The sequence below is a fragment of the Pygocentrus nattereri genome, chromosome 24 (genome assembly GCF_015220715.1).
Source record: "Pygocentrus nattereri isolate fPygNat1 chromosome 24, fPygNat1.pri, whole genome shotgun sequence".
Classification (NCBI taxonomy): Eukaryota; Metazoa; Chordata; class Actinopteri; order Characiformes; family Serrasalmidae; genus Pygocentrus; species Pygocentrus nattereri.
The window spans coordinates 969,549-1,112,129 of record NC_051234.1 but is presented as its reverse complement, the minus strand read 5'-3'; the positions used below and the strand labels follow the sequence as shown (position 1 = coordinate 1,112,129).

Genomic DNA, 142,581 nt, shown 5'->3' with positions numbered 1-142,581 from the left:
GCTGTCCGAGCAGCCACTGGGAAAACGACAAAAAAAAAGAAAATCAAAAAAAAAAAAAACGAGTCTTGCTAGTGGATAGATCAGAAAAATCAAACCTGTATATAGCAACAATACCACATCTGACCGGCCAGTGGGGTTTGTTGTGCACTTGCTTAATGGACTACATCCAATAAAACACTGTGGCTGAACTGTAACGCGCTGTACGACGTGTCTTCTGTTCGTCAGGGTTTGTACGTTTTCAGTTTCGGTTCCTCAAGAGACAAACTTACTTTTATCACACGAAGAATCACATAAGCGCAGACACCACTTCCTGATGTGGCCCACAGAAATAGAACAGGATCTGTTTCTACGATGTAACCCTTCATCTCTTCTCCTCTCGCAGTTTCACGCCGCTGCAGCCCACAGAGTCAAAGATTCTTCGCTCACTGTGCCGTGCAGCTTTTACGCCATGTATGCATTTTATACACGCAACCTGTACATCCCTGCCACAGGTCTCACGGATCCTGACTTGGTGTTGGGATAAGAACTCCTGGGGATGTTTGGGCGCTGATGAAGCTCATAGCAGGAGGCAGTGATGTGCTCCTCAACTCTGCCCAGCAGACGAGAAGTCCTTCGTTGGCCGATGTATGTAGTGGAAGTTTCCACAGCTGGAAAATTACAGCCAAGTTGTGACATTTTCATCGTGGTGGAGGATATGAGTGAGCAGTCAAACAGTGGAAAGCTATTAACATTTATGGCGTTTAGCAGGCGCTCTTATCCAGAGAGACTTCTTGTCCACTCAGAGAAAGGATCTTTGCTGGTTGCGAATAGCTTAGAGTGAAAGCTACTGCTGAGCTCAGATACTGCTAGAATCAAAAGCCCCATGCTGATACCTAGAAATAAGAAACGGACCATGCAGTACATTTCAGTAAGACCTTAGTGCTGTATACGATGTGGTGTCTTCAGTCTGCGTTTGAAGACCACCAGAGAATCTGCTGTTCGGACAGCCAGTGGGAGTTCGTTCCACCACCTGGGTGCCAGGACGGAGGAGGTCTTCCATGCGTCTTGAAGGACGGCGGGTCAAGCCGAGCTGTACTCTGAGCTCGGAGAGCTTGAGGTACGTTTTTGACCATTGCCTTAGGCAGGCAGTGCTGGTTCATTTGTGGTTTGTAGGCAAGCATCAGGGTTTGAAATCTGCGAAGTGCCAGTGAAGCGAGCGCAGCAGTGGAAGGCCATCAGATAAACTGTACAATTATAAGTTAAATTAAGTGATTTTTTAATCCCACAAACGGGGAAATTCCACCTCCGCGTTTAACCCATCCGTGAAGTGAAACACCACATACACACTAGTGAGCGCACACACACACACTAGGGGGCAGTGAGCACACTTGCCCGGAGCGGTGGGCAGCCCTATCCGCAGCGTCCGGGGAGCAGTTGGGGGTTAGGTGTCTTGCTCAAGGACACCTCAGTCATGGACTGTCGGCTCTGGGGATCGAACCGGCAACCTTCTGGTCACAGGGCCGGATTCCCTGACCTCCAGCCCACGACTGCCCCAGTTGACCCCCAGGTGACCAGTTAACCTACATTTTAACTACGTTTTGAGTTTAAAACACCAGCAAAACAGGCCAAAAAAGGGAGCTGGTTCAAACAGTTACTGAGAAATCTACTAACTCGTTAAAAACACAGTCCAGACAAGCTCTCCAACCCAAACCTGAAAAGACGACGTGCCGAACGAGGCGCCTTCATTTTTGTCTATAAAGACCAATTGGAATATTTTGGATTGTTTCTGACGAATCCGTGAATGAAAACTTTCACAAAGTCAACACGTTTGAATTTGTATGGAGGAGATGTGGACTTCGCTCGTTGTTTATTTTAGGACGTTTAGTTGAAATGCTGCATTAAAACTAACCCCATCGTGTGGAGGCTGCGCTTGAGCGTGTTCAGCTCTCGCTGTGAGCCGTTAAAGCTCGTAAACTCTTCCACTCTCAGTGATTAAAACAGTTCAGGAACCTTTTTACCAAGACACAAATCAGTAATTAAAAAACTGAACCTTGAAAAAATCCGACCAAAGACCAAACAAGCCCAACTTATTCTTAATGAAATGTACAACCAAGTATTTCAAATATTGGAAATTAATACAGGTTCAGCTGGAATTTGGAATGTATTATAATAACATCATAATAAGAATTCCTGGTCATGTGATGACAAAGTAAAAGACCCTTTTCCCACAACCAAATAGGTAAGCCCAGATTTTATATTACTGATTTTTAGGAAAATTAAGATAAACTAATTGATTCCATATGACAACACCATGTAGTAGAGGGTTAAACATCACAGCCAGGAAGGGTTGCCAGGCCCAGGAGAACATCTCCAATGAGGATTTAAAAGCCATCAACCAGAAGCTGGAAGTTTAGCATTTCTTACCATAAACTGCTTTTCCAAACGAACCCGAATCAGCAGGAAAACCACAAAACCTGACCCTGATGGTTGCATAACTGCCCCTTACGTTTGACATGAACTCCTATAGAGTGTAAATACTATTAAGATGTTTATTAACATCCCATTAATCCAGAGGGGAAGGTATTTGCACCCTATTGTGAACAGAGGCCAGGGCCAGTCCCAGAAGGCACCCTATTGTGTTCTGCAAGTTAATTTGCTCATCTAACGTGGCTCAATGAATAATATACATAATATATCGCTGTTGTCGGAACTTGCATCTCCATTTTTGCCGATTTTCCATTTTTTACATAATTTAAAAATGCTTGTTGGCCTTTATATTGTGTGTAAATTTCATGAAGGATGGACCAAAATAAATGGGCAAAAATTACTTTGGAAAAAGTCCATAAAAAGTAAAGTAGGTTTTTTCCTTCTCCTGTAAAGAAGAAGCTCATCTAAAGTGTCTGTGTATGTGTGTGTATGTGTGTGTGTATATACACACACACACACACACACACACACACACATATATATATATATATATATATATATATATATATATATATATATATATAAATATAAACACACACACACACACACACACACACACACACACACACACACACACACACACACACACACATATATATATATATATATATATATATATATATATATATATATATATATATATATATATATATATAAACACACACACACACACACACACACAAGGAATTTTGGGTCAGACTGCACTAAGGTTGATAGAGGGCGCTCATGAGCTTTCCTCTGAACGCCAGGATGAGACATGGACACCTGCCGCCTGCTGAACTTCCGAAATGCTGCTGAGAGACTTTTATTTCGGCAGTTTTCAGACTAATTATGATGACGCAGCAGTTCAGTGGCATAATAACTGTAGATATTGAGACATTAATATTAAAGTGTTCCTCATAAGAATGCACTTCAGCTGGGATTGCAAACCGCGTTAAGCTCAAATTGTCATCACTTAACTAATTATAATTTACAATGAATATTATTATACAGTCTCAAAACAGATGGTTCTTAAAGAGTTGTTTAGTAAAGGTTCTATGTAGACCCATGAGCCCTTAAAGAAGGGTTCTTGATGGAGAATGTACATGAATGTGCTACAGATGCTTCTATATAGGGTTCTTCTGTTGTTACAAACTGTTTTTCAAAAAGAAGCATCTACTGCACGTTCTACATCCATCTGAAGAACCACTTCATGGTGTAAAGAACCCTTTAATCATGCAAATGGTTAAATGGCTTTAAGTGTTCATGGTTCTACACAGAACCATTTTCCAAAGAACCCTTAAAGAACCATCTTTTTTTAGAGTGCAGAGTTGAAAAAATAGTGGCAAGTTTAATTTATTAACCACAAGACATTCCCATGACAAGACACTCCCAGTACAAGACATTCCCAGTACAAGACATTCCCACGACAAGACACTCCCACAACAAGACAATCCCACAACAAGACACTCCCAGTACAAGACATTCCCATGACAAGACACTCCCAGTACAAGACATTCCCAGTACAAGACATTCCCACGACAAGACACTCCCACAACAAGACACTCCCTGTACAAGACATTCCCACTACAAGACACTCCCACTACAAGACATTCCCATGACAAGACACTCCCAGTACAAGACACTCCCACTACAAAACATTCCCACGACAAGACACTCCTAGTACAAGACATTCCCAGTACAAAACACTCCCAGTACAAGACATTCCCACGACAAGACACTCCCACTACAAGACATTCCCACGACAAGACACTCCTAGTACAAGACATTCCCAGTACAAAACACTCCCAGTACAAGACATTCCCACGACAAGACACTCCCACTACAAGACATTCCCACAACAAGACACTCCCACTACAAGACATTCCCACAACAAGACACTCCCACTACAAGACATTCCCACAACAAGACACTCCCACTACAAGACATTCCCACAACAAGACACTCCCACTACAAGACATTCCCACAACAAAACACTCCTACTATAAGACACTCCCATTATAGCACATTCCCATGTCCCTGCATAAGTTACACCCACCAAAAGACATTTTTATTACAGGACACTCTTACAAGACACTCCTATTATAAGACACTCCCACCACAAGACATTCCCATTATAAGACACTCCCATTACAGGACACCATCACCACAAAACACTCCTACTAAAAGACACTCCAATCACAAGACACTCCTACTACAACACACCCCCGCTGTAAGACACTCCCACTATAGCACATTCCCATGCCCCAGCATAAGACACTCCCACCACAAGACACTTTTATTACAGGACACTCCTACAAGACACTCCTACTCTAAGACACTCTTACTACAACACACTTCCATTACAAGACTGTCCCATAATAAGACACTCCCATAAAACACTGCTAATATAAGTCACTCCAATCATAAGACACTCCTACCAAAAGACAATCTCACCACAAAACGCTCCCATTAAAATGACACTCCTAATACAAGGCACTCCCATTAAAGGATACTCCCACTAGACCACTAGACATTCATAGACACAACACATTATAACACTCCCACCACAAGACACCCCCACTACAAAACACTCCTACAATAGGACACTTCCATAGTAAGACATTCCCATCACAGGACACTCCCACCACTAGACATTTTTATTATAACAATTCTATCATGACGCTCCTACTATAAGACATTCCCACCACAAGACATTCCATGACAGGACACTCCTACTACACGACACTCCCACCACAAGACATTCCATAACAGGACACTCCTACCGCAAGACACTCCTACTATACGACACTCCCACCACAAGACATTCCATGACAGGACACTTCTACTATACGACACTCCCACCACAAGACATTCCATGACAGGACACTTCTACTAAACGACACTCCCACCACAAGACATTCCATGACAGGACACTTCTACTAAACGACACTCTCACCACAAGACATTCCATAACAGGACACTCCTACTAAACGACACTCCCACCACAAGACATTCCATGACAGGGCACTCCTACCTCAAGACACTCCTACTACATGACACTCCCACCACAAGACATTCCATGACAGGACACTTCTACTATACGACACTCCCACCACAAGACATTCCATGACAGGGCACTCCTACCTCAAGACACTCCTACTACATGACACTCCCACCACAAGACATTCCATGACAGGACACTTCTACTAAACGACACTCCCACCACAAGACATTCCATGACAGGACACTTCTACTATACGACACTCCCACCACAAGACATTCCATGACAGGGCACTCCTACCTCAAGACACTCCTACTACATGACACTCCCACCACAAGACATTCCATGACAGGACACTTCTACTAAACGACACTCCCACCACAAGACATTCCATGACAGGACACTTCTACTAAACGACACTCTCACCACAAGACATTCCATAACAGGACACTCCTACTAAACGACACTCCCACCACAAGACATTCCATGACAGGACACTCCTACTAAACGACACTCCCACCACAAGACATTCCATGACAGGACACTCCTACCTCAAGACACTCCCTCAGTAATGGTTTTTAGATGTGTTAAGCATCTAAACTGTAAATGTTTCTCCCGGGAAGTTTTAAAATAAAATAAATAAATAAATAAATTCAGCTGCGCTGAAAAACTGCTCTGAATTTACACCAAGTGGTCAGTTCCACACGAGTAAACTCAGCGCGTCGACACCGCTGCTGTAAACTAAGCTGACGGACAGACGGAACAGATTTTACAGATGTCACGAGTTTTATTCGTGCACATCTGAAACGGGTAACTTCACGGCAGTTTTTCAGAGCACGTCATGCCGGCGAGCTTTTCCTAGGAAAAACAGACATCGGTGATCATCGTCATGCAGGGGCAGCGCACCGACTCAGAGCTCACCAGCGGTCACTCAGCTTCAGCATCACTGACCCTACGGTACTTCTCTCTCCAGTTCTCCTGACCTCAGCTCACTCAGGACAGCTTCTCTCATTTCATGCGACATCCGGTTTTGTTGGAATAACCCTTTTTTTCCTCGCTCTATTTTTACATTGCAAGGCATTTTCCATTCATGAGGAACCCTCAGTGCGAAACGCTGATCATGCTGTCCCTCCTAGGCCCTTTACAGCATCTGCAAACAAAGCGAACATGTATGGGTGAGTGTCCGGTCACACCCAGCGTCCAGGCTGTTCCAGCACTGCATGGTCGAAACCGTCTGTCCTGAAACTGCCGGGTTAAACTCCTGCCAGCCTGGGAAAGCAATGCAAGAAATGTGAACACCATCTGCCTTTCAGGTCAGAGGAGCCTGGTGCATTTCTCCCTGTGGCATCAGCAAACTCTCCACAAAATGCAGGCACGCTGGGCAGTGTTGCCAACTTAGCGCCTTTCTCTGGTGTTGTTGGAGACTTTTGGAGACTCTGAGGTGAACACATATGTTCTTCAGCTGCGGGTCCCACAGCGGGTCCCACTCACAGTCAGAGGAGACCCTCGCTGCTCCACGGCCACACTGGGCTTGAACTGCGCGTGCCCAAAGCCACCGCTGACCCCGCCCCCTATTAACAGAGTGGGATGTAAATATAAATAAAAAAAATATGTTCAAAATTAGAAAAAAAGAAAAGACAGAAACAAACTCAGTACCTCCGCCAAAGCGTCCCTATGAGGTCACTTTCCCTTCCCAGCCCGGATAAAGGAGGAGGGTTGAGCGTGGAGCAGCAGCTCCGCCCCTCACAGCATTTAACACCACAGGACAACATGGATTTATGTCATTTAGATAAAAATGATTTATGTAATGTGGGTCTAGACAGAGCATTAAAGCCATGAGGGTATTTTCTGTTTCAAAGCAAAAAAAAGAAAGAAGTTCATTTATTCCGAGTTCATTTGTAGTTCTGACATATTCAGGATGTTTGTACTCACTTCTTTCTCTCCCACACCATCATTCCTTCATCCTACAGCTTCAAACACACGCAAATGGTCTGTTATGCAAATTAGGCCATGACGTCATTAAAGACCAAAGCCAATAGCTGCTTTCCTTACTAGGGAGTTGGCAACACTGACGCTGGGCCACGTGTCATCTTACAGCCCACTCATTACCGTCTTACTGCAATACAACGAGAAGAATAAGGCGGGGAATTTATTTATTTCACATTCGCACATCAATTCTTCACGAGTGCGATATAGAACATCACTACAGTCACTGCCGAAGAGAACTTACTGGGTGGATGTAATGCTTTATTCGCATGAAAATGGTGTAAACATTAAATTCACGTTTTTTTGTCGGGGCCCAAGTTGTGAAAAAACAAAGTGTCCTTGCTTTTATTGGCAGAAGAATTTGTTACAGTATGTAAATGTTGTTAAAAGTTACAAAACATTCCCTTCCCTGTCTATACAGTCCATACATGGAGCTGCAAAAACCAACAGAAAAACTCATTTCATAGATTTGGTCAAGTCAACTAATGCATTTACGTACGTCTACCTGTCTGACCTCACAACTTCCCACAGACGCTCCAAACTCTTGTAGAAGCTTCCCAGAAGAGTGGGAGCTGTTGTAGCTGCAAAGGGGGACCAGCTCTATATTAATGCCTATGGATTTAGAACGGGATGTCTGAAAAGCTCCTGTAGGTGTCCCAATACTTTTGGCCATAGTGTACACCGTACGTCAAACACTCCAATCTAAAATCTTACTTTAAATCAAAAGTGTTTTTACTCTAATATAAATATTGACAATAAACTGGACTGGGCTAAGAACACTGACGCCCCCTACAGGAAGGGCCAAAGTCGTCTCTATTCCCTGAGGCGCCTGAGGTCCTTCAACATCTGCCGGACTTTGCTCAGGATCTTCTGTGAGTCTGTGGTGGCGAGTGCTGTCCTCTATGCTGTTGCATGCTGGGGAAGCAGGCTGAGGGTGGCAGACGCCAACAGACTGAACAGACCGATCCGCAAGGCCGGCGATGCTGTGGGTGTGGAGCTGGACTCGCTGACGGCCGTGTCGGAGAGGAGGACGCTGTCTAAACTGCAGGCCATTATGAACAATGGCTCCCACCCACTCTACGACACGGAGATGAGACACAGGAGCTCATTCAGCTCAAGACTCACTCTACCGAAATGACCACAGAGCGCCACAGGAGGTCATTCTTACCTGTGGCCATCAAACTCTATAACTCCGCCCCCAGTGTGTGATTCACAAAACTCAATACCAAACTGTTCATATGTGTAATAACAACAACTGTGTGTGCAAAAACTCAGAAGGACACTAACTAATTTAAATAATTTAAATAATTGTAACTGCTTTATACCTGATGTTTCATATTACTATCACAATCACCGCCACCTTACTATATTCATAAGTACTTAAATCTGGTGTACATACTGTAAATTCTCTATATTGTCTTAAATTATTAATAAAGTGTTTATTTTTACATAAATGGCTGCAACTGTAACAACTGCAATTTCCCCCTGGGATCAATAAAGGAATCTGAATCTGAATCTGAATAGGGCAGTTGAAACCTGTGCCTATGATCCTACAAGCTAAAGTCTCAAAGGTTAAGAAGACACGTACTGGCAGAACTTTGACACTCCAAAAAAAAGTCCACAGGAGAAGGACGATACGGTTCGGCGTGTTGGTCCGCACGTCATGACGTGTTTATATAGTATAAACAGCTACTGTCGTTTTCAAATTGTGTCCAAAAAATAAGGGAAAATGGAAAAACAACATTTTATTCTGACAGCAACAATAAATGTTTTTCCACTTAGCAGGTTTGAGCATATGTGTGTCTTCTGTTGGAAAGGCCTCCCAGGAGGCTCCTCATGAGTGTTGACGCATTTCAGAGTCCAAACAGACTTACAGCAGAAGTGGATGCGCAGCTGCTGGATTCTGCCGTTTGTGCGAAGGTGTTCGTACAGGCTGTAAAATTGGTATAACTGGTTCTTTCAGAGAGGGAACTGGTTTCCTGTGGGAAGACGTTTACCCGGGGAAGCTGGAAAATGGGCTAAAACTTCAGAAGAATTGCTCTGGGAAGACTGTCGGTCTGACTCATCCTGACCCTGCGTTCACTTTAGCAGGCGCCTGTTGAAGTAGGCGGCTGAGGTCTGATGAAGCGAAGCTACAATCTGAACGAGCCTCCACAGAGGAATGTAACCCCAGGCCCTTCAGTGTTCAGTGTGTCCGCTCTTCACCTTCATTACAGCCTCCATTCTCTCCAGGAGACTCACTTTCAGTTTCTCCAAGGCTTTGTTCACACAGCAGGTCAAAGCGGCCCAAATCTGACCTTTTTCTTCATATGTGAGACAGATGTGTGTCTGTGTGTCTGTCAGTGTCTCTGTCTGTCTGTGCAGAGCCCCGTACCCCTTCATGTGTCTGGCAGAAAATGGAGCTCATTTCCACATATATATATATATATACATACATACGTGTATATCCATCCATCCGTTTTCTAAGCCGCTTCTCCGTCAGGGTCGCGTGGGGTGCTGGAGCCTATCCCAGCAGTCTTCGGGCGGAAGGCAGGATACACCCTGGACAGGTCGCCGGTCCATCGCAGGGCAGACAGACAGACACAGACAGTCACTCACACCCAGGGGCAGTTTAGCACGTCCAATTAGCCTGACTGCATGTCTTTGGACTGTGGGAGGAGACCGGAGAACCCGGAGGAAACCCACACAGACACGGGGAGAACATGCAAACTCCACACAGAGAGGACCCCGGTCACCCGGCCAGGGAATCGAACCCAGGCCCTCCTCGCTGTGAGGCGACAGCGCTACCCACCACGCCACCGTGCCGCCCACATACGTATGTATATGTATGTATATATATATATGTATATATATATATATATATATATATATATATATATATATATATATATATATATATATATATATATATATATATATATATATATATATATATATATATATACATATACATATATATATATATATATATACATATATACACACGCATACATGGGATGGATACATACATACATACATACATTATATATATATTTGTGTGTGTGTGTGTGTGTAAAATGGTAAATCTACAGTGATAGTGTACTGAAGTGTTTTCTGTAGAGGATGAAATGATCTGTTCTATTATTAACCAAAATGTAAAGAGCAAAACTGAAACTGTGCCTGAAAAGTAGCGCCGCAAAGCTCACACCAAAGTAAACGTGTAGCGAAAGGAATCAAATGACTTGCAGACCAAAACCCGGCCCAGCAGGCCTCACAAGCCTCCAGTCATTTTGGTTCTGCGGCTTTTTGTTTTTGGCCTGTGAGCGATTTTCTTCCTTTCACTCTTGTTCTAAACGCAGGAAACAGTGCAGATAAAGAAGAAACGGAACCTAAGAAGCTAATTATAATGTCTGTTCGGCGGCTCAGCCAGGTGCGCTTAAACTGGGAAAGTACTGAATGGTGTTCTTTCACTGCAGCCTTCCAGCTCTGGAGAGAAGAACAGAGGGACATTTCCTTCTTGGCAGCAGCATTCAAATCCTCCTTATCGCTCCAGCACCCGTCCCAATAGGGGCAATATCTGTGAGTGCATGTAGAGCAGACTGGGAACACCGAGCTCCGGCTGTGTGGGCGGAGCCTTTCTATATATTATCTTCTAAAGTACACACTGTAGTCCTCTCTAGAACATTCAGACCCGGCGACGTTACTCCTGAGGCCAGTGCGGACCTTCAACGGGCTCCGGAAGCGCTCGCTCCATTCTGGAAGGGAGCAGTAGATTGGAATTAGGGGAGGCAAACAAAGAGAAGTTTGGTGGATTTGGTCACATGACAAAATAATCTTTTCAGCTCGACTCACAAATCAAGACATGTTCCTATATGGCGGACAGGATGTCCAGTATTGTGTAACCCATTAATATCTATATCTGAAATTTCCCATAGGCCATATGTTCACTCAGCTTGAACTTGAGTCACTTTAATCATGAAGTAAAGCAATTAGCCACAACGAGCCGTTTGGTCTTGTTTTTTTATTTTTAACCATATAAAGGGGTTTCAGTGTGAAGTGCAGTAAATCCTGATACACAGGTGGGACAAAAACGTTTAATAAAATACGTTTATTAAGAATAATTTAGCAGTAATAATCGCAAAAGCTTCTACCTTAGAATTATTTATTCTATCGTTGCCAAGCAATCGTGGACTGCTGAAGACGTGCAAAAACCCTCGCCCCCCTTCAAATCATCTCAGCTTTATTTTGGTCATGTAATAATGAAAATATCACAGTGTAGCAGTGATTCTTCACTCTTACAAGAAGCTTTACTCACCAAATTAGCACCTCTAATTTCCACCGTGCCTGCACCGTCATTCCGTGTTACTCTGGCAGCAGCGGCTAACCTGAAGTTAAAGCCTGTAAACGGTGTAAAAGCAGCTCGTCTCACCTTTTTCTCCTCCGTTTGGCTCTAATAATGAAGCTGAGAGCTGATCAGAGTTAATGATCTTCTCAGCGAAGCTCGTTCTGCTCGTTAGTTTGTGCCGATGATGCAGTGATTTAGTCGCGTGACGTCACTGAGTAGGAGGAGCTCATGAGGGTCAGTTCAGGAGCCGGTTCATCACATTAATGACGGATTGGAGTCACTGACCTAAACAAGTGAGAGAGATCAGATCTGAGCAACGAGGCTTGTACTGTGAACGTAGCCTACGACGTGAAAGTGACGTAAAGATTAAGCGTCACGCTGCAGCTTTTTAAAAAACTTTGACTTACTTTAGAGGAAAAAATGTGAATATACATCGTCTACAGCATGAAGAATTCTTAAATCCTTTTTTTTCATCAAAAGCATCTGACAGGTGCTGCGTCAAACGCCGCTTGCTGTTTATTATTATTAGACCCTTATTAGTCCCACAACGGGGAAATTTCACCTCCGCATTTAACCCATCAGTGAAGTGAAACACCACATACACACTAGTGAGCGCACACACACACTAGGGGGCACCGAGCACACTTGCCCGGAGCGGTGGGCAGCCCTATCCACGGCACCCGGGGAGCAGTTGGGGGTTAGGTGTCTTGCTCAAGGGCACCTGGGCACTAGCTGTCGGCTCTGGGGATCAAACCGGCGACCTTCCGGTCATGAGGCTGGATCCCTGACCTCCAGCCCACGACTGCCCCTGTCTGGGACCGCCTTCTGCTTTCACACCAGCGCAGACTAAGAAAAGCGAAAGAAATCAGAGTAAGGGGTAACAAGTGCTGAAAAACCCCAGTACTGAGTTCAAATCCAGCTCTCTTTATCAGATTAGAGCTCCTTAGGCTTTCATCTGACGTAAGAAATCACAGTACGCTGTTTATACGACTACTTGAATAATGAGGCAACTGCCGGAGTCGATTATGATGGAACGATCAAGTGCCTTGATGTTGGCACCAGCCTCTTTTTACCGCACTGGGTTTAACGCTACTTCAGGCAGAGGTAACCTAAAAACAGTCCTTTGAGGCACGTAGTTGAGATAATATATTCTTTACTTTTCATATTGCCTCATTATAGTGACCCATTCATTAACGAGCATCATTAATACACCAGCATAGCTGGTCACTGGCAAAGCAAGCGTAGATTCACTGCTGGAACAAAACATCACTGCTCTACTTACTTTACTTATGGAAGTCAGGGTAAAAATTTTTAACATTTTTTCCAAGTAATTTTAGACCTTTTCTTTTAGTCAATTCAATGCAAAATATTAAAAATGCAGATTTTTGGTGTGAGAGGGACGATGTGTTGTTTTGGATGCTGATAAGCTGGTCAGGAGTGATAGCAGCTGAAATGCTGGTCATCACCAAAACCAGTTGTGTCGTGGTGGTTGATTCGCTCATCAGGGTACAATCAGTGTAAACGCTCCCTCAGAGCTACAGCAGTGGGTTTAAGGTCCGACTGTGTACCTTAAACACATTTTTCCCAGCGGAAAAGTGGATATTTGTACCTTTTTATAAACGAGTGTTTTAAAACAGAACCATTTAATAAAAAGCCTGGGGTGTGTGGAGTCAGTACAGCTTAGAACACATCGCTTCAGTGGACTATGGTTCAGTTATGTTCCCTGACTAAAGGCACAGAGATGGACCCCTGAGGGAACCACCCCGGTGACATACCTCAAGAGTTTAGACCAGCATAAACCACCATGGAATTCCTGCTGATCTAAGCTGCTTTTTTCAGCATGGAATACTTCTATTTACAGCCTATTCCAGTCACACAGTGTTTGCCTGAGAAATTCTGTGAGGCAACATTTAATGGAATGTCCCAAAACTGTCCAGGGTGAAGAAATTTCATATGCAGAATTTTGAGTCACTGTTTTTGACCCATAGTGCTAATCCTGACCCTAAATATGGAACTTCCAAAATAGAGGAAGTGCTAATTTAACCTAGTCTAAGCATGAATCTTTAAACACTTCTTCCCCACTGACTCGCCTGCTGGAAACACCAGCATAGACCAACATAGCAGGTCACCAGCATAGACCATGCGCTGGATGCTGGCACGCTAGTCCACCAGCATGACCACGCTGGGTGACCAGCTAAACCAGGAGCAAACCTGCCGAAACCAGCATGGAGTTTATGATGGCATGTGAAAATTTTGGTTATCAGCTCCAAAACTGGGATCATCTACCAGTACCGACCGTCCATGTGCATGCAGTCCATTCACAGCACAATGAAGGCAATTCCACTGTGAGTTGGTTTAAGTTCATACTGTATACTGTAAAGTGTATATTGAGTATTAAGGCTTTGGATTTTGTAACTATTCTATTAGTATAATTTCCATTACTGTCAAATTTGTTCAGAGTAGTTAATGAATAATTTATGATAGTAATTCAATAATAAGTCTTTGGATTAACAACTGAACAATAAGCTTAAGAGCCCACTCAGAGGAACACACCAGAGATGTGCAGTACTGCTTTGCATCCAGTAGAGGGCTGTAACTTTATGATCTTTATATCACTAATTAACCCTCTGTGTCTCTACCAGGTCTCATTTCGCTGGAGGATCTATGGTCTGGACGTTCCTGAACATTAGCTGGACTTCAGGCCAAGTAAGAGAAGACAGTATTTACACCAGTCCCAAAAACGAGCTTTATTAAAGGGTCCGTATTAAAAACCATACAATTATATGGACACTAGCCTGCAAAAACAGCCTGTTTTGAATTCACTGTTTTTGTGATGGCACTAAAACAACAGCGGACAGCCAAACAAAACACAGCCCTTGTAAATATATGCGTCTTATAGGCACAGCCTGTTTAATTCAAGGGGCTAAGAGCGGTTGGAAAAGGCTGAAAAAGGAGTGGTTTGGTCACATAAATGTCATAAATGAACCTCAGAAGGAAAAATTATGAACACTTAAAAGACAAAAGTGTAGTTTATGATCACCGATGCAGCCGCAGAGCCCGCGGTACTGCCGCCTCTCATTAATCTCAACTTTGCTTTCTAGGAAACGCAGTCAGTTCCAGTCGGTGAGCCAAGGGCAGCAGGCCGAGGACCAGCTTCTACCAGGCTATCAAATTTCTTAACAACAAACTGATAACTGCAAAATATCAAGAGCTGGCAGCACTGCACTGTTCTCACTCGCTGACCTCTCAGTGGCCACTCTCTGCCCAGTCAGCTCGTATGATCCCGGCACAGCCGCTCTTACTCATTCATGTGCACGTGCCTGTGTGATCAGCACTGTGATGCACTTTGTCCTACTGCCTCATTAGATGACCTCAGTACTGACTCGTAGGTGAGAAGAAGGACGAGTCGTGTGTCTTTAGTACATCTAAGTCTGTTCTTGACTTGAGTCTCAGGTTTCGGTTGAGAGAGTTTAGGCTTAGTCTCATTATCAGCCGCAACTTTTTACAAGTATACACCTCCAACTAAAACCTGCCAGGTTCAACGTGGCCTCAAAAAATGAGCTTTTCATCAAAGACGTGTTTCAGTTCAAAGGAACCGAATGTCATGTTTAAATGTTGTCCTTTAAAAAACTAAAAATAAAAACTAAAAACTATGGAAAGGGCAAAATTTAAGCGGTACAAACATTAAAAGCGTTGTGTTTGAGGGAAAGAGGCAAAACAATCGGAACAGTTCACGAGTGTGTCCCCGAAAAATACATGAAAATGGTTTATACTGGTTTATACTGGTCTGGTGCTGGGTTATGCTGGTCTAATGCTGGTCTATGCTGGTTTATGCTGGTCTAATGCTGGTTTATGCTGGTTTATACTGGTCTGGTGCTGGTTTATGCTGGTTTGGTGCTGGTTTATGCTGGTCTGGTGCTGGTTTATGCTGGTTTACACTGGTCTGGTGCTGGTTTATGCTGGTTTGGTGCTGGTTTATGCTGGTCTGGTGCTGGTTTATGCTGGTCTAATGCTGGTTTATGCTGGTTTATACTAGGCTGGTGCTGGTTTATGCTGGTCTAATGCTGGTTTATGCTGGTCTGATGCTGGTTTATACTGGTCTAGTGCTGGTTTATGCTGGTCTGATGCTGGTTTATACTGGTCTGGTGCTGGTTTATGCTGGTCTGGTGCTGGTTTATGGTGGTCTGGTGCTGGTTTATGCTGGTTTATACTAGTCTGGTGCTGGTTTATGCTGGTCTAATGCTGGTTTATGCTGGTCTGATGCTGGTTTATACTGGTCTGGTGCTGGTTTATGCTGGTCTGATGCTGGTTTATACTGGTCTGGTGCTGATTTATGCTGGTCTGGTGCTGGTTTATGCTGGTTTATGCTGGTCTGGTGCTGGTTCTGCATCCAAAACACAACATATGTAGTGAGCATGCTGGTCTGTGCTGGCTTTCCTAGCAGGGTTTATATCACATAAGCTATAAGCTAAGCTACTAAAACCTCAGCTGGATTAGTTATTGTGCTACAACACTACAGAGAAGAGAGAACTAAAGCGCTTTGTGCAGTGTTTAAAGCAAAGACGCAGGTAGTCTGTAATTTATACACCACGTAAGATAGCCGGCGCAATAACTAATCCAGCTGAGGTTCATCACGTTTTAAAGGGACGTGATCTAACGCACTTAAACCTGAACTAGATTACTTCAGAGTCCTAATAGGAAAGCCTTCACTTGGCGGCCACCTTGGCAACATCACTGGGCAGTTATTTCAAGCAACAAAAGACCAGAGTCCTCTGTCTTTGAATGGGGAGAGACCAAAATATTCAGAGCTGAAGGCCACAGGTTACTAAAATCACACAAAACCTCATGAATACTTTGAAGCGTTTGGCTCAGCAACACAGAAAAAACATAGTTTTGCCTCCGCACTGATCTCCACTGCTAGCGCCACGATATTGTCGACGCTTCTTCGCTCACGGTGTAACCAGCAAGCTGAATGGCTGTTTTTAAAGGGCAGGACTCTCATTCATATTGTAACCACCTTATTTAAAACATCTCCAATTAACCGTTGTGCTAAAAATATGAATAAACCCTCAGAAGTCTCGTGTAGGTTCTCTGCTGGTTCTGGATGGTAATTAAAATGGCTATATTTGTTGCAGACATGGCGACGTCTGGTTCCCATCACCACCACTGTGAACAATTTCTCTACACGGTACTATTTCACACCAAACCACTCTGGATGACTTTAACATCTCATTGACTGAACTATTTAGCCTTAAGACGGGACGATTAAGCCATAAAAGCCTGAATGGTTGGTAATGTATTCAGGTTCATGGGGTGGATCTCACACTTGGCTCATATACTGAGTGAGTCTTCAGAGAATTTAGGTCAAATCACGTTTACACAGGTGGAAAGAGTGAAAACAGCCAAACCGCCCCCTTATAGAATTTAAACACTACATACTGTGTGCGTGTATATATAAATAATAAACAGTGATGTTCTGGGTGTTGGTGTGTGTGTTTACCCATCTCCAAGCCGCTCTTCGAGGAAGCCCAGTATTATATGTAGTTAAAAAGCAGCTCCTGGTTTGACCAATCAGTGCTCAGTAAATTGAGCTCATGATGTAATTGATGATATTAACGAGTCTCTGTGGCGGCTGTGAAGGTGTCCAGGAAAAATATGGACCCGAGAAATTCTTGTTACTATTTATAGTTTTTCTGTTTATTTGAATTATGAATACGACTTTATTCTGATGTATATGGTGATAAACTCCCTGCTGAGGTCAACTGGTTAAACATTAGATGCCTAAAACTTTCACATAGCGCTGTACATATATATATATATATATACACACACACCGACCCTGAATATACACACACACAATACACACTAGTACTGCACTATTCCAGTGTACAGCTGTACAGTAATAAGCTCTGAAATGTGCTGCTGTTCTCATCCCGTATGTGCAGTCAGTCTGAGGGAGATAATAGAGGAGATGCAGGTTCTCAGAGACAGAACACTGATATAGAAATCTCCCAGATTAGACAGGATACGGATAGAAGACGTACAAGATGTCAGTCTAAATGTTCCAATGTGTGTCACTGAACATTAGTTCAGTTCAGGTCAGAAGTCACCTCAGGTCGGTCAGCTGTGACGTCACTGAGAACGCTGTAATCGATCGACACGGCGATTGCACTGATAACGCTATCAGGCTGATGGAGATCGTATAACGAATCGGTACACATTATCAAAGTATTGCGAAACCAATCAGTGTGTAAACTGGATGAATTATAAACCAGATGGACGAGATCACGCCCTGTTAGCCTCATTCTGACGGCCTAATACATCATTTCATTTACTGTAGTCGTGCTACTGTGCAAAACTGAGAGGCCAGCTTTCATTTGGTTTCTGTCAGATAAAAAGCTGAAAACGTCTAACAGAAAATGACACAGATGTAATGTTTAATTAGTCTGGCGTTCAGTGAGTCTCTCTTTCCCTTCATTCCAGCTTCCACTCTGTTCAAGAGACTCACTTTCAGTTTCTCATAGAATCTGCAGACACGCCTCCAAAGTTCAGCCTTAGAAAGTCTAAGAAAGGTCACTCCACGTCTCCAGACGTCCAGTTTTGGTGTCTGGGTGCAGTGAGGTTCTTCTTGATGAGCTACACATCCTTTCAGACCCACAGCACCGAGCCGTCCTCTCACAGTTTGAGGACGGACTGTTTCAGTTAGATTTCCTCCTCTTTCCTTCAAGTCAAGTCAGCTTTATTGTCAATACTCCAGTACATACAGGACATGCAGTGAACTGAACCTGCCGCCACTGGACTCTAGAGCCGTGGAGACGTGTTCTCTGGAGTGACCAATCACGCTTCTCCATCTGGAAATCCGATGGACGAGTCTGGGTTTGGTGGTTGCCAGGAGACGGTACTTGTCTGACTGCATTGTGCCGAGTGTAAAGTTTGGTGGAGGGGGGATCATGGTGTGGGGTTGTTTTTCAGGAGTTGGGCTCGGCCCCTTAGTTCCAGTGAAAGGAACTCTTAAAGCTTCAGCCCCAAAAGATTTTGGACAATTTCACGCTCCCAACTTTGTGGGAACAGTTTGGGGACGGCCCCTTCCTGCTCCAACATGACTGCCAGGGATGGGGGAGTAGCAAAATAGTGCACTACTTTGTAGCTAACTACAAATTTTTGTGTAGCTATATTGGATCATTTTCGCTACAGTTTCGCTACAGACTTCAGGCAATCCGTGCAAAATCTGAACCATAGGACGAGGTCATTAATCCTGGCTGAGCCGCGGACAGTTCGCGCTGATCACTCCTTACTAGTAGGCTTAGTTCAGGGGTCGCTACTGAAATGTGAAGAGCAGCTGTTTTTTCCTTTTGACACACATCAAACCACTTTGGGAGCCACAGCATGTTCTAGTGTTGGCCAGAAACATAATACAAACACAAATGCAGACTTTGCTCTGCTTAACCTTCAGGTCAGCTGTGGCAGCTTTTCTCGCATCTCAGTCAGGAAACCTTTCCGTTAAAGTTTCTTATAAAAATGTCTCTCGAAGTTCGACTTCTTACGAGGCTTTAGTCAGTTTCTCATTCACCTGCTGCTCATTCGAATGATCCCGTTCCACCTTAAATGGTCCCTGAGGTGCCAGAATGTACTGCTGCAACATTGGAACGGGACAATTCGATCGAGGACCTGGTGAAAGAGAAGACTTCAGCTTCGTGACTTAAGTTTCACAGTTTCTCGTTGCAGATTAAACGTATCGGGAAACCAGCTGCAGTGCTTTTAAATGCAGATCAGCTGTTCGTCTCCAAATGATCAACATTAATCTTAAATCCTCGTCAGTTGTGAGCTGGGAGAGACGGTCAGCATTGCAGTGTGACCAGCAGTCTGTGCATCAATCTTAGCAGCTCTGTGTTAATTCCAGCGTTTAAGACCATTTATTGTGAAAACGGGTAGAAACGTGTTTTAACGATTTTACAGTAAAGGAGGATTATTTTAGATTATTTGTACTCAAATCAAGCTCTGCAGCAGCGAAGAGATTATTCAGGTCTGATTCTCAAGCCAAACAGAACCACAGTCACTGGTGAGGATTTAGAGTCTGAAGTGTTTTTTGGTTTGTATTTGATTATTTTTGTTAATTTTTTAAAAGAAAAATCTGGAGTGCTTGACTTTACTTTACTGAGATATCAGGCCTTTGGGTGTGTAAGTCTGATTGTTGTTACACTGTTTGCTGATCTTTTTGTTTATTTGCAGCTTTTCATTTGTGTGTTTCTTTCTGGCTCAGGATTAAGTGCAGTGTCTTGATCACACGGTCAGTTGGGCTTGTTTGGTGTGTCAGGAGGAGATTCACAAACATTCTGACAATCGCACTTTGAAAGTAGCGAAAAAGTAGTGAAGTACTTTTCAAAGAGTAGCTAAAAAGCTAAAAAGTAGCCACTACTTTTCAAAGAGTAGCTAAAAAGCTAAAAAGTAGCCACTACTTTTCAAAAAGTAGCTAAAAGTAGCCACTACTTTTCAAAAAGTAGCTAAAAGTAGCCACTACTTTTCAAAAAGTAGCTAAAAAGCTAAAAAGTAGCCACTACTTTTCAAAGAGTAGCTAAAAAGTAGCCACTACTTTTCAAAGAGTAGCTAAAAGTAGCCACTACTTTTCAAAAAGTAGCTAAAAGTAGCCACTACTTTTCAAAAAGTAGCTAAAAAGCTAAAAAGTAGCCACTACTTTTCAAAGAGTAGCTAAAAGTAGCCACTACTTTTCAAAAAGTAGCTAAAAAGCTAAAAAGTAGCCACTACTTTTCAAAGAGTAGCTAAAAAGTAGCCACTACTTTTCAAAGAGTAGCTAAAAAGTAGCCACTACTTTTCAAAGAGTAGCTAAAAAGTAGCCACTACTTTTCAAAGAGTAGCTAAAAAGTAGCCACTACTTTTCAAAGAGTAGCTAAAAGTAGCCACTACTTTTCAAAAAGTAGCTAAAAGTAGCCACTACTTTTCAAAAAGTAGCTAAAAAGCTAAAAAGTAGCCACTACTTTTCAAAGAGTAGCTAAAAAGTAGCCACTACTTTTCAAAAAGTAGCTAAAAGGCTAAAAAGTAGCCACTACTTTTCAAAGAGTAGCTAAAAAGTAGCCACTACTTTTCAAAAAGTAGCTAAAAAGCTAAAAACTAGCCACTACTTTTCAAAAAGTAGTTAAAAGTAGCCACTACTTCTCAAAAAGTAGCTAAAAAGTTAAAAACTAGCCACTACTTTTCAAAAAGTAGCTAAAAAGCTAAAAAGTAGCCACTACTTTTCAAAGAGTAGCTAAAAAGTAGCCACTACTTTTCAAAAAGTAGCTAAAAAGTAGCCACTACTTTTCAAAGAGTAGCTAAAAAGCTAAAAGTAGCCACTACTTTCCAGCGCGAATGTCCTTCACAGTGACAATCCCACCACGACACGGCTGACCCGTCCCAGCGCGAGCGTCAGCGCAAGCGCAAGCGCCGCCGTGGGTAGGAGCGCGAGCGCACTCCGCCCAGCTCCGTGGAAAAGTGTGTCACTGGGTTAAAGTCAGCGGGGTGGGGGTGGGGGGTGGAGGGTGCAGGGGGAGTGGCGACTTCAGCAGGAACATTCAGTTCCCAGCAGCAGCCGCTGCGCTCACTAACACGCTGGACACACACGGAGCGACGCGCTGCTGGTCTGTGGTGGACACGGGGATAATTACGCGACCCCTTCGCGCTCCTGTGAGCTTCGTGGGGCGAGGCAGGGACACATCCAGGCGTCCTCGGAGTGACATGGTGGTCTGTGTCCACTCCGACTCAAAGGACTTTGCTTGAAACCGCCCGACGCGCTTCTCACTGGTCTGACCTCCTGCTGATACCTGCGCTACAGCTGACCTGCTGACCGACACAAGCCATGGCATCAGCCAAGCCAGGTGAGCGCCCTGCCCGCTGCGCGGCTGGAGGCTGGGGGCTGTTCGGAGCCGACGGCAGGCGCCCTGGAGCGTCTGTCGGGCTTCGGGCTGCTGTTCTGCTGGGTTGGTTCTCCAGCCAAGTCTATGTGGGTTAGGAGTGAATGTGTTGTTTGTGTGTGTGTGTGTGTGTGTGTGTGCGCGCGCGCGCGCGCCTGTGTTCCTACTCCTCGTGCTCACATGGCCCGGCCGCCCGAGCCATGTGCCTGTGTGTACACTCCGCCGCTCCTGATTGGTCGAGCCGCGCCGATGACGCGCTCATTGCATAATTTCGTGCAGCGGCGCTGCGGCACCACGTGAGGAGCGGAGTGACCCACATACACTCACGCAGGGGGTCTGCAGCAGGACCCTCGGCCCTTTAAACGCGGGTGTGTACCAGGCGACCGAGCCGGGGGGAGATGGATGATCTGACCGGGCTTTACTGTGTCCTATGTAGTTGCTTGTGTCTGTTAAACGGGAACTTTACAGGAGAAGGAGAAAACCTGCTTCACTTTCAATGGAAGTCAATGGAACCAGAATTTTTTCCGCGTCGGTTTGCGTCGTTTCTTTTGCTCCGTTCATCGTGAAATTTACACACGGGGTTAAGAACAGCAGGCGTTTTCAAATTATGGCAAAAACTGAAAAACGACAAAATATGCATGTTTTTTTTCTTTATATGTAAATGCACGCGCTTTTGTCGATTTTCAGTTTTTTGACATAGTTTGAAAAGGCATGTCGGCCTTTATACTGTGTGCAAGTTTCATGAAGGATGGACCAAAATAAACGGACAAAAAATTCTGGTTCCATTGAAAATAACGTAGGTTATGTTTTTTCCCTCTGCTTGGAGATGAGAGGTTTTGTTCTGACAGCAGCGATATATACATTTCTCACACACACACACACACACACACACACACACACACACACACACACACATAATATCTTCTACAGATCTGTACATTTGCACCCAATACAATGCATACAGATTTTATTTACAGCTTATAATGTCCTACTAATGATTCGAAAGTTGTTCCACACATAATTGAACTATTTATTCACTGATTAGCAACCAAATCGGTTTAAATGATTGTAAATGGTGTAAATTCAGCAAATTAATAATAAATTGGATTGTACTGCTGACCACTAGAGACTGTATTGATTAATAATGTCAATACATGGGGTATTATATATGCATGTATATACATACATATCGCTGCTGTCAGAACAAAACCTTGTATGTCCATTTTTGTCGTTTTTCAGTTTTTGACATAAGTTGAAAAACCCATAGTCCAATATAATGAGTGTAAATTCCACGATGATGGGAACAGAAGAAATGACCTAAATTGACCTGGAAAGACGTCTGGTTCCATTGACTTCAACAGTAGAGTATGTTTTTACCTTCTACTGTAAACTTACAGTTTTGGAGATATGAGGTTTTGATCCGACCACGTGTGTGTGTGTGTGTGTGTGTGTGTGTGTGTGTATAATTACACCCACTAACACTTGGCGTATATGGCAGCTGAAGCTCGGGGTCAGTAATACTAGCAGTGATGCTGTTGAGGGTCTAATCCATATGACTTGCGTTGAATTCTTCCCCAAATGAATCAACAGTTTGGTTCGCGCTGTGTGAATAAGGGTCGAGGTATTCCGGAACTCCCGCGAGGTGCTGTAGATGAACTCTCTGAACCGGCTCGTGTTGTCAGACAACTTGTTTGGCCAGGGGGGCTGCAGTCGTACGTGGGGCGTAGAGCCCACCCTTTGAAATAAGATCATGTAGCGCTGTCGTCCAACTTCTGAATGGGACGTAATAAAGCATGGAAGTCCTCTCAGGCCTCAGGAGTGTAGGACGCTGTTGGCTGGACGCGGCTTCTAAATTTCAGAAGAAGACCTTTTTGCCTGCTTACTCACGGAATGGAATGGAAGAGGTGGTCTGTTAAAAACAGCCCTGCTCCGGGATCGAATGTGGAGCGGAAGTTTTGCTGATGATTCATATCCACTTCAGTTCTCCTGCTCTGTTTATATTAACCAGTAAGTTGTAGCCTGTTCCAAACGCAATGGGGTCAGCCTGATAAGACGAGCGTCACTGTTTTCCTGAAACACTCTGTTTCTTTTAGGTTGCGTCGACAGCGTTTCAGAGTCTCTGCATAATTCAGTGTTTGACAGCAAACAGTCGTTCCGAGCGGTTTAGTGTGAATTGGTCGATTGTAGAGACTCCGGTTCCTTTGCAGTGGTGGTGATGGGAACCAGGTGTCGCCATGACTACAACACGGATATAGACACTTTATTTACTGTCCAAACCATCAGAGAACCTACACGAGACTTCCGAGTTTATATGGAATGTCGATGATGGAAAATTAGGGCTACTGTTTTTTTTGGGGGGGACTATTTCGCCTTATAACGTCCTGCATGTGCCCCTCCGCCATTAAAAAATATGTTTTATGCCAAAAACGTCCTCATAACTGCCATAAAACACTGCCTCAGACGTCAGACCTTGTGTTCGTAACCAATTCTCGTAAAAACTTTACACGAGGGAGCGTTTAGAGGTGGACGTCTGGTTCCAATCACCACCACTGGGAACAGCATTTCACACCACAGCACTCTGAATGACTTTGTTCACATCTGAATACAAAAGTTCGCTCATGCCTGTAAATGTAATGTGTAAAGTGTGTCAAATTTGAAAGAGTTTTCCATCTTCTTATAAGTTAATTTGGCAAATAATAAACTAAATAAATGAAATGGGGGTCTGTGACTTTCGCACAGTCCCTTCTGTAAGCGAGGAAACTGCGCTGATGTTCTGTCGAGTATCTTTTTATTTATTTATTTAAAGTCCTCTGTTCTTTTTTTTTTCCTAGCTGGAGTGATCGCCTACATCTGCTCCTCAGGCTCCGCCCCCAGCCCTGAGTCCAGTCTGAGTGACAGCTCCAGCAGCAACTCACCGTCGGCATCTCCGCTGACCGTCGCCGGCCCTCTCACCGTGCCAAAACACGCCCATTCCCGGCCGAATAAGAACTCTCCGTCTTCTGCCAGGAGTGGCATCACGAGTACGTTTGTTTTTCCGTCTATTAACTGACCCCGGCCCAGTTTCCTCGAAACATCGTCCAGCTGAGATCATTTCCACCAGTAGAGAGAGAGGGTAGAAAGTGATGCTCGCACGACCGTCTCACCGTGTTCTCTGTGGTCTGGTCGTTTTGGACAAACTCCAGTTTCTGATAAACTCTGTGTGTTTGCAGAGCTGAATGGGATGGTGCTGCTGTGTAAAGTGTGTGGAGACGTGGCCTCAGGCTTCCATTACGGCGTGCACGCTTGTGAAGGGTGTAAGGTAAGGACAGAGCGTGGCTCTGGATTTTTATTTTTTGGGATGTGGCTCCAGGCTTTTGTTCCTGCCAAAGAGTAGCGCGAATGGAGGAATACCCATCAAACCTTAACGACCCGAGTCACGGGCCGAGTGCTGCTGAAGTCTGAACATCTGATGCAGTCATCTTATAATTTAATGCTCTGTTAAAAAAAACAAAAAAACATTTGATTTATACTCACGTGGTGATCTTCATCTCTTCCAGGGATTTTTCCGAAGGAGCATCCAGCAGAACATCCAGTATAAGAAGTGCATGAAGGCGGAGAACTGCACAATCGTGCGCATAAACCGGAACCGCTGCCAGCAGTGCCGATTCAAGAAGTGCTTATCGGTGGGGATGTCCCGAGACGGTGAGCTCGCTTCAGCTAATAAAATATATTCATATTATTTTTTTCCACTGCTATCTGAACAAAACCTTGTATCTCCATCAAGTTTTTGACAGAAGTTGAAAATGCCCGTTTTTCTGTACAACGTGTATAAATTTCATGATAAATGGACCAAAGGAAACGTCTGGTTTCATCACTGACATTAAAACTATCGTCGTTTTTTTTTTCTTCTCCTGTAAACATTTTAGAGATGCAAGGTTTTGTTCCGAAAGCGGCGATATGAGTAAAATCAAACAAAGGAGCTGCTGGTGTTCACACAACACTGGGCTGACCACCCCAGAGTCCAGGCCTCAACATCACTGGATTATGAGAAACAGAAAATGCGAAAAATGCAACCAACTTCTAAGGCTGAACTTTGGAGGCGTGTCTAATAAAAGTAGGGTCTCCTGAAAAGAATGGATGCTGTAATAAAGACAGGGCTGGACTCTTAAAAGCGTGAAAAGAGTAAAGTGATGTTTATTTTTTGTTAGTTCCTGTTGGACGTCTCCGAAAAATGGACAACTCGTTCTTAATGACTGATTTGACTGGAAACGAATAAAATCGATTTTTAAGGCCCTTTAATCCCTTTTGACAGAGGCATGATTAATACTTTAATTATGTCATTAGGCCATTAATTGCACTACATGACAAGAAGTGTAGGGGGCGCTATGACTTCTACACCACGATGAAGAAGTCGTTTGCCACACAGATGCAGCTTTGAATGATGAGGAGGAGGAGAGGAAGCCATGGGATTATTCATGTATTAGTCGACTATTCAAATAGTAATTACAAGGTAATTGAACTGATAATATTCCGCTCTGTTTTCCGCTCTGCAGCCGTGCGGTTCGGCCGCATCCCGAAACGGGAGAAGCAGCGGATGCTGCTGGAGATGCAGAACGCCATGAACAACATGATGAACGGCGGCCAGCTGCACCACATGCTTCAAGACTGCAGCTCTTCCTCTTCCTTATCCTCATCCTCCTCGCCGCCCTCATCGCCGCAGTGCCCCCAGGACTCAGAGCCAGTGGTTGCCATGGAGACATCCATGAGCTCAGCCTCGTCCTGTTCGTCGGACAGCGGGGAGGAGGATGCGCTGATCTCAGGGCCAGTAAGGGGAGCCCTCTCGCCTCCCGTGGGTGAGCGGCTTAGTGAAAACAGCGCAGACGGACAGCAACAGTGGATCAGCGACGGCAACATAACCGACAACCGCGAGACTCCCGGTGAGAACAGCCAACAAATCACCACTGGGTACCACACAGCTCAGCAGTGCAGCAGCGCCCCTAGTGGTGCCCACACGGTTAACGCCACTTACTGCCACTACAGCAGGCATAATATGAACGAGCTTGCTGGAAGAGGAGGGCACCGAGGACATCTGGTGAGTGCAGCTTTGTGTTTACTGACAATAACAAAATCATAAAATTAAATATATCACAGGTTTATGCAGGAATGCTTTCATTAATACTAATGTAATAAAAATTAATGCTATAATAATAATACAAATAAATGTGGTCTAAGCTTGGACTTCAGTGGGTCAGTCAGATATCATTACTGTCTGATTGGCTGTGAGAACAGATCTGCTGCGTTTACATGATCACTGTAGACAGACGGCAGCAAACTAGATAGTTCCTGTTTTTGGCTAAAAATTGCTGCAAATTTTCCAGCAAGAGTTTAATTTTCCCAGCTTTTGCCGACATCGGCTTTTGCGGATGTGGGCGCTGACCGTTTTGAGCTGTTTAGACGCATCCGGTCGTGAACTACAGCGAACACCCCGTTAGAAACCAAAACGCAGTGACGTTTTACTTTAACTCTGCTACATAAAATTAACATAACCATGCCATTAATATGAGTCTGTGCAATAATATCACATTTTAATATCATATTAAAATAACTGTTCATTTTTCATCACTTTGATGACCAGCTAGACTGTACAGCATGTGACACGAGCTGTCATGACATCAAACATTATGACATAAGTTGTTATACAACAGAAGAAAATTGGTCGTGTCGGACGTCTGCTTTGACACACTTGTGGCATGGTTATGTGAACGTTATGTAGGATAAAGTAATGGATAACACCATCATCCTGCACATGGCAAGGAACGGCAATGATGTTCTAGTAGTGTTGTCACCATGGCAACGCTTACGAGGCTGCATGCTGCTGTTGGTTGCGCACTGTCACTGATAACCCGGTTCTGCTGTGAGGCACAGAACGACATGTTTAACCACTTCATCTCATGCAGCGTTTACATGTTAAAGTAAAAAAATTCTCTTTATGACGTAATCATAATTTAGGGGCAGTCGTGGGCTGGAGGTCAGGGAACCGGCCCTGTGACCGGAAGGTCGCCGGTTCGATCCCCAGCACCGACAGTCCATGACTGAGGTGTCCTTGAGCAAGACACCTAACCCCCAACTGCTCCCTGGGCGCTGTGGATTGGGCTGCCCACCGCTCCGGGCAAGTGTGCTCACTGCCCCCTAGTGTGTGTGTGTTCACTAGTGTGTATGTGGTGTTTCACTTCACGGATGGGTTAAATGCGGAGGTGGAATTTCCCCGTTTGTGGGATTAAAAAAGTATCACGTAACTTATAATTAACGTTAAATGTCTCGTTGGTATTGAAGGTTTTCCAGAATTATAGCTCTGATTATAATTCTCTGTCCTTCAGGTGTGTCCAATGAACACTTCCCCCTTAGTGGACCCTTCGAAGCCCAGTCATGAAATCTGGGAGGAGTTCTCTCAGAGTTTCACCCCTGCGGTGAGAGAAGTGGTGGACTTCGCTCGGCAGATTCCGGGCTTCCAAGAACTTTCCCAGCATGACCAGGTCAGCCTGCTGAAGGCTGGAACATTCGAGGTAAGCACTACGCCTTAAACCTCCACCACAGGTCTACAAGCATGAGAGCTTGATGCCTCCTCAGTATGAGTCAAGCTAAGGACAGGTCAGATACGAGCCAAGCAGAGGTGGACATTCTTCTCTTTCTGGATCATTTGGGCCTAAAATAAAACACTAAATCTCTAAAGAGGTTGCAAAGCGGTTCAGGAGCTGAAAACTTTCTTTCCCCGTAAATATACTTAAGTTAACTTGAAGATACCATAATTACAATATTTGGCAGGTACAAGGCAGGCTATGTAAAATCCACTGAAGCTCATAGAAGTGAGGAAACTGACTGTTTACTGTCTCTGCTGATAAGAAATCAGAGCAGAACAGTCATGTAATTGGAGCCACTGACCAACTTTAATCACCAAAGCTTCTGTTCTTCATAAAATTCTAATTCAAGAGTCGTTCCTTGGAACCCATATTTCATTTGACGTCACATGAAAAGGAGAAATTCTGTAGAAAATGCAGATCTGAAACTTTCAGTGCGTTCGGAAGTAAAAAGAGATGATTTATTATGATCTGAATTTGATGAAGTCCAGAAAGAAAAACATCCTTTGCACTTTTACCGGTTTTGTCATTTCTTTATATTAAACAAACAAAATTGTCAAAAATGTACAATCAAACCCGTGGATACAGAAGACAAGCATGGATTAATATGTAGCTGTGTGTTTACATTTAAATGGTCCACCAAGACGATTTTAAGTATAAGCGCCCGGTTGGTTTGTCGTTTGTGGATCTTCTCTTATCTCCTCCACTCATTCACAACAGAGTCACCTTGTCTTTCATGTTTCCACGTTACTGTAAGTCCTGTTTTCCCTGATCAGCCCGTCTTCTCTCTGTGTGCAGGTGCTGATGGTCCGTTTCGCCTCCCTGTTTGATGTGAAGGAGCGGACGGTGACGTTCCTGAGTGGAAGGAGGTACAGCGTGGAGGTGCTGCGCTCAATGGGAGCCGGAGAGCTGCTCACCTCCATGTTCGACTTCAGCGAGAAGCTCATGGCCCTCCAGCTCAGCCCGGAGGAGACCAGCCTCTTCACAGCTGTGGTGCTGGTGTCTGCTGGTAAGAGCTCCAACCATCTCACAGAGCACTGGGGGCACAGAATGCCTCGGATACCCCAAATGTAGTCGGTCAGCCATGTTTGCAGTTTGTAGTTCAGTAGTTTTGCGCTGGAGTTATGATGCTAATGTTACTCACAAGCAGTGGACATTTACATGAACATCATGCAAACTGGACAAGTGGACAAAAGTATGGAGGTTTCGTAATAGATGCTACTGCTGTTTTTAGCTCTGCAGTCGTACCACGTTAGAAAAGCTTTTTTTCTTTTGTATTTTTCAAAGAAATAATAAAAACCAGGTCAGTTTCTTGTAATTAGAGGCAAATCACGTAGTAAGAGCATCTTGTACTTTACTCACTCATGTTTAGCAGGTTGCACATTCTCCACAAGGGGGCGCCCAATAACTGTCAACAGTCCTTGTTTTTATTTGTTTATTTTTTAACAACGTTGACTGTATTGCTCACTGGTTTTCCATTTGTCGTTTCCAGACCGGACGGGTATCGAGGACGTGAGCTCTGTTGAAGCTCTGCAGGAGAACCTAATTAGGGCGTTGAGGAACCTCATCATGAGGAACCACTCGAACGAGTCTGCCATCTTCACCAAGCTGCTCCTGAAGCTTCCCGACCTGCGCTCCCTCAACAACATGCACTCTGAGGAGCTCCTGGCCTTCAAGGTCCACCCGTAATCCGGGACCAACCTCCTCTCCCTCCTTCCTCGGACCAAATCCGGGTTTTAAATTTTTGTCCTGAATGTATTTATCACAAGCTTTTTTTGTATTTTAAAGGCTTTAGGAACAGTGTTGGAAAATGCTGTATTTTTGTGTGTGTACAAATATATAATATATAAAGTTGGTTTGAATCATTGCACTTATTTGGGTTTGCGGTGTTGGCGATGTACATAGTAAAGATGCGTCACTGTTAAAAGGACGTTAAGACACTGAACGCTATCAAGACGGTGCAGAACCACTGCTGTTATCTTACCAAGTGTATTGACCCGTGAGCATATCGCCAATGGCCAAGGCTCTTATGCTCGTTACGCTCATGAGGAAGAGACAAAACGATATCGGAGTTTTTCTGAAATGTGCAATAGGTGCTGATGCATGGTTGTGTGTAGTGGAGTAGCTCGACGTGGTCGATCTCGTCTGGAATAGCGAGTTCCTGCTTGTTTGTTTGTTTTCTCCGCATCCTTTAGAAAACCATGCGTTCAAATCTCGTTTTTGCTCGTTATACTGCGTTTTCTTTTATTACTGTATTCATGAATGTATGACGGCTAGCAGCCACGATTACACGTTTGTATTGCTTTTGCTTTGCATTCTGGATGCGCTGCTTTTTGCACATGGTAACGTGGAACAGGACGGAAGCACAACTTCACAGTAATTCATATCCGAGAAGTCTATGCATAACTGTGACACCACAGCGGTGTGACACATTGGTCTGTTGAACGGAGTCACGGTGACTGAAAAAAGCATGGACTTCCTGACCGCCGTCCGTCTTCTATCACCGGACGTTTGTCATACCAAGCGTGAACGTGCATTATGCAAAGACAAGGAATTATGTTTATAAACTGTACTGGAAGCAAAGGAAGACTCGTACGGATGGCCTTCCGACCGTATTCGTCACCGGGGACGTGTTATTGAGACTTTTTTTATGATTATGTTTGGTCAGAACATTGAGAGACGGGGTTTTCCAGAAGCTCTTTGGCTCCGACGCCGACTCCCACTCTTCATCATTCTATGCATAAGGAAGCAGCTCGACAGTGTGGAACTTTCCATACTTGAACCACAGTTACAGATGTAATGTCATATTCCTTATTTGTCCACATCTGGTCTGTTGTGTACATCTATTTCAGATATCTATGTATAGTATATGAATAAATATCTATTAGTCAAAAGTTGCAGTGTCTGCTTTTCTCATTTCAGTGACTACAGTGGAAGGGACAGTGCTGATATGTTCAGATAGTGAAGATGTGCGCACTAAATGCAATATTGAATCTGATGGCATCTCTTGGCCTGTCCCAGGTCATGCTCTAAGTCCTGCGGTCCACACTTTGGTGGCATCAGCAACGTTTGACCATAAGGGCAAGATAAGTGGAGAGTGCCGAGTTTAAAAATGTGTATTTGGGACCACCAAAGTTTGCAAGACCCTGTAACCTGTACCTGAAGTAATATGTTCGGGTGTTTTTGGACTAACCAGACATACAATTTTCAAACAGCTACCTTTTAACTTTTTCTTATGGGATTGAACGGCAGAACTTTAAAAAAAATTCAAATCTTGCTGCCACAATTGACATCTTTCACACTGACCACCTGAAACACTATATTAACCACCTAGTGACACTCTAGCAACCAGCTGGAACACCATAGCAGCCTCCTTGCAACACCCTAGCAATTACATGATATGTAACCACTTGGCAACACCCTAGCAATCACCTGGATCACCATATCAACAACCTAGCAACCACCTGAGACTTCAAAGTGTCTCAAACTTTGAACTAACCCATTCAACTTTATCAAAAAAACCCATTAACCTGAAAAATACAAGCTGAAATCTTCTCACAGGGTCAACAGACACTATATGAAGCCCAGTTAAGTCAACAATCATCCTCTCAGGGGCAGTCGTGGGCTGGAGGTCAGGGAACCAGCCCTGTGACCAGAAGGTCGCCGGTTTGATCCCCTCGGCTGACGGTCCATAACTGAGGTGCCCTTGAGCAAGACACCTAACCCCCAACTGCTCCCCGGGTGCTGTGGATTGGGCTGCCCACCGCTCCGGGCAAGTGTGCTCACTGCCCCCTAGTGTGTGTGTTCACTAGTGTGTATGCATGTGGGTGTTTCACTGCACGGTGGGTTAAATGCGGAACACAGAGACAAATGGTTCTAAATTCTTCTGACGTTGGACCGATGACAGACTCAATGCTGCAGTGACTCACTACCACCTCTTGAGGTACAAAGTGGTAATACGGGACAGTCCATGCTAACCTAAGTAGATCTCTCCACAACACGACGGACGTCTTTGACATAACATTAAAACTCTTATATATTCACCTTCTGTTGATCACTTTAGTTAATAATGGAATGTTTTGAAGTATTTTTTTTACATATTGCACCTCTAAAGAAGTGGAATCAGGTGCGATTCTGCTTGTTCAGAGTCAAAACCTGCAGCCACACCAGCCCTTTGTGGGTAAGACTGCTGACCCATGACTTACAGCCTTGTGAGCACACACAGTGTTGGACTGCAGGACAGCAAGTGTGGCAATTTGTATAGCAAAGCTTCAATTTGTGAAACGGTTCTTCAGAGTTCTGGAAATGCTGATGGGAAACCACAGTAAGCTCAGATGTCCCCTTACAGAAAAGTCACATATTCACCAATCAGCCAAAACATCATTGTCCACTCTATCAGCTCCACTGACCGTTCAGTTCCACTCTGTAGTGCTACAGTTACAGACTGTAGTCCATCTGTTTCTCTGATACTCTGTTACCCTGTTCTTACGTGGTCAGGACCCTCATGGACCCTCACAGAGCAGGTACTGTTTGGGTGGTGGGTCATTCTCAGCACTGCAGTAACACTGACGTGGTGGTGGTGTGTTAGTGTGTGTTGTGCTGGTCTGAGTGGATCAGACACAGCAGTGCAGCTGGAGTTTTTAAACACCTCAGTGTCGCTGCTGGACTGAGAATCGTCCACCAACCAAAAATATCAAGCCAACAGTGTCCTGTGGGCAGCGTCCTGTGGGCAGCATCCTGTGACCACTGATGAAGGACTAGAGGATGACCAACACAAACTGTGCAGCAGCAGATGAGCTGTCGTCTCTGACTTTACATCTACAAGGTGGACCGACAAAGTAGGAGTGTCTAATAGAGTGGACAGTGAGTGGACACAGTGTTTAAGAGAAATCACAGCGTAACTTCTACTGTTTGAACATGAATTGACAGCAGAGAAATATTTACTTCAGTATTTATTCACAGTAGCTTGTTCGGTAGCGTAGGAACAGATTGCACCGTTATAAGCAGCTTTTACTGTTCGTTAAAGTGTTGAAGACAAAGTGCATTGGTCAGCCTGAGATTTGAAGTGAAAGTCACTCAAAGATAAAAGACTCGTCTATAAAAATGCATCACAAACCGTCTACAGCCCTGAATTTTTCAGAGTAAAAGTTTTAAGTTTTAAGGCTCTGCTAAGGTACAATTAAAACCACAATCACATGAAACTATGACTGCGAGATCTGTGGGCAGGACACTGTCCATTCACAGAGGACTAAACACTGCAAACTGATGAGCTATTCACTATTAAAGGCTAACAGCTTGTAAACAGTGCAGGTAGACAAAACGTGCGTCTGAAATGAGCAGCCAAGACGTCAACAGTGGAGTGAAATGGACTTTACCCAGATAGCAGACAGTTGTGGGCCTTTTCAGGCTTTCCTACGTATCAGTTGATTACCGGGCAGATATGAGGCATGTGGGCCAGAACAGGGCCAGGTGCTGGACAGCTTTATACGGTTTCGACTAGTGTCTATATTTTTGGGCCAATTCCAGCACGAATAATCTCAAAAAACAAAAGTTTTGACCCAGAGTTCTTTATATGGGCATGTTGCCCATAAAATAAACTACCTTCAGGGGTCTACAGGTCATATTCAGGGAATGAACTCGGCACTTTTTCAGGACAAAGAAGCCATGGTCCTTGACTGTGAATGAGAAAAGTAATTGTTCTTTTTCCTCTGCATGTTCAGTGTTGCAGGCCGTTGCATCACAGCCCTTTGTAGGTGTCCCAGCAGGCGTAACACATGAAGTCATGGGCTAGCAGCTCTGCTCTTTCCTGTTCTTGTCTCTGACTCACTCCTGCAAGCCATTGAGATGGTGAATCAACAGAGTGGTGAGAGAAATATTAACATAGACTTCTTTCAGAACACCCTTTCCGATGATTACCTGGACAAAGGGGCACTGTAGTACATGCTTTGCTCCAGAACGTCCTCAATCATGGCCTGAGAAGAAGAAAGAAGATAGAACATACAGAGGAACAGCAGCAGAACCAACAGCCGTGGTCCAGGATACGAGAGGCATAAGCTGTCTTACTGACCTGTATCTGCTCGTAGGTGATGCCCTCTCGAAGACTAGAATAACCTGACTCCCCTGAGGAAAAAAGGGAAATGTATTTTCTGTGCCACTAGGGGCGCAATACACCAAAAAAAATGGCATGATGTAATTTTCAGACACACAGTTATGTTGATGTATCATGTATTACAAAAATAAACTTTTAAAAAAGAAGTGAACGAGTGGTCGAAATCGGCTTTTGGCCCAGTGCTCTTGAAGTCTTTGGAAATTTTGATATTTAGTTTAAATTCAGTCTCATTCAGACTCACAGCACTTTACTCAGTAATGTATTGCTTGTTTGTCCTCCTGGCACTGTTACTTATTATTATCTATTAGTTTTGAGTTAAATAACGTGAGGCAGGATGCAGCATAATAATACATTACTCGTTGTGCTGAATAGCCAGTCAACTCTTACTGTAAATGTAGTGCTTTATTTGATTGATTTTCTTTTTATATCTTTTTATTTTTTCATTTACAATTTTAAAATAACAGTTCGTGTACAGGTTCATGTGATTTTGACTAATATGAAGTAAAATGTGCTTGTGTGTTTCATTTAGCCCACACAGCTTTAGGTTTAGGTGCCTGTCTACTATTCAGTGTTCTTGAAACATTAGTGATACCCAGAATGAGCTTAGAAAAGCCTAAAGCGCAGTTATTTAACACTATATCATCATATTGCCCATCCCTACCAGCTACTGCCAGCACAGGACAGAACAAGAGGTGGTCCTACCAATGGTCTTAGCTGGGTGTCCGCTGAGAGGCCACCATTCTTTGCTGCCTGAAACCAACTCCACCATCTCTTGGCTTCCTTGAAGGACCTTTTGAAATAGACAGAGAAAGATGCTGTTCATAGCATAATGTTAATGTGGCTAATTAGCACTTCAACAATGTTAACAGGGCCCATTCTGGCTTTCATACACAGTCAACTGTCAGTGGGATTATAACAAAGTGGAAGCGATTGGGAACGACAGCAGCTCAGCCACGAAGTGGTCGGCCACGTAAAATGACAGAGCGGTCAGCGGATGCTGAGGGGCATAGTGCGCAGAGGTCACCGACTTTCTGCAGAGTCAATCACTACAGACCTCCAAACTTCATGTGGCCTTCAGATCAGCTCAAGAACAGCGTAGAGAGCTTCATGGAATGGGTTTCCATGGCCGAGCAGCTGCATCCAAGCCTTACATCACCAAGCGCAATGCAAAGCGTGGAATGCAGTGGAGTAAAGCGCCACCACTGGACTCTAGAGCAGTGGAGACGAGTTCTCTGGAATGACCAATCACGCTTCTCCGTCTGGAAATCTGATGGACGAGTCTGGGTTTGGCGGTTGCCAGGAGACGGTACTTGTCTGACTGCATTGTGCCGAGTGTAAAGTTTGGGTGAGGGGGGATCATGGTGTGGGGTTGTTTTTCAGGAGTTGGGCTCGGCCCCTTAGTTCCAGTGAAAGGAACTCTTAAAGCTTCAGCACCAAGAGATTTTGGACAATTTCATGCTCCCAACTTTGTGGGAACAGTTTGGGGACGGCCCCTTCCTGTTCCAACATGACTGAGCACCAGTGCACAAAGCAGGTCCATAAAGACGTGGATGAGCCAGTTTGGTGTGGAAGAACTCGACTGGCCTGCACAGAGTCCTGACCTCAACCCCATAGAACACCTTTGGGATGAATTAGAGCGGAGACTGTGAGCCAGACCTTCTCGTCCAACATCAGTGTCTGACCTCACAAATGTGCTTCTGGAAGAACGGCCAGAAATTCCCATAAACACTCCTAACCCTTGTGGAAAGCCTTCCCAGAAGAGCTGAAGCTGTTATAGCTGCAACGGGTGAGCCGACATCATATTAAACCCTATGGATTAAGAATGGGACGTCACTCAAGTTCATATGTGTGAGAAGCCAGACGACCGAATACTTTTGGAAATATAGTGTAGCCATACTTTGTTAGTCAGGTGTACACGTGTATGTGTTACCTTATTCAGCTCCATCTTCAGATTAAACGGACTGCTGCCGCACTGGAACAGTGATTTCTTAAAGCGCTCTATCGTGCGCCGCTGGAAAGTGTTCTGAGGTCCTGGTGGAAGCTGAAGACCACGCAATAAAAAAAATTAAAATGGGTTTTAGATTGACTTCCAACACAGACTTTGATTTGCTAATTTAGGTATCAGTAACTGTGAAGTAACTCTCTCAAGGATTACCACAAAGGCTAATGTGCAAGCTTTTTATAAAGGTGCGGTTTCATGAATTCATACCTTAATATTCCTTTTCATTTTACTTGACAAACAACTGCTTGCTGTGAAACCTAAAGGACACTTCCTAAAACTGACCTCTACACTGGACAAAATATTTAGCGCTTTACTTATTTATCAGTTATTTTCCGAATAAGAAGATGATTTATCCAAGAACACTAAAACAAGAAATAAAAGTCCTAAAAATTGTTAGGGTTCAGCCTGCACCGCCTGCTGCCAGCAGAGGGCGACGGCAGCAAAGCCCCACAGACTAATCAGGCTAACCTGATACACCTGGGAGTTTCCCTATAAAAGGTGGCAGCAAACGCCAATGTTTGCCACACCTTTGTAGAGGGGTGACTGGTAAGGTATTCAGTGAAAAGAAGAGGAAAAGAGCTGGGAAGACGAAAGAGGGGAAACTACCCCAAAACCTACTAAGAGCTCAAACGAAGGCTCCTTGAGCAGCAAACCTGCAAAACCTAAGGCTGACCTTTCTCTCAGAACTGCAGAGGAAGTGCCGGTTTTCTGATTATTTCTTTACTTTTGCCCTTTTTAACTAAGCCTTTGTTTGAGCACGGTTGTTATGGCGCCTCCTTTGTTTGACGTTTGTTCCTGTGGTTTTTTTTTTCTTCCTTCCTTGAAGGGTTTCAACTGAGGCTACCTGTGCACCCCAGTGGCGCAACAGTAACACCATAGACTGCCATCTGTACAGCGGCAGTTTTAACCCGGCTCGGGTTACCCTATTTTTCTGTGTTAGGCACCCCTCATATCTCCTCACCCCTTATGCTGGGTTTTAGTTCTGCGCTTGGGTCTGCCTCCCTGCCCTCCCGTAACAAAAATAAGTACACAAAAACAAATGTCAAACACTTCAAATAGAAATCATTAAATGTAACTTTCTGATGATGTGGACACTCTGTTGCACTAATTTCGTCATTGTCGTCGTCATCGTCAACCACTTAGTCCAGATGGGGTCGCGGTAGCAGTTGGGAGAGCAGAGAATCCCAGATGGCCCTGTTCCCACGAAACTTCCATCAGCTCATTCCTAGGGTCCCCAAGCCACTCCCAGGCCAACTTGGAGATGTAATCCTTCCAGCGGGTCCTAGGATGACCCTGGGGTCTTGTCTCAGTACGCCGTGCTTGGTACCCCCCCACCGGGAGGTGTCCAGGGGGCATCTGGATCATCACCTCAGCTGACTCCTCTCAATGTGGATGTGTAGTGGCTCTGTGAGGAACCAGCTGAGGTGATGATCCAGATGCCCCCTGGACACCTCCCGGTGGGGGTGTACCAGGCACGGCCTACCATCCGTAGGTCGCATTTATCTTTCAAAAATGAATTGAGTGAAGCATTTGTGTTCCTTGGAAGTCATTTTCCTTTCATGTTTTGTCAGAGGAAACCTCAACTCCAAGCAGAAAGTGAGTTCATAGGATTAGAAGGATCTATCTGCATTGGAACTGTTCCAAAAAAACTAGGATTTTGATGCTGTACACTTTAGAAAACATTTAAGGTGTCCATAATTTGCATGTGTGAGATTATAAGTTTTGCTATTTGAAATGCAAAATCTTTGAAGCTCAATATCTCATTCAGAAATTCATCTGTTCAGATCGCAGGCAGAACCTTATTCCAAGGGGACGATATATAAATACAAACACCACGTGGGAAATTGTATCGCGTGGCCTAGCAACACCTTAGCAACCACCTCAGTTTCCACAGCAATGGCATTATCAAGACAACTTGTCCATGAGTTTTATTTTTAAGTGCAGATGAGCTGGTCTGACCTGAGTGATGAATATTATCTTATGGAGCACTCCGAGCAGCCTTAGGTTTGGATCATCAATTTGTCTGACTTTTCTCTGGGACACATAGATTCCTGCTGATGCTGTGGATAAAGGAGACAAATGGCTATAAGACATCACACAGAGGAGACAGGCTAGGCTTTATACTGATGCGCTGTTTTTCATGCTGCGGTGTGAAATCTGTGCAGATCGAAGAGCTATTGTTGAAACTGGATTGGCAAAAAAGGTCAAACAGCTTGTTTTAAAGGGACACTCCAGCCAAAATGCTTCATAATAACCACTGCTTGGTCTGTTATAAACCTGCTTACTTGAATCCTACAGCAGCACCACTGTAGTCTCTAGAATGTTTTAGGCCTGAGACTAGGAAAGCCAACTTCATATGATGTATCTTGAAGGGGAACTACAGCTGTAGCCAGGCTGTTTGAAATGTTTAAAATAAAATGTAATGGCACCAGAACAGCTTTAGTATCTCACAGGTTTGCAGCAGTGGACAAAGTACAGAAACCATGTACTCAAGTTAAAGCAGAGACCCCCAAAGTAAAATATTCCTCCAGTAAAAGTAGAAGTTCCTCCCTTTAGACCTCCACTTGAGTAAAAGTACTAAAGTATTTCCCTTCAAATGTACTTAAGTATAAAGTAAAAGTACTAAAAGAGGAATTCTGGCTCTGATGTCCTGTTATCATTTTTATAACCAGACTGGCTTCATGAACTCATTTCAGGTGAAAGTCCTCCAGCGTCTCTCTTGGTAAACCAGTCTTTTAATAGAACGTCATTAATTAGTGACGCTGACGTCTATTAAAATGATCAGAAGCACAAAACACTGAAGGTAAACAGTTTCCATCAGGGAGAACCGAGTGGCTCTGAAATCACTTTTTACACACAAGCAAAGTTTCAGTTTCAGATTTATTTACAACTTAGTTCCAAGTTTAAGTTGAATAAAAACTGGCTTTAAACTCAGGATCACAGATGAGCTCCTTTACTATGTTGATCTGTAGGCGTCTGTTCATAAACATAAACCAGCCCAAACTCATTTACTATAAAATGAAATGGTGTTTGTAGAAATTCAGAAAAAAGCCGCGTCAGTCTCGACTGCATATGTGGACATATTTCTATATTGAGCTCTATTTACACAAAGTTAGGTTAGTTCATCATTTATGTTGAACAGACTCTCCCAAAGTTTTACGCTGCTGCGCTGACGTTGAACCGCGTGCTGCACTGGGTCGGTATGACCAACAGGTCAAAACCAGCTCTAAACAAAGTGACCGCTGGGCCCTGATTGGTGCTCTGGCTTTGCGCTTCTTTCGTTTTGACATGTTACATTTTTATACACACAGAAACCAAAAGGAACGGCAGATTTCTCAAAATGTAGGAGGAAAAAGTCGAATATTAGACTCTGAAATGTAGTGGAGTGAAAGGAGAAAGTCGCCCAGAACGGAGAAACTTCAGTAAAGTACTACATTGTTGATAAAGGTGGACAGTAACTAAGTAAAAGGTTGGCTACATTAGGAGAACATGGTTTACCTGTATTTAATAATAAATATGTAGATGTACACTGCAGAGACCAGCACGGCAGCATGTTGTTTTGGATGCTAAACAGTAGCAATGGAAGTTGATTTACTGGTCAACAGCAAAACCAGCATTTGCCATGTTTGGGATGCTGGTCAACCAGCATGATGGTGAGAAATCTGTTTTCTCCAATGTCTTGGTTAATTAGCTCTCAAATGAGGATCTATTTTGGTACAGAATCCTGTTGTATCAGTGCAGCCCTACCATCGTTATCCACCTGGAGGTCAGTTCTTTGTTGTGATGTAACACTGATCGGTGCTACAGGGGGCTATGCAAATAAAGTGGGACCATCACACAGTTAAACAGTAAAACGAAGGCCGTTACCTGGTCGAGCTTTTGACTTCACTGCGCCGCTGCAATATATAAGAAAAGAGAGGAAGAATAGCTCAAAGCTTTGACATGTACCTGCTTTATCACCACACCTGAGCCACTACACTTACATCATCTTCAAAACAAGGAGAGTACAAACTTACCGGCTTTGTTCGTCTGTAACTGAGCAGCTGTCTGGACGTTTGGCTGAGTCAGAAGAACAGATTACTTCCCTAAGACTGGTCATACGCGTGATGAAGCTTACACCAAGTCAGTGAGTTGTTTGGTCAGAATGTTCTGCTTGGTTTGACAGACTTACGTAGATTTTGGAGTAGATTCTCCTGAACTGAGGCTGATCTCACGACAGACCTGGTGGTGGTTGAGGCATCACTTGATTCCATGTCTGTTTCAAAGTATCGAGACGTTCAATTAAGTAAGGACGTTCAATTTAACATGCTAGTATTTTTGATAAATCCTGTAAAATTTAATATTAGTGTCTTTTTTTTTTTGGGCCCACGTTCTACACCATTTTTGTTTTTTACTTTTCCCTGTTATCTCCACTCGTAATGTTCGTGTGGTACCAAAAACACCAAAAAGGTCACTAGAAGTCACCAAGATCTTCCTAGGGTTTTTCTTAAACCCGTTTTTGAGAGAGGTCCTAAGAAAAGGTCTACATCAGAGTTATGACGTGTTCTTAAAGCACAGAGCTGTTCACACCTTGGTGATCTTGAGTGGTGTAGATACTAAGAACTATTACTTCTTACAGCTTCCATTGTTTTCAACTTGTTCTGCAGGAGTATTTTTCCGCACCACCCAGTTTCAGTCTTAGAAGTCGGTTTAGTATTTTCTGCCCCTCTTAAGCCGAAACCCATTCAGTGGTGTTGAGGTCTGGACTCTGGGGCGGTCAGTCCATTGTTCAGCTTCTTTGTTTGTGTCGGTCTCCTTTTCTCAGTGAGGTTCTTCTCGGTCGGCTACACATCCTTTCAGACCCACGGCGCTGAGTGGTCTCACAGTGGAAGGATGGACAGAAACCTGTGGATGGCTTTTTCCCCATCTGAAGCAGGTCTTCCAGGTTGTTGTTGGGAGTCTCTTTCTTTGTAGCTTTTAATAACTTTTTTTGAACTCTAGTTTTGGAAACTCCTTGTGTGTGTGTGTGTGTGTGTGTGTGTGTGTGTGTGTGTTTTTCTTTTTCCATTTTGGCTTCCGCATTCCTTACGCGAGTGGATTATTTTATGAGACCCTTATTAGTCCCACAATGGGGAAATTCCACCTCCGTGTTTAACCCATCCGTGCAGTGAAACACCACATACACGTTAGTGAGCACACACACACTAGGGGGCAGTGAGCACACTTGCCCGGAGCGGTGGGCAGCCCTATCCACAGCGCCCGGGGAGCAGTTGGGGGTTAGGTGTCTTGCTCAAGGACACCTCAGTCATGGACTGTCGGCTCTGGGGATCGAACCGCCGACCTTCTGGTCGCAGGACTAGTTCCCTGACCTCCAGCCCATTACCCATATCGCTCTCCCAAGTGATGGGTGGGGATACTCAAAACACTACACTCGAAAAATGAACTACTTATACTTGATGACCATTTTGAAGGAAACTAAATGAATAAAAAGTCTCTGATTTTGAAATTTTGTTTTATTGGGCCTTGTCCAAAAAGCAGCCCGGGCTCAAACACACAGCAACAACTTTCCTCATCACTTCAAAGTAAATGGAAGGATTTACACTACTGTAAGCTGTATAGATGATCATATGCAATTGCATCTATGGTTGTGACATCGCAACCATGATATCAAAATTGGCTGTTTTTTAGAGATTCTGAAGGGTGTGCATATTCTGCAACCTTAACAATACCAACATGCCTCAAACTCTTATTTCAAGTGAGAAAACGCAAGAAAAATAGTTTGTTCCGTGATATGGGCCCTTCAGCTCGAATAAAATAAAAAATGGGAAAATATTCATTCTAAGGAAAGTCTAGAAGCTCTTTCTAGCCTATAAAGTCATTTTCTAACCTTGAACATGAGCTTCTCCATCTGCTGAGTCAGAGAAATGTAGGTCAGACTGGTGGCCATCTTCACTAATCAGCAGCTGATCTTTAGAGTCTGTTCCCTAAGAGACATGAATGGCATGTTGGCAGTATCATCTCATCTCATAAAAGCCGCAAAACGTTTGTTTGTGGTTTATAACAGACCAGCACATTGACTTATTCTTATACAGAGCTGTTAAAGTAGTGGATTTTCTTTTGATCATGGTGTAATGTCCTTTCTGCCCCTAGTGGCCATTCCACTGGCAAAATGGAATATGACTTTACATTTTTATTAACGCAATCAAAGAAATGATTCCCCATTACTCCATTATCAGATTGACCACACACTTAAAAATGATGTCTCATCTTCAGTAGGGAAACTGTTCTATATAGATCCACAACCATTCAGAAAGAGTTAATTAGACTGATGGAGAATGTGCTGTAGATGGTTCTATATAGCACCAAAAAGGGTTCTTCTATTATGATGATGCCAGGCTTGTTACAATAGAAGAACCCTATTTGGAGCTATAAAAAGCCCTTTTCAAAGAGCTTCTATCTACACTGTATTTCCAGAAGTATTCGGTCATCTGGCTTCACACGCATATGAACTTGAGTGAGATCCCATTCTTAATCCATAGGGTTTAATATGATGGCGGCTCACCCTTTGCAGCTATAACAGCTTCAGCTCTTCTGGGAAGGCTTTCCACAAGGGTTAGGAGTGTTTATGGGAATTTCTGACCGTTCTTCCAGAAGAACATTTGCGAGGTCAGACACTGATGTTGGACGAGAAGGCCTGGCTCACAGTCTCCGCTCTAATTCATCCCAAAGGTGTTCTGTGGGGTTGAGGTCAGGACTCTGTGCAGGCCAGTCAAGTTCTTCCACACCAAACTGGCTCATCCACGTCTTTATGGACCTGCTTTGTGCACTGGTGTGCGGTCATGATGGAGCAGGAAGGGGCCGTCCCCAAACTGTTCCCACAAAGTTGGGAGCATGAAATTGTCCAAAATCTCTTGGTGCTGAAGCTTTAAGAGCTCCTTTCACTGGAACTAAGGGGCCGAGCCCAACTCCTGAAAAACACCCCCACACCATGATCCCCCCTCCACCAAACTTTACACTCGGCACAATGTAGTCAGACAAGTACCGTCTCCTGGCAACCGCCAAACCCAGACTCGTCCATCGGATTTCCAGACGGAGAAGCGTGATTGGTCACTCCAGAGAACACGTCTCCACTGCTCTAGAGTCCAGTGGCGGCGCTTTACTCCACTGCATTCCACGCTTTGCATTGCGCTTGATGATGTAAGGCTTGGATGCAGCTGCTCGGCCATGGAAACCCATTCCATGAAGCTCTCTACGCTGTTCTTGAGCTGATCTGAAGGCCACATGAAGTTTGGAGGTCTGTAGTGATGGACTCTGCAGAAAGTCGGTGACCTCTGCGCACTATGCCCCTCAGCATCCGCTGACTGCTCTGTCATTTTACGTGGCCGACCACTTCGTGGCTGAGCTGCTGTCGTTCCCAATCGCTTCCACTTTGTTATAATCCCACTGACAGTGGACTGTGGAATATTTAGTAGTGAGGAAATTTCACGACTGGACTTGCTGCACAGGTGGCGTCCGATCACGGCACCACGCTGGAACTCACTGAGCTCCTGAGAGCGACCCATTCTTTCACTAATGTCTGTAGAAGCAGTCTGCAGGCCTAGGGGCTCGGCTTTATACACCTGTGGCCATGGAAGTGACTGGAACACTGAACTCAGTGATTTGGATAGGGGAGTGAACACTTTTGGAAATATAGTGTAGTACTCTCTATAGCGCATCCTCCATCAATCTGAAAAATTTCCTTTACTAAAGAACCCTTGGAGAACCATCATTAAGTGTGAAACGCTGTGACTCTGAGCTGGTAGGGAGCAATGAGGGTGAACGGGGGGGGTTGAAAATTTAAGGGGCAACTGGTTTTCATACATGTGATTGGCATGTGAGTAACTTTGCTCTTGAAATAAATGACAGTAGTTTTAAAAACGTGATCTGTGTTTGAAAAGACGTTACATTTAGTTGAAAAGCATGCATGGCGATGAACATGCACTACAGAAGAAATCTGTTTCACACAACTTCGAGGTTTACAGGATGAAAAAAATCTTACATTTTACATTACAAATAATTTTACATTTTATTTTGAAACTTTACCTGAGGCACGACTGAAGACCTGCTCATGATCTTCATCCGGTTGTTTTCCAAGCAGTACTTCTGTGCTCGCCTCCTGTCTCGCTCCGCTCTCTTCTCCAGCGCAACATGGGAGGTGCTTAAGCTGTCCATGAACCTCATCATCAGGTCACAGATTCTGGAACCGACCTCCACAATGTCAGGGCGCAAATCTGGATTGGGGGTCAAACACCTGGCCAGTGGACAACAATAGCAGATTAACCAGTAAATATGATAAAAGACTTACATTACAAACGAAGTGAAAACGACACAAAATAATTAATTTAATGATATGAAAACCAAGATAGCTGTAAATCTTACCATTTTATCATGTCTGTGACTCTGTCTGAAAATACAGGGTCTTCCACAGGCTCAAATGCAGCTTCTACAATCTTGAAAGCATCAAAGTGGATTAAAGGCATGAAATACATTTGGCATTAAAAACTTTATATATATAAATGCTTTTTCAGTTAAATTCTGGTTCCATTCATTCACCTTAAAAGTAAGTAAAGTTTTTTGTTTTTTTTTATAAATAAATAAAAATGATCACTGGGGCAGTCGTGGGCTGGAGGTTAGGAAACCGACTCTGTGACGGGAAGGTTGCCAGTTTGATCCCAAGCGCTGAGCAAGTCCTTGAGCAAGACACCGAACCCCCAACTGCTCCCTGGGTGCTGCCCACCACTCTGGGCAAGTGTGCTCACTATTCGTGTGTGTGTGTGTGTGTGTGTGTGGTGTTTCACTTTATGGATGGGTTAAATGTGGAGGTGAAAATGAATTAAATAAGGGTCACTTATATATATATGCCGAAATGAGTTTCCTCCGCAGGGTGGCTGGACTCTCCCTTAGAGATAGAGTGAGAAGTTCGGTCATCCGGGAGGGACTCGGAGTAGAGCCGCTGCTTCTCCACGTCGAGAGGAGCCAGTTGAGGTGGTTCGGGCATCTGGTTAGGATGCCTCCTGGACGCCTCCCTTGGGAGGTGTCACAGGCGAGTCCACCTGGGAGGAGACCCCGGGGAAGACCCAGGACACGCTGGCGTGACTATATCGCCCAGCTGGCCTGGGAGCGCCTCGGAATCCCTCCCAGGGAGCTAGTGGAAGTGGCAGGGGAAAGGGAGGTCTGGGCTTCATTGCTCAGGATGCTGCCCCCGCGAAGATGATGGATGGATGGATGGATGGATGGATATATATATATATATGCGCCACAGGTTCAGCACATAGCCATGCAGTCTGAGAGAGTGGGTCGTTCTAAAGGGCTCACTTAGCGTGGTGCTGTAATAGGGTGCCACCACTGTAACAAGTCAGTTGGCCAAAATGCTGTTCCAGCATGACTGACTGAGCTCCAGTGCCCAAAGCAGCTCCATAAAGGAAGGTTTGTATGAGTTTGGTGTGGAAGAACTTGACTGGCCCTCACAGAGCCCTGACCTCAACCCCATTGAACACCTCTGGGATGAACTAAGGCGGAGATTGTGGGCCAGGCCTTCTCATTCATATGTGTTTCAATCAAAGAATAATTCCTAAAATTTTCATGCATCTAGCATAGAGTTAAAAAATATCCTGACGTCATTGTTACTATTTTGTAGCACATGCACTTATTATAGCTTCAATATCTGACACAAAGACAGAAGCCTAGAATTTTTCCACATCTATCCGACATCATAACGTTAATTCTTAAGCTTTTTAAACACTAGGATAAGTGTCTTTAGCTGGCATCTGGTTGCTAGTTTAATTAAAAATTTAACAAGATTTTTTTTTTTAAAACCATCCATACTGACGGTTTGTCTGGTTACCTTGGTGGCGAGGGAGAGCATGTTGGTGCTGTAGAAAGGAGGCCTGAGGGTGACCATCTGATATAGGATGCAGCCAGCAGCCCACACGTCAGCCTTCTCTCCATACGGCTCACTCTTTACAATCTCTGGACTGAACACAGGCCCACGTTCACTCTACACAATAAGACCACTGACATGCTTATAAAATCACTCCTAAGATGTCACTGGAAATGATGCCCGGTGTATATTCTGTCCCCTCAGAATGCTAGGACATAAAGGAATGGACGCAAGCGTGGCTAACGATGACTGGATGCTTATGGAGATGATGCTGGTTTGCATTATGTCACCATTATTGTTCAGTTATATCTATTCCATTAGGATCAATACAAACCAGGAGTACAGAATCGTCCCAACGACGGACATCAGCTTGCTCGTCTCTTGTTTCTGCTTTGCAAGGCCAAAGTCGGCTGCAAAACAAGACATGTTTAGTTATGTTTTAATGTGTTAATATGTTCCATGGCAACCTGTGGCTGTTTCACTGACTGATGGTGACTTTATCCCTCTCTCCGAGCATGATATTGTTGGGGGTAAGATCTCTGTGGACGATCCTCTTCTCCTTGTGCAGGTATCTCAACGCCAGGCACATCTAAGGAGGTGTCAGAACAAAATCCAGACATTCAAGTGGACAGTTGGACTGTACTTTATAATGGATTTCTCGTGTTATAAGGAATATGCAGTACATATCATATCAAGTCGGAGACCACCCTTCAGTTCTTTAATTTTCCAGTCAAAATTTCTATTGAGTGGTCATTTATTTCTCGCCGTCACGTCAGAAAATCACAGAAATCTCAACAAAAAAATAGACATTATATTTATTAGTAATTAGTGTGTACACTCTACCTTTCATTACAGCTTCAACTCTTTTTAGGAGGCTTGATTTTAAAACTTTCATAGAAATCAGCAGGGAGATTTTTCCACACCTACAAAGTTCTTAGAAAAGTCTTAGAAGTTGGTTTAGCATTTTCTGCTTCTCACAGTCCAAACTACCCCAAACACATTCAGTGGTGTTGAGGTCTGGACTCTGGGGTGGTCAGTCCATCGCTCAGCTTCTTTGTTTGATGAGTCCGTCTCCTTTTCTCAGTGAGGTTCTTCTTGATCAGCTACACGTCCTTTCAGACCCACAGTGCTGAGCGGTCTTCTCACAGGATGGAGGAATGATGGCTGTGGATGTTTTCAGTTTTCTCCTCTCAAAGATAAAAGCTTTAAGTGCTGTTTATCTGATGGGGCAGTTTGATGGTCTACCAAAAACTTTATATTCAGGGTGATTTCAAAAAGGTTTTTTTCAAAATGATTGATTTCTCCTGTAAATCATCACAGATCAGTGCAGTGAGCTGTAAACGGTGTAAATGAGCATAAAGTTTATGTGATTCTACAAGGTCTCAGTCTGAACCTCCTCCAGCTGGACGGACGACATCAACACCACAGTCAAACTCATCCCAGACTGGACTGAGCGAGTCGGGCGTCGCTGCTCTCACGGGTCTTTCAGTGGGATTTCGGAGATCATCCAGTGCTGTGGAACCAGCGCCGAACGCTCTGAGCTGCTGGAGCTTCACTGCTGATGAAAATCCCGCTGCTCAGTTCTGACGGATTCACTCTTATTGACGTGGAGAACGCAGAACGTTCTGCTCAGGGGTCTCAGCTCCTCTCAGACTGAAGGAGCCAGTCAGAAACTCTATGACCCCCTCTTACAGTTGGAGTGTGATTGGTTCCTCGGCGCCTCACGGTTGTAAAAATATGCCGCTTTGAAATTGAATGAATCCTTTGAATCGCTCTGTATATAACGGCTATTTTGATTGGAAGTCAAATAAATGAAGGCTGCTCTCTGACATGTGTAGTGCTTTAAGTGCTAGATAGCAAGTATTCAATTACCTGAATGAAGATATTCCACACTCTGTCTTCAGTGAACGTCTGCTGCTTTTCTTTGAGTGAGCTGAAGTGGTCAGCAAGTGGTGCACCTTCCACAAGCTCCATGACGATGTACAACCTGTCACCTGAAGTACATAAAATCAAACTACACTGGGGACAAAATAATTTTTACAAAGTTTAAAGGTGATTCTTATTGGCTAAATGGGTATTTGACAGTGTTCATTGAATTAAACAAAAAATATGGAATTTAATTTAAATATGCAAACTATTCAAAGCCTATTTAAAATCCAAAGAGGGGGGGGGGGGTACTCACATTCTAAAAATGTCTTGAAGTATTTGACAATGTTTGGATGTGCCATCTAAAAAACAGGCTATCATTAGTGTTATCAATGTCAAACAACTGCGCTAGTACAGCGCTGTGTGAAAGATTCAGACGTCTAAGCAAATGTTTAAACAACTGACCTCAGCAGTGAGTTTATCACCATATACATTAGAATAAAGTCGTATTCATAATTCAAATAAACAGAAAAACAATAAACAGTAACAAGAATTTCTCGGGTCCAGATTTTTCCTGGACACCTTCACAGCCGCCACAGAGACTCGTTAATATCATCAATTACATCATGAGCTCAATTTACTGAGCACTGATTGGTCAAACCAGGAGCTGCTTTATAACTACATATAATACTGGACTTCCTCGAGGAGCGGCTTGGAGATGGGGAAACACACACACTAACATCCAGAAGATCACTGTTTATTATAATACTATATATAATTACACACACACACAAATTTCATATATATAATCATAATTAATTAATATTCTAGAAATTTGGTTTATTCAAATATTAACATTTCTCAGCAAATAAACACAAACTACACACAGATTTTGAAAATGTGTCTCGGGTGCCTGAGACTTTCGTACTGTACTGTGTATTGGCTCCTAACTTTAGTCCTGAGATGCTCTGAAGCACCACATATTATGAAGCACCACATTCGGCACAGGAGAAGCTTCTTCATTAGTTAATGAGCCAAACCGGCAGTGCTAGATAAAGGACCAAAGAATGCAGTGAATCCATATAAACACAGGAGGGCAGTAAAGCTCCAGAAGGGTTAATCATCACAGTCAATGCAAACACAGGGAGTCTACCTGCTCTTTGATTATGGTGAGCTCAGACACAATCTTCTCCACGTTGCTGTCCCTGGATTTCTTGTCATTTCCAAAAGCTGGGTTGTGGAGGTTGACCTCCTTCAGTGCCAGACAGTTCTGCGCCCCCTGTTTACGGACCTTTAAACACAAACCCACCATACCAACCAACAGAAACCCCTCAGAAACCTTTACTTCACAATGATCGCTGATCCAGAGGAAACTTGGGCCCAGTCCCATTTCACCCCTCGCCCCCACCAATGAGCCCTCACGTCCAGCGGTGGGGTGACCCAATGTTTATTGAGCTAGAGGGGGAGGGCGAAGTGTTGGGGCTACATGCTCCTCCAAACAGAGTGACAGCCCAGCAGTGTTGATGCCTGAAGCACCAGAATGTAATAGCTGCACCATTTAAGGTGGAACGGGAAAATTCAAACAAGGTGTGGGTGAGGGGTCGGGGTAAAAAGAAGAAATGGGACTGGACCCAAGTATCATTTTGAAAGTAATCTTCTCCTGTGAGTTCTGGGAAAAGCAGTTTAGGCTGTACGACTGATAAAAGATGGGCTTTACCTTGAAAACACTTCCGAAGGCTCCACTGCCCAGGTGGTCCAGAATGGAGTAGCCATTGATCACTTTAATAGGTGGCCGGTTCTGGTTCACTGCCTCAATTCTCTCCCTCAGTCCATCCAATTCTTCATTCTACAGATGAGAATAAAGCATTTAGACCCGGAAAATAAAGGTGCAAAAAGGGCTTTTTGGGTGGATGTTATGGACGAACCACTTTCGGCTCACTAAAGAACCATCCTTGTAAGTGAGATGTGAGCGTGAGGACCTTTTTAACAGGATAAAAAACCTCTATGCAACCTAAAGGTTCTATTCCAACAGACCTTGTTGTGTGTTGTTTATTATTTTGCAGTCAGCTAATGTATGTATGTATGTATGTATGTATGTATGTGTGTGTGTGTGTGTGTGTGTGTGTGTGTATATATACATACATTGTGTGTGTGTTCATTTAAATTTGTACAACAAAATGATACAGAACAACTGAAAAGATAAACACCACGAAACGTAGACTTCTAATTAAATACTGAGTTAAAGGGAGACGTTTTTAGCTGATTCTTAAAAGTCAGCACTGAGCTTGACTGTCTAATAAAAGGTCAGTTGAGTTTAATTTAGAAGCAGAAAAACTGAACGAGTCTCAAGTTTTCTGTATTTTACAGAAGGTTTTAGTAGAAGGCCAGAATCTGCAGATCTAAGACCAGGTGCTGGAACATAAACAGACACACTCTGACGTAAGTGGGTCCTTTAGGGCCTTTTAGAGTCTTAAAAACTAGTAGCAGAACTTTCAAATCTTTCCTGAATGATACAGGTGACCATTAGCTTTTCAAAATATAGCATAAAAATGATCAGACTAGTTCACTGACCAGTTAGCTTTACTTAATTTAGCTGCTGACCAGCTCCCAGACAGCGGATTTGATATGGCTCAAACTTGGGCCACTTCTAAATGCCAGATGTGGCCCACACACCATATGGAATGATGGCACAGAAGTGGGCCAGATGTGGCTGCCAGAACCCAGTTTACTGCCATTACAGGGTCACATCTCAGTCACCACCACTACCAGAACTGCCCTGCTGGGTGGGAATGCTGCACAGCGAGACGGGGCTCAGGGAGAGGTGGTGTTCAACACTCTTGTGTTATGGCGTTGATGGGATTGGAACTCTGTGATGATTTCCTGATAAATGAGCAAACGCTCAGCCCGCCGCACCTCTCAGGTTCTTCTGTTTATAAGCCTACATGTCCAAAATGTGCACTACACTATGCTTCTGTAGTAAGTCTAATACTGCACTTCTAATACTGCAACATCAGCTACTCAGACTGTACTTCACCCCACATTTCACAAAGCCTTCTGGTTTTTCAGGGGAATTTCAGTGAGGCTGATCTTATTTGGTCAATTCTATGCACAGGAGAATCAGCCTGTGGACACATGCATATTTTGACCCCTTAATAACCTCATAATTTAGAAGATCTAGTGAGAATTACTATTCTATTCTATTCATATTTCCCATAGATGAAAAAGGCTTTGACCATGTGTGCCTTATGTGCATCATAAGTTCAGAGATCTTATCCAAGGCAAGGACCATTTAGGAACCTTTTATTTTTAAGTGTGCAGTAAATAGTTGTCTATAAATTTTAGGCAATACAAAGATTTGCCATGTCTATTAGTGCATGCATGACAGAAGTGCATGTGTGATATTGCTTCTATTCATGAAGGGTGGAGGATGCAAGCGAATCAAGTTTACCGAAAGCAATGACGTTTTTTCCTGCAGAGGTTTGTACGCTGAAATGTCTCTCACGTAATGTCCGATATCGATAAACGTCTCGAACAGTTCTGGTGGGAAGAGCCTTTACAAGCAAGGTTCATGGTCAACAGTGCAAAGTGAGCAGCATGGATCAAAGTCGAGAGCCAGCACAGTGTATCACTTGTACCTTTTGAAGAGATGCCGGTTGCGTTCCATGCTAAAAAGGAAGCGGAGGGTCCTGAAAGCGTAACACTTGGAGAAAGAAAGTGTTTTATGATTACGTCCACCATGAAAACAACCAGCAAACATGCATCTCGAAGCACTTTAGGGAAGCATTCCACTGATTTTTCAAAATGCCTGCATGACTAAGAGCCATTCGGAGCGGCTTGGTGTGAAACGCTCCGTTCTGGAGAAACTTCCCAAGTCAGAACTGTTCACAGTGGTGGTGATGGGAACCAGACGTCCACCACTAAATGAAAAAAGAATTGGTTATGAATTCACTGCCTGCTGTCTGTGACGCTGTTTAATGAGAGTTTTGAGATTTTTGGTCTAAATTATGTTTTTTTTTAAATTATTAATTCATGGTGGCGGGATGTGCAGGGCGTCCCCAAAGAAAAGATCTACCACTATTTTGCCATCAGTGTTCCTTATAAACTCAGGAGACTCGTGTAGGTTCACTGGTGGTTTTGGATAGTAAATAAACATTGGCTACATTTGTGCTGTAGATATTGTGACCCCTGCTTCCCATCACTGCCACTGTAAAGACATTTGCATGCTTCTCAACTTAATTATGCAGAAATTTTAAAAAATTGGTGGAATTCCCTTTTAAGATGTGTCCTTCAAGTTCAAACATGTCAACGCTGCAGCCGTCTACATAGCACACAGTACAGGGGCATCATTTAAGGCCACGTCCACATTTTTAAAGTCTCAGTATCTCAAACTATGAAGATATTAATGGTAGATGTGGCTCAATGCATTATGCATGCAATGGTCAGTCTGGAGGCCTGTTTAAATTAAAAAGCAACCACCCTGACAAACAATGCAATTAAAAAATTATTTTTTAAATTGACATTATTTTTACACTATAATACTCTCGGTTTACCTGTAGTGATGCTGCCTTTGGTCCTGTCGCTGAGCCTTGGGGCAGGATCATTTTACCAATTACGTACACCCCATTCTCCTGAGGCAAGAGGAGAGACGACACATCAGCGCACTGAAACATGTGGGAATTGGACTGAGCAGATAAAGAAATGTGTCCATCTTCTGAGCTGAATTGATCCATGTACCTGCACCACAAGGTGGGCCGCAGTGTCGTCCAGCACCAGCTCTGTTACTGCTGCGCAGCACGCTGGTGGCAGAGAGCAAGAGCGGAGCAGGTTTAGCTGAACTGCGTACAACTGGAAGCTTAACTAGGATTCACCACTAAAGACTCTAGATTTGACCTGGACACCTCGGAGACTCGACTTGGACTCGCACCTCAGGAACTCGAGACTTGACATGGACTCTGCCTCAGAAACTCAACGCTTGACTTGCACTCAGCGACTCGAGATTTGAGTCAGACCCACTAGTGGCATAAGACTCTACATAAGGCTGACATTTCAGTGACTTGAGACTTGATTTAGTTTCACTTAAGAAATTTGAGACTTGATTTAGACTCATACCTCAGCAAACTGAGACTTGAGTCAAACTTGCACCTCAAAGACTTGAGTTAATATGGATTTGTACCTCTGGGACTCAAGACTTGATTTAGACTCTCACCTCAAACTCAAGACTTGATTTAGACTCAGTCTTCAGCGATTTGAGTCAGACTCACATAGAAGACTTTATTTGGGCTCACGCCTCAGCAAATTAAGACTTAATTCAGACTCACACTTAAAAGCCTTGAGACTTGATTTGGTCTCACCTCAGAGACTAGAGTCTCAAATCACACTCGCACCCCGGAGACTTGCGTAAAGTCACTTTTGAGTGTCCCTCATAGAAAAGCGCTCAAGACAAACGCAGCCCTCTCTACAAATAACAATATAGAGTCCAGATACTGTCTCATTTAGCCATGGACACAGGAGAGGCGAGGCCATGCAGTGCGGTGACAGTAAGGAAGACTTAAATGTATAAATAAATTGTGGTTCAGTGGAATGAATGAGGATGTGCCTGCATGTTATTTGAGCTGTGATGGTTTTTGGAGAAGTTGGGCGGTTTTCGTGACATACAGGAAACATGTGGTTAGATGTGACCTGCCTGCTTCTGAGCTGGATCAGCTAACAATGAGTTCTCTGTGCTTCTGGTTCAATGCAAGAGCCTTCATCTACAGCACTGTTTCCCATGTGCTCTTCTGCACCAACACCACAGTAATAGCTTGAAGAAAAGCTTTTACTGAGATTCTCTTTTGATTGAATCGATGCTTGTCCTAATTATTCTTCCCTTCACAAGCTGAGCAAGAAAACCACAAATGGAATTCTGCCAAAATAGTGCTGTATGTGCTCGTGCTTACCAGCGTAGAGAGACACGGTGTTCTCCTCTGCCTCCACTGAACTCAGCTCCTCAGACACGTGGGGTCTGTGCAAGCGGCCAGCAGCATTAGCACTAGACAGGGTCTCTATGGACGAGCGGTCAGACACATACACTCGCTCTCTGGGGAGAGAGGCACATACAGATTTTAGACTTTATAGGTGCTGTACATGTATTTCCACTCAAACCACTAGTTATTTATTTTAGAAGATATGAGGTGTAAGATTTGGACGTTTTGCACAATGAAGGGGAAGGTCAAAGCAAAATAAGTGAGAAACAGCAGTTTCCAAAAAAACATTAAAACCATGATAGCCAATTTTTAAAGATCAGAGCATGAACTTCGTCTCCTCTGCAGACCAGCTTCTGCTCCGCCGTGTCGAACGGTATAAACTCTCACTGACGCGACGCACAAGCAGAACGGGCTTAAACTTTCCGATAGGGAATGTAATCGGATACAGATTATTTACAGGATTACCCACCTCGATCAGTCGGATAGAAATTGTAGTCCGAACGGCCTCAATCAGACTAGACTATTCCGACTGAGATGCTTACATGGACGTATTTTATTCCGATTGAGCTATTATTCGGATTATTAACAGATTATTAGGCTGCATGTAAACGTGGCTACTGCTAGACAGAGTCTATTTAAGAGATGTCCAGTTTCTACAGGGCTGGCAGTTATCAAGCCTGTGTGTGTTGTTTACTTGATACCGATTATCAACTGAATTTGGTTCACTGGCTGATCGAGTAACTAATGGGGCTTCTACTTTTGTTCAGACCCGTTGGTGTTGGATACGTTTTTTTGTGTTCTTCAGTCAATGAAGCGATAAAGTACAAACTGTACTTTAGGTTTAATCAGGTTGTCCTTGTCTTATGTTCAACTCTGTTTAAAAATCTGAAACATTTATTTCTGACAAATATACAATCAGTATTAATACATTTTCACAGCACTGTGTAAACCGTCAACCTACGTGTGAACACAGCTGGTCATGTTGTTTCACACGATGATTAAATTTAAATACTTAGACTCTCTAGCACTCTTTAACACCTCTTTACCCCAGTCGTCATGATCGGTCAGTTTCTGACCACAGGACCTCTGTTCAGTTACATATACAGATGGTTAACTACTCTCAGCAGTGACACTGGCGTAGTCCCACAACGCTGCTCTTGGCTGCATATCAGCTCAGCACAGGCTGCATAAAAACCACAGCCTGACCACGTTTGAGACACACACACTCGACTACGTCAGTGTCACTGCTGAGACTGCTGACAGTCCGTGACTGAGGTGTCCTTGAGCAAGACGCCTAACCCCCAACTGCTCCCCGGGCGCTGCGGATAGGGCTGCCCACCGCTCTGGGCAAGTGTGCTCACTGCCCCCTAGTGTGTGTGTGTGTGTGTGTTCACTAGTGTGTATGTGGTGTTTCACTGCACGGACGGGTTAATGGGAGGTGGAATTTCCCCGTTTGTGGGATTAAAATGTATCACTTAATTTAAAATAGGACCGTGAAATGTAGCAGTTTTGCATGTATTTGTAAATACATAAATATGAGCAGCCACTTCATTAAGTGCACCTCCTTACATCTATATTTTTTGTTCATTTTATCAGCTCCATTTACTGTAAAGGTGCACATTGTAGTTCTACAATTATAGACTGCAGTCCACCTGTTGGCCTTCATTCACCCTGTTCTTCCAAGGTCAGGACCCCACAGGGCAGGTATTATTTGAGTGGCGGTTCATTCTCAGCACTGCAGTGACACTGACGTCCTGGTGGTGTGTTAGTGTGTGTTGAGTGGATCAGACACAGCAGTGTTGCTGGAGTTGGGCACTATATGAGCAATAAGTATAGAATAAAATCTAGCTGATTTTAGCTAGAGCGCGAAATAATAAGAACATCTACCAAACGTTGATTCCTGAGAAGAAACCAGTGTCTCCATTAACATCCAACGTATCTGTTAGCTCTAGTGTTAGCTTATTGGCTCATCTGAAGAGGCAGCCTCCCTCAGCTGGTTTTGAATAACAAACAGGGTTGGACAGTAACAGAGTAAATGTAATTTGTTACTGTACTTAAGTAGTTTTTTTCTGTATCGGTACTTTACTGAAGTTTCTCCGTTCTGGGCGACTTTTTCCTTTCACTCCACTACATTTCAGAGTCTAATATCCGACTTTTTCCTCCTACATTTTGAGAAATCTGTGGTTCCTTTTGGTTTCTGTGTGTATAAAAACGTAACATGTCAAAACGAAAGAAGCGCAAAGCCAGAGCACCAATCAGGGCCCAGCGGTCACTTTGTTTAGAGCTGGTTTTGACCTGTTGGTCAGACCGACCCAGTGCAGCACGCGGTTCAACGTCAGCGCAGCAGCGTAAAACTTTGGGAGAGTCTGTTCAACATAAATGATGAACTAACCTAACTTTGTGTAAATAGAGCTCAATATAGAAATATGTCCACATATGCAGTCGAGACTGACGCGGCTTTTTTCTGAATTTCTACAAACACCATTTCATTTTATAGTAAATGAGTTTGGGCTGGTTTATGTTTATGAACAGACGCCTACAGATCAACATAGTAAAGGAGCTCATCTGTGATCCTGAGTTTAAAGCCAGTTTTTATTCAACTTAAACTTGGAACTAAGTTGTAAATAAATCTGAAACTGAAACTTTGCTTGTGTGTAAAAAGTGATTTCAGAGCCACTCGGTTCTCCCTGATGGAAACTGTTTACCTTCAGTGTTTTGTGCTTCTGATCATTTTAATAGACGTCAGCGTCACTAATTAATGACGTTCTATTAAAAGACTGGTTTACCAAGAGAGACGCTGGAGGACTTTCACCTGAAATGAGTTCATGAAGCCAGTCTGGTTATAAAAATGATAACAGGACATCAGAGCCAGAATTACTCTTTTAGTACTTTTACTTTATACTTAAGTACATTTGAAGGGAAATACTTTAGTACTTTTACTCAAGTGGAGGTCTAAAGGGAGGAACTTCTACTTTTACTGGAGGAATATTTTACCTTGGGGGTCTCGACTTTAACTCAGGTACATGATTTATGTACTACGTCCAGCTCTGATAACAAAGTCCAGTGGTGTGCCTCCTAAAACAGTTGCCATTATCTAAAAATTCAGCCCATTGTCCTGGGTTAATTTTGGAAAAAGTCAGATTTCCCCATTTTGTAGTTGCTGTTCCCTTTCCTGGTTAACCAGACATCTGTGCAATAAATCTTACGGTTATTTGAATATCAATATTAGTTGTACTGCGCATCCCTAGTCATAAACAGCAAGCGTAATGAGGAAGTCTACTTAAGATTACTGAAAATGTTCATTTTTTGCATAATTCCATTACTAAAGTCATTCAGAGTGGTTTGATGTGAAATGATTCATTGTAGAGAAACTTACAGACTCGGGTTTCTTTACAGTGGTGGTGGTAGGAACCAGGGGTTGCCATGACTACAACACTAATATGCCATTTCTCTTACTACCAAAAATCACGAGGGACCCTACATGTGTGTTCTTAGGTTTTAGATGCAGTGTTTATGACGGTAAAATCTGAATCTAAACATTTTTAGGGGGATTATTTTCCCTTACAACACCCTGCATGTATCCCTCCATGAATTTGATTGAAACTGGTGGATTAACAAGACGCGTTTAGGCCAAATCAGTGTCTCATCAGGCAGAGTTTCCATAACCATCTTGTATAATGACTTTCTGTGACGGAGTTTTTAGAGGCATTGAATCCTTTAGATATTTGGTTGCTATTAGCACCACTGTGAAGAGTACTGACTCGAGTTTCTCTAGAATGAAGCCTTTTATATCAAACCGCTGTGAACGACTGCATCTTAATCATTTTATTCAGCATAAATTCTTAAATGTTCATTAGCACGATGTTAATTACTAAGGTAACTCATACACAGTTCTGGAAGCAAAAGAGGAGCTGTGCTGACCCGTGCAGGATATGCAGGAGCTGCTGGACTCCACCCCAGGCACGGATGAGTGCGCTGGTGTGCGGATCCTGGCACAGCTGGACCAGCACCCACACCGTGCTCCACAGCAGCTTCAGGTCATCCGCATGGAGCATACTCAGCAGCACAGGAACCCCCTCACACTGACACACCTGCTCCCGCACACACGGCACCGGACACAGCAGCCGCAGCAGCTCCGCACTCAGCCTGAAGGGGGCGCACAAACACAGCTACAGTCGTATGCAAGAGCTTAAATACCTCCCGTCGATGAGTTCAGCATATTAGGAAAAAATAAAACGCCAAAATACACAAATAATACAAATATAAATTACACCATAACTTTTGAAAAGGACACATTTTAGGTTTTATTATTATTTCCCCCCAATATTTTAAATGAAGATGATCCATATTGTGCATCGATGTTGATTGTTTAACTGTTTACTCTCATCAACTTACAACAAAATCCTATGGATGATATGGGTGCTTATAAAGTGGTGTAGAAATGCATTGATGCATCATAACATGTTGATCTGAAGGTGGCAAGCCAACTGCTTTATTCTTTATAATCATAATTATTCATCACCACAGTCTTATCAACATAATTGGCTCAAAGGGATTTATTCTGAAGAATCTGGATCAAGACAATTAGTGCATATGTTAATGTATTAATGAGACAGAAATGAATGAAAAATCAATCAAATCTCGTAAGCTGTTAGAGAATTCCGCTGATTTTTCACCAATTTCTGCAAAATTATATTGCAGAGAACAAAGTCATTCAGCAGTTTGATGTAAAGTGCACTGTAAAGAGCCTTAGCCTTCACTTTTTAATGGTGATTTAATCTACATCTTCAAAACTATCTTAAAACAATGTCTCAGGCTTCCATGAGATGTTCTTCATAACCATTTTATGCGAGGACCTTCAGTAAGGAGCTTTCAGTGGCATTAACCCCCTAAAATCCCAGGCTTATTATTCAGTAACTACAGGGACTTTAGGGTAAACAGGCTGAGCTGTTCTTAGGTGACAGAAGTGTGTAATAAAGCTGTGGGCCTGGTGGGGACACTGGCCATTTAAGGGGTTAAACTCTTCAGACGTCTGGTTCCTATCACCACCACTGTGAACAGTTCTGACTCAGTTTCTCTAGAACTAGGCGTTTCACACCAAAGCACCATGAATGACTTTGTTTACATCTTAATGACTTAATTACGCTGAACTTTTGAAACAATGGAATACAGCTACTGCAGAAGCGATGACAGTGTTAGTAGTGAAGTGTAGAGCTCAAATACTGAGCTACAACAGACATGTTTTAGTTTTTGTGCACTATCATGACAAAAAGTGAGAATAGAAAGTGGATGGAAGCACCGATTTAACTTTACACAGCGTTTCAGCTGTTTAATGTAAGAGCACCATATTCCGGACAGTTTTTCCGGCACTTTTCCCATTTCAGTAGTTATTGCAAGTCAAACAGGGTGTAATGACTGGACTCTGCAAAATCTGTCTAGCAACCAAGATGCACTTTGACTGGTCACATTTGGGCCAATACTTTTAAAAAAATAAAACAGCGTCATCCATGTCACCAGTTTGTACAGTCAGAATTCCGTATGCCAGCTCCCACAGAAGCAGCAGTTTTCCCTACACTCTTTTCCCTGTGTTTTATTTTAAGTTTTATGAAATTTAATTGCATAAAATATAAATGAACTGATTGTAAAATTGAGTTATTCTAAACAATATGCGCAGTGAATGAGGCGACCCTGGGAAAAAGCCCAGTAAAGTGGGGTGGTGGTGTGAAGCTGCGGAGCTGAGAGGGTCTGCGGGGGTCATGGAGCTGACGGGATAAACTCCCAATAACAGCTTGGTGTTAAACACACTGCGCTTCATGGTGATGATCCATCGTTTAATGTTCGTTTAAGGGTTAAATCTGATGTTTAAACGAGCTAAAGTGCATTTTAACTGGGTATGAAAGTTTCCCCACCTGTCCTGTTCGGGATGGTACCGGGGGTCCGGTCACTATTTCTACAGATTTGATGCCCAAACCCAGCGCTGATGGTCTTGCCAATCGATTTGATGGAAAAAAGGATATATAACAATGTCTCAGATGTTTCGTTGACAAATGTCAAGAAAGTGGTTTTTATTACACAAACAGGAGAACCTGCAAGTGTACGGAATACCGAAGTGTACGGAATACCGAAGTGTACGGAATACTGAAGTGTACGGAATACGGTGCTCTTACGTTATGTGGTGTAGCCCTGCTTGCTGCTGCTCACATCAGTCTCTGTCTTTGTACAACAGGCCAGCGATTTCTGTGATATTCCTGTTTTCAGAAGAAAGAAGGAGTTTTATATGTGGAAGGAATTTGGTAGACGTTGTTTAGCTGTAGCTAGTCAGCTGCGCTAGAAGCCATTCCTAACTAGCCATATTCCCAAACAAGGAAGCGCTCTTTGATCAGCTGCTGGGACCAGCCGGCTAAGGGATAAGCCAGCTACAGGATGGCAGCGACTTCTGTGACTTAAACGCAAACCAACACTTTTATATGTGAAGTCTATTTGACCAACGAGGTCGGCTAGCAGGCCAAATTCAAATTCAGCTCCATTCACTCCAATTCACTGAGGACTCGCTCACGGGCGCCCTCTGCTGTTCAGCAGTCCTGCTTCTGATATAATGTGGGAAATAGGAAGTGGCCAGGGTCCTCATAAACCGTCTCTGGCAGCACTTCGGAAAACATCCACCTTTAACTGCGGCTCCTAGCTAACTCGTATCTTACGAGTCTGTAAAATTCATACTACATAAAAGTCCTTCTTTCTTCTGTCTTGTAGAAAGACACAGAGGCTGCTTGATGTGACAGCATCTCAGTTAAACCAGTGCCACGTCTTATTCTCGCTGTGTGTCACGACAGTGCAGGAAAACGTACACATGTCTGTTGTAGCTCCATCTCTGAGCTTTATAGTTCACTACTAAAACATTTCAATCGCTTCTGCAGCAGCTGTAGGGAGCGGAAGTGAGTTTTACCCTTAAAACCCGAACTAATCACGAGTCTTGTGAAAAGGGCCCATCTGGTGGAAAATGCACTTGTTAATTTTACCTTTTTGATAACATGTCATATTCCTGTAATATGATAAGAAGGTTCTCCGCAACAGACAGCTCTCCGATCTTCTCTCGGCACTCGGGGCTAAGAAAAGAGATTCAATCGATCAACATCAGTCTGAAACGACCCGTGCCACATTTTAAACGGATTATATTTAAGGCATACCCGTCTGCTACAGTAGTGAGGGCCAGGAGAGCACCTAACAACACATTACTGTCCCGTGCAGAGAGGAGCTTCACAAGAGTCTGTGGACAGAAAGGACGAACTCGTGAAGAAGCATTTGTAGTGAGCTTTATTGTGATTGGCCTTATGTGGTGGAGTGTGTTTACCATTATTATGTGGTGGAGTGTGTTTACCATTATTATGTGGTGGAGTGTGTTTACCATTATTATGTGGTGGAGTGTGTTTACCATTATTATGTGGTGGAGTGTGTTTACCATTGTGCTGTGGTGGTGTGTGTTTACCATTGTGCTGTGGTGGAGTGTGTTTGCCATTGTGCTGTGGTGGTGTGTGTTTGCCATTGTGCTGTGGTGGTGTGTGTTTGCCATTGTGCTGTGGTGGTGTGTGTTTGCCATTGTGCTGTGCTGGAGTGTGTTTGCCATTGTGCTGTGGTGGTGTGTGTTTGCCATTGTGCTGTGGTGGTGTGTGTTTGCCATTGTGCTGTGGTGGTGTGTGTTTGCCATTGTGCTGTGGTGGTGTGTGTTTGCCATTGTGCTGTGGTGGTGTGTGTTTGCCATTGTGCTGTGGTGGTGTGTGTTTGCCATTGTGCTGTGGTGGTGTGTGTTTGCCATTGTGCTGTGGTGGTGTGTGTTTGCCATTGTGCTGTGTTTATCTTCTCAGTGATGAATCGTTTGGTCGTTCTGTCTGTTCACTATATATTCTATCTCCAAAGGTTTGTAGACACTCCTTCTAATGTGCTGTCTAATATTATTCTAAGGTGGACCAACTGCTGACGCAGATTACTGCACTATCTCTACGGTAAGCATTGCCAAGGCATATCATTTGCAACTGAGAAATATTAATATATAAAGTGAGAGTCCACAGTGTAGTGTGATAACACCTCGTTTACAGCTGTCACTGTAAATATGCGCCAAATGGCTAAATAGGGTTTTTTTTGTACAGTTAATCCTCCTCTGGAACATTTATAACCTTATGAGCATCACATTCAATCACCCAGATCCTCTGGTCTTCAGTTATGGACAGTTTCTGACACATGTCTACATGGAAAAAGGAAGAGAAAGTAAAGTTAGTGGAGAGAAAATGGTTTCGGTGTTTTGCTCATGTACACTGATGTGGTAATGCCATTATTTTTGTGACTCACGCATCATAGTCACCAGCTGCTCTGTTTCCAGTGCTTGGTCCCCGTTCTCCAGATATGCACCGGCCACCGAGTCCATGTACTGAAAAACATCAAATGTGTGTTTGATGTGCACATAAAAACATTTCCAAACGCCAGAAATGAAATATGTGTGAATATGAAAACTGTTCTCACTTTTGCGAGATTAAGATTCAAAAACGTACCATTCACTCTCCAGTTCATACATAGAAACTAAGCTGCAAAAATGTCCACTATTTTTGTGATATGAAAACCGACTTATTGACCTACATCATACGGACAAAAGTACTGGGACACATACATTACACCCACAGGAGCTATTTTGGCTTCATGGCTAAGCTTCTGTTGCTCCTGGGTGCTTCCATTTCACAATAATAGCACTTACTGTTGTCTGGGGCAGATCTAGCGAGGCAAAAATTTCACAAACTGACTTGTGGCAGAGGTGGCATCCTATGATTAGCATGACCCATTCTACCACCAGTGTTTGTCTATCGACACTGCAAGGCAATGTGCTTAATTTGATCCACCTGTTAGCAATGGTAGCTGAAACACCTAACCTTAGTAGTTAGGAGGTGTGTCCCAATACTTGTGTCTATATGGTGTAAATCCATTTTAACGGGCATTATAAGGTGATTCAGACTGGACTACTTTTGAATCAACTGCTAATCAGTTTAGAGGACATTTGCATATCGATGTTGTCTGATCAAACCCTCATATCTCCAAACTGGTAACTTTACAGGAGAAGGTATAAACTTACTCTACTGTTAATGTAAGTCAATGGAACCAGATGTTTTTCCAAGTCATTTTAGATCACTTTGGTTGGTCCATTTATCAGGAAATTTACACATAATATACAGGACCAGAGGTACTATCAGGTCATATCAAAACCTGAAAAACGGCAAAAATGGAGATGCAAGGTTTTGTTCCGACTACAGCGATATATCAGACTGAGGGGCACCGTAATAAAACAGCCTGTTCATGATTGAGGTTGGAAATGGGCTCTTTAATATTTTTACTGAGTGCATCGGCATATCATAATTTACGGTTTACCTTTACAAGGTGACTTAATCCATTGAGATCATAGAACACTTTCTGAAAAGAAAATAAGAATAAAAAGGACAAAGAGACAATTAGGCTTCAAGACCTTTTTAGTAAGTAAGTGACTCTTTTTTAATCCCACAAACGGGGAAATTCCACCTCCGCATTTAACCCATCCGTGAAGTGAAACACCCCCCCCGCCCCAGTTCCCTAACCTCCAGCCCACGGCTGCCCCCCAAACACAGACATAATAATGAAAATTTATGGGCATAGACAAACTGCACATAAAAGACGTTAAACCAATGTTTGAGGTATGATATAGAGATAAGGGCAAGTTAAACCTGGTAATGATGCTCTCTTATTAACAGTCTCAAGCAGATGAGAACTCTGAGGACATTTTCAGGTGAAGAACGCTCCAGCCACTCACTGCAAAATAAAAGAAGAAATAATTGTGTTCAAATTTATGAGTATTTGTGTTCAAGACCCCCATTTGAAGTTGCTGTTGTACCAAAATCTTCATAACTTTTTAAAAGAAGGCGCAAATTTAACTTTTAGGGCCCGTCTTTATGCAAAAAACGAATTATCTTGCTTTTCTCAATGAAACTCTTTGATGTAGGATATAAACACTGTTGAAATACTGTTCACTCCTCAGTCCATATAGTCCATATCTGTAAACTAAGCTTTCTAAAATTTGCTATATTTGTGATGTCACAAAATCTATGTTTACATACATCCACAAATTCAGCAGTTTAGCCCCACCCTTTCACGCTGAGGTTATAAGGAATGTTTCAGCTCGGCTTGCTTTTTGAATAAAGGGCAGCCAATCAGAACAGAGTTCATTTACATGGATTAAAATCACCTACTTATGTCTACACTCACAAGCTGATTAAAACTCTGATCCACTCGTACCAGCACAACACACATTAACACACCACCACCACGTCAGTGTTACTGCAGTGCTGAGAATGACCCACCACCCAAATAATGCCTGGGGGTCCATGGGGGTCCTGACCACTGAAGAACAGGGTAACAGAGTATCAGAGAAACAGATGGACTACAGTCTGTAACTGTAGAACTACAGAGTGCAGCTATACAGTCAGTGGAGCTGATAAAGTGGACAAGGAGCCGGTTTTACTGAAGGCCAACTGGACATGCTACATTGGCCCTAGGTGTGAGCGTGTGTGTCTGTCTGCCCTGCGATGGACAGACGACCTGTCCAGGGTGTGTCCTGCCTTCTGCCCAATGACAGCTGGCATTGGCTCCAGCTGCCCCTTCCCCCAACACCCCCCACCCCCCTGCGACCCTGAGGGAGAAGCAGCTAAGAAAATGTCCACACAATGTAAAAGAAAGCAGGTGTGAAATACGAGGTAAAAATAGAGTTAAAAGCTACTGATTGATAGGACAGTGATGAAATAGCGCTGGGGAACAGACCTGCAGTGGAGCCTGTTTTTGATGAGGGCAGTGAAGATGTCCAAGAACAGACCGTGATGAGGGTGACCCGAGAAGAGCCTCTGATCTCTGTATTTTGCACTGTTGTGAAGAAGCACTAGTTAAATTAAATATTTCTCCAAACAGAAAAATAAGAACCACTAAAATAAAAAACTTCATTAAGTACCTGAAGTTATCCAGTTCTGTGGCCTCAGACGCCGAGCACCTCACATTTTTCCTGTCCTCGGTCAGATGGGGGGAGTTCTGTGGCTTCCGGCCTTTACATTGGCCGGTCGTCACCTTGAGTGGCAGATAAAAAGTTCAGCAGAGAGTTTATTACTGCAAATTACACAGCAGAATGCAGAATGGACACTTCCTATACCTGTTGCTTGGAAAAAGGGGCTGAGACGAATGAAAGAAGCCTCTTGAGGTCAAGTAGCTCTCTGAAAATTAGCACACAACATTTCGGTAAACATATGAAGGAAACACGGGTGTATATGAGTACACACACACTATATTTCCAAAAGTATTCGGTCGTCTGGCTTCACATGCATATGAATTTGAGTGAGATCCCATTCTTAATCCATAGGGTTTAATATGATGTCGGCCCACCCTTTGCAGCTATAACAGCTTCAACTCCTCTACGAAGGCTTTCCACAAGGGTTAGGAGTGTTTAAGGGAATTTTTGGCCGTTCTTCCAGAAGCACATTTGTGAGGTCAGACGCTGATGTTGGACGAGAAGGCCTGGCTCACAGTCTCCGCTCTAATTCATCCCGAAGGTGTTCTATGGGGTTGAGGTCAGGACTCTGTGCAGGCCAGTCAAGTTCTTCCACACCAAACTGGCTCATCCGTGTCTTTATGGACCTGCTTTGTGCACTGGTGTGCAGTCATGTTGGAACAGGAAGGGGCCGTCCCCAAACTGTTCCCACAAAGTTGGGAGCATGAAATTGTTCAAAATCTCTTGGTGCTGAAGCTTTAAGAGTTCCTTTCACTGGAACTAAGGGGCCGAGCCCAACTCCTGAAAAACACCCCCACACCATGATCCCCCCTCCACCAAACTTTACACTCGGCACAATGCAGTCAGACAAGTACCGTCTCCTGGCAACCGCCAAACCCAGACTCGTCCATCGGATTTCCAGACTGAGAAGCGTGATTGGTCACTCCAGATAACTCGTCTCCACTGCTCTAGAGTCCAGTGGCGGCGCTTTACTCCACTGCATTCCACGCTTTGCACTGCGCTTGGTGATGTAAGGCTTGGATGCAGCTGCTCGGCCATGGAAACCCATTCCATGAAGCTCTCTACGCTGTTCTTGAGCTGATCTGAAGGCCACATGAAGTTTGGAGGTCTGTAGTGATTGACTCTGCAGAAAGTCGGTGACCTCTGCGCACTATGCCCCTCAGCATCCGCTGACCGCTCTGTCATTTTACGTGGCCGACCACTTCGTGGCTGAGCTGCTGTCGTTCCCAGTCGCTTCCACTTTGTTATAATCCCACTGACAGTGGACTGTGGAATATTTAGTAGTGAGGAAATTTCACGACTGGACTTGCTGCACAGGTGGCGTCCGATCACGGCACCACGCTGGAATTCACTGAGCTCCTGAGAGCGACCCATTCTTTCACTAATGTCTGTAGAAGCAGTCTGCAGGCCGAGGGGCTTGGCTTTATACACCTGTGGCCACGGAAGTGACTGGAACACCTGGATTCAGTGATTTGGATGGGGGAGTGAAGACTTTTGGAAATATAGTGAATTATAAGTGTGTGTTTTTTTTCCAGTAAAAATGTTATATTGGTGAAGCAGTCAAGGGCTTGTAAACCAGTATTGAAATGGGTGGTTTAACTCCACGGCTTACTTCTCCTTAGATTTCAGGAATGATCTATCATGTCTTCTTGCTCGTCTGTCTGGATGAGGCATTTTGAAGGCGTCTGTCTCTCATTCCTGTCGGCAGAAACGAGTGAAGTAGCTTGTAGATGTGTAATAAACTCTAACCAGAGTAAAACAGCATCAGGCCCCAGACAGTTTACTGAGTAACAGACCAGCGTTTGAACTACAGTCAGCAAAGGAGCTGTTTACTAAAGCTTAGAGCTGGGCACTTTGGTGGAAGTGTAATATCACAGTACTTCAAGTTTTTTTATGCATATTTATACGTCACAATACTTATTACAACATATATTACAACATATCGCTAACTTTACAGGAAAAACAAAAAAAAACATACTTTACTTTTAATGTTAGACTTTTTTCCAAGTAATTTTGAGCTGTTTCTTTTGGCCCATTCTTCATGAAATTTACAAACAGTGTAAAGCACAATATGTACTTTTAAATTAGGTCAAAAACTGAGCATTGACAAAAACGGAGATACGAGGTTTTGGTCCGACAACAGCGATACATTACATTACATTACATTACATTACATTACATACAGTCTGCATGCTGCCATCAGCAGAACACAGTGAAATGAATTAGGAGCTAATTTTAAACACTAAAATGGGCAAAAGCAGATTCCCCTCCTCATAAATACACTTGAATGGAAGTCTATTTAAAGGTAAAGGCAGTATTTTGACATCATAGCTCACCTTTCGCATCACTGTTACACACATTAAACACCTTCTTTGAACAGAACCACGTTTCTACTCCCAAAAATGGACACTTGACTTCATCAGAGAGTTTAAAAAACTCACCTAAGTCTTTTAATGAAAATAATCAGACGGTCCTTTTATCTTTTATCGCTCAAGGTCGAGGTTTATTATACCTGTCAGAGTTGACAACAACACCACAAAGACGGGATCAAATCGGGAGCCACTGTGTTTAGAAGTGGGCTGAAAGGCGCCAATCACAAGGCGCGATGCTGAGACGCTGCGGAATAGCCATGGTAACGCCTGACGCTGCGGTTCGAGTTCTCCCCACCCGTATTCGGACAGGCCCCGCCCTACCGCGCTGTGATTGGCTAGTCGTAGCCTGTATTTAGTTTAAATGATTATTTATGGGACTATTTTGTGGATTTGTTCAGTATTATATATATTTTAATATTACCGAAGGAGTAATGTGTTTATTTAACAGGCTAGTCGTTCATATTCAGAACCAGTCTGCTCTGCTCGTGTTGACGGAATACGGGTGGAAAAAGGAAACAAGCTGGAATTCAGCCAGTAAAGGTCCAGTGACGAATCCACTGGGTTTCAATTTGCTCGCTTGACTGTTTGTTTGCTTACTTGTTTGTTTGTTTTGTTTGTTTGTTTAATTGTTGAATACTCCCAATTGCTTGTCGCTATGATTTGCAAAGCTCCTAACGCAGCACGGCTAGTGTGCTGTTCCCCATGCGGTCAAATCTCAAATGGCGTCCCTCCCTATTCCCTATTCCCTACTCCCTATTCCCTGCTCCCTATTCCATACTCTCTATTCCCTGCTCACGAGGCACTCTAGAGTGCCTAATGAGCAGTGGTGGACAGTAACCGAGTAACTGAGTAACATAAATGATGAACTAACCTAACTTTGTGTAAATAGAGGTCAATATAGAAATATGTCCACATATGCAGTCGAGACTGACGCGGCTTTTTTCTGAATTTCTACAAACACCATTTCATTTTATAGTAAATGAGTTTGGGCTGGTTTATGTTTATGAACAGACGCCTACAGATCAACATAGTAAAGGAGCTCATCTGTGATCCTGAGTTTAAAGCCAGTTTTTATTCAACTTAAACTTGGAACTAAGTTGTAAATAAATCTGAAACTGAAACTTTGCTTGTGTGTAAAAAGTGATTTCAGAGCCACTCGGTTCTCCCTGATGGAAACTGTTTACCTTCAGTGTTTTGTGCTTCTGATCATTTTAATAGACGTCAGCGTCACTAATTAATGACCTTCTATTAAAAGACTGGTTTACCAAGAGAGACGCTGGAGGACTTTCACCTGAAATGAGTTCATGAAGCCAGTCTGGTTATAAAAATGATAACAGGACATCAGAGCCAGAATTACTCTTTTAGTACTTTTACTTTATACTTAAGTACATTTGAAGGGAAATACTTTAGTACTTTTACTCAAGTGGAGGTCTAAAGGGAGGAACTTCTACTTTTACTGGAGGAATATTTTACCTTGGGGGTCTCGAATTTAACTCGAGGACACGTCTTCTGTACTTCGTCCACCGCTGATCATGAACATTCATGACATCAGTGAGTGTGAACAGCCAATGAGGTGTTCCGCTCGACAACCAATCAGCACTCAGTAGCAGTCATTTTAGCTGTTAAAACCACAGGAATGTCTTTGCTTTTTAGGTTAAATGCGTCCTTCTGCTTTCTAAAATTAAAGGGAAGTTCTGGGCAACTTTAATGTTTTTTAGCCGTTGAGGACTTGCTCACCGGCGCCCTCTGGTGTTTTGCTGTCATGTTTTTGATATAACAGGGGAAACAGGAAGAGGCCAGACTCCTCATAAACCAGCTCTGATCCGGTCAGTTATACACACAGTGGAATTAATTTACTGTCTGAATACATTTTTGGTAAAGGCCTTTAGTGTCTACCTCATGCTGAAGTGACGTGAGGTTCTAGATAATGACTGAGGATAGTTTAGGAGATGTTTTCAGATCTGAAGGAGCTCCATGTTCTCCTCTCTCTCAACGATGAAAGCTCTCAGTGCTGTTCATCTAATGCGGACAGTTTTGGTGGGCAACCAGGTCTTCCAGGTGGTCATTAGGAGTCTCATTTTCTCCAGTTGTTTTACTTAATTTTCTTTGACTTTCTCCTGGATTATCTTAAATCTTATCTCCTCAGAAATAGGTGCACAATAAAGACACTGGCTGCATTTGCTCGTTTGCTAGATGCCTGTGTGAATGTTCGTGCCTGTTTAAAGGGGAACCGAATGTCCGTGAGGTCGCAGCTGTAACAGGTTGGTTTGAAGATGGGAAGAACGGAAGAGCTGAAGTGGCAGCAGGTGCAGGTGATATTAGGCTTAGTCTCAGACGCTTTTGTGTAGATTTCTATTTTAATGTTTCCTGCTTTTTTACTGATGCTGAGAAATGAGTAACCTGTACTTCTTGGCCATTTTGACTGCTAATAAAATAAGCACACGTTCATCAAATTTGTGGGGTGTGCATTGCAGGAAGGTGTTATTGTTAGTGGCCTGGTGAATAAATAAGCCTGAAGGCCTTTATCCTCTGTGAGAAGTGTTCTGCTTGAAAACCACAAACAGCACCTTTTTATATATAGAAACGAGCTTCGGCCTTCCTGTAAGCTCAACAACACACTGTTGAAATGTTCTGTTAGAAACGTAGAACACAAATCATGAGAACAAGAGCAAAACCTCTGGACAGAGGCGACACAGCTGGAACGCTAGCCTGCATGTTATTTTTAGACTGTACTGTGCAAGAAGCAGTTTTGTCTATTACAATATTTTATTCACAGTGTTTCTGTGTGTTTGTGTGTGTGTGTTTGTCTGTGTGTGTGTGTGTGTGTCTTTGAACTGTGTGTGTGTGTGTCTGTGTCTGTGTGTGTGTTTGTGTGTGTCTGTGTGTGTGTTTGTGTGTGTGTGTGTGTGTCTGTGTGTGTGTTTGTGTGTGTGTTTGTGTTTGTCTGTGTGTGTGTCTGTGTCTGTGTGTGTGTGTTTGTGTGTGTGTTTGTGTTTGTCTGTGTGTTTGTGTTTGTGTTTGTCTGTGTCTGTTTGTGTGTGTCTGTGTGTGTGTTTGTCTGTGTGTGTGTGTGTCTGTGTCTGTCTGTGTCTGTGTGTGTTTGTGTGTGTCTGTCTGTGTCTGTGTGTGTTTGTGTGTGTCTGTGTGTTTGTCTGTGTGTGTGTGTGTGTCTGTGTGTGTGTTTATGTGTGTCTGTGTGTTTGTGTTTGTCTGTGTGTCTGTGTGTGTTTGTCTGTGTGTGTGTGTGTCTGTGTCTGTGTCTGTGTTTGTGTGTGTGTGTCTGTGTCTGTGTGTGTGTTTGTGTGTCTGTGTGTTTGTGTTTGTCTGTGTGTGTGTGTGTTTGTCTGTGTGTGTGTGTCTGTGTGTGTGTTTGTGTGTGTCTGTGTGTGTGTGTGTGTCTTTGTCTGTGTGTGTGTGTGTCTGTGTGTTTGTGTGTGTCTGTGTGTTTGTGTTTGTCTGTGTGTGTGTGTGTCTTTGTCTGTGTGTGTCTGTGTGTTTGTGTGTGTCTGTGTGTTTGTGTTTGTCTGTGTGTGTGTCTTTGTGTATGTGTGTGTGTCTGTGTGTCTGTGTGTGTGTGTTTGTCTGTGTGTTTGTGTTTGTCTGTGTCTGTGTTTGTGTGTGTCTGTGTGTTTGTGTTTGTCTGTGTGTGTGTGTGTGTGTCTGTGTGTGTGTTTATGTGTGTTTGTGTGTGTGTGTGTGTGTGTGTCTGTGTGTGTGTTTATGTGTGTGTGTGTGTGTCTGTGTGTGTGTCTGTGTGTGTCTGTGTGTGTGTGTGTGTGTGTCTGTGTGTGTGTGTGTGTCTGTGTCTGTGTGTGTGTGTTTATGTGTGTCTGTGTGTGTGTTTGTGTGTGTCTGTGTGTTTGTGTTTGTGTGTGTGTGTGTGTCTGTGTGTGTGTTTATGTGTGTCTGTGTGTGTGTGTGTCTGTGTGTGTGTTTATGTGTGTGTGTGTGTGTGTGTGTGTGTCTGTGTGTGTGTGTGTGTGTGTGTGTGTTTATGTGTGTCTGTGTGTGTGTTTGTGTGTGTCTGTGTGTTTGTGTTTGTCTGTGTGTGTGTGTGTGTGTGTGTGTGTGTGTCTGTGTGTGTGTTTATGTGTATCTGTGTGTGTGTGTGTCTGTGTGTGTGTTTATGTGTGTGTGTGTGTCTGTGTGTGTGTGTGTGTGTGTGTGTAATTAAACTGAACATTCCATTTTGTCACTACAGTGACAGTCTAAATATTACTAACACTTGAACAAATACTTCAGTGCTGACAATGTTTGCTAATTTTGTGCAGAACTCAAAAACGCCAGCCAGTACACGACTATTAAACACCACACTTGAACAGTTGTGTGTAAGGGTCCAGCCAGCCCCACCTGCTGCCAGCAGAGGGCGACAGCAGCAAGGTGCCCAGCCTGCACCGCCTGTTGCCAGCAGAGGGCGACGGCATTGAGGAGCCACGGACTAATCAGGCTAACCTGACACACCTGTGGCCTCCTCTACTTAAGGCTGCGGCAAAGGGCAGTGCTGGTCACACCTTTGTAGAGGGGTGACCGGTACGGTGCTTAGGTCAAAGAAAACTGCCCAAAAACTGAAAAGAGAGCGGAGGAGAGGGTCACTGCCTCCAAATTACTCACAAAAAGGAAAAACAGAGAAAGAATCCAAGCCGTGTGACAGGAAGGGAAGCATAAAGTCTGCCTCGCCGTCGTGATCACGGCGCAGTGTCCTCTGTTCTCGTTATCGTTTATTTCTCTGTTCTACCTCAGCCTTCGTTTGAGCACGCGGCTTTCCTTTGTTCTACGTTCCCGCCTTTTTTTCTTTCTCTTCCTTGAAGGGTTTCACCCGGGAGGTTACCTGTGCGGCACAGTGGTAATGTCACGGACCGCCGATCGGTACAGCGCCGGTTAGAACCCGGCTCTGGGTTGCCTGATTTGCAACATCAGAAACACACGATCCGCCGCCCCAATAAACCTCCTTCCTTCCCTTTTTCCCCACTGGCTATCAGTTCTGCACTTGGCTCCGCCTCCCCTTTATTTTTCAATAAAATGCACAAACTTCACCAAACTGCAGAAAAGGTTCTGTAGTGATGGATCTTCTTCCACAGTTCTTGTGATTTTCAGACTTTGGGGCACATTTAGTTAGTTAGGCTGTGACTGCTGACCGTGTGGCCATGAGGGACAGGGATGCAGTCTGACCTTATTGCTCTGAAACACAGGGGCATGGCACAAATAAAGCCCTGAGGACTAAAACGTTTCTGTAGGGACATGAAAGTTATAACACATTATAAATCTTAGAAATGAAAAGCTCTTTCAAACTGTTTTTTTGCTGTGGGACTTGCACTGAATATAAAAAGGCAAACTGCAAATGATTCAGTCAGTGAGGATGAATTCCAACCAATTCCGACTGCAGAGGCAATTTGAATGCAAACCTGCAGAAGAAGCCTGTAAACTGCTCAAACAATAACGATCAGCCAGCCTGTGAGGGAATACTCCACCAAAACGATGTGAAATGATGCCTTTAACATTTGACCATTTGTTCCCCGGCAGACTATCCGGATTTTAATCCTACTATCCCGAGACTTTTTGAGGCCCCTGTGTTTGTAACAGCAATTTCCTCAGAACTTGGCTTTCATTTCTTCACGGTCCTGAAATTCTGAGATGACTGGCACATTTACAGCACATGGTAAATCCGCTGTGACAGTGATTCTAACTGGGATTGTGAAATGGACACAAAGCAGAAGTGAAATGCCCACAGCGGCTGTTTTTAACTCAAGGAAAGAGGAAGCCCCGCCCACTCTATTCTTGGTATAATAAAAGTTAAATGACTTCACTGTATCAAAGTTTCTATTTGCCAGTGAGACAAAGGCATCTGCAGCAGTGAAAGGTAAGAGATACATAAATTCAAATGAATAATAATGAATAATAATAATAATAAAAATAATAACAATAACAACTTAATAATAAAGTTATTATTATTATTATTATTATTATTAGTATTGGACTGGTAGTAAGTGCATGTAATGGCATTATAATCAGGATACAAAATGCCAACTGTGTTCCCTACTGAAAAAAGACTATTAGGATTAAAGCCAGATGTTTTCTCTTTCTCTTATGAAAAGCCTTAATGGTTCCCAGACGGCCGGCGTGCAGATGTGGGCCACTTCTAGCAAAGACATGGCACTGCTGGCCCATGGTCGGCACTGGCCGACTACATGTGAGCCAAAAGTGGCCCACATGTCTCAAAACAGATCTGGGCCACTGGCAGTGCTGATATGAGCTACATGAAGATCATTTATATTTAAAATGGGGGTTAAAGGACGTTTGGGGGAGCTTCCAGTCAGATCTTGGCCATTTTTGGATTTTGTGACACTGTATTTATTTCAACAAAGAGAAAGACCAGGTTAAAGTGCTAATTTTAGATCATTCAACACAGCCCGATTCATTTCCATATAAGCTAGTTTGCCGTTTAATTCAGACTTAGTTTACAGTGATTCATGGCTGCTTACAGATTTGTGTTTATTTAACAAAAAAACTGATCTGAAGTTCACTGAACGTAACCTTTTCTGTCGGGTACGTCCCTTTATTTTAAATTAAACACACCGTTTTCATAGTGTAGTGCACATTTTGGACATGTAGGCTTATAAACAGAAGAACCTGAGTGGTGCGGCTCATTTATCAGGAAATCATGAGATCAAAACCCATCAACACCTCAACCGCCTGCAGCTGGTAGTTCAAGAGTGTTAAACAGCACCTCTCCCTGAGCCTCGTGGCGCTGTGCAGCCCACCCAGCGGGGCAGGTTTTTGTACTAAAGGTTCAGAGTGGTGGGCCAGTTCTGGTAGTGGTGGAGGTTTAAAGGTGGCTGAGATGTGGCCCTGTATTGGCAGTGAACAGGCTGGGTTCTGGCAGCCGCATCAGGCCCACTTCTGTGCCATTATTGCATGTGGTATGTGGACCACATCTAAATGTCAGACATCAAATCTGCTATCTGGGTTACAATTAGAGAGCACTAGTTTCCTGTAGGACACCTTTCCTAGAACACTTGGACCATTAGAATCTTTTCCACTGTGATATTAACCCATCGGGAAAACACAAAATACCATTAGTAAGTATTGGACACCACCAGGGTTGTTTTACAGGTACAGGAAAATGCAGTAATCGCATTATAGAAATGCACTAAACTACTCAGTATGGCATCATTGTTGTGGCTGTGTTCGTCCCCATGAGCTACATCTGCTAAATAAAGCTCTTGTTCGGTGGTTTTCCCTTTCGTGAGAGTCTTGGCTCGTCATACCACGCGAGGGAACCGTGCTGAGGGGAAGCAGCATGCAGTGCAGGTGTTAAACTAAAACACAAAAAGACTTTACTATATAACTGATAGATCCAAGTTTAACTCGGCGCTTTTTAATGAGATAAATATCACTTCTCTGTAACTTTCTCTCCTATTCAATGCAAGTGATGTATGTAGGTATTATATGTTGTAAATTAAAAAAAAAAACTGTCCATAGGGCACAGAAAATTTACCAAACTGAGAAAGGTAGTTAGCACAACATGCTATAATAATAATAATAATAATACGTTTAATTTATATTGTGCCTTTCACAAACCCAAGGAAATGTGACGTCATCATGGGGGGGTGGGGGGTGGTGGGAAACAGGCTAAAGCCTTCATGCAGCAAGAACAGTCATTTTTCAGGCAAGCCCAGTTCGGACGTTATTTGAAGAACTGCACCTTTTAGCTCGCATCTTTCCTGTTCCTACCATAGTTTCAGCTTCACTCAGCTGTACTGAGAGGCGCAAACTCTTTAATGGGACATGAGACAGTAAGTAAGTTCATGTTTCTCAATTAGATAAAATCATCAACCCAACCAGATAATGGCAAAAATCTCAAAATACAGTGGTCACATGAAAAACAAGGTGAATAGTGAACAGAGACTGACTGAAGATCAGAATTTCTTAACTCAGTTCCTCCAGGTGAAAAGTTGGTATTTGTTCCTTTTTCATAACCGAATGTTTTAAAACAGAGCAGTAGAGTAAAAGCCTGGAGGCGAGGCGAGGCGAGGCGGGGTGTGTGGAGTCAGTCCAGCTTAGAACAGATCATCTCAGTGGATTATGGGTCAGTTATGTTCCCTGACTGAAGGTACTGAGATGGAGCCTTGAGGGTCCCACCCCAGTGACAAGAGGGGAACTGATCCAGAGACAGTCTAGTACCTTTTATTTCTGAGAGCGAGTCTACAGTGTGACCTCAGTCAGTGCGGGCATGTGCATGGTATGGAAATTACTATGCAAATTTATGTGGACGGTGGAGATTTATGTAGTTGCCAAATTACATCGATGTAATTCGAAAACAACAATCAACATTTTTACCGGGGGGCTGAATGACCCTCGCACAGTTCCTGCTGAGGGGGCACAACATTCCAATATGTTATATTCCAGACTGCGCATTTACCAAATGCCTGATTAACTCCACCAAAATATTTTGACATTTTTAAAATGACAAGACATAACATTTAAACCACCTTAGTGTCCATTTTATTTCGCTCCACTTTCCGTGTGTATAATCGTCCATGTGTTTTACTGCATGCTCTGTTAGCCCCCTTTCACCGTGTTCCTCGGTGGTCAGGACCCTATGAAGATATAATGAACAGCAGATGATAATTTAAAAAATACAACGCTGTTTCCAAAAAGTTGGGATACTGTGCAAAATGTAAATAAAAACAGAATGCAATGATGTGAAAATGAAAACCCTATATTTAATTGAAAAAAGACAACATATAAAATTGTGATATCAAATGGTATCGAATGTGAACTTGGTTGATGGTGAATGGTTGATGGTTCTGGACTGCAGGCAGGCCAGTTGAATACATGCATTTTGATTAGTCAGACACTTTCCCCTTCACTTCAGTTCATCCTAAATGAGCTTGGGCCCAGAGAAGGTGGCAGCGTTTCTTGATTCTGGTTATATATGATTTCTTCTTTGCATGTTAGTTTTAACTTGGATGCAGTGAGTAACGGTGTTCACACCAGTTCATTTGGTGATTTGCTGTTTTTTGGCTTTGTTCCTTGCTCACAGAGACGTCTCCAGATGCTGTGAATATTTACGGCACACAATGATATGTACCATAGATGATGAAATCCCGAAGTTCTTTCCTATTTCATGTTAAATGATCTACACATTTTTATTCACATTTTGCACGTCGTCTCAATTTTCTTGGAAATGAGGTTGTATTTGTTCAGTGTTTTCATTCAATCTCTATCTAACCTACAATGCTAGACTGTGCATCATCTAATGCAAGCATGCATCAGTTGTCCTCAAGCTAAGTGACAATTGTCTGTATGTGGCTTATATCGAAAGAGAAGGGGCCACAAGACCGAGCTCTGTGGTACACCACAGAGTGTACTATCTTCTAGTTAAATGTGTCAGACCAATTCAGAACAGGTCCAGAAAGACCGATCCGGTCTAATTTTTTTTTTTAGGTTGATATTTAACAGCTGATTTGATGAGATTAATGATAAACAAAGCACTTTAAGCAGCCATAATATTTGCACAGGCCACGTTTTGTTTTATTTTACTATATGTTAAAGTGAGGAAATGAACAGGTTTATTGAACATTAAACTGTGCAGACATATGTTCTCTGTAGAGGAACTGAATTTTTATTTATTTATTTTTTTTACTTAAGTCAACAAAATTGCCAAGTCACCCAAAAGGTGAAAGTGTAAAGCATGATTCACTCTTCTCTTTATTTCTTCCCTTTTCTAGGCCTCACCCAGCAATGGAGAGATACAAACTCTTCTTAACTGGTAAAAAATTGCTTTCAATTATGACTTGCCTACATTATGAAAGTGAGCCATAGCACAGTGTATAGAATGCAAAACAGACATTTCAGTAACTTTTCAATCATAAAATATCTTTCATTTCTAAATCTCTTAAAAAGAGTGTTCTTAATAAATTCATTTGCAGTGTGTATTGTATGTGTGGGAAAGTGGTGTTGGTTGGCAGTTTTCTTTCTCTGCCATATACACCATATTGCCAAAAGTATTCGGTCATCTGGCATTATGGGAATTTCTGACCGTTCTTCCAGAAGCGCATTTGTGAGGTCAGACACTGATGTTGGATGAGAAGGCCTGGCTCTCCTTTCACTGGAACTAAGGGGCCGAGCCCAACTCCTGAAAAACACCCCAACACCATGATCCCCCCTCCACCAAACTTTACACTCAGCACAATGCAGTCAGACAAGTACCGTCTCCTAGCAACCACCAAACCCAGACTCGTCCATCTGATTTCCAGACGGAGAAGCGTGATTGGTCACTCCAGAGAACACGTCTCCACTGCTCTAGAGTCCAGTGGTGGCGCTTTACTCCACTGCATTCCACGCTTTGCACTGCGCTTGGTGATGTAAGGCTTGGATGCAGCTGCTCGGCCATGGAAACCCATTCCATGAAGCTCTCTACGCTGTTCTTGAGCTGATCTGAAGGCCACATGAAGTTTGGAGGTCTGTAGTGATTGATTCTGCAGAAAGTCAGTGACCTCTGCGCTCTATGCCCCTCAGCATCCGCTGACCGCTCTGTCATTTTACGTGGCTGACCACTTCGTGGCTGAGTTGCTGTCGTTCCCAATCGCTTCCACTTTGTTATAATCCCACTGACAGTGGACTGTGGAATATTTAGCAGTGAGGAAATTTCACGACTGGACTTGCTGCACAGGTGGCGTCCGATCACGGTACCACGCTGGAATTCACTCAAAAACGTATATTTTGTACATAAATAATTCGGATTCAATTTCAGGTCATTTTCATTTTTGAGAAGGACTCACTCACAACTTGATGCAAATGCAGGTTCCCCCCTGGAGTTCCTCACCTCTAACTGTGACCTATGGAGTTCTTACGGATGAATGTTGGTCAAGAGGGTGATTGTTATTATGTGAGAGCTCCCCCTACTGGATCAGAGAAGTAAACACCTCATGGAGCCAGTATAGGGCGTTTAGCAAAAGAAGACAAAATTAATCACATACTGACCTTTTAACCTTATTACTGTCTACTGTGATTTACGCTTTTTCATAAAATGACTGAGGTGTCCTTGAGCAAGACACCTAACCCCCAACTGCTCCCCGGGCGCTGCGGATTGGGCTGCCCACCGCTCCGGGCAAGTGTGCTCACTGCCCCCTAGTGTGTGTGTGGTCACTAGAGTGTATGTGGTGTTTCACTTCACAGATGGGTTAAATGCGGAGGTGAAATTTCCCCATTGTGGGACTAATAAGGGTCTCTTAATTTTAATTTTTTTAAATTTAAAATAAGTCAAATGACCTGGCAAGCAGTGTTTTTAAGATTAAGAGACCCTTATTAGTCCCACAACAGGGAAATTTCACCTCCGTGTTTAACCCATCCATGCAGTGAAACACCACATACACACTAGGGGGCAGTGAGCACACTTGCCCAGAGCAGTGGGCAGCCCAATCCACAGCACCCAGGGAGCAGTTGGGGGTTAGGTGTCTTGCTCAAGGGCACTTCAGTCACATACAGCCAGTTTAGGGGATCAAACCAGCAACCTTCTGGTCACAGGGCTGGCTCCCCAACCTCCAGCCCACGACTGCCCCAGTGTGTTGATCTGTACAGTCATTGAATTCAATGAATCATTCTACGACAATTACTTGTTAACATGTGTTTTATTTTCTGTCATGCACCTTTATTTTCATGTTAAAATCACAAAGGTTTCTCTTGGTGGGCCAAGCATCCCTCTGCGCCCCCCCCTATAAGGGTTGGCTACTGAACCGGTCACCGTTTCCACTGCTTACAAATTTCACAACTCATTTGTTTTCATTTATTTTCTTTGTCAGTCATGATATTAAATGATTCCTTTTTCATAAACTCAACTAGAAATCAAGATGTTTATTTTGCTTTAAGCTAAAATAATTAAGCCCCAAAGCAAGATGAAAATATTCGGAGGATCTAGTTACGCCAGATGAAATGTTATTTGTTATTATATGTTATGTCATATAAGTTCCTTGAATGTTCCAGGTTTGATGGAAATGCTGCATCTATTTTTTTGGATCAGTAGTGACCTCATGAAGTTGACCGAACTCTCCTCTTATCTCTCCATCTCCACAGTTTCAGTGCTGAGCTGTCTGGGTCATGGCTGGGAGGTTCAGGTGCCAAAGTCAGTTAAAGCTGTTGAGGGCAGCTGTGTGAAGATATCGTGCCACACCAGCTCACATAATGAAGTGAAATGGTACAAGTATAAAGGTATGGGGTATCCTGTGGTGTATTCTAGGAGCACTGCAGATATATTACAGGAGTTTAGAGGAAGAACATCAGTACCTGGAAGTCCTAGTCAGGGAGACTGCAGCTTACAGCTCAACAATGTCCGCCAGGAAGACAACGGGATAAGCCTGTATCCATGGATCTATCCGGAGACGTCCAACAACGAATACAAATACATCGAAATAAATGTTGGTGAGCACAAACAAAGCAAACATCCAAACAAACCTAAAACGACAATTAAAGCAACTTAAATGTACCTTGGTAATTCATGTGTCTGATCACATTAACCTCTTCAGCTCCTCGGGACCACCGGTGGGTCCAAACCACTCTTGGTCATGTTCTTCATAACGTTCATACTCCATAAGCTCCATTCAGAAGCTGGGCGTCGTGTGAGGCTGTAGCTCTTCTCTCCAGTCTAATAGACGGTGACGTCATTTTAAACCCTTATAATAAAAGAAGCTGAACTCAGTTTGTTTTTCTACTGAAAGTCGACCCGTTTTTCCCCAAATCTGGGCTCTAAACTATAAACAGACGGCGTCTCTTCAGTGATCTGCTCTGGAAACATCACTTTTAGAGAACAACACAAAGAGCGTCGGAGATTTTTGGCCTTCAGCAGTGAATTGTGAGCGTATAGTGATGTGTGGAGATCATAAAACACACGTTCTGTTCATTTCAGGGGAACCTTTTTAAAAAAGTAAATAAATGTGCATTTATTTCATCCAGTTACTGAATAATTTGCCTTAAGTTTGGTCACAAAAGTTCAGATGGACAAACCAAAATCCTGAAGCTTGGGAAGGTAGCACAACTGTGGAAAAAATCTTGTTTGGTTCTGGTGCCGAAGATGCAGCAACCAAGGGACCTCAGCAGCTACAGGGCAGTGGCTCTGTCATCACATCTGATGAAGACGCTAGTGAGGCTGGTCCTCGCATATCACCACCCTCTGGTAGGGGTGAGGTTGGCTCATCTATGGTCCCACTCCAGTTTGCCTCTCAAGCTGGAATTGGAGTGGATGACGTGGTCATCTGCCTGCTACACAGAGCTCATTCTCACCTGGAGAAGCCTGGGAGCTCTGTAAGAATCATTTTCTTCGATTTCTCCAGTGCTTTTAGCACCATACAGCCTGTGCTCCTGAGGGACAAGCTGGAGAACACGGGGGTGCATCACCACCTATCAAACTGGATGCTGGACTATCTCAGCAACCGACCACCGTAAGTGAGGGCATGCACATGGTGTTCAGCAGCACAGGGGCCCTGCAGGGAACAGTCCTGGCACTGTTCCTCTTCACCCTGTACACTGCAGACTTCATGTACAGCTCACCAAACTGCCATCTACAGAAGTTCTCTGATTACTCAGCCATCATCAGATTCAGTACAGATGAGGACGACACAGAATACAAAGAACTGACCCAGAACTTTGTGGACTGGTGTCTCAGGAATCTCCTGATCTCCTGATCAACATGGGAAAACCGAACACGACTTCTGCAAACGCAGTTACTTCCCTCCACCAGTGAACATCCAGGGAAGGGACTCTTATAAGTACCTGGGATTTCATCTTAACAATAGACTGGACTGGTCAGAAAACACTAGTGCACTTTATAGGAAAGGCCAGAGCTCCTCTACCTGCTCAGGAGACTGAGGTCGTTTGGAGTGCAGGGGGCGCTCCTGAGGACCTTCTTTGACACCGTTGTGGCATCAGGCATCTTCTTTGGAGTGGTCTGCTGGGGCAGCAGCATCTCAACTGTGGACAGGAAGAGACTTGACTGACTCATTAAGAGGGCCAGCTCTGTCCTGGGCAGCGCCCTAGACCCAGTGCAGGCGGTTGGAGCTCCCACCCCAATGACCAAAACTCTGACAGCACTGGGCAGCTCCTTCAGTGACCCAGCTGCTTCACCCCAAGTGTATGAAGGAGGCCATCGCAGGTCCTTCCTGCTGTTCTCAGACTGTCCATCCAGCACTGCTCCCAGGAGAACCTCCTCCACCCCCCGTTAGACCTCACACACCTACAGAACACACTGAATTTTTCACCTTTTCCTGTGTGCAGTATAATCAGCACTCCGTGTGCGGTACAGTGCTAAAGATCTGCACGGTGTCAACACTGAGCTTTCTGTTTATAATGGTTTATATTTTAACTCCTCACCATCGCATGTGTGATTTAAACCAGCACGTCATACTCCATGTGAATTTCCGGCAAAATATCTCACAATGTAAATGTCTTCTCTCTCTCTCTCTCTGTCTCTCTCTCTCTCTCTCTCTCTCTCTCTCTCTCTCTCTCTCTCTCTCTCTGTCTCTCTCTCTCTCTCTCTCTCTCTCTGTCTCTCTCTCTCTCTCTCTCTGTCTCTCTCTGTCTCTCTCTCTCTCTCTCTCTCTGTCTCTCTCTCTCTCTCTCTCTCTCTCTCTCTCTCTCTCTCTGTCTCTCTCTCTCTCTCTCTCTCTCTGTCTCTCTCTCTCTCTCTCTGTCTCTGTCTCTCTCTCTCTCTCTCTCTGTCTCTCTCTCTCTCTCTCTCTGTCTCTCTCTGTCTCTCTCTCTCTCTCTCTGTCTCTCTCTCTCTCTCTCTCTGTCTCTCTCTGTCTCTCTCTCTCTCTCTCTCTCTCTCTCTCTCTCTCTCTCTCTCTCTCTCTCTCTCTCTGTCTCTCTCTCTCTCTCTCTCTCTCTCTCTCTCTGTCTCTCTCTCTCTCTCTCTGTCTCTCTCTGTCTCTCTCTCTCTCTCTCTCTCTCTGTCTCTCTCTCTCTCTCTCTCTCTCTCTCTCTCTCTGTCTCTCTCTCTCTCTCTCTCTCTCTGTCTCTCTCTCTCTCTCTCTGTCTCTGTCTCTCTCTCTCTCTCTCTCTGTCTCTCTCTCTCTCTCTGTCTCTCTCTCTCTCTCTCTCTCTCTCTGTCTCTCTCTCTCTCTCTCTGTCTCTCTCTCTCTCTCTCTCTCTCTCTCTGTCTCTCTCTGTCTCTCTCTCTCTCTCTCTCTCTCTCTCTCTCTGTCTCTCTCTCTCTCTCTCTCTCTCTCTCTCTCTCTGTCTCTCTCTCTCTCTCTCTGTCTCTCTCTCTCTCTCTCTCTCTCTCTCTCTCTCTCTCTCTCTGTCTCTCTCTCTCTCTCTCTCTCTCTCTGTCTCTCTCTCTCTCTCTCTCTCTCTCTCTCTCTTTTTTTTTACTTATTTATAATTCTTTATTTTGTTATTCTTTGTGAAGGATAGTTTTATATTTTTAATCCTATTTTTTATATTTAGTTTTAATATATATTGTCTACATAGTAACAATCAACAAACTAAACCTTAATTACTTAAAGTTAATTACTTGCTTGTTAATTCTCTTCTTGTTACTTCACTTTTTCTCATCGCTGTCCCTTTGCTGGTGCAGCACTGAGAATTTCCCCATTGTGGGACTAATAAAGGACTATCTTATCTTATGTTGTGTAAAAGACAGCATTCCTGTTTTCCTGTGATCTGGGACTGAAGTGGAATGACTTGTGCCCCGCCTCTAAAACGTCTGAGTTTTGATTACATCACCGTGTACCAGCAGGCAGGGGGTAAATAATATTAACCCACAATGTTACATTTCACCCTCCACATCACCGAATATAAGGAGGAACCCCTCTGGCTGCTCTGAGACCCTCCTCAATGCTTCACTGTGATTTCCCATCCACATCAAATGACTTCATTTACATTTACGGCATTTGGCTGACGCTCTTCTCCAGAGCGACTTACGATTTGAACATTTTACACAGGGAGGCCAAGGCGGTGTTGGGAGTCTTGCCCAAGGACTCTTATTGGTATAGTGTAGGGTGCTTGCCCAGGTGGGGGATTGAACCCCAGTCTATGGCAAAGGTGTTAACCACTACACCAACTAACAACTTCAAGGAATATTCATACAAGTATTTATGATGTAATTATGATTTTGGACTATAAAAGTCTTCTGACCAGTTAATATCATCTGTGCTTTGATTCCAGTGAACCCTGAGATCCACATTTCCGTATCAAGCCCACAAATGGACGGAAATTTATCCACCGCCAACTGCACAGTCCAGCATTCCTGTCCTTCGTCCCCTCCTCCAGTGCAATGGGTGGGTTTGTCTTCCGTTTCTAACAGCCTGATCAGCACCACGTTTTCAGAAGGACTGTGGACTTCAGTGACACGAGCTCAGTTCAGAGCAAACCGTCTGTACCACAGCAGCGCGGTCAGCTGCAGAGCAACACTCAACAGCAAATATATATACAGTACAGCTGTTGGACTCAACGTCTTCTGTGAGTCTACAAACTCGTTTTCTTCACTTCACGTTGTTACAGAACTATGTATTGTTCTTTCAACCTCTCACTGACCTCCTTTCTTGTTTAACAATATAAGTGATACAATTATATATTAAAATACACAGGACAGCCAAAAAGAATTGCTGGAAGGTTGTTTTTTTGGTAATAATCAAAATATTCTCATCATATTAGAAAGTTAGTTTAAAGAAAGGAAATGGACCGCTAAGCATGTTTGAGTACGTTGCAGGTCCATCTCTACTCTTCAATTGGTTATTAGTGAAATAAAGCTTCATCTAGGGCTAGTTTCATACATCTAGATAAGCTTAAACCTGGATTTAGAATGAGACGTCATAAAAGCTCCTGTATGTGTCCCAATACTTTGGTCCATGTACTGTATTTTGAAGTTTTATAAACGATCTAATGGAACTGCTTCCTATCCCTTCACTGCTATTCACTGACTATTCAGATGGATTTTTCTTATTTCCCAAAATTTGTTCTGGAGATTCCAATCATCACCTGAATTTACTTCACTTCACCTAAACCACTAGATGAGCAGCGTAGCATCTCAGCCTTAAGAGAACAGAGGGGATAACTCTGGACTCTGCTAACTCTGGACTGGCTACAGTGAAATAGTTTGTAGGTCTTAAGAAACGCTGGAATAAAATCTACAACCTGTGTTCTCTGGATCTCCACAGACACCCCCACTGATGTGAAGGTAGGTGGAGCTGATGAAGGTGTGGTTGAGGGTGATATGATCTCACTCACATGCACCAGTAACAGCAACCCTGAACCAACTGACTACGAGTGGCTCGTTACCCAGAAGGGTTCCACCACGACCCGCAGGGCACCGAGAACGTTTCCCCTTGGATCTGTCAGACGAGACACGTCAGTCTCCTGCACTGCCCGTAACTCTGTTGGAAGAGGTCAATCAGAGTCAGTGCTGCTGAATGTCCACTGTGAGTATTTCCTTTTTTAGTTTTGATACCATTGTATAAGAAGTTCCTGACAAAAATCTCAGACTGAACCTGTGAGCACATGGTCACAGGTAGATTCTGGACCCCTGCCCTACTCAAGCGCCGCCTCGGTTGGTGTGTATAATTAATTTTCAGCTTTATCGCTTTTGGGTGCCCCTTTGGGGCACAAGCTACTTTGACTATGGCATAAAACTGCCAAAGCCTCTAAATGACCACATTTGACCAAGCTTGCTGGTTTGTGTGGGGTTCTGCGGTGAGATTGTCAGTCTAATGTCAGTTCAGCAGTGCTGGCTTGACTGTAGCATCAGTAACATCTGGCAATGTTCAGAGGAAACATTCCTGTACGGAAAAGCGTATCAGGTTTAGAGCATTTTAGTTTACCAAAGCAAGTGATATCAGCACTTTCCCAAACCACAATTCATTTCTGTCAAAGAGAAATCCGACTTAGACCTGGAGTTCCTAATATGGGCGAGGCGCCGTCTCGGAATGACGACGCGACTACTGAGGTGTATAAGACTGGGCTGCTGTGTTGGAGCGATTCATAAAAGCACTGCCCCCTCTGCTGGCAAAACCTGACCACTGCTTCAGACTAGAATACACTAGCGCTGTAAAACGGGGGTCTTTGTCTCCAGTCCTGGAGGTCAATTAGAAACCACCTACTATATTTGTCCATTAGCAGCAGAGCTGAATCAGATGTGCTTGAGCAACAATCAAAGTTAAAGACCCCTGCTTTAGAGGAGCGCAGATCGAGTTGGTGATGGTAAGAACGCCAGTGTGTTTTCATGCACCTTTAGCCCTGGTTAACGTGTTGAGCAGTACAGCATTCAGACTCAGCAGTCATGTCCCGTGTTTTCCTGTCTCTCAGTTGCCCCCACCATCCTGATGAATTCATCTTGCTTTGTGTCGGCTGGAGGTGTCCGGTGCGTGTGTCGAGCAGAGGCCGAGCCCAATGCCAGCATCTTCTGGATGGTTGATGGTAGCAGAGCTGTTCTCCCACACTTCAGTACAACGACTCGACACACAGGAAGAATAACAGTCTCAGAGCTGACAGGACCACCGGCCAGCAACGTGTCCTGTGAGGCGTCTAACATCGTGGGGACAAACGCTTTCCAGTGTCCACTGTCTGAAGGTGATGGCTTACTTCAAGAAATGTCCTTTTTCTTCAGGCACTCTGAAAAATAAAAGCCAAGAAATCAAACTGTGTTTTTCAGCTGTTGTACAAGAAGCATAACAGTAAGTGCTTCTTTTCTTCACAGCAGCGAGCAACGAGGAGGTCATGAGGCCTTCAGTGTTGTCCACTTGCCTCACGACTCAGAATGGCTGCCTCTGTTATTCGCTTTGCTGTTGTACTAATGTACGATTTTCATAGATAGTTTGCCATGCAGTGTCAGAAGCCATATAAGCAAGTCTAAGCCATAATTACATGAGGAAAGTGGAAAACAGTGTAAATTCACGGAACTATTGCTCTGTCTTTTTCCATAATTTCCAGGAAACTCCGGATCGATGGTAGCTGCTGTGGTCTGCACCATTTTAGGAATTGCTGTGGTGGTGGCTATCTGCTTGAAGAAGAGGTACAGTTTCCAGACATGTCACAGGCCCAGGCCCATTTCACCCCTTGCTAACTAAATTTGAGGCACCAGAATGTAAAATTTTAAGGTGGAATGGGACAATTCAAACAAGAAGCTTCATATCTTCAGCTTCATGTCACCAAAGATTTAGGGGTGGGTGATGAATAGTTTTTACATTCTCCTCTTTGAAGGCGTCAGATTCCTGAGAAGTGAGGAGCTGAACTTTCCCCTCCTCTGCAGTCACTGCAGACGGGCAGGGTCGCCTGAGGGCAGATGAGTCAGAACAACATCAGCAGGTTTCCCTGCGGTTCTCTGCTCTTCATCTGATGAAACACCATAGATCTCGCCTTTTAGCTTGATCTGAAAAGATCCTGATTATTTTAATACGGGTAATATTTTACCATTTTCTCAGGACATTCACCAGCTTTTTGTTTGACTTTTCCCGTTCCACCTTAAATGGCGCAGCAGCCACGTTCTGAACTGCTGCGCCATTTAAGGTGGAACGGGAAAATTCGAACAAGCAGCCAGAGAAACGGAAGCTGAATTCAGCTTCGTGGAGGGTTGAAGGGCCTGATATGAGGAGGTTTCTCATTTCCGCTGAACAGCTGAGTGACTACTTATTTCTGCTATTTAACAGAACCGACAGGTCAGTCTTTTGTCTTGTTTGCTAATGATTGTGATGGATAGTCACAGCTGCTGCACCATTTAAGGTGGAACGGGAACATTTCAAACAAGAAGCTGCGAAAAAAGAAGCTGATCTTGGCCTCGTATTTTTAGCACGGGGAGTTTTAGCCATATCAACATATACCACTCAGAGGTTTTATTTACAGGTACACCCGTAAATATGCGCTACAGTAGAACATTTTGTTAAGGTAGCACAGCTCGTCTGAGTGCCGGCTCAGCCAGCCTGAGCTTTGAGTAGCTTAGTGACATCAAATTAATGCGCAGTAGCTTTAGCTCGCATGTAGCAATATTAGTATTACAGCTGTTTATGGCCTGGTAATTCAGAGGATCCAGTGGTATCTGGAAGAAAAGTGGACACAAAACAAAATGTATCGGGTTTTGAACATCTACCACAGGGGGGCGATAGAGGTGGCTTTTCGAAAACCCTGTTAATTTTGGTCATAGAGAAATGGGGCTTAGACCCGGAGTTCCTAATATGGGCATAATGAGGACTACAGTGGTCTAGGAGTGTCAATCATTGGGGTTAAAAGTTCACACTGTCTGTTTTGTGTTTTGCCACAGACGTCAGCGTCCAGCGGACTCCACCTTCAGGTAAGAGAAAGTAGTAACTGATTTCCGTGTGCCTGTTCAGACAGATTAAGGAGTTATGAAGTGAGAAATGATTCAGTTTCATTGTATTGGAATTGGAAGTAAACATTGCTCCACGTCTGCATGAAGAAGGTTTTTTCCAGCTCTATTCTTTGTGGGTTTAGGTCACGTACAGAGTCCAATGGAAAGAATATCGTCCTGAATCTTAATGACAATATCTATGCGAACAATGCAGCTGGAGAAGACATCTATGTCAACACCGAGGACACACCGCAGACAAACGAGGTACAGCACACTGAATCATTTATTAATGAAATATTTTATTAACCCCTTCATGAGCTCAGTCAGCGGTGTCAGGGCAACTTCAGCACTGATGAAGGTCGTGCTCCTCGTACAGGGGCTTGGAAGGCACTCCAGAAAATGAGCCTAGCTCATAAGATCATAACAGTGGGACAAGCAAGCGTTTAAGTAGCTGTTAGCATTAGCTGAATAGCTCGGGCGGCTGGTTACAGATCTCACATTTGTTGACATGGCTTAGAAAAATTTTTAAAAATAAAAATGTAAAATCTTGCATAAAGTCAGTTTGGGGGGTCCTTTTCAATAAACTCTCTGGTGCAATATAGTTTGATGCAGACCTTCAGTGCATGAAGGTTTTCCTATAAACAGACATGCTTAGGTTACTGCGGCAGTTAAAACACAGCACTCGAGTGAAGGATGTTAATCAGATCCCATTTATAGACACTCTGTGTCGACCGTCTGTCGCCCATCAAAATCAGTTATGGGTTTATACAAGTAAACAAGTCCACAGCGGAACTAGATTGTGTTGATCCGCTGGTCTGCCAGAGTCTGCATGTTCTCCCCGTGTCTGCGTGGGGTTCCTCCGGGTTCTCCGGTCTCCTCCCACAGGCCAAAGACGTGCAGTCAGGCTGACTGGACGTGCTAAATTGCCCCTAGGTGTGCGTTAATGTGTCTGTCTGTCTGCCCTGTGATGGACTGGCGACCTGTCCAGGGTGTATCCTGCTTTTGGCTTGATGACCGCTGGGATAGGCTCCAGCACCCCCCACGACCCAGGAGGAGAAGCAGCTTAGAAGATGTGGTGTTGTGTGTGTGTGTGTGTGTGTGTGTGTGTGTGTGTGTGTGTGTGTGTGTGTGTGTGTGTGTGTTGGTCTGCCATGACAGATAATTGCAGTAAAGCATGGTGGTGGCAGAGAGTTTCCACTGAGGTGAAGCCATGTAGCTCTATCTACCTAAATCTGCCCTTGGAGAAAAATATCCTGATTGGACAGTTCTCTGTTGGCCATTCCAATTTTCATTTCAAACTAAAATACAACATTTAACAAACACGATGATTAAATAATATACAAATATTGAATGTTATGAAACTAACGCTGATTGAGTTAACATGTCACGGTATCAGTCATGATGCTTTGTGTTTGTTAGGATGACGGGGATGACATCTACCAGAACTACTGAGACCTTCCTGACATGGAGGTATCTCCAGTAGCCTTCAACCTGCGGTGTTCTGCCTTTACTGGAGAAGAATTTAAGTGTTAAAGCTGTTCATTTCACTCAGACTGCAAGTATAACACATATAAGAAGAACTATGGAAGACTTGGTTGCCACTTTTTTTTTTTTTTTAAAGGTAGGAAATTAGACATCTTCCTTGCTTTTTGTTTCAGGTTAATTTAATAGAAATTGTGCAATAAAATATGCAGTAAAATGGCATATTTAAGATTGTTCCCTGGAGAGGATGTATTACTGAACCACGAGCAAATATCTCCATACAACTATTAATTTAAGTACTACTCCCACAACTCTAGCAGACAAATTATGGACAGGATGGTACTCCCCCCCCCCCCAAGGCTTAGCATGATGCTAACCAGTGCAGGTATCTAAGCAGACATAACAAGCGCGGCGAGCCGTTCAATGACATCATCAGCTGATGCAGTTTGAAAAGATGTGGTGGAGTACACAACCACCCACATGTCCGGCTGACACTGAAGGACGACTGACTGTCGAGCCTGCTTCCCACTTCAGACCAGCTGCCCACGCCCCAGCTGCCACCACCTGCCTTGGACGAGCTGCCCACCCTACACTGATGTTCTCATAGACTCCCAGCTATTCCTAATACCAATATTACTGCTATTAATATTAGTAGTATAATCACTTGTAGGTAGTCTGACCAGAGGAGGATGGGTCCCCCCTGGTGAGCCTGGTTCCTCCCAAGGTTTCTTCCTCAGTTCTGAGGGAGTTTTTCCTTGCCACTGTTGCCCCGGGCTTGCCCACCGGGGGGGGGGGGGGTTTCTGTACATTCTTACAGTCCTGTTGAAACTTTGTCTTTTCCGAAATTCTGTAAAGCTGCTTTGTGACAACATCCATTGTAAAAAGCGCTACAAATAAATTTGATTTGATTTGGAGCTTCATGCGTCTCAGAAGAAGCACATGCTAGACTTCCCAGCTGGGCGGCACTGTGTGATGGAAGAGCCTCAGCTCTGTGGTGGAAATTGGCCATGCCAACCCCAGGGAGAAAAAAAAAACAGGAAAAGTACCAATAAGAGTCTGAAAGGCAAATCCAAGAGTTCAGAAGAAAATCCACATAAACCATCCAGCAACAGGCAACACTGTGCAGAGAGCATGTGCTTGTGTAGGTGCTTATGAAGAGCAGTAGATGAGCTGCAGGTGAAGATCAAGGTTTCTCTAGGAAACAGATCAATACTCAGGTGACCTCTGGTGTTGAAGGCAGGGATTACACCTGCCAGTCTGGAGGTAATACACTATTTTATTTCTTGCTGTTGGGGGGTATTATGCTTCTATGTGCAGTGGGTAGTGCTGTTCTGTCAAGGTAAGGAAGGCCTGGGTTCGAGTCTCCGGCCGGGCAACCAGGGTCCTCTCTATGTGGAGTTTGCATGTTCTCCCTGTGTCTGTGTGGGGTTCCTCTGGGTTCTCCGGGTTCCTCCCACAGTCCAAAGACATGCGGTCAGGTTAACTGGACGTGCTAAACTGTCCCTGGGTGTGAGTGAATGTGTCTGTGTGTCTGCTCTGCGATGCACTGGCGACCGGTTCAGGGTGTATCCTGCCTTCCATCCAGTGGCTGCTGGGATGGGCTCCACCTCCCCAGTGACCCAGAAGGATAAGCAGCTTAGAAGAGTGTGTGTGTGTGTGTGTGTGTGTGTGTATCTATACAAATGTTTAAAATATGGATGTAAATTGAATATATATGCGTGTTTTTTTTTTTTAAAGTTTTTCAACTTTTTTATAGATTTTATGTAAACTCTTTACTATGTATGCATGTGCATCTGTGTAGTAAAGACATAAAATGAAAAGACTGACCAAAACATGTTGGTGTTTGTCTGTTACTGTCATGTTGAATAACATTCATTCATTCAAAGCCACATAAACCTTTTATATGTCAACTTAAACAGAATCAGTAATGTAGAAGACCTTCACGCATGAGTTACATGTACAGTGTTTAATGTTTTAAGAAAAACCAACATAAATATCTTTGCAAATCATTTAAAAGATTATTTATTGACAATCTCTCATCTAGTCAGAGGTGATTTAATTACAACTGTTGTAAAGTCCCAAGTTGGAACTGTCCTCATTTAAATTTTATCGTGGTTTCATCTTCAAAACAAAGCCCACATATGCTTAGACTTGTGTGACATCAGTGAAGACAACCTGATGCACATTTGTCATTCGCAATCGTTTCACCATTTTAACTAAAAATTAATATCAGGAAAAGGCAACCTGAGTCAATATACACAAGTTTCTACGGGTTCATTTTTGTCAGAAAAGAAAAAAGTTATCCGACACCAGCTGGCACTGTGTGAATAAGTCGTAAACAGAGCGAGTTTAAATGTGACACGCAGCTGCACCATCTGTTCATTTCAACTGTGCATTGAGATTTAGGAATTATTACTTTAACAGCTGCAGTAAAACTGTATTCCACACCATTACGGTTAAAGCTTTGGCAAATAATCAGAGGTTGACATGCGTGCTAAACAGTGGGGGGATCCATACGGATCATGGCTCAACTACGATTCGTTACCTCACTATGTGGCCTTCAGATCAGCTCAAGAACAGCGTAGAGAGCTTCATGGAATGGGTTTCCATGGCCGAGCAGCTGCATCCAAGCCTTACATCACCAAGCGCAATGCAAAGCGTGGAATGCAGTGGAGTAAAGCGCCGCCACTGGACTCTAGAGCAGTGGAGACGTGTTCTCTGGAGTGACCAATCACGCTTCTCAGTCTGGAAATCTGATGGACGAGTCTGGGTTTGGCGGTTGCCAGGAGACGGTACTTGTCTGACTGCATTGTGCTGAGTGTAAAGTTTGGTGGAGGGGGGATCATGGTGTGGGGGTGTTTTTCAGGAATTGGGCTCGGCCCCTTAGTTCCAGTGAAAGGAACTCTTAAAGCTTCAGCACCAAGAGATTTTGGACAATTTCACGCTCCCAACTTTGTGGGAATAGTTTGGGGACGGCCCCTTCCTGTTCCAACATGACTGCCCACCAGTGCACAAAGCAGGTCCATAAAGACGTGGATGAGCCAGTTTGGTGTGGAAGAACTTGACTGGCCTGCACAGAGTCCTGACCTCAACCCCATAGAACCCCTTTGGGCTGAATTAGAGTGGAGACTGTGAGCCAGACCTTCTCGTCCAACATCAGTGTCTGACCTCACAAATGCGCTTCTGGAAGAACGGTCACATATTCCCATAAACACTCCTAACCCTTGTGGAAAGCCTTCCCAGAAGAGCTGAAGCTGTTATAGCTGCAAAGGGTGAGCCGACATCATATTAAACCCTATGGATTAAGAATGGGACGTCACTCAAGTTCATGTGCGTGAAGCCAGACGACCAAATACTTTTGGAAATATAGTGTAACCTCTTCCTGGCCATTGAAGTAAATTACTGGACCATAAGAACTCAAAAATATTGTCTGCAGAAATCTTAACCTTTAGTATTGAATAAAAACGTATTTTTTTAAGAAACTAATAGTCAGGATTTTATATAAACTTTTTTGTCAGCACATGTATCTTTATAGTTAAATACTTATAGTTAACTATACTTACGTTATAGTTAAAGTACTGACCAAAACATGTTGATGTCTTTTGTCTTTTACTGTCACTATGAATAACATATTCATCACTATCAAAAGCCACATGTAAGACCTTTATATTTCAAATTAATTAAAAATAATTGGTAATGTGTAAGTACTTTAATCAATTACATGTGAGATATTTACATTGAAAGTACAATTTAAAATGTAAAGCTTTAAAATGCACATCTTTACAAATCATTTTAATGCGTGACAGTAAACAGTATGCCATCTAGTCAGAGGTGATTTCATTACTGTTGTGAAGTCCGAGGGTGGAAGTGCCATCCTTTCCTCATTTAAATTTAATGTGGTTTCTTCTACAAACAAAGGCAACACACACTGTGGGAAAATTGGCCTTTGGGACTGCAGTGAAGACCACCTGAAGCTAAAGGTTACCAAGACTGAGTTACTACAGTGCCCTCTTGATTTATTCCAGTTTTGTATATTTGTCATACTTAATTGTTTCAGCTGTTTAACAAAAATTGAACATAAAAGTACAGTCCCATTTCCAGTAAAGTTGGGATGCTGTGCAAAATGTAAATAAAAACAAAATGTAATGATGTGCAAATCATTTAAACCCTGTGTTTAATTGAAAATAGTGCAAAAAGTACAAAAGTACTTGCTCATTTTCAATTTAATGACAGGCAAAAAAAAAAGGCCGGTGAAGTTGTCCGTCCATCCATCCATCCATCCATCCATCCATCCATTTTCTAAGCCGCTTCTCCTTCTGGGTCATGGGGGGTGCTGGAGCCTATCCCAGCAGTCTTCAGGCAGAAGGCAGGATACACCCTGGACAGGTCGCCAGTCCATCGCAGGGCATACAGACAGACACAGACAGTCACTCACACCTAGGGGCAGTTTAGCATGTCCAATTGGCCTGACTGCATGTCTTTGGACTGTGGTGGGAAACCGGAGAACCCGGAGGAACCCCACGCAGACACGGGGAGAACATGCAGACTCCACACAGAGAGGACCCCGGTGTAATGCTTAAAAACCACCAACAGGTCAGTAATATGACTGGGTATAAAGAGCAGCTCAGAGAGGCGGAGTCTTTCAGAAGTAAAGAGGAGGAGGGGTCACCACTCTGTGAAAGACTGCACCATCAAATAGAGCAACAACTCAAGAAGAACGTTTCTCAACATAAAACAGCAAAGAGCTTCTGCTTTTCATCGTCTACGGTGCAGAATATCATTAAAGACTCAGAGAATCTGGAGAAATCTCTGTCTGTGAGGGACGAGGCTGAACACCAGTATCTGCTGGCCGTGATCTTTGGGCCCTCAGGCAGCGCTGCATTAAAAACAGACATGATTCTGTAGTGGAAATCACTGCATGGGCTCAGAAACACTTCTGAAAACCACTGTCTGTGAACACAGTTCATCACTGCATCCACAAACGCTGTTAAACTCTAAAACACAAAGAAGAACCCAAATATAAACAGGATCCAGAAAATGCAGTGATTTCCACTACAGGAACATCTGCTTTTAATTCCTAATGCTGGGCCTCCAGCGAGAAGAAAATTGGTAGAGTTGCACGGTGAAAACCACTGCTACCCAAGAGAATAAGGGCTCATTACATATTTGACAAACACTTTGACCCCCCCAGTCCTTTTGGAATAATGCTCTGTGGACTGACGAGTCAAAACATAGTGGTGGCGATGTGATGATGTGGGGATTCTTTGCTGCTTTAGGGTTTTAGGGGCAACTTGCCATAATCGACAGAACCATGAATTAGTCCATGATCTGAAGCTCAAGTTATGAGCTTTGAATAAAGTATTGTTTGCAATATATTGTGCTCCACTTGTATATCATACTTTATTGTATTGCACTGTGTTTTGTAGTTTACTTTATTGTTGAATGCACAGTGTATTGTAGTTTATTGTACTGCACAGTGTTTTGTAGTTTATTGTATTGTATTGAATGGAACAGAGTTCTGAGTTCAGCTCTGCTCCTTTTCTCTCTGTATCAGTGACTGTGTTTCTATCAGTATCTGAGCTCAGGACCGTCTCTCTCTCTAACCTACTGGTAACTAGCAGAGAGACTTTCTCTAGACAGACAGAGCTCTTCTTGTAAGTCGCTCTGGATCAGAGCGTCTGCTAAAAGCTGCAAATGTAAATGTAAAAGTTATGCCAACAAGACAACGATCCAAAGCAAAACAGTCCAACTTTGAATGGCTCATAAAGAAAGAAAATTAAGATTTTGAAGTGGCCTGGTCAAAACCCTGACCTGAACCCCACCTGGCCAGTCGACAATAAATTAAATTAAAATGTATCTAATATTTTAAAAACAAGATGTGTTCAGGGTCTTCCTCAGGCTTAAATTTAAAAACAGCGAACCCTCCCAATCCACCTAGTCCTGGAGCTCACCCCTTCTCCAAAGAGAATCCAGGAGCCCTCTCACTGCCAATGGGAAAGCTCCATCTACTATGAGTGCTGGAGGTTGTGCGTCCAAGGGTTCAGCATGTTGCAAAGGGCCAGGCACTGCAGGCCTGAGGACAGAGACATGAAAGCATTGAATTGAGAGAATTGAAAGGGTAATTGGAGTGTATGTCACCCTGCTGATACATCTCAAAACATTAAATGGTCCAGTGCATTGAGTTTCTTGCAGGGAAGATAAAAGTTTATGTACCAAATGGGCAGCCATACTCTTTCCCCTTGGCCAGTACCTCCCTGTGGTGGCAATCGACTTCAGCCTTCTGTATCCCAATGGCTCTCTCCAGGTGAACGTAAGCCAACTCCCAGATCTCCTCACTGGGTTTGATCCACTTGTCAATTGCTGCCCACTACCAGGAACCCACAGGAAGAGCAGAGGTTGGGAACCATGGTAGATCTGAAAGGGCGTGAGACCTGTGGAAGAGCTTACAAAGGAGCTCTGGGTATATTTAGCCTAGAGGAGAGACCTACACACATTTACCCTGTCGATTCCATCAATAACTGTTGAGAAACCGGCCAAGTTCTTGGATCAGTGTCTCAACCTTGTATTTTGTCTCAGGGTGATGCCCAGAGGTAAGGCTGTTGTGGATCCTCAAACACTTCATAAACTCTGTCCATACCTCAGAAGTAAACTGGGTCCTTCAGTCTGATGTAATGTCCACATGATGAAAGAGAGCCTCTGTAGTCTGAAGGGCAGTGGGAAAACCTGGACGAGGGATGAGACAGCAGGCTCTAGAAAACCATTCAACAACCACTGTGGTGGTACTACTGTCTTTCTACACTTACCATCTTTCTTCTCCAAAAACATGAAGCTAGATGATCCAGGTCATATGAAAGGATGGATATACCCCATATATAGAGCCTCTTTTTGTAACCTTCCACAGGCCACCTGAAATGCAGTTTGGGCTGTAGGACTGATAATAATTACATATCGACTTAACATTGAAAACACTTCCAAAGGCTTCACTGCTGTGGTCCTGAATTGAGTAAGCCACTTTAAAAGATGGCCAGTGCTGGTTCACTGTCTCAGTTCTCTCCCTCAGTCCATCCTATTCTTCACACAAGCATTACAGGATGTACACTCAGATAAAACTGAAACTAAAGGGGCCAGAGATCTCTTTGGGCAGATATTATAGAAGACCCACTTGTAGAATTCTCCAAAGAATCATCTTTGTACGTGAGAGGTAAATGTAAAGAACCTTTCCACAGTTCCATTAACCTCCACGTAATATAAAAGTTCTGTTCCAATAGACCTTGTTGTGTCATTTTATGGTCAGTTTACACATTTTAGAAAATTTGGGTTTGAGCAGTTTTTCTGTGTGTGAAATATGGATGGCGTTTTGGAAATTTGCTGCCATTGAACCTTGTGGTGAACAAAGATGTTCCAAAGTCTATACATTTGGTCTTGTAAACACTTTTCCACGGAATATCACTGAACTCTTGGAATGGGCACTTGCAAAAAGTAATGATTGACATGCCTCTCTGCTGATCATAATTGTCTTAGTATAGCTTACTGTAAGGGTCCAGCCAGTGCCGCCAGCTGCCAGCAGAGGGTGACGGCGGCAAGGGGCCATAACTTCAGGGAACTTCAATTCCCAGAAGCCCTCAGGCTGATTAGGTCCATCTCGACACACCTGTGGACTCATCTACTCAAGGCTGTGTAGCATTTGTCACACCTTTGTAAAGGGGTGACCGGTACGGTACTTGTTGTTGAAGAAAAGAAAAGGGGGCTGAGAAAAGAAGTTGCCCCAAACCTGAAGAGAAGAAAAAAGGGCTACAAAGAATAAACTGTTCCAAAGATACTTAAAGCCAGAAAAAAGCTCTTGAGCTACAAACGGCTCCAAGAAATAGAAAAGGTGTTTGTTCCACCAAGAGCAAACAGCTCAAAGTCTACCTTCCCTTCGTTCTTACAGAGGAGGTGTGTTTAGTTTTCTCTGATTTTGCCTTTCCAGTTCAGCTTTTGTTTCAGCGTCTTTGTTTGACTGTTTCCCGCCTTTTCATTTCCCCTTCCTTGAGGTGCTTTACCCGTTGTCACCTGTGCGTCCCAGTGGTGCAGCGGTAACTCCACGGGCCACCTGGCTCCAGGCCACCTCAATTACAACGTCCCAAACACTCACGCCTTTGCCCCAATAAATTTTATTTAGTCCTCTTTCTCAGTGGTTTTCATTTCTGCACTTGGGTCCACCTCCCCGCCGTTCCGTAGCACTTACTCTGTCAAGCAAAGGAAACTCGAAACAAGCATGCAGCGCGACTGCTGGTGGCAGTGAATTAGTCAGAATTATGTTCATAAATGGTGGAAAGTTGTTACTACGATTCCTGTAAAACCTCCTCCTTAACAGACACAGGTCCCTTCCATGTGAATGTTGATTGGCTAAAACATTTTTCTGCTTTGATTGATGTAAAAATAGTGTCCAGAACTCTTTGGTTCAAATTGGCCAACATTCATATTTTTATCTGTTTCTGAATTTTCCTTTGTGCCAATGATCTTTTAGTCAAATGCTGCCAGGTAGTTTGTCAAACTTTCTGCTCAGACATGTCAACGCAAACTAAGTGAGGCAGGACTTATCAGAATTTTGCCGATGGTCCACTACAAGGCTGAAAAGTAGTGGTATTGGGCATATTGTTCCATCGATGTTGCAAGTAAATAGTTCTCCTCTAGTAAGTTTAATAACTACTACTGTAACATCAGTTACTCAAACTGTAGTCTACTGCCATGAAAGCAGCTTCCACAAAGCTTTCTGGTTCCTCTACTGGCTCATTAGGCCTTGAATACATAGGAGGTCTGGCCTCGGTGAGTGGCGACTACACTGGACCCTACGAGAGCACTGGATTCACAGCTTGGTCGAAGATGTTCAGGAAAGTGTTGAAAAATCCTTTTAATGCATAGGGTTTAATATGATGTCGGCCCACCCTTTGCAGCTATAACAGGTTCAGCTCTTCTGGGAAGGCTTTCCACAAGGGTTAGGAGTGTTTATGGGAATTTCTGACCGTTCTTCCAGAAGAACATTTGTGAGGTCAGACGCTGATGTTGGACGAGAAGGCCTGGCTCACAGTCTCCGCTCAAAAAATATGTTGAGGTAATTAAGCAGTGTTCAGTGGCTACCATGTACAGGAAATGTGTGGTTGGAAGTGACCTGCCTGCTTCTCGGCTGTATCAGCCGGTGCTGAGCAGCCGTTCTCCCTCCTCCAGGCTCAGTAAAAGAGGTTTCATCTAAAGCGCCGTTTTCTTTCTCTTCGCTGACAGCAGCGCACACAAAGAATAGCTTATTGCAAGCACGTCACCTCGGATTAAGAAAAGCTTTTACTGAAATTTGTCTTGTGCTTGACTTAAATTTATTCACCCCTTCACAAAATGAACAGGAAAACCACTAAACTGTGCAGGCGACTGACTTACTCATGCGGTTTCTGAAACTGTCAAAGCAGAAATGTTATTTATTGCCACAAGAAAGAGGTGGTGCTTTTCAGCATAGAGGGACGCAGTGTCCTCTGCCACGAATAAATTCAGAGTCACAAACTGTAGCTTCCAATCTAGGCTTAGAAAAATGATTGAAACGGTGGTTGCAGAAGTGTTTATTTCACTTCTTTGTAGTTAATCACACAATAATCTAATGGTGAATTTCCGCTGATCTCTCTACGTTCATGAAAGGTATGTGGCTTGGCCAAAGACGTGTTGGTGTGCTACAAACTAAAGGGGTTTACCATCTCATCATTAAATCACACGATGCAAGAACATTGACGGTGTTCCTCACATACAGTGTTGCCGCGTTAGTGCAGAGTGAGGGATTGATGTGTAAGAACTTGTCAAATGATAAAAGTAAATGTAATAAATGAAGACTCAGATTAGGCAAGTTTAAAACGTGAAACATTAATAAGAAAAATATAATAAAGAAAAATTAAGAAATGAAAACATACATAAAATGTAAAGGTTAATAAAATCTAATCCAAATAAAAGGAAGACAAGAAACTATTTTATTAAAATGAGAACAATAATTAAAATAAGAATAAATATGAATAATAGATTAAATAAATAATTAAAGAGAATGGTAAAAAAAGATGGGTGGAGGTGGTCAGAGAGTAGAAGTGTGTAAAGTGACCGAGTGACCCAACGAGCTGAGCTTTAGTGGTTCCTGTAGTGAGGGTCCAGTTTGCTGGTGCTGGAACTGAAAGCAGATTTTCCCAGTTCAGTAAAAACCCTCGGTACCTGGCATGTGATCCGAGTCTGATAAACACCATTATGAGCCTGATGAGTTCAAACAGGACTGTCAAATACGGAAGCGTTGCTTGTACGTGTGAACATGTCCACACCAACCAGCCATTTCATTCTACACTCATTGTGCATTTTATCAGCTCCACTTACCATATAGGAGCACTTTGCAGTTCCACAGTTACAGACTGTAGTCCATCTGTTTCTCTGCCCCCCTTTCAACCGGTTCTTTTAATGGTCAGGATCCCCACAGGACTTATGACAGTTCCAGCTTGACCCTGAAAGCAACCCCAGCATGAGAGCTTCATGAATTGGGTTTGCACACAAGCCTAAGATCACTGTGCAGTGTCAAGCATCAACTGGACTGGTGTAAAGCACGCCATCACTGGGCTCTGGACCAGTGGAAAAGTGTTCTTTGGAGTGAATCATGCTTCATTCTCTGACAGTCAGAAGGACAAATCTGGATTTCCTGGATGCCAGAAGAAACCTACGTACCAGAACGCATACAGCCAAGAGTAATGTTTGGTGGAGGAGGGATAAGGGGCGGTGGCTGTTTTTCAGGGCTTGCCTTCGACCTCTTAGTTCCAGTGAAAGGTAATGTTAACCTCTTAAATGACCAGAGCTCACGGGCAGGCCCAAAGTTTTATTACACACCTCTGGGAAATGGGAGTAGCTCAGCCAGTTTGCATTGAAGGCTTTGTAGTTACTAAATAAGCCGTTGTGTATAATAAGCCTGAGATTTTAAGGAGTTAATGTTGCCAATTATGAAGACATTTCACATTTTATGCTGCCAATTTCCTGTCCCATCATGACTGAAGTCTGAGGAGGAACTCCAGTGGTCTGCACAGAGCTGTAATACGAATTGTGAGCCAGACCTTCCCTAATTCCCAAAACACACCAGTGAAGCCTGTTATAGCTCCTTCATTTTAACAGCCATGGTTTTGGAATAGGACGTTTATATAGATGTGATGGTTAAGGTGTCCACATCTTGGTCTAACACGCATGTTGTTATGCCAATTTAGACCCAGCGAGACTTAAATTAGTCACGGATTCACTCAGGACACAACAGAATCACAATTAGGAAATTAATAATTAAACATTTCCATAGATTTCTCCACTGTGCTATGGAAAATAACTACTCACGAGGGATAAAAGCACAGCTAGTTTAAGTCTGAGTATGATGGTGATCTAGCAAAACTAGATGTGCCTTTTGAAGTTCCCAGCAGAGAATTTTGCATCAGCCAGATACCAGTGTCAAATTAACACTGTGAGATCGCACTTCACTGTGGTCGAACGCATTTTTTAAAGTGTGCTCTTCTTAGACATTTCCAGTTTTCCAGTCAGTCAGTCACCCAGATCCTCTGGTCTTCAGTTATGGACAGTTTCTGACACATGTCTACATGGAAAAAGGAAGAGAAAGTATAGTTAGTGGAGAGAAATGGTTTCGGTGTTTTGCTCATGTACACTGATGTGGTAATGCCATTATTTTTGTGACTCACGCATCATAGTCACCAGCTGCTCTGTTTCCAGTGCTTGGTCCCCGTTCTCCAGATATGCACCGGCCACCGAGTCCATGTACTGAAAAACATCAACTGTGTGTTTGACGTGCACATAAAAACATTTCCAAACGCCTCACGCTAAAACGTTCCACCTAAAATATTTATTATAAGTCACTTTGAGTTTGATGTAATATGTTAACGTTGAGTTTCAACATGTACCATTAACTCTATAGTTTATATATAGAAACTGAGCTGCAAAAATGGCCCATTTTGAATTCACTGTGTTTGTGATGTCATGAGAACCAACCCATTTACATTCAGCAGGTTCTGAAAACCACTGACTGTGAACACAGTTCATCACTGCATCCACAAACGCTGTTAAACTCTAAAACACAAAGAAGAACCCAAATATAAACAGGATCCAGAAACGCTGCCACCTTCTCTGGGCCTGAGCTCATTTAAAATGGACTGAGGGGAAGTGGAAAAGTGTCCGGCGTTCCGACGGATCAACATCTGAAATTCTTTTAGGAAATCATGGACACTGTGTCCTCCGGGCTGAAGACCACTCAGCTTGTTATCAGTGCTCAGTTCTAAAGCCAGTATTCATGATGGTTTAGGGGGCATTAGTGCTCATGGCCTGGGTGACCTCTCATCTGTGAAGGCGTCATTAAAGCTGAATGATATAAACATGTTTTATCAACATCTGCTGCCGTCCAGACGACGTCTTTTTCAGGGAAGGCCTTGATTATTTCAGCAAGACGACGTCAAACCACATTCTGCATGTATTACAGCAGCACTGCTCCGTATTAAGAGTCCAGGTGCTAAACTGACCTGCCTGCAGTCCAGACCGGTCACCACTGAGAACATTTGGCACATTATGAAATGAAAAATACCACAAATGAGCCCCTGAAACTGACGATCAGCTGAAATCCTGAATCAAACCAAAACAGAAAACATTTCACTTTCAGAGCTACAGCAGTCGGTCTCCCTCCGAACTTGGAGTGCTGAGTGGTAAAGCCCCTGTCCCAACTTTTTTTGGAACATGATGTTGGCATCAAATTCATTTTTTGAAAAACTACAATTCAGCATCTTTCAACATCTGCAGTATTGTCCTTATATGGTTTATGTGATTTGCATATTGTTGCATTTTCTTTTCATTTAAAAAAAAAAAAAAAAACCTTTTGTAAATGTTACACCATTTTACCAGCCTTTTGTTGTCCCCGTCCAAGTTTTTTTTGGATGTGTTGTTGGCATCAAGTTGAAAATGATTGTTATTTTTCAAGAAACAATACAATTTCATAGTTTCATAGTTTCATAGTTCTTTGCTCTATTTTCAATTAAATATAGGCTTTAAATGACTTGCACATCATTGCATTTAGTTTTTATTTACATTTTGCACAGCGTCCCAACTTTTATGGAAATGGGGTTTGTGGAATTATTAGCCTTAGTATTGTTCATATTACATTTTAAGATGTATTAAAGAAAGCTTATGTTTAGCATTGAAAGCTTAATGGTCATATTGTACAATTCTAAGAGCTAAGAGTCAGCACATAAGGCTGTGTGAATACACAAGGATGTCAGATAAGCAGAGCCATTGTCTGGAAAACGGGGGGAGTTGATAAACACAGGAAACACCTTAAGCTGACCTTGCAGACGCGCTCACGTCTTTTATGATGTGGATTGGTGAGATGGCCTAACGCACACATTGGACGCTGGGGTAAGGAAGGAGCGGTCATGCGACTATAAAAAGGGAGTCAGATGAGAAGCGGTCAGAGCTTACTTGGGAGACACATGATGCCTGTTCTCTGTTTGTAACCAGAATTCTGTAATAAACCGTTTGTTTCACTTCAGTCTGATCTACTCGTCTCATTTGTTTTGCATCAACGAACACGCAGGACTGGTTTCGTCCACAATTTGATGACCCTGACGTGATGCAAAGGAGACCATTAGAAAAACAGGCTTGATCTTCCTCCATTACTCATCACAGGCGCGCCATTTAATAAGGTAAGCAGAAACCTATTTAAATAAATTCTGCATATTGACAACTGCTAAATTAGCGATGAGTAAAAGAGGTTGGATCAGGTGATTAAATTTAAAGGACTGAATTGGAACAAACGTAAGGTGAGAATAATGGAAAATGTTTTTGGGTAAATGGTAAAGTGATACTGAGTGATTAATAAGGTATTGGGCTTGTGTTTTGCCGGGAATTGGTGAACCCCTCCCATCATCTGACGAGGTAATGGGATAAGGACTGGGTTGAAAGCCCCTGGGATTGGCTCTCCCTAAAACAGGGTTGGAGTCCCTGAGGTTCGAGTCCTCTAAAGTACCGGGTTGGAGTCCCTGAGGTTCGAGTCCTCTAAAGCGCCCATTCCTGATAAGTTTGAAGTTCCTCACATGCAGCAAACCTAACGGTGATAACTCAGCATTGTGGGTCATGCAAGTAAAACTTAGAAGACGTCTTGGTGAGTACCAGTTTTTGAGCAACATGGCTGAATACAGTAAAAGAGATTTAGAAAAGGAATTGGATAATACAGCTGGGGTGGGGAATTGGCAATGGAAAACATTGGAGAAACAGATAATCATTTTGGCTAAAGCGGTTTATGACTTAGAGATAGACCCAAAAAAGTGGAAAAAAGTGAGAGCAGAAACGGAGAAAATGTTGAGAAAATGGATGTTGGATAAAGAACTGTCCCCCCATGACCAGATTTCTTTGGGACAGGCGTTAAATGATTTTACAGCTAGAGCAATAAAGGAATTAGACGAAGCTAAGGCAGAACATGAAAAGGCAGGAATGTTTAAGAAGGGAAAAGCCAGGAAGAGGTTATCAGATGCAGAACAGGAAATAGCTAAGGTCAGAAGTTTGAAGTGCACATATAATGGCAACCTGGATAGAATGGTGCGGAGTGGTGCCAAGTATCCCCACCCTCCTACGATAACCTAACCCCGTCATTAACGTACAATCAGGCACAATAGACATAAGACCACAACAGCCCGGCCCCTCGACGCAATGTACTGAGCGCGTTCGGTGAGTATATGGGTCTTGCAGCTGAGGATTGGACTAATAGAACTAGCACACACCCAGGCCACGGGGGCGTACAGCAAATATGGTTCCGTACAGCCATCCTGAAAGTCATGCCAGATTATGTTAGAAAAAAAAATGGAAGACGATCCCAATATGGGACCAGACGCCTCACATGACTCATGGCTGAAAACCATTCTGTTTTATATGAACAAACACAAGGGACAGGTAGACGCCAGGACAGGTGAAGTAGACAAACTGCAGTTGGAGCTGATGAAAGCTCAACTGGCAGAGGCTCGAAAGACTTTAGGTGAGGACAAGAAAAGGACCAACCCAGGTAATATGGTGATCACCGCTGCTGAAGACAATTCTGTTAATTATGCAGGGCGGCAACCACAATCACAATCCCCCATTCCACAGCCGCTGCCTCCCCAGACCCAGCTGTTGCCATATCAACCACAGCCAATTGTGGTTCAATATCAACCCACACCATATGGGGGTCCGTACAGGGGACGTGGTAGAGGCAGGGGGAGGGGTAACAGGGGCGGGGGCCATAGTCCGCAGCAGTATGATTTAGGCTGCTTCAGATGTGGCGCCATGGATCACTGGGCACAACAATGCCCCCATCCGCTGGCAAGAGCACCACACCATTCTCAGCCTCAGCACCAGGCCACCTACTACCCGGCCCCTCACCCAGGTGCTGCCCCAGGGGGACAGTACCAGATGAGTCCATGGGGGGGAGAGCACTGACGGGGCCCACTGGGGGACCCTGATAGCGTGGTCATGGCAGAACCCATGCTATCACTGACTGTGGGCCACCTGAGATTGCTATTCCTGATTGACACAGGAGCCACCTTTTCTGCTATCAACTCTCAACTTCCACCAGATATGATGAGTAGTAACTATCTCTCAGTCAGAGGTTTCTCAGGGGACTCAATGACTCTGCCCAAAACCAAGCCATTGGTTGTTTATAATGGCTCTCAGACTATCACACACACATTTATCATTGCAACTCAAGCACCAGTGAATTTGTGTGGACGAGATCTGCTGATGAAAATGGGGGCTTCCATTCTGTGCAGCCCCACAGGACTGACTTTAACCTGGCCAAATGGTCAGGTCACAAGTTGTTATGGTGAGAACGGCCCAAGCATGTATTTAATATCTGCCACAAATGATGACATGGTGGATATTTACTGGGGCCACATATTTCGTTAGCGTTACATCCAGGCCACATGGCAAAGCAGTTAGGGGGCATGACCAAAAGGGCAAACGCTGCCACCGATTGGGTACAGACGCAGATTCCTGACGTTTCCTTTTCCGAAGCCACAAAAACATTTTATTAGGGGTGAGACCCATAATCACATCACGCTGACACATGATTTGTTAAGTAGACATCATGGTTGTGAGGCAGCTGACCATATTGACACCCATGTCCTTTTGTCACATCTCCCGGATGGATTGTGGTCTGAGGGCCCCGATGACGTAGGGCAAATACAACAAACTCCAGTGTCATTTAATATGACCTCGACTCAACCAATCTGGCTTCCCCAATATCGCCATAAACCTGAGGCTATGGCCTCCCTAGACCAAACTATTGATGCACTCCTCAGAGCTGGAGTGCTAGAACCATGTCAGTCTAGGTGGAACTCTCCCATTTTGCCAGTTCCAAAGAAGGAACCTGGGCAGTACAGAATGGCGCATGATTTAAGGGCCATTAATGCAGCCCTGGCCACCCAAACCATCCCCGTTCCCAACCCATACACCACACTATCTGAACTAGACCGCAACAAAACTTGGTTCACGTGTGTAGATCTGGCCAGCGCCTTTTTCTGTGTAGAGACATTTGCGCGTTTACACACCGTGGCAGACAGTACCGGTACACACGTTTATCACAAGGCTTCGCCTGTTCACCCGGCCTGTTTAACCAAGCATTAAAGCAAAGTTTGGACACTTGTTCTCTCCCTGAAGGTTCCATTTTAATCCAGTATGTGGATGATCTCCTGATTGCTGGAGACACCCAACAGGCTTGTATTGAGGCTTCAATAGCAGTATTGGAGAAACTGGCCGAGTGCGGGTACAAAGTCTAGAAGCAAAAACTGCAATTTTGTAGGTCAAGAGTCACCTTTCTTGGCAGAGTGGTCACTAAGGGGAGTACAGGTATGTCCCCCGAGCACCGGTCCTCTATTTTAAGCCACCCCAAACCAATCACGGTCAGAGACATGTTGGCATTTTTAGGGCTGGTAGGATACAGTCGTTCATACATACCCGATTTCACTGGTCGCACCGCTTCGTGAGATGATAAAGACATTAGGCATTTTGTCATGGACACCTGAGCTAGAGCAGGCGTTCATTGAACTAAAACAGGAACTAGCGCATGCGGCTGACCTTGCTAGACCAGACTACACCATTCCATTCTACCTGGATGTTTCTGATACACCCTCATTGGTAAATGGAGTGTTGTTTCAGAAAAAAGGGGGAGGTAGACAGGTGGTAATGTATCTGAGCATTCCTCTAGATTTAGTAGAGAAAAGACAACCATGTTGCACCAGACATGTTGCAGGACTAGCCAAATTAGTGCAAAAAACAGCACACATAGTTGCAGGATATCCATTACATGTGCTGACCACACACGGAGTGGTAGCATATATAAATTCTCAGATGTTCACGCTCACTCCCCTCAGGCAAAGACGCATACATAAAGTACTGACAGCCCCCAACATTACTTACACTCACGATGGGATTAACATGGCAGATAACATGTTAGAAGGACCCCCGCACGAGTGTGCGAGAAAGGTAAAAATAGAAGGGAAAATAAGACCAGACCTCAAGGGCACGCCAATAGAAGGGGCACTAAATCTGTGGACAGATGGGTGCGGTTATAGGGGAGATGGCGGAGAAATAAAAGCAGGGTTTGCGGTAGTACAAGAAATGAATGGGGAAGTAGATGATTTTTGGACAGTGATCTCAAAAGAAGTCAAGAACGGTCCCTCAGCTCAGAAAGCGGAACTATTGGCTGTCATTGCGGCGCTCGAATTAGCAGAAGGCAGGGCAGTTAACATCTACACAGATTCAGCCGATGCAGTGGGAGCAGCCCACATCGAATTACCCCACTGGAAGGAGGCAGGTTTTCTCACCAGTGCGGGCAAACCCGTTAAACACAAGGAAGAGTTGTTAGCACTAGAGAAAGCGATACAACTACCAAAACAGGTTGCCATCATAAAGTGCAAGGGACATCAGAAAGGGGACTCATTGGTAGAAAGAGGTAATGTGGCAGCAGACAAGGCAGCAAAGGAAGCGGCAGGTTATAAAGAACCAAGTTTGCAGATGGTGTTGAAGAAGGTGAACCAACACGGGTTTCCCAAAAGAATACACTCAGATAATGGTACTCACTTCACAAGTAACGCCTTGGCATGGGTAGAGCAAGTACTAGGCCTGAAACATGCGTACGGATCAGTCTCAAGGGAAGGTGGAGCGCATGAACCAAACACTGAAATCAAAATTGAACAAAGTTGTATACTCTACAGGGCAAAATTGGCTGGACGCCCTACCAATTGCATTAATTAGCATCAGAAGCTCTGTAAACAGAGCCACAGGGTTCACGCCCTTTGAACTGATGACAGGTAGATCTTTTCCGGGGCCCCATACCGCGCTAGCGTGTAAAGACATACAGCACGAATCTCACCAAGCCTACTTTAATGAGCTGAGTGGGTCTATCTGAAAGTTATCAAGCGGAAGTGGTGTGAGCCCAGGTGGACAGGACCCTACAGAGTGGTCGAGCGAACTTCTCATGCCGTTCGGCTGAACGGCAAAGGTCCTGCTTGGTACCATCTCTCCCAGTGCAGATCAGCGCACCTACCGAAGGCAGAAACATGAACATTTCTGTTAACGGACATAGTTAAAATCAGAAGTAGACGATCAACTACAAACAAAGACCATTGTATTAGTAGATACGGGGGAATAGAATTAGACCACACCCTAGGCAGCTCCACAGCATGGACCTTTGATTTGTGTGACGTCATTAACTGCGCAGGTCAGAACTCAACATATAGAGGTTATGACGTTTATCTTTGCTGGGATCTGCAGGTCACGAATAAGTGTGGGTATGGTTGGAGCTGGGATGATAGGTGGTGTAGGTATTGGCACTCAGTGATAAAATATACGGGTAGATGGCAACCCACCTTAGCTGCAAGAGACGCTTACACTCATAAGACAGATTGGGAACATTACTTTAGCAGGACTCAAAATCCATTGACCTTATCTATTAATTGGGAGAAATCGATTATGGATGCGCATCGGGGTAGGACTGGTCGTTCTCCATACCTCATATTAGGAGTAGATGTATCGGGTAAGGACCCATTGGGGTTAATTAAAATAAATATGCACAATAAAGTTATATCAGCATCGGTTAATAGCATGACTAATACATTTACCCCCGCCACCCAGGAGGTGAGTGATCCAGGGCCTAAGGGCTCGGACTATACTAAGTGGTCACCGGGTGATATTGTTAAATTAACAGGATATGTAGGGGATAATTTGTGGCTCAAATGGTTAGCAGCCCAGGCTGGGGAAGCTGGGATGGAGGACTGCGTGGCTTGTGCACAGACTCGTGTCCCGCTGTCCTTAGCCCCAGCTCCTTTATTTCCAGACAGGCTTTAAATGTATGATTGAGCTCACAAAACAAGCGAATCCGATTAATTGTACTACATTAGCTGGTATTTTGCCCATTTAGAGCACCACTTAGCGGCAATTTCACCTGTTTTAATCGCACTTACGTTGATGGCGCCGGCCGAGGTAAAATGATGGGCCAGATTAACCCTGATTGGTGTCACATTACGTACTCAGGGAATGCCTCCGTAGGCCCATGGGCCAGAGCAGGGCTATATTATTACTGCGGCGGCACTATTCTTTTAGTCAGGATGCCTACTCACACATTCGGTCTCTGTGCCATGGTAAGGCTGGTGTCTCCAATATTGTTAGTAGGTCAGAGTCAGGCTAAACACATTACTATACATAGGCGAAAACGTGAAACCACAGAAGATCATTTCAATCTCACCAAAAATTCACCCACTTACATAGACGCCATAGGGGTCCCAAGGGGGGTCCCCGATGAGTATAAGCTAGTTGATCAAATAGCCGCAGGATTCGAAAATATTCCTATTATCTCTGCCCTCTTCCCCGTCACCCCCAACAAAAATGTAGATCTCATCAATTACGTTAATTACCAAGTCATGCTCCTTGCCAATTTAACCAAGGTAGCCGTTGAGGGCCTCAGTGCACAGCTCTCGGCCACGTCTTTGATGACTATACAAAATAGAGTGGCCCTAGACAAGCTTTTGGCGGAAACGGGAGGCGTCTGTCACACGTTTGGTGATATGTGTTGTACATTCATCCCCAACAACACCGCCCCGGATGGATCAGTCACTATGTCTGAATTATTGAATTGCGGAGAATTGTGGAATTATTAGCCTTAATATTGTTCATATTACATTTTAAGATATATTAAAGAAAGCTTATGTTTAGCATTGAAAGCTTAATGGTCATATTGTACAATTCTAAGAGCTAAGAGTCAGCACATAAGGCTGTGTGAATACACAAGGATGTCAGATAAGCAGAGCCATTGTCTGGAAAACGGGGGGAGTTGATAAACACAGGAAACACCTTAAGCTGACCTTGCAGACGCGCTCACGTCTTTTATGATGTGGATTGGTGAGATGGCCTAACGCACACATTGGACGCTGGGGTAAGGAAGGAGCGGTCATGCGACTATAAAAAGGGAGTCAGATGAGAAGCGGTCAGAGCTTACTTGGGAGACACATGATGCCTGTTCTCTGTTTGTAACCAGAATTCTGTAATAAACCGTTTGTTTCACTTCAGTCTGATCTACTCGTCTCATTTATTTTGCATCAACGAACACGCAGGACTGGTTTCGTCCACAGGTTGTACATGCAGGGCACTGTGAGGCAAAATAGTACCCAAATACAACTTTGGTCAGGTTTACCACTATTTACTGTAATTGATGTTAGATTGTCACTGTCCAAAGAAAAATGCATTCCTTTTTTTCCAGATTTCTTTTACCAGAAATCAACAGAAATGGTCTGAAATTTTCTTAGAAAAACCATTACAGACCATTATATTGACATTAAAATGATCAAATAGTTCTGTTTTTTTCCCTAACGATACCATCTTGGAGATACTTTAAATGTTTTGGACAGTTACAGTATATAAATGTAGAAGTTGTCCTTTGATCAAATGGTTTCATGAATCTAGCCTAAGATCCAGATCTCAGATGTCCAGTTTTGGTGTCGTAAAAAAGATTTTCTTCTTGCTTTCTAACAGCCACACGTCCTTTCAGACCCACAGAGTCGTTTTCTCACAGTGGACGAATGAACAGAAACACTTGAGGGCACTGAAAAATAGTTCTGGTGGTCTAACAGGTATTCCAGGGAGTCCCATTGTCTCTCTAGCTTTTTCCAGTTTTTTTCCCTTTATTATCTTTATCCTTATCGTTCCCTTTTTAGATACACAAAGAAAATAAAGACATTGGACGAATTTGTTAGTTTGGTAATTGCGTGTGTGAATCTATTAAAGTAACTGCTAAAGGCGTTAACTCTCTAGAAGATGCTTTATGCTTGAAAACCACAAGCAGCAACACTCTTTTAACTAGAGATGAGCCTTGGCCTTCCTGTTAGAGCACCAGCACACTGCACTGATGGATTTCCTGTTAAACATAAATTACCAACACCAGAACCCTGCACCTCCTGAGAGCCGACACAGCTGGAACACGTTTTCATTAACCTGCATGTCATTTTTACACCGTTATGTAATGTGCAGTATCTTGTATTACAATTTTTCACAGTTCCTGGACTTCATAGTGTTCTGCGTTCCCCTGACAAATTTGGGGCAGTTGTGGGCTGGAGGTCAGGGAACCAGCCCTGTAACCAGAAGATCGCTGGTTCGATCCCCAGAGCTGACAGTACGTGACTGAGGTGTCCTTGAGCAAGACACCTAACCCCCAACTGCTCCCCGGGTGCTGCGGATTGGGCTGCCCACCGCTCCGGGCAAGTGTGCTCACTGCCCCTGTGTGTGTGTGTGTTCACTAGTGTGTGTGTGTGGTGTTTCACTGCACGGATGGGTTTAATGTGGAGGTGAAATTTCCCCATTGTGGGACTAATAAGGGTCACTTAATCTTAATCTTGGACACTTAATCCATTGGCAGTAGCGTAGCTACGATCTTACTGTCTTTGCCCTACGGCCCATAAGTGCCAGTCATGTCCAGAAATAATGCCAACTTCCCTGGGCTTGAGCTTATTGGAAATGGACTGGCACACAGTGGAAACGCGTATTGTGGTTTGAAGTCCACCCTTCAAATTATTTAACTATTAAAAATGCTAGCCAGTACATGGCGAACATGACTAGTATGATTTTTTCATTAAAATACAAAAATGTTGCTTAGTTGCAGAAAATATGTCTAAATAGTGACAATTTGTAACGTTCCTCACTGATTTTTAGACTTTGGGACACATTTATTTAAAAAAAAAATCTAACTGGACCTAACTGCTGGGGACGCAGTAACACCTGGAAAAAACATATGACAAAGTGGTAAATATCTAAATTACAACTCCTTTTGACTTCATAGCGAGAACAAACTATCACGGGCAGCTAGTTTGGCTCTAGTGGAGTAACTGAATGTGTTGTATGCAACTTCTATTGTTTTTGAGTTGTGTAGCTGTTGAAGTTGCACGGATATTGTGTTGCAGGCAACTTACAACATGCAACTAGTTGCATGAAAGTTTTAGTGTGTAAAGTCCAGGATTAGGTTTAACCAATCTAAAGCCGTAAACGAAACAAGATTAGTTTTGCCACATCAGTAAGAGTTCGGCAAAAATGCATTGTGACCAGAGTGATTGTGGAAAATAAAATGAAGAAGTGGAGGGCAAATGGAGGCAGATTGTATCTCTTGAAAGAAAGAGGAAGCCCTGCCCACTCTATTCTGGCTACAGTAAAAGTTAAATGACTTCACTGCATCAAAGAGTTGATCTCTACTTGCCAGCGACATCAAGGCATCTGCAGTGGTGAAAGGTAAGAGATGAATACATACAAACTACAACGTAATAATAATAATAATAATAATAATAATATTGTCATTATTATTATTATTATTATTATTATTATTATTACTAATAATAGGACTGGTTGTAAGTCCATACAATTGCATCAGGATACAATAAGGCAAGTATATCCTCTGCTAGAAAATGACCATTAGAACCATTTTGCTTAATGGTTATTATTAAAGTCCATTGGTTCCTGTAAGACACACTTAGTTCCTATAAGGAAACAATCAAATCCAGTACGCGCCAATGTGTTAGTACAGTCTAAAAATCGGAATGATAATGCAGACGTGCTTCGCTCTGCGACTGCAGCGCAGTGCTGCCTTTTTGTCCACAGCTGTGTAAGATCGTTTAAAACCAGGGCGGCTGCAGAGACTGATGAGAGAATCATTTGAGTCGACTATTCACTAAAGATTACCATTTAAATTCAATATTGATGTGTCGTTAATGTGTCACCTCACCTCTTTTATGCAGCGGATTAACATGAGCTGTTTTCCAGACACTGGGAATTCTATAGGATTAAAAATGTACACTCACCGGCCACTTTATTAGGTACATGTTCAGTTGCTTGTTAACACAAATAGCTAATCAGCCAATCACACGGCCACAACTCAGCGCATTTAGGCGTGTAGAGGTGGTCAAGACGACTTGCTGAAGTGCAGGCCGAGCATCAGAACGGGGAAGAAAGGGGATTTAAGGGGCTTTGAACGTGGCGTGGTTGTTGGTGCCAGACGGGCTGGTCTGAGTATTTCAGAAACTGCTGATCTGCTGGGATTTTCACACACAACCATCTCTAGGGTTTACAGAGAACGGTCCGAAAAAGAGGAAACATCCAGTGAGCGGTCAGTTGTGTGGACGAAAATGCCTTGTTGATGTGAGAGGTCAGAGGAGAATGGGCAGACTGGTTCCAGATGATAGAAAGGCAACAGGAACTCAAATAACCAACCAGAATCTCTGAGGAACGTTTCCAACACCTTGTTGAAAATGAGACACGAAGAATTAAGACAATTCTGAAGGTAAAAGGGGGTCCAGCCTAGCAAGGGGTACCTAATAAAGTGGCCAGTGAGTGTATATTAATTTGCTGAGATTCACAAGAAAATAAAACAATCATTTAATGTGCCAAAATATATTCATGCTTTCTTTTTTCCAGTGTAGAATTCAGCTAATAAACAGTAAGCGTGCATTAAGCCGTGCAGAAGCGTTCGCTCTCTGTAGGGGATGTTTCCACTTTTCACTTAGAAATTTGACCGGATGCGCTAATTTGAAAAGTAAGTCTAAAGCATGATTTCCTTTCCTCCTTCTTCCCTTTTCTAGGCCTCGCCCAGTAATGGACAGACACAGACTCTTCCTAGCTGGTAAAGTTGGCTTTGAATCATGACTTTACTTGCGTGCCTGTTGTTCAGGATACAGAGCAGAAGATTCCGTATCTTCTCCAGCCAGAGAATCTCTTCCTTTGTAAATCTCTTTAAAAGGACTCTGTTCTCCGGTCATTCCTGTGCGGTGTGGACGGTATGTGTGGACAGTGGGCGTAAACCTCAGGCTTTCGGTACCAAAACATGTCCTGGAATTTGTGGATTCATATGTGCAAACCAGCCCCATTATGTGTTTGGCTGGCATGTGTTATGAAGATGGTTGACACACCGTTTAAAAAGCAAGAGTTTTGAAGAATGAACCACAAAAAGAAATAATTTCATTTAGACCCACCACATATACAAATATCCAGATGTTTTTGAATCCGTTCAACATTAGAAATGGTTTGTTTGTTTTTGCATTGGCTGAAAAACAGTAAGAGAAACACTTTTTACCCTTTCATAAACAGGTAAACGTGTTTTTCATGGTTAGATGATTAAACGATGCTTTGCATATATGAGAAAAGTTTGATCTTGTGAAATTAAAAGGTGGACACAGTTTGTGATTTTAATGTTATTTTCACCTTGAGAGACTCACTTATTGTAAAATGGCATAAAGCTTACAGGTAAGAAGAACTATACAAATATATAAACAATAATGCAATGAATGTTCAACATTAACAGTGATAAACACTGACCGGCCACGTTATTAAAACCTCCTCCTCGTTTCTGCGCTCACTGTCCATCTGACCAGCTCCACTTACTGTATAGCTGCTCTCTGTAGTTCTACAGTTACAGACTGTAGTCCATCTGTTTCTCTGATACTCTGTTACCCTGTTCTTCAGTGGTCAGGACCCCCATGGACCCTCACAGAGCAGGTACTGTTTGGGTGGTGGGTCATTCTCAGCACTGCAATGACACTGACGTGGTGGTGGTGTGTTAGTACGTTGTGCTGATACGAGTAGATCAGACACTGATCCACTCATGCTCAGTTTTTTGAACGCAGCTCCTGTACATTGAGTGAGTGTTTCATGATCAACAGACCAATAAAAAGTCAGAGGTGAAGACTTTATATTAAGTGACGTTCAAAGTTAAGAATATTTTTGCCTTCTCATTTAAAGCCGCTGCTTTGCAGATTCTTTGGACAGCAATGATATGTTTGTGACAGTAGCTCAACACTCGGACAGGCGTAAACACGGGTCAGCCAACCCCAAAATCGGTGTGCCAGTCAACCCCACCACATCAGGGCAGCTGCACCTAACCAGCATTGCTCATTGTTGGCTTTCATACGTGAAAATAAAGCTAGCTGCCCATTCAGTTGGCTATACTGGGCTCACTCAGGGAGACACATTTACTGTTCCCGACTTAACGTACAGTAACATTCAGAGCTCTTTACAAAACGGATGAATGTGGGTCACATCACTATGTGAGAGCTCCCCCTACTGGATCAGAGCACTAAACACCTCATGCAATAATCTCAGTCAAATCTCAGTCGAGGCAAAATAGCCATACAGTTCTGGATGTGATGTTAGCACAGTTGGTGAACTTACTGAACAGAGTCTCTCTACAATGTGTTTATCCATCTGCATGTATAGACGGCGTGCTGGACGTATAGACAGCGTGCTGCACGTATAGACAGCGTGCTGCACGTATAGACAGCGTGCTGCACGTATAGACAGCGTGCTGCACATACTGCACCTTCTGCATAGCTCATTGTGCATCTGGACACTTTATTTGGTACCAATATCTGCACATATTTATTCATACAGTGGTCATTATACGCCGTTACCTGTAACTTCTTGTACAGTCATCATTGCGCTGCATCTCTCATCTCAGGTTATAGATCTTATCACAGACTCTGGTACTTTTTCTATTTGTATATCTGCCTGTAGAGGATCTACATAAAGGATCTGGTAAGTTACTGTGCAGTGTTGTTTCTGGCTGCTAAATTTCCTTCAGGATCAAGAATCTATCTAAATCTATCTATCCGTCCATCCATCCATCCATCCATGTGCTTTATTCTGAGAGTACTTTCAGAGCACCTTCATTTTCTAGTTAAAATCATTAACATTTCTCTGGAGGGACCAAGCTTCCCTCCAGGCTTCCATTAAGAGGGACTGTTTTCTAAACTTGTCACCTCTTCCACTGCTTATGAATGTGCAAGCCAGTTTAAAGTAAACCTCGAAAGTAATGCAATTGTTTTTTTTTTTTTAGATCACTAGTGACCTCATGAAGAGGACTAGTGTCCTCTTCTCTCTCCATCTCCACAGTTTCAGTGCTGAGCTGTCTGGGGCATGGCTGGGAGGTTCAGGTGCCAAAGTCAGTTAAAGCTGTTGAGGGCATCTGTGTGAAGATATCGTGCCACACCAGCTCACATAATGAAGTGAAATGGTACAAGTATAAAGGTATGGGGTATCCTGTGGTGTATTCTAGGAGCACTGGAGATATAATACAGGAGTTTAGAGGAAGAACATCAGTACCTGGAAGTCCTAGACAGGGAGACTGCAGCTTACAGCTCAACAATGTCCGCCAGGAAGACAACGGGATAAGCCTGTATCCATGGATCTATCCGGAGACGTCCAGCAACGAATACAAATACATCGAAATAAATATTGGTGAGCGCAAACAAAGCAAACATCCAAACAAACCTAAAACGACTATTAAAGCAACTTAAATGTACCTTTGGTAATTCATGTGTCTGATCACATTAAGCAGAATGCATATCATATCATATTGTGTAAAAGACAACATTCCTGTTTTCCTGTGATCTGAAGTGGAATGACTAAAACTCTAAAACTTTGAGTTTTGATTACCGTGTACCAGCAGGCAGGGGGTAAATAATAATAACCCACAATGTTACATTTGGATGTGGAGGGTGCTCCACATCACCGAATATCAGGAGGAGCCCCTCTGGCTGCTCTGAGACCCTCCTCAATGCTTCACTGTGATTTCTCATCCACATCAAATGACTTCAATGAACAGTCATACAAGTATTTATGATGTAATTATGATTTTGGACTATAAAAGTCTTATGACCAGTTAATATCATCTTTGCTTTGATTCCAGTGAACCCTGAGATCCACATTTCCGTATCGAGCCCACAAACGGATGGAAATTTATTCTCCGCCACCTGCACAGTCCGGCATTCCTGTCCTTCGTCCCCTCCTCCGGTGCAATGGGTGGGTTTGTCTTCCGTTTCTAACAGCCTGATCAGCACCACGTTTTCAGAAGGACTGTGGACTTCAGTGACACGAGCTCAGTTCAGAGCAAACCGTCTGTACCACAGCAGCGCGGTCAGCTGCAGAGCAACACTCAACAGCAAATTTATATACAGTACAGCTGTTGGACTCAACGTCTTCTGTGAGTCTACAAACTCGTTTTCTTCACTTCACGTTGTTACAGAACTATGTATTGTTCTTTCAACCTCTCACTGACCTCCTTTCTTGTTTAACAATATAAGTGATACAATTATATATTAAAATACACAGGACAGCCAAAAAGAATTGAAATGATCAAAAATACATATTTGAAATTGCATGTAAACAATGGAAATAGACAACTAAGCAAATAGTATTTTGTATTTCCTTCTCTAGTCACTTCATATTGGTTATTAGCTCAGTTCAGTCCATCCACTAGAAATTCAGTTCAGTTCTATCAAATGTTTACTGGACTGGCTACAGTGAAATGGTTTGTAGGTCTTAAGAAACGCTGCAATAAAATCTACAACCCTTGTTCTCTGGATCTCCACAGACGCGCCCACTGATGTGAAGGTAGGTGGAGCTGATGCAGGTGTGGTTGAAGGTGCTACGATCTCACTCACATGCACCAGTAAGAGCAAGCCTGAACCAACTGACTACGAGTGGCTCGTTACCCAGAAGGGTTCCACCACGACCCGCAGAGCATCGAGAACGTTTTCCCTTGGATCTGTCAAACGAGACACGTCAGTCTCCTGCACTGCCCGTAACTCTGTTGGAAGAGGTCAATCAGAGTCAGTGCTCCTGAATGTCCGCTGTGAGTATTTCCTTGTTTATTTTGAGGTATATATGGCAACCTGAACAGGAAATATTTAATGAACTTCGATTTTATATAAATACCACGGGCAAAAAATGCCACAGCGGTGTTATGGAGTGGTACTTAGTATCAGTGACACTGTGTGAACACGGCAAGGCAGTGAAGACGTCTGAAGTCATTCTATAGTCAGTGTCCTACCCATATCAGGAGCTCCGGGTCTGAACTTCTATGAGAGAAACGAATGGCATTTTTGATAACAATCATAGTCCCATCCTGTGTGAACAAGCTGTGACACTATGTCCTCCTGGTCAAGTCATCACCTGAATTTCCTCCAACTCAAATCCTTTAAATTACCCGATGAGCAGCCTGGTGCCTCGCCTTTAAGAGAGCAGAGGAGCTAACCCCACCCAAAGACATTAAACAGTGTGAAACATCAGCGTGGCATGAGAGCAGTGGGAGTAATTCATTTAGACCCGCAGAGCTCAGTTCAGTCCATCCACTACAAATTCAGTTCAGTTCTGTCAAATGTTTACTGGATGGTCTACAGTGAAATGGTTTGTAGGTCTTAAGAAACGCTGCAATAAAATGTACAACCTGTGTTCTCTGGATCTCCACAGACGCCCCCACTGATGTGAAGGTAGGTGGAGCAGATGCAGGTGTGGTTGAAGGTGCTACGATCTCACTAACATGTACCAGTAAGAGCAACCCTGAACCAACTGACTACGAGTGGCTCGTTACCCAAAATGGTTCCACCACGACCCACAGAGCATCGAGAACGTTTCCCCTTGGATCTGTCAAGCGAGACACGTCAGTCTCCTGCACTGCCCGTAACTCTGTTGGAAGAGGTCAATCAAATTCAGTACAGCTGAATGTCCGCTGTGAGTACTTCCTCGTTTATTTTTGTTAATATGAGTGTTAGTCGAGACCAAGACCAAAATTTTTTTAATACGTTAAAATTTTTTTATATATATATATATATATATATATATATATATATATATATTATACTTTAATTTTCATTAATAATACATTATACCTTAATGCATAATATAGGTCTTGTTATAGAAATAAAATATTTAAAAACATTTAGCCTATAAAATTATATTATAGTCTTAGTCCTACTTTGCGTTGGAACTGGATGCAGTCATAAGGTTATATCATATCTGTTCTTTGCTGAAACATAATTAAAATCACCACTTAAAATCATGTGGCCATAAACCGAACCGCCTCCATTTGAGTTAATAAATAAAAACACATTCATAACAACATTCCAATCTGCCCTCAGGGAATGTTTTGACTTGGAACTTCAATAAGGAATAATCAGTAAGGCCATCCTGGAAATATCGATTAGATCCTCAACCAAGAGATTTTATTTAAGCATATAGAGCAGTGGTGTTCAGCCTGTGGGCTGTGGCCCCCCACTGGGCTGCAGTGGTACTGCTGGGTGGCCAATGGCCATCAGTTGTTTTAACAGCTAAAAATTGTTAAAATATAGGCATTTAATCAAAATATAATTTTGAACAGTATATTTGCAAAAGCGTTATATTTATATCACCCTCATTGATTATTCTGGCGAACTGTTATCTAGTTATTCCACTAAAAATAGAAACATAACTAAAACAAAGGCAACACAGCAATCAATGTGTAGTGTTGGAAAACAAGTAACTCCATAGTGGATAATTCACCCACTTCTTGGGAAGACGTCCTTTACCAAGTTTTTGAACACACTTTCAGCTCGTGCAGTGATCAGGTTCAGCCTCTCGGTGACGGGTCTGAAGGAAAACACGGTCCGCTATTGCTATTTTGCTCTGCCTGCTGCTTTGTTTGTAATTTGAAGTGAATCATGTGCATATGATCAATATGGTGGTGTTTCCTTGCAATGGATCTAGCTTTTGAGTGGGACTCGGGTTAAAGTTAAGGCTATAAGCACTCAAGCACATTCTGGCATAAGGTCATTAAGAGGAACGCTCCCTCTGTCAGCAAGGTTGTGGATGACTATAGGCCCAAAAAATGCAGTGGCAGTTTTATGGAGTGGTGCTTAGTGTCTGTGATGCAGTGATCCGCTCCTGGATTCCACCTCCTGGAATCCTCCAGGAGAGCATGTGACCCTCACCCCACCTGCATTAGCCAACGGTCGACAGCTCTCCAGATCCTGGTGACCTGAATACTAACCCGCCACACCTGACTGTCAGCGTTACGGCCTATAAAGACGGGTTCTGACTGTTCGCAGCCTTGCAAAGTGCTGCCGCAGATTGTTCTTGTCCATACCAAGTGGTCTCTACTGCTCTACTGCTTTGATCTGACTTGTTTTTATTTTTATTTTTTTACAGTGAAATAGTTTGTAGGTCATAAGAAACGCTGCAATAAAATCTACAACCTGTGTACTCTGGATCTCCACAGACGCGCCCACTGATGTGAAGGTAGGTGGAGCTGATGCAGGTGTGGTTGAAGGTGCTACGATCTCACTCACATGCACCAGTAAGAGCAACCCTGAACCAACTGACTACGAGTGGCTCGTTACCCAGAAGGGTTCCACCACGACCCACAGAGCATCGAGAACGTTTCCCCTTGGATCTGTCAAGCGAGACACGTCAGTCTCCTGCACTGCCCGTAACTCTGTTGGAAGAGGTCAATCAAATCCAGTGCTGCTGAATGTCCACTGTGAGTATTTCCTCGTTTATTTTTGTTAATATGAGTGTTACAGTCAGGATGGCTAGAACCAAGTCAAGTGCTAGACTGTTACACGCCGAGTCCGAGTCGAGACAAAGAGTGGCTGAGAAGTTTCTTCAGAACATTTCTACATATATCATTTATATTGTAATATGTTTGATAATCTAATATTAAACTATATGCAGCTTCTCAATTTATTGTCACTATATTATGGTCTACAGTCAAACTGTAGCTGGAAGCAGTGGTGAGGTTATTCTGTGTCCCTTTGTCTCTAAAACATTCAGAATCAGCACTTAGTCAACTGAACGTAAACCAAACATCTACTTTTGTTATGAAATTAAACCACAGTGATAAAAACATTACAGTTTGCACTCAGTGGATGTTTGCATTGGAACGTGAACAAAGGACACGCAGTTAGGCCATCCTGGAAATATCGATTAGATCCTCAACCAAGAGATTTTATTTAAGGATATACAGCGGTGGTGTTCAGCCTGTGGGCTGTGACCCCCCACTGGGCTGTGGTGGTACTGCTAGACGGCCTTTGGCCAGCCGTTGTTTTACCAGCTAAAATGTGTTACAATATAGGCATTTCAGTTTAAATATGACAAATATTGTTCATTATTTGCAAAAATAAAACATTACGTTCATATGAAGCTCACCGATTATTCTGTCAAACTGCTAACTAGATTTGTTTATATGTTCAGTGAAAGGAAATGCAGCAATGACTTTGCAGCGCTGGGCTCATTTTGTTCTGTCATGTTTTGTAAATCTAGTCATCACCTGAACTTCCTCCACTTTGGGAAAATGCATAGCAATAAGCCCAATTTAGAGACGGTGCTAAACATCAGTGTTGCATAAGTTTTCACTATTTTAGTTGATTTACTATTAATCCATTGGTTAAATAGAGGCAATTTTTATTATTATTATTATTATTATTATTAATGTTGTTATTATTATTAAACATTTGTCATTGTTGACTAAAAATGCTTTTGTTATTAAGCATGCATGTCAAGTCACTACCTGTGCTGCTGGACTCTGCTAACTCTGGACTGGCTACAGTGAAATAGTTTGTAGGTCTTAAGAAACGCTGCAATAAAATCTACAACCTGTGTTCTCTGGATCTCCACAGACGCCCCCACTGATGTGAAGGTAGGTGGAGCTGATGAAGGTGTGGTTGAAGGTGCTACGATCTCACTCACATGCACCAGTAACAGCAACCCTGAACCAACTGACTACGAGTGGCTCGTTACCCAGAAGGGTTCCACCACGACCCGCAGGGCACCGAGAACGTTTCCCCTTGGATCTGTCAAACGAGACACGTCAGTCTCCTGCACTGCCCGTAACTCTGTTGGAAGAGGTCAATCAGAGTCAGTGCTGCTGAATGTCCACTGTGAGTATTTCCTTGTTTATTTTGAGGTATATATGGCAACCTGAACAGGAAATGTTTAATGAACTTCGATTATATATATATCCATCCATCCATCCATCCATCATCTTCCGCTTCTCCGGGGGTTCGGGTCGCGGGGGCAGCATCCTGAGCAATGAGGCCCAGACCTCCCTTTCCCCAGCCACTTCCACTAGCTCCCTGGGAGGGATTCCGAGGCGCTCCCAGGCCAGCTGGGCGATATAGTCACGCCAGCGTGTCCTGAGTCTTCCCCGGGGGAACGTAGATCGACCAGTAAATCGAGAGCCTTGCCTTATGGCTCAGCTTTCTTTACCACAACAGACCGGTAAAGATCCCGCATCACTGCTGACCCAGCACCAATCCGCCTGTCAATCTCCCGCTCCCTTGTACCATCACTCGTGAACAAGACCCCGAGATACTTAAACTCCTCCACTTGAGGCAAGAGCTCATCCCCAACCCAGAGAGGGCTCTCCACCCTTTCCCGCCTGAGAACCATGGCCTCGGATTTGGAGGTACTGATCCTCATCCCGGCCACTTCACACTCGGCTGCAAACCGATCCAGTGAAAGCTGAAGTTCACGGCCTGATGTCCCCAATAGGACCACATCATCTGCAAACAGCAGCGATGTGACCCTGAGGTCACCAAACCGGACACCCTCCATCCCCTGACTGCGCCTAGAAATTCTATCCATAAAAATTATGAATAGAATCGGTGACAAAGGGCAGCCCTGACGGAATCCAACTCTCACTGGGAACAAGTCTGACTGACTGCTTTACATGCGAACCAAACTCCAGCTTTGTTTGTACAGGGCCTGAACGGTTCGTAGCAAAGAGCCATGTACCCCGTACCCCCGAAGCACCTCCCACAGAATACCCTGGGGAACACAGTCGAATGCCCTCTCCAAATCCACAAAGCACATGTGGACTGGTTGGGCAAACTCCCATGAACCCTCCAGAATCCTGGAGAGGGTAAAAAGTTGGTCCAGTGTTCCACGACCAGGGCGGAACCCGCACTGCTCCTCCTGAATCTGAGGTTCGACTATAACCCGGACTCTCTTCTCCAGTACCCCTGCATAGACCTTACCAGGGAGGCTGAGGAGTGTGATTCCCCTGTAGTTGGAACACACCCTCCGGTCCCCCCTTTTTAAAAAGAGGCACCACTACCCCAGTCTGCCAATCCAGTGGCACCACCCCCGATGTCCACGCAATGTTGAAAAGGCGTGTCAGCCAAGACAGCCCCACAACATCCAGAGCCTTGAGGAACTCTGGGCGGATCTCATCCACCCCTGGAGCCCTGCCACCAAGGAGCTTCTTAACTACCTTAGCGACTTCGGCCTCAGTAATGGACAAGCCTATTCCCGTGTCCCCAGACTCTGCCTCCTCACTGGAGGACGTGTCGGTGGGATTGAGAAGGTCCTCAAAGTATTCCTTCCACCGCCCAATGACGTCTTCAGTCGAAGTCAGCAGCACACCATCTCCACTATATACAGTGCTAGTGGCACACTGCTTTCCCCTTCTGAGTCGCCTGACGGTTTGCCAGAATCTTTTCGGAGCCAACTTAAAGTCACTTTCCAAGGCCTCACCGAAATCTTCCCACACCCGTGTTTTTGCCTTGGCAACGACTGAAGCCGCAGATCGCTTGGCCTGTCGATACCTGCCAGCTGCCTCTGGTGTCCTACAGGCCAACCATGTCCGGTAGGACTCCTTCTTCAGCTTGACGGCATCTCCACCTGGGGTGTCCACCACCGGGTTCGAGGATTACCGCCCCGACAGGCACCAACTACCTTGCGACCACAGCTACAGTCAGCCGCTTCAACAATGGAGGAGCGGAACATGGCCCATTCTGAGTCAATGTCCCTCTCCTCCCCCGATATCTGGTCAAAGTTCTGACGGAGGTGTGAGTTGAAGATCAATCTGACAGGTTCTTCTGCTAGACGTTCCCAGCAAACCCTCACTATACGTTTGGGCTTGCCTGGTCTGACCGGCATCTTCCCCCACCACCTGATCCAACTCACTACCAGGTGGTGATCAGTTGACAGCTCAGCTCCTCTCTTTACCCGAGTGTCCAAAACACATGGCCGCAAGTCCAATGACACGACTACAAAGTTAATCATTGAACTGCGGCCTAGGGTGTCCTGGTGCCATGTGCACTTATGGACATCCTTGTGTTCAAACATGGTGTTCGTGATGGACAAACTGTGGTTTGCACAGAAGTCCAAAAACTGAACACCACTCGACATACAGGCGCCGGGTCGAGGGGCTATGAGAAAGCCCACACCTGCCCGCCGCCTCTCACCATGGGCAACTCCAGAAAAGAAAAAAGTCCAGCCCCTCTCAAGGAGATTGGACCCAGAGCCCAAGCTGTGTGTTGAGGTGAGCCCAACTATATCTAGCCGGTATCTCTCAACCTTGCGCACCAACTCAGGCTCCTTCCCCGCCAGTGAGGTAACGTTCCAAGTTTCAAAAGCCAGTTTCAGCAACCGAGGATCAGAACGCCAAGGCCCATGCCTTCGGACACTGCCCGATCCACAATGCACCGCACCCCTACTACTGCCCCTCCCATCGGTGGTGGGTCGATGGGAGGGGGACTCATGTAGCTCCTTCGGGCTGGGCCCGGCCGGGCACCATGAGTGAATGCCTGGCCACCAGACGCTCGCTGGCGAGCCCCTCCCCCAGGCCTGGCTCCAGGGTGGGGCCCTGGTAACCCTGATCCGGGCAGGGTACACAAGTCCTGCTTTCTTGCTTTCATAGGGGTGATTATGGATCACACTTTGTCTGGCCTGTCACCTAGGACCAGTTTGCCATGGGAGACCCTACTAGGAGCTTTTGCTCCAGACAACATAGCTCCTAGGATCATTTAAGCACACAAACCTCTCCACCACGATAAGGTGGTGATCCATGGAGAGGTATATATAAAATAGAACATCTATCTATCTATCTATCTATCTATCTATCTATCTATCTATCTATCTATCTATCTATCTATCTATCTATCTATCTATCTTAATTAAATATTTCCTGTTTGGCTTGCCATTATTTAATATGTATGTATGTATAGCTTTACAGATATAAGCACTTGGGCAGCTTTTGAAACTAGCTTTACATTCTGGCATGAGGTTATGGTATGGAAAAATCTCTGTGCATGACCACGGGCAAAAAATGCCACAGCGGTGTTATGGAGTGGTACTTAGTATCAGTGACACTGTGTGAACACGGCAAGGCAGTGAAGACGTTTGAAGTCATTCTATAGTCAGTGTCCTACCCATATCAGGAGCTCCGGGTCTGAACTTCTATGAGAGAAACGAATGGCATTTTTGATAACAATCATAGTCCCATCCTGTGTGAACAAGCTGTGACGCTATGTCCTCCTGGTCAAGTCATCACCTGAATTTCCTCCAACTCAAATCCTTTAAATTACCCGATGAGCAGCCTGGTGCCTCGCCTTTAAGAGAGCAGAGGAGCTAACCCCACCCAAAGACATTAAACAGTGTGAAACATCAGCGTGGCATGAGAGCAGTGGGAGTAATTCATTTAGACCCGCAGAGCTCAGTTCAGTCCATCCACTACAAATTCAGTTCAGTTCTGTCAAATGTTTACTGGATGGTCTACAGTGAAATGGTTTGTAGGTCTTAAGAAACGCTGCAATAAAATGTACAACCTGTGTTCTCTGGATCTCCACAGACGTGCCCACTGATGTGAAGGTAGACGGCGCTGATGAAGGTGTGGTTGAAGGTGCTACGATCTCACTCACATGTACCAGTAAGAGCAAGCCTGAACCAACTGACTACGAGTGGCTCGTTACCCAGAAGGGTTCCACCACGACCCACAGAGCATCGAGAACGTTTCCCCTTGGATCTGTCAAGCGAGACACGTCAGTCTCCTGCACTGCCCGTAACTCTGTTGGAAGAGGTCAATCAAATCCAGTGCTGCTGAATGTCCGCTGTGAGTATTTCCTCGTTTATTTTTGTTAATATGAGTGTTAGTCGAGACCAAGACCAGAATTTTTTTTATACGTTAAAAAGTTTTTTTATATATATATATATATATATATATATATATATATATATATATTATACTTTTATTTTCATTAATAATACATTATACATTCATGCATAATATAGGTCTTGTTATAGAAATAAAATATTTAAAAACATTTAGCCTATAAAATTATATTATAGTCTTAGTCCTACTTTGCGTTGGAACTGGATGCAGTCATAAGGTTATATCATATCTGTTCTTTGCTGAAACATAATTAAAATCACCACTTAAAATCATGTGGCCATAAACCGAACCGCCTCCATTTGAGTTAATAAATAAAACCACATTCATAACAACATTCCAATCTGCCCTCAGGGAATGTTTTGACTTGGAACTTCAATAAGGAATAATCAGTAAGGCCATCCTGGAAATATCGATTAGATCCTCAACCAAGAGATTTTATTTAAGCATATAGAGCAGTGGTGTTCAGCCTGTGGGCTGTGGCCCCCCACTGGGCTGCAGTGGTACTGCTGGGTGGCCAATGGCCATCAGTTGTTTTAACAGCTAAAAATTGTTAAAATATAGGCATTTAATCAAAATATAATTTTGAACAGTATATTTGCAAAAGCGTTATATTTATATCACCCTCATTGATTATTCTGGTGCTTAGTGTCAGTGATGCAGTGATCCGCTCCTGGATTCCACCTCCTGGAATCCTCCAGGAGAGCATGTGACCCTCACCCGACCTGCATTAGCCAACAGTCGACAGGTCTCCAGCCTTGCAAAGTGCTGCCGCAGATTGTTCTTGTCCATACCAAGTGGTCTCTACAGCTCTACTTCTTTGATCTGACTTGTTTTTATTTTTATTTTTTTACAGTGAAATAGTTTGTAGGTCATAAGAAACGCTGCAATAAAATCTACAAACTGTGTTCTCTGGATCTCCACAGACGCCCCCACTGATGTGAAGGTAGGTGGAGCTGATGAAGGTGTGGTTGAAGGTGCTACGATCTCACTCACATGCACCAGTAAGAGCAACCCTGTACCAACTGACTACGAGTGGCTCGTTACCCAGAAGGGTTCCACCACGACCCACAGAGCACCGAGAACGTTTCCCCTTGGATCTGTCAAGCGAGACACGTCAGTCTCCTGCACTGCCTGTAACTCTGTTGGAAGAGGTCAATCAGAGTCAGTGCTGCTGAATGTCCACTGTGAGTATTTCCTCGTTTATTTTTGTTAATATGAGTGTTACAGTCAGGATGGCTAGAACCAAGTCAAGACCTAGACTGTTACACATCGAGTCCGAGTCGAGACAAAGAGTGGCTGAGAAGTTTCTTCAGAACATTTCTACATATATCATTTATATTGTAATATGTTTGATAATCTAACATTAAACTATATGCAGCTTCTCAATTTATTGTCACTATATTATGGTCTACAGTCAAACTGTAGCTGGAAGCAGTGGTGAGGTTATTCTGTGTCCCTTTGTCTCTAAAACATTCAGAATCAGCACTTAGTCAACTGAACGTAAACGAAACATCTACTTTTGTTATGAAATTAAACCACAGTGATAAAAACATTACAGTTTGCACTCAGTGGATGTTTGCATTGGAACGTGAACAAAGGACACGCAGTTAGGCCATCCTGGAAATATCGATTAGATCCTCAACCAAGAGATTTTATTTAAGGATATACAGCGGTGGTGTTCAGCCTGTGGGCTGTGACCCCCCACTGGGCTGTGGTGGTACTGCTAGACGGCCTTTGGCCATCAGTTGTTTGACCAGTTAAAATGTGTTACAATATAGGCATTTCAGTTTAAATATGACAAATATTATTTTGTCATACAGGTCAGACAAAGTGTGATCCATAATAACCCCTATGAAAACACAAAAACAGGACTTGTGTACCCTGCTCAGGGTTACCGGGGCCCCACCCTGGAGCCAGGCCTGGGGGAGGGGCTCGCCAGCGAGCGTGTGGTGGCCGGGCATTTACTCATGGTGCCCGGCTGGGCCCAGCCCGAAGGAGTTACATGAGTCCCCCCTCCCATCGACCCACCACCGATGGGAGGGGCAGTAGTAGGGGTTCGGTGCATTGTGGATCGGGCAGTGTCCGAAGGCGTGGGCCTTGGCGTTCTGATCCTCGGTTGCTGAAACTGGCTTTTGGAACTTGGAACGTTACCTCACTGGCGGGGAAGGAGCCTGAGTTGGATTGCGAGGTTGAGAGATACCGGCTAGATATAGTTGGGCTCACCTCAACACACAGCTTGGGCTCTGGGTCCAATCTTCTTGAGAGGGGCTGGACTTTATTCTTTTCTGGAGTTGCCCATGGTGAGAGGCGGCGGGCAGGTGTGGGCTTTCTCATAGCCCCTCGACTCGGTGCCTGTATGTTGGGGTTTTCTCTGGTGGACGAGAGGGTAGCTTCCCTACGCCTTCGGGTTAGGGAATGGGTCCTGACTTATGCACCGAACAGCAGTTCAGAGTACCCAGCCTTCTTAGAGTCCTTGGGAAGGGTGCTTGAAAGTGCTCCTCCTGGAGACTCTATTGTCCTACTGGGGGACTTCAACGCTCACGTGGGCAATGACAGTGAGACCTGGAGGGGTGTGATTGGGAGGAATGGTCTCTCTGATCTGAACCTGAGTGGTGTTCAGTTTTTGGACTTCTGTCCAAACCACAGTTTGTCCATCAGGAAAACCGTCAGGCGACTCAGAAGGGGAAAGCAGTGTGCCACTAGCACTGTATATAGTGGAGATGGTGTGCTGCTGACTTCGACTGAAGACGTCATTGGGCGGTGGAAGGAATACTTTGAGGACCTTCTCAATCCCACCGACACGTCCTCCAGTGAGGAGGCTGAGTCTGGGGACATGGGAATAGGCTTGTCCATTACTGAGGCCGAAGTCGCTAAGGTAGTTAAGAAGCTCCTTGGTGGCAAGGCTCCAGGGGTGGATGAGATCCGCCCTGAGTTCCTCAAGGCTCTGGATGTTGTGGGGCTGTCTTGGCTGACACGCCTTTTCAACATTGCGTGGACATCGGGGGTGGTGCCACTGGATTGGCAGACTGGGGTGGTGGTGCCTCTTTTTAAAAAAAAAGGGACCAGAGGGTGTGTTCCAACTACAGGGGAATCACACTCCTCAGCCTCCCTGGTAAGGTCTATGCAGGGGTACTGGAGAAGAGAGTCCGGCTTATAGTCGAACCTCAGATTCAGGAGGAGCAGTGCGGGTTCCGCCCTGGTCGTGGAACACTGGACCAACTCTTTACCCTCTCCAGGATTCTGGAGGGTTCATGGGAGTTTGCCCAACCAGTCCACATGTGCTTTGTGGATTTGGAGAAGGCATTCGACTGTGTTCCCCGGGGTATTCTGTGGGAGGTGCTTCGGGAGTATGGGGTACATGGCTCTTTGCTACGAGCCATTCAGGCCCTGTACAAACAAAGCAGGAGTTTGGTTCGCATAGCCGGCAGTAAGTCAGACTCGTTCCCAGTGAGAGTTGGACTCCGTCAGGGCTGGCCTTTGTCACCGATTCCATTCATAATTTTAATGGATAGAATTTCTAGGCGCAGTCAGGGGATGGAGGGTGTCCGGTTTGGTGACCTCAGGGTGAAATCGCTGCTGTTTGCAGATGATGTGGTCCTATTGGGGACATCAGGCCGCGAACTTCAGCTTTCGCTGGATCAGTTTGCAGCCGAGTGTGAAGCGGCTGGGATGAGAATCAGTACCTCTAAATCCGAGACCATGGTTCTCAGGCGGGAAAGGGTGGAGAGCCCTCTCTGGGTCGGGGGTAGGCTCTTGCCTCAAGTGGAGGAGTTCAAGTATCTCGGGGTCTTGTTCATGAGTGATGGTACAAGGGAGCAGGAGATTGACAGGCAGATTGGTGCTGGGTCAGTAGTGATGCAGGCTCTTTACCGGTCTGTTGTGGTAAAGAAAGAGCTGAGCCATAAGGCAAGGCTCTCGATTTACCGGTCGATCTACGTTCCCACCCTCACCTATGGTCATGAGCTTTGGCTAAAGACCGAAAGAATAAGATCGCAAATACAAGCGGCCGAAATGAGTTTCCTCCGCAGGGTGTCTGGACTCTCCATTAGAGATAGGGTGAGAAGTTCAGTCATCCGGGAGGGACTCTTCACGTCGAGAGGAGCCAGCTGAGGTGGTTCGGGCACCTGGTTAGGATGCCTCCTGGACGCCTCCCTCGGGAGGTGTCACAGGCGAGTCCACCTGGGAGAAGACCCCGGGGGAAGACCCAGGACACGCTGGCATGACTATATCGCCCAGCTGGCCTGGGAGCGCCTTAGAATCCCCCTTGGAGAGCTGGTGGAAGTGGCTGGGGAAAGGGAGGTCTGGGCTTCATTGCTTAGGATGCTGCCCCCGCGACCCGAACCCCGGAGAAGCGGAAGATAATGGATGGATGGATATGACAAATATTGTTGATTATTTGCAAAATTATTATTATTAATGTTATTATTATTATTATTAAATGTTTGTCATTGCTGACAAAAAATGCTTTTGTTATTAAGCATGCATTTCAAGTCACTACCTGTGCTGCTGGACTCTGCTAACCCTGGACTGTCTACAGTGAAATGGTTTGTAGGTCTTAAGAAACGCTGCAATAAAATCTACAACCTGTGTTCTCTGGATCTCCACAGACACCCCCACTGATGTGAAGGTAGGTGGAGCTGATGAAGGTGTGGTTGAAGGTGCTACGATCTCACTCACATGTACCAGTAAGAGCAACCCTGAACCAACTGACTACGAGTGGCTCGTTACCCAGAAGGGTTCTACCACGACCCGCAGAGCACCGAGAACATTTCCCCTTGGATCTGTCAAACGAGACACGTCAGTCTCCTGCACTGCCCGTAACTCTGTTGGAAGAGGTCAATCAGAGTCAGTGCTGCTGAATGTTCGCTGTGAGTATTTCCTCGTTTGTTTTTATATTGTGAGTACTGAGTAGTCAAGTAAGAGCAAAGTCTATGTCCATACTGAGCTCAGGTCGAGCCCAAACCCAAGACTAAGAGCAGCCGAGGCCGAGACCAGATTAAGACTTTTTCAGAATTGTACAAAATAAATAAATACATAAATATAGAAATGAAAAGTGAATTGTACATTCATACACACAGGCTATGACAGAACCGAATGACTTTTTTGAAAATAATCGTGATCTTGTCTTGGTCAAACTGCCCCGAAGGTGAGACATTTGCCCCGTGCTCATTTCACTGGATCCGATTAATTACAACTACAAACATGATCCAGGGACCCGAACTGCAGTGATCTACCTGAAGTTAGTCTACCGTTCACTTCAACACTGTGATATACCAACACCAGCTAAAACTGCCTAAAAGTCTTTCAACTACAACAATTGACAGCTTGCTGGTTTGTGTGGGTTGTTGTTATGAGGTGGTCATTCCTATGGAACGCCAGTTGTATTGAACCTTGTGATTCAAAGACGTTCCAAAAAAATGAGCCCCTATGGAAAGACGTATCCGCTTTCCAATGTTTTATTTCGGAAGCAATTTGCCAAACTGCTGCTCATGTCTGTCATAGAGCCGTCCAGCTTAGACTCCTACAGTTCCTAATATAGGCATGACGCCAGCTACAGAACGACAACACAACTACAGAGATCAATGGAAGCTTTGGAGGGATGAATAATGGCACCTCTCCTTCAGCTGGCAAGACCTCACCACTACTTCAGACCGAAAAACCAGTGCTTTAGAGCAGGGCTCTTCATCTCCAGCCGTGGAGGGCTGGGGTCCAGCTCATTTTGAAAAGTACTTTGTGCAGAAAGCACCTACTAAACTTGTCCATTTCCAGAGGAGTTCAGACTTTCAGGTGTGCTTTAGCAGGACGTGGAGTTAAAGACTTGCTTTAGAGGGATGAAGATCAAGCTTGTGATACTTTGCTTCATGCACCTTTAGCTCTGGTTAACGTGTTGAGCAGTACGGCTTTAAGACTCAGCAGTCATGTCCTGTGTCCTGTGTTTTCCTGTGTCTCAGTTCCTCCCACCATCCTGATGAACTCAGCATGCTTTACGTCAGCTGGAGGTGTCCGGTGCGTGTGTCGAGCAGAGGCCGAGCCCAAAGCTAGCATCTTCTGGACAGTTGATGGGAGCAGCGCCGTCCTTCCACACTTCAACACAACATCTAAATATGCCGGAAGATTAGTAGTGTCGGAGCTGAGGGGACCACTAGCCAGCAACGTGTCCTGTAAGGCATCTAACATCGCGGGGACAGATGCTTACCAGATGCTGATCCAGCAGTCAGTATTAGAAGGTAGTGTGTTTCGAAATGATGTGCAAGACCTTGCTGTGTCCATATTTTATTAATACATATATATATATAATTATTATAAAATACTGCTGTTGTCAGAACAAAACCTTGTATCTCCAAAACGCTATCTTTACAGGAGAAGGAAAAAAAAACATGCTTTACTTTTAATGTAAGTCAATGGAACCAGACATATTTCTAATCAATTTTGGGCCATTCATCATGAAAGTTTGACACAATATAAAGGACAAAAGATACTTTCAAAATATGCAAAAAAAAATGGAAAATGACAAAAATGGAGATACGAGGTTTTATTCCAACAGCGGTGGTGTGTGTGTTCATTCAATTTCCATCAAATCAAATTTATTTGTCGTGCTTTTTACAAGTGAAAAGTAATCAATTCCAAATCAATGCATATTTAAAATGCCGGTGTTAAAAACTGAGAACTTTCATTGGCATTAAAATTTCATTCTCGACCAAAATGAACATGATGGAAAATGTATAATGGATCAGCGTCATCCTGCTATCTAGGTGTGCTTCTTTACCTTTGTACTAGAGCTACTGTACAATTAGCTTCATGTAAACTGGATGCTTACAACTTCATACACTTGCCTTATGAAGATGAATCTGAGAGAGACTTGCTTATGTGGTTTCAGGCACTGTGAGACACACTTTAATCTATTAAAATGAATAAAATACAGACAAAATTCCTGCTTCAGAATAGCTGTCACTGTTTTTACCTTTGCACATGTATTTTTTTTTATAGATGACAGTATGCCTTAGTGCCAGAACCACATAAGCAAGTCTGAGATTACTTAACAACTTGACACAATTTGTGGCGTGTGTGATGATTTAGGCATGCAGTTAGCACAGTACCTCCATGAGCTACATTAACCTCACAGTTCCAGGTGAACTCAAGAACCCACCTTCCAGTGCTGGACAGTATCTGAGTAAATGTAATTAGTTTCTGTACTTTAGTATTTTTGGTGTATCTGTACTGAAGTTTCTCCGTTCTGGGCGACTTTTTCCTTTCACTCCACTACATTTCAGAGTCTAATATCCGACTTTTTCCTCCTACATTTTGAGAAATCTGTCGTTCCTTTTGGTTTCTGTGTGTATAAAAACGTAACATGTCAAAACGAAAGAAGCGCAAAGCCAGAGCACCAATCAGGGCCCAGCGGTCACTTTGTTTAGAGCTGGTTTTGACCTGTTGGTCATACCGACCCAGTGCAGCACGCGGTTCAACGTCAGCGCAGCAGCGTAAAACTTTGGGAGAGTCTGTTCAACATAAATGATGAACTAACCTAACTTTGTGTAAATAGAGCTCAATATAGAAATATGTCCACATATGCAGTCGAGACTGACGCGGCTTTTTTCTGAATTTCTACAAACACCATTTCATTTTATAGTAAATGAGTTTGGGCTGGTTTATGTTTATGAACAGACGCCTACAGATCAACATAGTAAAGGAGCTCATCTGTGATCCTGAGTTTAAAGCCAGTTTTTATTCAACTTCAACTTGGAACTAAGTTGTAAATAAATCTGAAACTGAAACTTTGCTTGTGTGTAAAAAGTGATTTCAGAGCCACTCGGTTCTCCCTGATGGAAACTGTTTACCTTCAGTGTTTTGTGCTTCTGATCATTTTAATAGACGTCAGCGTCACTAATTAATGACGTTCTATTAAAAGACTGGTTTACCAAGAGAGACGCTGGAGGACTTTCACCTGAAATGAGTTCATGAAGCCAGTCTGGTTATAAAAATGATAACAGGACATCAGAGCCAGAATTACTCTTTTAGTACTTTTACTTTATACTTAAGTACATTTGAAGGGAAATACTTTAGTACTTTTACTCAAGTGGAGGTCTAAAGGGAGGAACTTCTACTTTTACTGGAGGAATATTTTACCTTGAGTATCTACTTTAACTCCAGTACAGGGTTTGCTTACTTTGTCCACCGCTGCCAAGTTCAGGCACCAAACACCTCAAATTTTTATTGCATGAAGTGAAGAACTGTATAAATTTGATTCAAGGAACCATTGTCAATTCTTTTTTCCTGTAATTTCCAGGAAGCTCTGGACTGATAACAGCTGCCGTAGTGTCTGTGGTGTGCATCATCTTAGGAATTACTGTGGTGGCTTTCTTCTTGAGAAAGAGGTACAGTTTACAGACATGTCTTCTTTTAAAATCTTAACAAAATGGCAAAAAAATCTAATTTACACAATTTTCCACTTCAGACTTTCTCAGTCGGCCAACACATTTCGAGTTCAAATTATAATTCTTTAGTTGAGCATTAAGGCTAAAGTTGCTAACACTACAGGTCAGTAGTCACCCAAATATTTAGTGTAAATACATCCACAAAATCTCTCTCAGCTCGCTCAAACCACGTCCAGGTCTTCATTAAGGTCGTACCTTATTAAAGACGCAGTACGACTTACTGGGAACCATAACAATGACAACAGGTGTTACGCTAAATTCTGACTCCTTGGGTCCTAAACCAAGTCGTTATGACTTCAATGAAGAGTTGAACGTGGCTTGAATACATTGAAATAAGTTTTGGGAATGAACTCGGAAGATCTGGTTGACTATTGACTAGTTAATTAGCAACATAGACCTTCTACCTCCATCTCTAAACTATATAAACACGAGTTGAGCACCAAACATGTCTTGTGCTGTTGATAAAATCTGGGGCAAGTGGCAAACTGCTCTGTTAAAGCTGTGCTAAACTAACATAACCCAGCAGCTTCATTCAGTAAATCAAAGAGTCTCAGTCACTGAGGTTAAAAGTTCACACGGTCTGTTTCTGCTTTGCAGGCGGCAGCGTCCAGCGGACTCCGCCTTCAGGTAAGAGAAGAAGTAACTGATTGATGTTCCTGTTCAGATGAATAGATGAGTTATGAAGTAATAAATGATTCCTTCTTAAAGGAAAAGGAAGTAAACATTGCTCCATGTCTGCACGATGAAGGAATTTTTCAGCTCTATTCTGTAAGATGTGACTAATGACCACTGACTTTGTGGGTTTAGGTCACGTACAGAGTCCAGTGGAAAGAATATCGACCAGTTTAAGACTAATGACTTGAATCTTAATGACAATATCTACATGAACAATGCAGATGGAGAGGATATCTATGCTAACACCATGGAAACAAACCAGGTACGACATCGCTCAAAAATGATGCAATGGCTCTAAAACACTGTTATTGTTAACCCCTTCATGAGCTGAGCCATAGGCTGGCTTTACACAGTGAACCTGAAAGCTACTCAAAACAATTATAAAACAATTATAAAACAATCAAAGCTGCAAAAATCATTTTATTAAGCTGGCTGTACTCTCAAACCTTCATGCAACTAGGTGCGTGTTGTGAGTCAGCATCAAAATAAATTCTGAGCAACTTGAAAGTTACAGAGAAAAAATAAAAGTTGCACAGAACATATTTTATTAGGCTGGCTGTACCCTGTGACCATGCAACTAGCTGCATGTTGTAAGTTTCCTTCAACAAAATTTCAGTGAAACTTGACAGTTACACAGAACAACTGAACAACAAAAGTTCACTGAAACACATCTAATGAGGCTGGCCTTTTTTCTCCAAAAATTTCATGCAACTAGTTGCATGTTGAGGGTTCCCTTCAACATTTTAGTGTAAAATTGGTGATTACATAAAACCAATTAAAAAACAAAGATGCACATAACATTTTATTAGGCTGGCTTTACAGTGTAGAACTTTCATGGAACTGGTTGCATTTTATAAGTTGCTTTTAACAACTTGACAGTTATATGAACATGACAATGCAACCTGACAGTTGCATGAAACAAAAAACAATCACAGTTTGAAATGATGCTTTCTGATTGGTGTTTCAAGTTGAGATGTCTGCAACAGTTTCAAGTAAACTTTATTTTATGCAACTCAAACGCAATTTAGTTTCGTGGAGGTTTCAAGCAACTAGAGTTGCATGAATGTTTCAGTGCGTAAAGAGAGCCTTACATTACGGTGTCAGCTAAAACATTCAGTACTCAAGGGGGCGATATTGGACATCATATTGTGTGCAAACAGGATCTCCTTTTATTCCAACATCCATAACTCAACATGTTGCACGTCTAATCGAAAGAAGAGGTAATGACACAAATATGTTCATACGAGCGAGAGAACTTGCTTGTGAGAAGTAGCTTTTATTGAGCTTCTAGTTTGCAATGACTGTAGGCCAGAAGAAAGTGGTGGCAGCCAAGAGCTTCTACTGAGGAGAACTCTTTTAGCTGTATTTACCTGGACACCAGAGAAGAAAATCGATTGGACAGTTTTCTTTTGGCCATTTTAAGAAACATTTTCTGACGCAATTCTTGTTTGTTAGGTGGACTGGAATGACATCTACCAGAACTACTGAGACCTGCCTGACCTCGAGATATCCACTCAAAGCTAGACTTCAGTAGCCTTCAGCCTGCAATGTTCTCCCATTACTGGTGAAGAATTTAAGCATTTGATTATTCATATAACTCAGCAGACTGCAAATATAGCTCACATCAGAAGGCTTAAAGAAGACTTTGTTGTTTTATGTGTGGGCTGTAGCCTTAGGGCCCATAACCATGGGGTCCCTTGCTCTAAGTTCTAAGTGTTGTTGTTTTGCATGAGCTTTGTTTGTAGCAAATCAGCTACTTTCTTTGCTTTAAATGAGTGCAATTTTGCTTCATTTTGACGGCATTTTTGTCCGCATATTTATTTGAAGCAGACTAATTCACAGAAACATACCTTATCTGAAACCGCTTATCCTTCTGGGGTGCTGGAGCCTATCCCAATGGTCATTGGATGGAAAGCAGGGTACACCCTGGACAGGTCGCCAGTTCATCACAGAGGTTTTTTTTTTCTTTTCTTTAAACATTATACATATATTTATATATATATATAGATTTGTATATTTATATATAACATTCTGCCCCTGTCAAGAAATCCTGAGTTTGATCCCCGGTGGTGCCACAGCCACCCGTAGCTGTGAGAGTCTTCTCTTTACCTGGGCAGGTACAGTGGTGCCCATCTCACCCCCATCACTCAGTGCAGTGATAGCCAGAATAAGCATCTGTTAGCTGATGTTACAGGATTAGCAGATGGTGTTCTACTCCAAGTGTGTTGAGCTCCAATGATGTCACGTTGACTCTAAAAGATACACTATAGTGCCAAAAGTATTCGCTCCTCTGGCTTCACACTCATATGAACTTGAGTGACGTCCCATTCTTAATCCATAGGGTTTAATATGATGTCGGCCTTCAGCTCTTCTGGGAAGGCTTTCCACAAGGGTTAGGAGTGTTTATGGGAATTTCTGACTGTTCTTCCAGAAGCGCATTTGTGAGGTCAGACACTGATGTAGGACGAGAAGGCCTGGCTCACAGTCTCCGCTCTAATTCATCCCAAAGGTGTTCTATGGGGTTGAGGTCAGGACTCTGTGCAGGCCAGTCGAGTTCTTCCACACCAAACTGGCTCATCCACGTCTTTATGGACCTGCTTTGTGCACTGGTGCGCAGTCATGTTGGAACAGGAAGGGGCCGTCCCCAAACTGTTCCCACAACGTTGGGAGCGTGAAATTGTCCAAAATCTCTTGGTGCTGAAGCTTTCAGAGTTCCTTTCACTGGAACTAAGGGGCCGAGCCCAACTCCTGAAAAACAACCCCACACCATGATCCCCCCTCCACCAAACTTTACACTCGGAACAATGCAGTCAGACAAGTACCGTCTCCTGGCAACTGCCAAAGGCAGACTCGTCCATCAGATTCCCAGACGGAGATGCATGATTGGTCACTCCAGAGAACACGTCTCCACTGCTCTAGAGTCCAGTGGCGGCGCTTTACTCCACTGCATTCCACGCTTTGCATTGCGCTTGGTGATGTAAGGCTTGGATGCAGCTGCTCGGCCATGGAAACCCATTCCATGAAGCTCTCTACGCTGTTCTTGAGCTGATCTGAAGGCCACATGAAGTTTGGAGGTCTGTAGTGATGGACTCTGCAGAAAGTCGGTGACCTCTGCGCACTATGCCCCTCAGCATCCGCTGACCGCTCTGTCATTTTACGTGGCCGACCACTTCGTGGCTGAGTTGCTGTCATTCCCAATCGCTTCCACTGTGTTATAATCCCACTGACAGTGGACTGTGGAATATTTAGTAGTGAGGAAATTTCCCGACTGGACTTGCTGCACAGGTGGCGTCCGATCACGGTACCACGCTGGAACTCACTGAGCTCCTGAGAGCGACCCATTCTTTCACTAATGTCTGTAGAAGCAGTCTGCAGGCCGAGGGGCTCGGCTTTACACACCTGTGGCCACGGAAGTGACTGGAACACCTGAACTTAATGATTTGGATGGGTGACTGAATAAATTTGGAAATATAGTGAATGTATATGTAAAATATAAATATAGACATGATCCAGCAGGCCCTGGATGTTGTAGTCTTTGAAATAAGTATACATATCTATATTTTACTATGATGGAATAAAGTATTGAACAATATCTTTTGTATTTGTCTTTTGTCTTATCATTGTAAAAAGAATATTTGTCAGTGTCTGAGCCAAACACAGGTACTTTACCTTTAAACTGAATAAAAAAAAAAAACAACATAAATCTTCGCAAATCATTCAAACAACATCATTAAACAACACATCATCTAGTTGTGTTTAAATCTCTGCTGTGATGGAAAATCTGTCAAGAACTGATGAAGACGGAGGTGGTTTTATTGCAAACACTGTAAACTGCTGTTGAATGAAGTCTCCTCAAACTGTAACCCAGCAAGACCGAGCTGCTGCAGTGCCGTAAAAAATATTTGCTTTGTCCAGATTCATTTAATTTTTGCATGTTTGTCTCACTTAGTTGTTTCAGATCTTCAAGCAAAATATAATGTAATATAATAAAACCTGAGTAAACAAAGAAATACAGTTCTTGAATGACAGTAACAGAAATGCACCAAACGTTCAGAAGAATTCAGTTCCAAAACAGCACTTTATACATACCTGGACCTGCAGGTCCTTACCATGATCTTGCAATCTCCTGTGAGAACTACTTAGTTGTTTAGAACATCCACAAAGCTTTGGTGTTGCAAAGTCATGCAGGTTCCTCCTCTGTAACATCCAGAGGGTCTGATCCTTTCTTTATAGGGAGGCCACCCAGGTGCGTGTTCAGTTCATCATCATCTCAAGGTTTGACTGCTACAACTGACTCCTGGCTGGTCCTTCTCTGGCGTCCAGTATCAGAATTTAATGCCCTGGTGCTCACCTATAAAACCAAAATAGGCCAACCCCTCCTTAGCTGATGGCAATGGTCAAAACATTTCATATCTCATGCCCATTGACCTTCAAGTACTACTTGGATTGACCTACCATTCCTCAAGATGCAATGGAAGACAAGCATCAGGACTCTTCTACTGAGGCCCAGGTAGTGAAACGGACTCTCATTGGCTGTCCGAACAGGAGAGTCCCTCATCTCACTGACTGAAGACCCATATCCTTGTTCAGCACCAATCTTGTACTTGTATTTGCACTTATCTCTGTATTGTGTATCTTCCCAGCTCGGTAGTACTAAGTAGTTTCTGGCAATATCTTAGCTCAATAGTGTTTTGGACTCCTTTGTACTAAGACAACAAACAACAAAGCACTCTTGTAAGTAATTCTAGACGAGCGTCTTCTTCTAAATTAAAAAAAATGTCAATGTGAAAATGGCATGTGACATAACAGTAGGCAAATGATAACTGAACACCCAACAAGCTACAATTAAGTGTTCATTTGTCCGGCAGCAGTCCAGTCCTAATGGCTGGAGTGGCTTCATGTTTTCATTCCAAACAAGCAGGAGTTTAAACCTGATTCCATTTCTCTAATCAACTGATCTCAGTCTAACAATTGATCATGTAATTTTCTGCTTTGCAGGAGCTTCAGTTACATTTTCTATAGGCATAATAAAAGTAATCCACTTTACAATGACATCTTTCTGAAAATGTTCTTAATTTTCGGTTCCAACTATAAAATTTTCAGTCTATAAGTTCATATCAAATGTTGAATTATTTTTTAAACATATATCTATTTTGAAATTGATGCCAGCAGCATGTTTCAAAAAAGCTGGGACACATTTGAGAAAAGTGAGAAGATGTAAAAAACCACCTGGAACATTTCACTAGGTATAAAAAAGCATCTCAGTCTTTCAGAAGCAAAGATGGGGAGGGTTTCACTGCTGAAAGACTGTGGGCAAGTTTGAGAATAATGACTTTCAGCATTAAATAGAAAAGAACTTGGAGATTTTATCATCTGCAGTACATAATATCCTTCAAAGATTCAGAGAAGCATTAGAAAGCTCTGCATGCAAGGGGCAAGGCCAAAAACCAGTATTGGCTGGCCATGACCCTTGGGAACTCAGGTGGCAACAAACATGAAAATCACTGAATCTGTTCTGGAACAGTTCAGAAAATCACTGACTGTGTACGGTTTGTCGCTGTATCCACAAATGCAAGTCTGCTGAAACCATATATAAACAGGATCCTGAAACACTGCCACCTTCTCTGGGCCCAAGCTCATTTAATGTGGACTGAGGTAAAGTGAAAATTGTCTAGTGGTCCAAACATTTGGTTTATTTGCTAGTGAGACACAGGCGCCTGCAGCAGTGAAAGGTAAGAGATATATAAAAGTAGTTGTAATAACAAAACTATTTGCATAGCATTTTGTGGTACTGTTTTAACATTAAGCTGAAATTTCTTTACTGGAAATATATAAATTTTGCCATTTCAACAAAAATGAAACCACCTTGGGTGGCACAACATTTTATGTCCGTTTTTCCATCTTGACCGTAAGTCTCAGTATGTGCTGATGTTCTAGTTCAGGCTAAAAATATAACAAACACAAACTCAGACTCACTTTGCTTTGCTTTAACCTTCAGCTCAACTGCTTTTCTCACATCTCAGGAAACTTCTCCGCGAGTTTCTTGTAAAATGTCTCAATGTTCGACTTTCACGAGGCTGAAGTCGCTTCTCATTCTACAGCTTCTCGTTCAAATTGTCCTGTTCCACCTTAAATGGTGCTGGAGGTGCCAGATTGCACTGCTGTGCCATTTAAGGTGGGTCGGGACAATTCAAACACAAAGCTGTACAATGAGAAGCGACTTCAGCCTCGCGAATTGCTGCAGATTGAACGTATCAGGAAACCAGCGAAGCGATTATAAATGCAAATCAGTCCATTCGTCTCCAAATTATCAGTGTTCATCTCAAATGTCTCTCTTTGCCGTTTCGTTGTCTGTGTTGCTATGGTGACCAGCAGTCTGCGCTGATCTTCAGGGTTAAAGGGTGAATCTCTCTGATTCTCACTCCAAACAGAGTCAGAGTCACTGATGAGGATTTAGAGTCTAAAGTGTTACTGCAGTTTAAAGGGCTCTGAATGTCGTGCCTCTACAGATCTGGCTGAAATCTTTAAACTAGGTCAGTTTTATTTCAACAGTTGACGATGCTTTGCACAAATTGTTTGGTTTGTATTTGGTTATTTTTGTTGTTTTTTTAGGAAAAACCTGGAATGACTGACTTTGCCTTTACTTAGATATCAGGCATTTTGGGTGTGTAAGTCAAAGATGACTGTGTTTTCAGTCAAAATTCACCTCGTGGCCATCACAGTAACTACCAGACACGCCTGCCAGTCTCTTATAGGCCGCGTCGAAACGATTGGCCAAGGTGCATAACGCAAAACTGGATAAATGACCCTGCGGCTGTGCTTATCGCTGAGCTCCGCCCAGCAAAAATCCATGTACTCAACTAAATTGTGTGTTTGAAAGAGCAGTGGTGAATTTTCATTCGGCGTTCAGTGTGAAAGCAGCTTAAAACTTCATGTTGCATTCCCAGCATCAGCCTTTAACACGGTATGATCACACGGGCTCTCGCATCTTATCGCTTTAATGTTTCAGCGCTGCTGCTGTCGCAGGTCACGGACAGGCTTTATCCTGAGTAGAACCGTATAAATGATCCTTGATGGTCTGTTTTTACCTGCTGAAGCACTAAAGACTGTGGCTCATTTGGCATGTTCACATATACACTATATTTCCAAAAGTATTCGGTCGTCTGGCTTCACACGCATATGAACTTGAGCGACATCCCATTCTTAATCCATAGGGTTTAATATGATGTCGGCTCACCCTTTGCAGCTAAAACAGCTTCAACACTTCTGGGAAGGCTTTCCACAAGGGTTAGGAGTGTTTACGGGAATTCTTCCAGAAGCACATTTGTGAGGTCAGACACTGATGTTGGACGAGAAGGCCTGGCTCACAGTCTCCGCTCTAATTCATCCCGAAGGTGTTCTATGGGGTTGAGGTCAGGACTCTGTGCAGGCCAGTCAAGTTTGGAGGTCTGTAGTGATTGACTCTGCAGAAAGTCGGTGACCTCTGAGCTCACTGAATTCACTGAGCTCCTGAGAGCGACCCATTCTTTCACTAATGTCTGTAGAAGCAGTCTGCAGGCCGAGGGGCTCGGCTTTATACACCTGTGGCCATGGAAGTGACTGGAACACCTGAACTCAGTGATCTGGATGGGTGACTGAACACTTTTGGAAATATAGCGTATGTATAGAAAACCAGAGTCCACTTCAGACAGTAAAACAGCCCAAGTGCGAAAACACCCTAAAATGCACAGTGGCCAGCAGAGGCCGCTGTGGGGTCCAAAGGATTAGACACAATAAAAACACTTGCCTAATAAATGTTATAGCCATCAAAATATATTCCCTTAATGTCGTTAAAAAAAACACATAGTTCAGCTGCGGGAGCTCCGA

General features: G+C 43.7%; 6 protein-coding genes across 14 annotated transcripts in view; 5 read left to right on the top strand and 1 right to left on the bottom strand.

Moving 5' to 3' along the window:
* The window catches only part of ube2e2 (ubiquitin-conjugating enzyme E2E 2), a 41,258-nt gene extending 41,064 nt beyond the window's left edge, over positions 1–194 (top strand). The window contains exon 6 of the mRNA XM_017682325.2: positions 1–194. This exon is cut by the window's left edge and continues 630 nt beyond it. The gene's annotated coding sequence lies outside the window, so the exon portion shown is untranslated.
* A 21,109-nt stretch (positions 195–21,303) lies between these two features.
* Positions 21,304–31,175, top strand: nr1d2a (nuclear receptor subfamily 1, group D, member 2a). 2 transcript variants are annotated; one of them, XM_017682319.2, is made up of 8 exons: positions 21,304–21,628; positions 24,496–24,684; positions 24,874–24,962; positions 25,201–25,345; positions 26,197–26,735; positions 28,021–28,206; positions 29,077–29,287; positions 29,771–31,175. In XM_017682319.2, exons 1-8 carry the CDS (start codon positions 21,610–21,612, stop codon positions 29,965–29,967), a joined length of 1,575 nt encoding a protein of 524 aa, XP_017537808.1. In that variant the 5' UTR covers positions 21,304–21,609; the 3' UTR covers positions 29,968–31,175. The 2 variants fall into 2 exon arrangements, with proteins under 2 accessions (XP_017537808.1, XP_037390007.1); XM_037534110.1 differs by lacking the exon at positions 21,304–21,628 and adding an exon at positions 23,090–23,671.
* Positions 31,176–33,217: 2,042 nt separating this feature from the next.
* On the bottom strand, positions 33,218–67,701 carry nek10 (NIMA-related kinase 10). 3 transcript variants are annotated; one of them, XM_037533939.1, is made up of 36 exons: positions 67,617–67,701; positions 66,788–66,873; positions 65,320–65,380; positions 65,125–65,237; positions 64,941–65,039; positions 63,851–63,935; positions 63,522–63,563; positions 62,457–62,535; positions 62,285–62,352; positions 61,301–61,380; positions 61,133–61,219; positions 58,038–58,262; positions 54,090–54,229; positions 52,888–52,949; positions 52,704–52,781; positions 51,789–51,853; positions 51,602–51,704; positions 49,871–49,999; positions 49,307–49,444; positions 48,470–48,515; positions 48,160–48,281; positions 46,774–46,876; positions 46,622–46,697; positions 46,252–46,381; positions 44,787–44,857; positions 44,451–44,658; positions 42,256–42,352; positions 40,561–40,644; positions 40,406–40,448; positions 40,257–40,285; positions 38,349–38,449; positions 36,318–36,428; positions 35,090–35,177; positions 34,346–34,398; positions 34,195–34,250; positions 33,218–34,107 (listed from the first exon to the last, which is right to left on the bottom strand). In XM_037533939.1, the coding sequence occupies exons 2-36, from the start codon at positions 66,847–66,849 to the stop codon at positions 34,059–34,061; spliced, it is 3,183 nt and encodes a 1,060-aa protein (XP_037389836.1). In that variant the 5' UTR covers positions 66,850–66,873; positions 67,617–67,701; the 3' UTR covers positions 33,218–34,058. The 3 variants fall into 3 exon arrangements, with proteins under 3 accessions (XP_037389836.1, XP_037389838.1, XP_037389837.1); XM_037533941.1 differs by having other exon boundaries at positions 62,309–62,352; XM_037533940.1 differs by lacking the exon at positions 67,617–67,701 and adding an exon at positions 67,512–67,598.
* A 7,562-nt stretch (positions 67,702–75,263) lies between these two features.
* LOC108410982 (myelin-associated glycoprotein-like) lies at positions 75,264–89,855 on the top strand. Of its 2 annotated transcripts, none has more exons than XM_037533911.1 (10): positions 75,264–75,340; positions 77,279–77,319; positions 79,623–79,757; positions 83,709–84,002; positions 84,701–84,961; positions 85,845–86,108; positions 86,469–86,550; positions 87,793–87,822; positions 87,984–88,104; positions 89,260–89,855. In XM_037533911.1, the coding sequence occupies exons 1-10, from the start codon at positions 75,333–75,335 to the stop codon at positions 89,290–89,292; spliced, it is 1,269 nt and encodes a 422-aa protein (XP_037389808.1). In that variant the 5' UTR covers positions 75,264–75,332; the 3' UTR covers positions 89,293–89,855. The 2 variants fall into 2 exon arrangements, with proteins under 2 accessions (XP_037389808.1, XP_017537816.2); XM_017682327.2 differs by having other exon boundaries at positions 75,273–75,340; positions 79,623–79,967.
* A 14,778-nt stretch (positions 89,856–104,633) lies between these two features.
* On the top strand, positions 104,634–109,559 carry LOC108410981. Its single transcript, XM_017682326.2, has one exon. It carries the CDS (start codon positions 106,357–106,359, stop codon positions 107,623–107,625), a length of 1,269 nt encoding a protein of 422 aa, XP_017537815.2. The 5' UTR covers positions 104,634–106,356; the 3' UTR covers positions 107,626–109,559.
* Positions 109,560–111,192: 1,633 nt separating this feature from the next.
* Positions 111,193–137,061, top strand: LOC108410971 (B-cell receptor CD22-like). 5 transcript variants are annotated; one of them, XM_037533832.1, is made up of 16 exons: positions 111,193–112,140; positions 113,484–113,524; positions 115,789–116,133; positions 116,585–116,878; positions 117,269–117,529; positions 118,147–118,407; positions 119,930–120,190; positions 121,329–121,589; positions 125,285–125,545; positions 126,529–126,789; positions 130,213–130,473; positions 131,557–131,832; positions 133,893–133,980; positions 134,638–134,667; positions 134,848–134,977; positions 136,171–137,061. In XM_037533832.1, the coding sequence occupies exons 2-16, from the start codon at positions 113,497–113,499 to the stop codon at positions 136,201–136,203; spliced, it is 3,051 nt and encodes a 1,016-aa protein (XP_037389729.1). In that variant the 5' UTR covers positions 111,193–112,140; positions 113,484–113,496; the 3' UTR covers positions 136,204–137,061. The 5 variants fall into 5 exon arrangements, with proteins under 5 accessions (XP_037389729.1, XP_037389730.1, XP_037389733.1 ...); XM_037533833.1 differs by lacking the exon at positions 111,193–112,140 and having other exon boundaries at positions 113,211–113,524; positions 115,789–115,837; positions 115,952–116,133; XM_037533836.1 differs by lacking the exons at positions 111,193–112,140; positions 118,147–118,407 and having other exon boundaries at positions 113,211–113,524.
* The last annotated feature ends 5,520 nt before the right edge of the window (positions 137,062–142,581 follow it).

What these genes read in the sequence shown, in the direction of transcription:
- nr1d2a (XM_037534110.1), top strand. Translation starts at nt 23,626, where the DNA reads ATGATTCATATCCACTTCAGTTCTCCTGCTCTGTTTATATTAACCA. An exon ending in ACGCTTGTGAAGGGTGTAAG is followed by an intron (nt 24,963 to 25,200) that starts GTAAGGACAGAG and finishes CATCTCTTCCAG; the next exon opens with GGATTTTTCCGAAGGAGCAT. An exon ending in TGTGGTGCTGGTGTCTGCTG is followed by an intron (nt 29,288 to 29,770) that starts GTAAGAGCTCCA and finishes TGTCGTTTCCAG; the next exon opens with ACCGGACGGGTATCGAGGAC.
- nek10 (XM_037533939.1), bottom strand. Translation starts at nt 66,849, where the DNA reads ATGCCTCATCCAGACAGACGAGCAAGAAGACATGATAGATCATTCCTG. An exon ending in CTCACTACTGTAGCAGACGG is followed by an intron (nt 61,220 to 61,300) that starts GTATGCCTTAAA and finishes CTCTTTTCTTAG; the next exon opens with CCCCGAGTGCCGAGAGAAGA. An exon ending in CTTCAAGACATTTTTAGAAT is followed by an intron (nt 48,282 to 48,469) that starts GTGAGTACCCCC and finishes TATGTACTTCAG; the next exon opens with GTGACAGGTTGTACATCGTC.
- LOC108410982 (XM_017682327.2), top strand. An exon ending in ATACATCGAAATAAATGTTG is followed by an intron (nt 79,968 to 83,708) that starts GTGAGCACAAAC and finishes CTTTGATTCCAG; the next exon opens with TGAACCCTGAGATCCACATT. An exon ending in CCAGTGTCCACTGTCTGAAG is followed by an intron (nt 86,109 to 86,468) that starts GTGATGGCTTAC and finishes CATAATTTCCAG; the next exon opens with GAAACTCCGGATCGATGGTA.
- LOC108410981 (XM_017682326.2), top strand. Translation starts at nt 106,357, where the DNA reads ATGATAAAGACATTAGGCATTTTGTCATGGACACCTGAGCTAGAGCAG.
- LOC108410971 (XM_037533832.1), top strand. Translation starts at nt 113,497, where the DNA reads ATGGACAGACACAGACTCTTCCTAGCTG. An exon ending in AGTACAGCTGAATGTCCGCT is followed by an intron (nt 118,408 to 119,929) that starts GTGAGTACTTCC and finishes GGATCTCCACAG; the next exon opens with ACGCGCCCACTGATGTGAAG. An exon ending in CCAGCGGACTCCGCCTTCAG is followed by an intron (nt 134,668 to 134,847) that starts GTAAGAGAAGAA and finishes TTGTGGGTTTAG; the next exon opens with GTCACGTACAGAGTCCAGTG.